This window comes from Hydra viridissima, unplaced genomic scaffold (assembly GCF_058129835.1).
Source record: "Hydra viridissima isolate aposymbiotic clone 2 unplaced genomic scaffold, HvirCarnegie_v1 scaffold_2, whole genome shotgun sequence".
Lineage (NCBI taxonomy): Eukaryota > Metazoa > Cnidaria > Hydrozoa > Anthoathecata > Hydridae > Hydra > Hydra viridissima.
In genome coordinates, this window is record NW_028324301.1 from 3,134,481 (window position 1) to 3,278,659 (window position 144,179).

The following is a 144,179-nucleotide window of genomic DNA, read 5'->3' on the forward strand; positions in this document are numbered from 1 at the left end:
CGCAATATGATTGGCGCACTGGTAATAGCAAAATTCGATGGCTTATTGTCAGTGCATCTGCACTGGTAATAGATTTTACGGTATTTTTCTGAGCAGCGAAACATAAAATGAGTATGGCAGAAAACTTTGTTATTAATCAAGAAGATTATTCTTTTTTACTTGAAAATATTGATAACCAAATTGAAATAGTTGTGGATGACTTTATTGAGATAGATCTCGAAGAGTTAGCGGAATTGTTAGCAGAGGATTTTGGGCGGACATGTAATCGGCGCACCCCCCCCCCCCTAAATTCGGTAAAACCGACAGTTTACGAGTCTGCTGGTTTGGTGCATTTTACAGAATCGGAATTCGAACGGTATTGGGTTTCGAACGGTACGAAAAAATTCATAAATAAACAGTTTACTTTTGCTTAATCACGTTTTAATATTTCACTCAAACTTAACTTCTCAAACCTTTGAAGATGTCTCCTCTGACACATTTTATTGAACTAATTAATGATGAAAATTTAATAAGATTTCTACAGCACCATAGAATAATGGATTCTCAGAACTATTGTGAATGTGGACATGCTATGAATGTTCAAAAGTATAATCGCTGTCAAGTAAATATTTTCGAAAAGTCTTAAACTTTTAGTTAATGAGTGTTGTTATTGTTTACTTTTGCTTTGTTTAAAGGTTTTTTAAGCTAAGTTTTTGATTTTGTTGTTTAACTGAAATAATAAAGATAAACAAAGCTTTTTTAAGCTTTAACTTTTTGTATTAATTTTGTTATCAGATAAATAGATTCATCAAGTTTACTTTTCATTTAGGATAAACATATCTGGAGATGTTGCAAATGTAAAAGGACAAAAACAATAAGAAATGGTTTTTTTCAAAGTTCTTCTTCACTTAGTATTAGCGAAATTCTACAACTTATGTTCTTATGGGTTGCAGAGGTCCCTGTTACAACAGCCAGTGATATAGTTGGTGTTTGCAGCAATACATCAATTCAGTGGTACCAGTATTTCAGGGACATCTGTTCCTTTAAATTAATTGATGTTGCTAATATGAATCAGTTAGGTGGCCCTGGCCATGTTGTTGAAATAGATGAGACATTGATGTTTAAAAGAAAGAACAATGTAGGGCATGTTGTTGAACAACATTGGGTATTTGGAGCGTATGATGTAACAAATAAAAAAGGATATTTAACCCATGTAGAGGATCGATCTGCTGCATCATTGATTCCCTTAATTCAAAGATGGGTGGCTGTTGGTTCTACCATTCATTCAGATCAATGGGCTGCCTACAATAATTTGAAAAACATGGGCTATAACCATCTGACAGTAAACCACACAACTAACTTTGTTGATCCTGTAACCCAAGCAACATCAAACCATGTTGAGGCCTTTTGGAGTCGAATAAAGAGAAGATTGAAGTTTGTTTGCGGATCACAAGGTGATTTAAAGTGGAGTCGACTTGATGAAGCTATATACAGGGAGTATTTTGCTTTCAAGTCTGAGAATCTTTGGCAAAACTTTACTCTTTATTTGCAACATATACATGACAAGTATCCTCTCTAATGAAATAAAATAAAAATATTTTCAGTTTATTTTGCTTTATTAGAGTTTATAAAAAGTTTTTTCTGTATAAAATTTAGTTGAAAAATGAAACTGTTTATTTATGAGTTTTTTCTTCCGTACATTTGCAACATCTCCAGATATGTTTATCCTAAATGAAAAGTAAACTTGATGAATCTATTTATCTGATAACAAAATTAATACAAAAAGTTAAAGCTTAAAAAAGCTTTGTTTATCTTTATTATTTAAGTTAAACAAAAAAATCAAAAACTTAGCTTAAAAAACCTTTAAACAAAGCAAAAGTAAACTGTTTATTTATGAATTTTTTCGTACCGTTCGAAACCCAATACCGTTCGAATTCCGATTCTGTAAAATGCACCAAACCAGCAGACTCGTAAACTGTCGGTTTTACCGAATTTAGGGGGGGGTGCGCCGATTACATGTCCGCCGGATTTTGAATTGGAGCTCATACCACCAGCAATTCCTACAGAGAAGCTGATTGCAGAAGAAACCAAAATGCTGAAAAAAACAGAAGAACGCATAATAACTAAATTTACCTGTACAAAATGTCATAATAAATATCTTAGAGAATCCAATTTTAAAAAACATGAAAAGAAATGTTACATTGGCACTAAAGGTGTGTTTATACTTACATGTTGTGGAACTTAATGTCTAAACTGGTGCTATTTTATATTTGCAAATACTCCCAGATTATGAAAATATTGTAATAATTCTTAACTTTGATTTCAGAAATTATTCAAAACTTTAAATTGTTGTTATGTACTATTGAACTTCCATGTAGAAGAATGCAAGTTCTATATCTTATGTTTAGTGTATTGCATTTACAACATATACCAGTGTTAGAAAATGTGCACAGTTAAAAAATGGCTGTTTAAAGATTTGGTTGTATTAAAAAAATTTAAATTTAAAATATTTTCAGTTGTAATAAGTCTGAATACTTTTAATTAGTCAAATATGCTTACAATATCTCTTCAATTTAAGCAATCTTTCATAAAATAGGGCCAAAAGCTTTTAAAATAAAAACTAGAAAGACTTAACAAAAAAAAAAAACAGCCTTTTTCCTAGAAATTAAAAATTAAGTCAAGATAAAAGATAGTAAACCTATAAATTACTTCTTCATAATAAAATTTTATTAACCTCATGGAATGTTTTTTAAAATGTGATTATATTATGAAATTTAACTAATGGCTATTAAAACTGAAAACTTATTTTACTTAAGTTTTGATAATTAAATATACTTTATTTTTATTTAGATTATGTGAATAATGGTGAAGCTACTAAAATCTAGTATTAAAGAAAAAGGTAAATTAAAGATAATTATTGAAAATTGTATACTGTAATCAACTTTTTATAATTCAAATTTGTATATAAACACACGCATGGACACTATATATATATATATATATATATATATATATATATATATATATATATATATATATATATATATATATATATATATATATATGTACATACATACATACATACATACATACATACATACATACATACATACATACATACATACATACATACATACATACATACATACATACATACATACAAGCTTCTCACAAGTTACTTCTTGTTTGGCAAATTTTTTTCCCATTAATTTTTTTGTTTTATAGAACTTCTATCATTGGAGCTCACAAAAGAGTTATATGAAAATTCTGTTAAATTCTTTCAAGAAAGTTTAAAAGCAGCTACATTAGATGAAACTTTTAGTATAAAAATTGAAGGGTTTAAAACTCCAGGAAATTATGCAGCTGAGTTATCCTTATGCATACTAGGAATTGCTGTAGAAAGAAAGATTGAATTTTGCAAAAATGTTTTTGAAGCATTTCTTCCTATTGTTAATTTGAGGGGAAACACATGTCAGTTAAGAGAGCAACAGTGTACTCTTTTACACTGTCTTTTCAAAAATGAAATATTACGCTCTACATGGAATGAACTAGTCTGTGACTTTTCTAATTGTAAAGCTGGGTTTGACCTTCTGTATTCATTTCTATTAAAAACATGGTTTCAGAATGTCATTGAGTGGAGAAATCATGTATTGTTGGAATCAAATTGTAAAGAGCTAGATTTAAAATTAACACCAGAAGAAGAAGAAACTGTTCGCTATGTAGCTGGATTTATTCCATTTTCATTGCGAAAAATGTATTCTAATCGTAAAAACACTGATTTGAGTAAGAAATCATACTTAGAAAGTGGGTGAGTATACGTACACGCTCATTTTTGAAAGCCTGGGTCCGAATAATAAATAGAAAAAGTGGAAAAACAGGAAATAATGTTTCTGAAAAAGGTGAACCAGCATTAAGAAAAACATTGCATAAAAAGAAAAATTTTTAAAAGTAATGTCAATATTGGAATTAGTATATTACCTAAATCTTACATATTTATTCTATATCTTATGTTTAGTGTATTTTCTTTTTGTTAACAAAGAATTATTAATAACAAACATGAATCAATTTTACAGCTATTTTTACTTGCTTTTTTTGAAATATCTTTTGTTTTGCTGATGTTGAGGGTCTCATTATGTTTTTCTTTTTTTAAATGAAATTTAATGAAGTTTGTTTTATTTAGATATTTATCGGAAAATCTACTTGTACATACAAGTATATCAAGAATTTAAACATGGTTTAACGATAATGTGTATGTTCTGAACTATATCTAATGTGTATCTTGATTTACTAAATAAGCTGAGTTGATTTTCAACGGGTAAATAGCTAGTTTTATATATAAATAAATTCAATATCTGGCTCTCATGAGCGTTACTTTAATTATATTTTTTCTATTCACCCGTTGACGGACAATTGCGTCTATAGCTGTCAAAGCGAAGTTCACTATGTGGCATGACGGTTATAGCCACAACCTAATTAAAAATGCTGAATTAATCAAAATTAAGTTTAAGCAGAAAAAGTAAAACTATACTTCTAATATTCTAAAAATTACAAAAACATATTGTGTTAATTTTCTAACTTCACTTGTTCCTAATGTGTTAAAAACCAACGGCGTGATTTCAAATTTGATTATGCCATTTGAATTTCCTTTTGGCATTTTGTTTTTTAGATAAATTTGGATGAAAAGGAACTTTTCTTTTGCAGCGTGAAGTAAAAAAAATGACAGAAAAAAAAACAAACACAAAAAATATAGCAAATGTAACATGATAGAAATATTTTTCGTCTCCACAAAAATAATACGACTTAGTGAATATTTTCTCTCCTTGTCAAAAAATGGATCGACCTAGACCAAATCTTATTAAAGGTGCGTGTTTCTGAAGATTCAAACTTATTTTTTAGCTAACTTAACGTTTTGGAAAATATTTACAGAGGCAGAATAGCAGCAACACTTGTTGAATGAAAACAAATTTTATGTCAAAAACATAGCAACATTTTTTTTCACAGATGCGTTAATTTTCCAATGTCTGTAGATTATCTTACAAGTTATGTTGGTAATATTAGCTGAAAGTAATAACAGCAAGCGACACTGCGTAATTAATGATATAAGAACTTAGTCATTTTGTCTCACTCTGTTAAAAAAAAGGAGATCTGAGAACTTAGTCTTGATTAGGATTCGAACTGGGTTACCTACTACTTAGTAAGCGTCCTAACCGCTAGACAACCGAGACTAAGTGGTGCTATAAAAATAGCAATTTTGACATTTAAAGTGGAGTCACTGATTGATAAAAATAATATTTTTATGTAACTTAGAAAAGATTTACATTAAATCATTTTTTTCGCTTTTTACTTGAAGGTAGATCAGTGTCCTTCACATCAAGCATTTGGAATTCATCCTTTCGGCCCTTTGCACTTGAACTAAAAACACGAATTAAATTATCTCCTGCCACATTTAAGCCAAGGGCATTGGAATTGTATTCAATTAACGTAGGATTGTCATTACAACCTAATCGCATTCGTTGCTTCTCAAAGTATTCCTCTAATGGATCTTGACAGAACTTTTCGGACAAAATGTATTCCGCTCCTTCTACAAGCAACAACTTTCCAAGGGCTATAAACGAATTCACTAAAAAAGAAATAAGTTTTTTCTTGAATTTATTGTGGCAACTAAGTTTTCAGAACATATGCAACTATACAACATTTAATGAGAGCAACTTAAAAATATGTATGGAAGAAACTTTCATATTTACATAACTGATATACAATAAATTGAAATAAATATATGAAAATATAAAATGATTATTTATAATATTCTCTGCGTAAAAAAAAGGCATCTAACTATTTATATTCAATTGACCAACGTGATACAGTAGAACTCTATTTACCAGTAATACGAAGTCCCTCAAGAGTTTGTTTACTTAAGCAAAATCTGTTTTTTTCTGCTTGAGACAAATTAGGAATTAATTGGCACTGTTCTTCCCAATTATTGATAAAAGTCAAAAAAGTGTTCTGGAGCCACTAAATGAAAAAAAAACAAAAACTTAAATAGATAACAGATCAGCCATGTAAACAAAGGTATTGGTACTCCATATACTACAAAAGTACTTGAACTTTTTTTACATGAAAGAGCTTGATAAAATCATAAAATAACTTACATTAAATCTAACATCATCTATGGATTTATAAATATCAAGATCTGGCTTTCGAGTGTAATTATAAATCTTTGAAACATTTAAACAATCAAAAAATTTGTCCATCATTCTAATAAATTTGATTAACGATTTTGTAGAATGGAGCCCCTGTTCTTCTAACATATCTGCCACTGTTGAACTCAATACCTTTTTGTATATAAAATATTTTATAGGTAGTGACAAAAAATATACTTTTATTTCTTCCACAGCAGCTATTAACCTAATATGACAAATTACAAAAAGGCTAAGGGAACATATATGTATTGTTAATATAGCCATTAAGCCCTCTCTCCTGGCATATATAAAATATATGCCTGAACAGAAGTAGAATTTGTTTTATTCTAACCTGCACTGCTAGATTTACTCTCATACGTGTTCTTGAGTTGAGATTTATGTGTTCTTCACTTAACTTGTGTCCCATTGTCAACCCCACTGCATCTCTCTCTATTCCAAGATCCCAGTCATACAAGCTGATTATTTGATCCCAAACAAGCTGCTGACCATCAATCTGAAACAAACAAAAAAGTGTTACATATATCTGTAAACCAGATACCTACGATCTTAGTTACAATACTAATGTATATGTATGTGTTAAAATAAAGCATGTGATAATATTCTTCACAAAAAATATATACATACCATAAGATTTCTACTTAAAGAGGTTCCATGTGAATTTTCGAGGTTGTTTCTAGTGGTTTTCATTAAATGAGGTACATCACAAATGAAAAATAGCTTTCGGTCTAAAGAATAAAAACATGAAGTCTCAAAAATATTTTAAAAGATGACTTTTTTGAACAATTTAATGTTGTGCCTCATTTTACTGGTGCTTATTGAAAACTAACATCTTTAAAGTCATAACTGCCCATGAATTCAGTGTAACTATATTTTTAAAATTTTTTATAATTGTAATGCAATATACAATTATTTATACATACCAGGACAAAACTCATTCCAAGTCCAGTAAATTACACCATCTTTGGTATTTTCTTCAGAATTCCAAGCATGGAGACGCATAAAACTTCTATTTGGAGATGCACCATCAGCTACAATTGCCATCATCTTTAGACCAAGACTCTAATTGCCTTACACCATCCCATAAGGTAAAGTACAGTTGGCTGCTTGAAAGACCCCCAGCAGAAGCAAAATGGCCAAATACATATTTTAGAGAAGATGTGATGCCCCTCACCATTAACACAGTTACATATGATGCCAATGGTATGGCTGTTGGATCTTCCAAGTTGCTGTTTTCTTTATTTTCTGCATATTTATTTTCAAACTTCAAGAGCAGCTCATTAATTGACCCAGTTTCTGAAAAACCAACCAACTTTCCAGTTGATGAGCTAAAAGCAAGACCACTTTTTATTTTCATTTCATCAACAATTATTGAAACATATCTTTGGTGCTCTTTTATATTTGGTAAATCAATTTTTCTAGTCAAGTTGTATATCACATCTTTGTTAAAACCACAGCCTGGGTCAGTGAAGTTGATATATTTCTGAACAGTATTTTTACAAGGTAGATTTAAAAATGGTGTTGAACAAATATGACGATAGGCACTTGGAGATTTCAAATATAAACTGATGCACCACCTTATAATTAAAGGATGCCACTTCATAGACCTTCTGTCTTTAAGTCCAGCCTGGATTTTTTGTTGCTGCCACAACAGTGCTTGAGGTGAGTCCTCAGTAAATGGGTTTTCTTCTCCATATTTTTCATATGTTTCCTCAATAATTGTCTGTTTCTCCTCTTGAAGAACAACGCCTTCTTCTTTTTTTTTCAAGTTTCTTTTGCATTCGTTGTTGTTTTGCAAGATTTTCTTTTCTTTCATTCTCTAAAAGTTTAATTTTTGTTAATAGTTCTGATTTAGAAAAGTAGCGGTCATTCTTTTTACTATTAGATGTAATAGATGATTGACTTTCCTTACTCTTTAACCTGGATTCCATTACACGCAAGTTAGTACGGTAGATGGTACAAGAATTACAACAGACTTCTGAGCATATTAATGAACAATTTTTATGTCTAATAATTTTAAAGTTTTCAACTGTATTGCCTTCTTCCGTCTCAATTGTTCCAACATCCTCATTTGATGTACTTTGAAAATTTTTAAAATCAGAAAATTTATCTCTGATTAAATAGTGGAAGTCATTATTACCTTTACAGATATTTATACATGAAATGGTGGAGAATATAATATTAGCAGATTGAAGATTTAGTTGATCTGGAAGAGATTTAATAATACTATTTGATAATGGCACTTCACGTTTTAAAACTAATAATCTCCACATGCCATTTGATTCTAGTGACAAAGTTTTGTTAACAGCTTGGCGATAACTATTGATTTCAACTTTTACAAAATAATTTTTGTTATTTTTATTATAACCGTCAAAGCCATGTTTTGATGCAATTGCTTTTAACTGTTGATGTATATTTTTCACATTTACTTTTTTATTTCTACCAACTCTTGTGAGTGTGTCACATACATAACAAGTTTCTGTGTGTTCAGAAAAAGTGAAGAATTTATCGCTCCTTTCAACTTCAGAGCCTTTTTTGAACTTTAAATCTAACCTGTATAAAACCATATAACATGTTTTGCATAAGTATTCAGGATGTACTTTTTGATCGTCTGAAGTTATATCCAGCTTGTAAAAACTCAGAATTGCTTGTTTATAGATAATAGCAGGTTTTAACTGATAGTGACTATCCTGCTTTATTATGCAGCCACACTTTCTACATAAATGTTTTAAATATTCCTCATGAAGACTCATTATTTATCCTGTAATGAGATAATAAATATGAATATAAGATTATCATTTTTATTATTTTTGATATAATATTTAGAAAAGGTTAAAAATAAGGTTGTACTTCATTTGTAAAAGGCTCAAGAATATGCAACTAAAAGTATGATCTTATCATTTTTATTTTGATATAATATTTAGAAAAGGTTAAAAATAAGGTTGTACTTCATTTGTAAAAGGCTCAAGAATATGCAACTAAAAGTATGATCTTATCATTTTTATTATTTTTGTTGTTACTATTAGTAACAACAGTAATAATAAAAATAATAAGATCATTATAACTTAAAGTAGCTCTACATGACAGTTTAAAAATGCTTAAACAAAAATGCTCATTAAAAATACATACTTTATATATCTTTCCAACTCCTGAAACGAATAGTATTTTATGAACTTTAAGATGCTTTTAGTTATAATACCTTTAGACAAAATGCAATTTAGGTATCGAAAGTAAGAAACTTTTTAACTAGGTCGTTCGCGAAAAAAAAAAATCACAAATTCAAGAGATAAAAAAAGCGAGGCAAATAAGTTCGACATTTCCGACAAAAATAAGAAATACTCTCTGATTTGAACCTTAAAGTGGGAAGCATAATCTGAGAGTGGGGTGAAAAGAACACTAAAAATATCTTTTTCGACCTTTAAACTATATCATAGCAGCTTCAATTTAACTAGGAAAATTTATTTCACTTTACTCTATCCATTCTAGTAAACCAAACATAGCCTTTTTGCAAAAGCCTAGTTTTAGACGTCAAAGTTTAAACGCAGCTAAATTTTTATTAAGCAAAGTTCATAGCTCAAATAAACCTTTTTCAGATTTGTGAACTATTCTTGATTAATTTTTTTGTCTTTTATAATCATAAGCTTCAGTAAATGCATAATTATAATGGGTTTACTGAGGGAGGTTTTTTGACGGAAATTTGACGGGTAGAAGTCGGAGTATCTGTATCATGAATTTTGAAAAATGACAGTAACGCATAGTTTTTGGCTAATTGGCGGCACCTTTGATCTATAACAATGCGTTGAACGTCCATCTATTAATACGTCCTTGGATCAACTAATAGTTTTTTTTCCAAAAGAAAATTACTCTATTTAATTCTTAAAACAATCTGAATTTATTAACCACTTAAATTTTAATATTAATTTTTTCTTTGATGTTTTAAAAACATGTAGCTACGACCGCTCCGTTAGACTTTAAAAGCCACTTTTTTTTGTCCTCTATTTTATTAGATCTTTTGAAGGCCTTAGACAGAGCGCCAAATTTTTTGTTATATTGCTCTAACTTTTAATTGAGTTTGAACTACTTTTACAAAAATTTCATATTATAATTTTCTTAGTTAAATTGTTTCAAAGAAAAAATATTTTTTTTGAAAAGAATATTTTTAGAGTTTATTAATTATTAGACGAGTGTAAACGGTTATAAGGATTGAAAAATTATCATAACTCTTTTTTTTAAACTTTTTTTACATAAAAACTCTGAAAAAATGCCATAAGCTCTTGGCTTCTATTTTTCTACTCTTCTTTTTATTAAACTATTCTTATTCAGTTTTTATTATAAAATGTAGGGGAGAGCGGGGAGAAGTGGGACACGATTTTTTTTTTTCAGGATAATTGCAATATCTTTTTTATTTGATGTATGAACTGAACCAAACTAGTCTTAACAAATAAAGCAATATTTGGGGCACCAAATGCATCCCCTAAGATTGACAGAATGTTTTAATAAAGTATATATTTTTTTAGTTTAAGAGGAACCCTGCTATTGGGGTAAAGTGGGAAAAGTGTGGGACAAGTGTGGGACAAGTGGGACAAGTGTGCGGGAGAAGCGGGACATTTGAGGGAGATGTTTTCTGAAACATGTGGAGTTTCACTTTTTCTTTTATAAATTCTTGGCATGACCTGAAATTTAAAAGAAATTAGGTTTGATAAAAAAATATTTAAGGTTACTGTTATTACTATATCTAGTATCAGACTACTATGAAATAACAACTTTATTTACGTATGCTTTCAAATTATTGATGTAAAAAGAACTCTCAATTTGTTCCAAATAATAATGATGAATGAAATCAAATTTAACTTTAGTAAAGATCTCTCTTTCTAAATCTAAAACAAGTGGGACAGCAACTTTTTTCTTTGTCCCGCTTCACCCCTATGTAGGGAAGACAAAATAAAACTAATAAAGCTAAAATATAAATTTAATTACTAAATGTTAGATGATAAATGCATTTCCCTATAAAATAAAAAGAAGTGCAATAACTGTCTAAAATAAATACATACACGAGTTACAAGGCTGTCAGCAAAAGTACTTTTTTGGGGAACTTTCAAAAAAAGGGGTTTTCACCACGCGCAGGGACGAGAAACGATGTCTAATAAAAAGAGCACATGAAATCTATACGTTTACATTAAATAATAGTAATTTGGCGCTGCTGCGAAATAAAATTATAGGGGTGTCCCACTTCTCCCGCGTCCCACTTCTCCCCACTCTCCCCTATTCATATAGCTGAAGCGGAATTTGACTCAATTCGACAATTTTTTTCAATTAACCCTCAGCATTTAAGAATCTCCCAAATATATTATCATGATACCACACAACATTTTGGTCACATTAACTTTTGTTTATAAAAAAAAGAATGATAATTTACAACATAAATTGTTGGCAATAAATGTTTCTTTACTGTAATTGTTAAGCTCTCCCGGGGGCAGATCCTGGATTTTATATTAGGAGGTGGGGAGGGCGGCAGGAGGAGGGGCGTAAATAAAACTTTTTAAAAGAAATAAGTTTCCCAAAAAAAAGTTTTTCTTCAGATTTTTTTTACTGAAAAAAAAAGCTGAAAAAAAGAATTTTGATTTACAAATAGAAAAGTGTGTGATTCTGAGAGAAGATTGCTTTAAAAAAGTGCTGATAAAATGTTGTGAGACCTTCCCTCGCATATTGAATTGATTGAATAGAAATAACCATTTGTTCCTTTAGGAAAATATGGCTAAATTTAGCAATGTTATCACCTTTTTTTTATGTTTGAAGAACTTTTGTACCACCGTTCAAACAAACAATGAGTATAACTTTTGTAGTTTTATTTTTAAGGATCATTTATATCCATTAATATGAAGCTGTAGCATCTTTTTAACATATACTTTATTATTCATAACTACATCTTTCGGTTTTTCTCAGTTGGTTTGAAAAAGTTTATAATGAAATTATCTTTCAATAGGTTTCAAAAAGTGAATGAAATTATCATTTTGGATTTTTTTGATGCATCTCCTATTAAATTTTAAAGAAAATAACTTTTTTGTAGTTGATCACATAGCTTTTTTTGAGTTTGCAAAGTATTCAAAAGTATTGACAACTACTTTATGACTGTAAATAGAACTGGCAAATATTTTTACTGCATCGAGGCCTCATTGTCATACATGAACGAGACTTTAAACTACTTAAGTTTATTTGGAGCTGAATACCAAACTGTTGTTTTCAAAATATGATTTGCCTCCTGCAAGTTTTACAGTCAGTTAAAAGACTTTTAGATAAGGAAATATAAAACAATTTACGGATAAAATATTACAAAACATAATAAATTAATAATCAATTAAAAACTTTTACAAGCAAAAACGGTACTCAATTTATCTCCTGAAAATCGTTTTTTTTTTTGATAAAGTTGATATTGTAACAATTTCATTTACCAAGATTAATCAATATTTCGCCCTTTTTAACAAGATCTAAAGCCGTAGGTTAATTCAAACCTTCGGCTTTAGATTTTAACTCTGCAAGATAATTAGTCTTTTTTCACAAACTAATTTTCAAAACTTCAACTTTTAAATCGGCAGTGTAACACTCAAAATATGCAATTCTTGATTTTTGAAATAGATATAAATCTGAACTTTAAAATATTAAAAATATAAATATATGATAAAAAGTTTTTTACATTTGATTTATCCTCTGTTTTCACAATTTTCATCTAGACCTGTAAATTTGTTGGTACCATCGAACAACATTGTATGCATTTGTTATGGTTGCTCTTTGAAAGAGCACATATCTTCACAGCATTTTCACAAATATTCCTGAAAGTTAAAATTTCAATCGTCAAGTTAAATAGAAATGCAGCCTGCATAATGAATATTGATAACGAATTCTCAGAAGCAGTCGATTGCAAATACTTTCCTTATGCTAAAATGGTAATTCGATAATGTCAGCGTTTCTATTTTTTAAGAGTATTATAAAGGATGCATCGAGATGCATTAAACTTAAGCGTTTAAATTCATCATTTAAAACTGATTACAATTCAATATTGCCAACTATTTAAACGTTAGGACATGTTGCTTTAGAAAGCTAAGAGTCCCATACTATTTTTCGGTTATTTCCTAATTTATTCGCGTAGAAGAGAAGTATTGTAAGATAAATTTTAGTTTAAATTTAAAAGTAGATTTAAAGTAAAATCCAAAGTAAAGAATTTTTATCGTTTACTTAAGAAAAGTCATTAATTGTAATATCAAACATCTTCGAAATTCAAGTCAATGAATTATTTGGTTTTTGAAGAAAACTGATTATCTATCCATCGGTTAATAAACGCATTAGTATTAATAAAAAATGTGCGTGTTAAATTGAGTTATAATAGCGATGTTATTCGATTTCCAGAATGATTCTTTAATGTGCACAATATAAGTTAACACAATTGGTATGTAAAAAAACTTTACAGCATATTTTAAAGGTCGAGGACACATATTTAATGCTAAACTCAAAGAATTAAATTGTATCCCCACTATAAAACACGGGGATGCCTAATTTCATCATTCAATTTTCATTACTTTTATGTCATACATCATATCAAACATACAGCCTTCTTTTGATGTAGCAAACAAAATAATAACAAAAAGAATGTATTTTTTAAAGTCTTTTTGAAAAAACAGATTCTTCTTATTATTTAATTTCCCCCAGAAGTTCAAATCACTGGAAATTAGCTAGATAATGAAAACAGTAGTTATATTTTTTACTGAAATGTAATTGAATTGCGTGAAGAAACTATTTACGGCGGATTTGATTGACGTAGTTTATTTGATATGTTGTAAATATAGTTTAAGCGGTTTATTTTATGAGCATATTTGAGGTTCTTTGTATAGTATAAATTGAAGGAAAACTTTTTGTAAAGGAGAATTTTAAGGAGAAGAGAAAATGTAGAGCTGAAACGTTGTGTTCGCTGCGAGAAAACAACAAGCTAACCGGGCACATGATGGAGCCATCTTCGAATAATTAGAACATCTTTGAAAAATACGATGGTATATCCGATGCCGCAATTTAGTCGCAGCGAACCAAAGTTGTTGCAGAGAAGCAACGCGTTGAGTTGACAGTGCTCTTTCCAGTTTTGTTGCGAAGTAATACTTAGTCTTCGATTGTTTGTGAGTAGAAGATAAGAAGGATGTGAAGAGAATCGAAGATGTCTATTTATCGAGTTTTTCCTTTGGATGCCTACGTGGCACGAGTTGTGTACGAAGCAGAAGATGAGAGATGAGGAACAAATGGATGTCTCTTTTGCTGATCTAAAACGTTTCTCGTGTTTGGCAGAGTAGCCTGACGAGAGGGTGCGACTGGCGTTGTAGTTGGATTGCCAGAAGCGGTATTTGAGATTTGGATCCGCAAAAGAAACAATTGTTGCGATGTTCCGCAAAGCAAGAGTTGCTTTGAATTAAATGTGATCCCGAAGGATCAAGGAGGAGTGTAATTGAATTGCGTGAAGAAACTATTTACGGCGGATTTGATTGACGTAGTTTATTTGATATGTTGTAAATATAGTTTAAGCGGTTTATTTTATGAGCATATTTGAGGTTCTTTGTATAGTATAAATTGAAGGAAAACTTTTTGTAAAGGAGAATTTTAAGGAGAAGAGAAAATGTAGAGCTGAAACGTTGTGTTCGCTGCGAGAAAACAACATGAAATCAAGCAAAAAATATAGCTACTGTTTAAAGTTTGGTGCAGTCAGACCTGATTGACTTTGCATTAAATGTGAATACTTTCAAACTTTTGTACACTTGAATTATTTGTGTTAATAGGATACTTCTAGCATTTATCTTATGAAATATTTAAGAAAGATAAACACCATTCATCTTATCTTTTCAAAAAAACTTCAAAGTTAAGTTATCAAGTAACACCCTAGAATCCACTAACAAAATCTTTTCTTGGAATCTTTTACAGAAATTTTTGGTTGAAATAAACAAAATTTTATGTTGACTTTTGATGATAGCAAAATAGCAGCTGTAAAATTTTTTTGTTGCTTTTATAGCCTTGTAATTATTTGCCATTTAAAGTAACATTTAAACAAACTAAATCTAAGTTATCACAAACTATAGGTTGGTATTTAACTTGCAAGTTCTGTTTAAAATTGATCAATGTGCCCATTGTTTACCATACACCTCATCCCCATTTAAAGACGATTAAGTCTATTGCAAATTTAATCAAAAACTTATCATGTGATAATTTGCCCTTTACCTTTGTCACAACTTCAAGCTCACCCTGTCAAGCGTAGCTTTCATCCGCAATCAAAGAGTAAATGCTGGGAGATTATTGTTGGTTCGTTTTAGGGAGAGGAGCATTTTTGAGAAAACTATTTCTGAGAAAATATTCGCTTTAAATATATTATCAAAAAAAAAAAAAAGAAACAAATCAAGTTTTGGAATAAAAAGGTTTACGTGGTTGAAAAAAGAAGCTTTTTATAAGAAGCTTTAAGCATTCATTTCTGTTATTGCAGAAAATGAATACTTCCCACCCAGCATGAGATGTCTTTAAGACATTTTTAAGTTGTCTAGACGTCCTAAAGTTGTCTTAAAAACGTCTTATATTGGATGGGTTGAAGCTTCTGATGAAATTACAGATTACGAGCATGAGGAAAAGACAAAAGAATAAACAGTGTTTTTCAAACTTTTTCAACACACCATATTTCTTTACTTTAGGTGTATGTTCACTAACTAAAAATATATTTGAAGTTTTTAGGAAACTGAGTCGACTGGTAAGCTTGATATTAGTGAGAAAAGAGCAGTAGAATGGAGCAATTAAAAAACATCTGAATTTGGGGCAATAAGCTTAACATAAATGTCAATTTTGAATTAAGTTCTTTGCTTCTAAGTCTGTAGAGCTTAATAAAGTTTTTATATGGTTGTAAATATTATTGTGGCAATGGGAATGTCTAATAGATAAGGAAATTGTGTTTAAGAATGTCAAGACACTAAAAAATATGCAAGTCATTACGCATTTTAGATATCTGATATGGAAAACACTTGCTTTTCATTACTAAATCAACAGCAAGTGGGTTCTAAATTCAGATTTTTTGCCTCTTATTTATGCATTTACATATTATATAATAGTCTTTCGTCGAAAGGTTCAGAGGACTGTTTACGACACATACATACAAGGGCGAAAACACGGAGTTTTATTCACAATTTATGCTATTTTATGACGGAAGAACGATTTTGAGAGGTATAAAACCATATATACTAAAAGCCTAGAAAGAACTACTCCGCAGTCTTAAGATTTTTAACTTAAAATTTTAAGACTTTTTTTATTCACTGTATTCGAGTAAATAATCCGTCTGTGGGATAAGCTGTAATAATAAAGATTCCTTTAAAAAAAAAAGTTCTCCATCGCTGAAGTTTTTAATAATCGTGTTGAATGGAAAGGTTGGGAAAACTTCAATAACTTAACTGTATTATCGAAGATTATCGAAGGGAATTGTCAACGAGATACTTTAATGTTTTAAATGAATAAATTCTGAGAAGTTGTATGACTTTTTTGGGCTATTGCATTTATTTATGTAATACACAAAGTTTATAAACCACGTTCAAAAGTTTTAACGTCAGCATTGTCTAACCATTTACTTGTAAGAGAAAAAGAATTTTGTTTTAACTACTGTTAAAATGAAAAGATTTCTAAAACTGCCTCCAAGATTAGAAAACTCAAGAAGTCCAGCAGAACAAAATTCTTTGGCCGACAGAAACGTTTCTTTAAATGCAGGTAAGATTTAATATTGACAAAATTTTAATAAATTCTTCTAACTTCCTGCATCATTTTCTAATCAATTATAGTTTTAAAAAAATATTGCTCACGAAAGGAAAGTTTTTTTTGCTTTAAAGGAAACAGAATTTAGATAGGCAGTACTAATGCCTTTTAGGCAAAAAAAAAAAAAAAAAAGTAAAATAATGGCTTTTTTTTTTTTAATCTTAAAGCACGTTTTTCACTTACATAGATAAATATATTCCGAAATGATTTCACCTTAGGTAATACAACGGATTTACTGGTTAATCTAAGGAAAAAGTTTCAGATTAGTAAAGTGATAAAGTTTTTGTTGAATTTTTAAAAAAACTTAGAAAAAATCGATTTTAGACTGAAGAAGTGTCATAATTACAATTTAAAACAAGTACAAATTTTTTCCCTGAGTTTCCCCCGTATTTGGTTTTCCAATATTGGGTGTTCCATGTAAACGACACGTGACACTCTGCTTAGACTAAAGATATATTTAGTTGCGTTTCGATGGCACGAATCAATATATGTATCATTTTACAAAAAAAATATTGGAGCTGTTATGAAAAAAATATCATTGATAGCTGTTCAATAAACTCGAGTGTGATTATATCAGAAATAAATTATGTAAGATAAAGCTGGACTATAAAAAGTTGTAACGAATTTTTTTTATACGCGTAATAATTTGTAATTAACGAGTTCGCTAAGTAATATGGAAGAAAATAAGTCTTTACAATGGAGGGATAATGAAGTTGGAATAGAAATAGAACTAAGACAGCAAGACTTAAAGGGTAACTACTAATAACCGTAAACAATAAAGATCTTATTATTTGGATTCGATTAAACATTTTTTAGAGTTACGATGTACATTCCTTTTAGTGTTAAGTGAGACAGTTTAATCGAGACAGTTAAAATAACTTGCAATTTTTGAAAATCTTTTGTAGATGAGAGAGCAGTGGTGCAGAAGAAAGTGTTTACAAAATGGTGTAATACTCATCTCAAAAAGGTGAAAAAAAATTCTTATTCTACCATATTTTGTGCGAGGTTTGTTCGGTTTATATTAGTAAGCTAAAATATCATGTTGCGCTATTTTTAAGCTCTCAAACAAATAACTGTTATCTTTTATTGACTCCCTAAACAGACTAAGCGAAATTCAAGAGAATCGGATTAACTGATTTACTCAGTTAAGTTACTGTGACAGCTTAAACAGTTATGAAAGCATTTCAATATTTTTTGCTTATCGTTTTAGCCCGCCAAACTTTGTTTACTTGATAAATTCAACAATTACAAAGGATTTTTTTTTCTCCATACTTTGAGTAGTTTTTTTATGGTTTAAAAAATTGATGTATTTTTCTTTTTGCCTAAAAAAATCGTTGATTGAAAGTGTTAAAGCAAATCTTAGCTCTTGAAACGTTAATGTGAAACTTAAAGGTCTAAAGAATGTCTATAGAAGGAAAATTTAGCTAGATTGTTGTACGCTGAAAATTGCCTAGAGTACTTAATTTATCGATTTAAAACTGAGTTTAATATTAGTACCTAAGTGTTATTAGGATGCATTATACCTAACGACGGACAAATAGGACTGCAGTCTGCACAAACAATTAAAAAAGAAAAATGAAAGTCATCACAAAATCTTTTTGATAAACAATTTTTGTCTGTTAAATTTTGCTTTTTGTTAAATATAAAACAAATGTAATTGGATTCTAGCAAAAACTCAAATTAGCCGGTCCCACCACTGATTACACTTCAAGATATCCGTGCTGTTTTAATATTTTTTTACCTCATCTTCTTGTCTTTGACGAGATAATGTCGTTATTTATTGATTTTCAGGTAAATGTAGAGATTAAAGATCTGTACGAAGATTTCCGTGATGGCAGAAATCTTATTCTGTTGGTGGAACTACTCACTAACGAAACTCTCGTAAGTTTTCATAAAATTTAAAACAATTTTGTTACCGCTGCATTTTTAACTCCTTGAAAATTTTTCACATGTGTAAAAAAACAACCGTTACATATTATTTCATTACCAAGCTAACGCAGCTAAGCTCTCTCAAGCGCCCTTGCGTAAAAGCCCAATGGGACTTCTGTAAGTTCAGAAGAGAAAATAAAATCGCGTACTCATTTAAATTTTCCTTGTCTACATTCATTTTTTAGAGGAAGCAAAAAGGCAAAATGCGCTTCTACTGTTTACAGAATGTAACAACAGCCCTTGGTTACCTAGATTACATAGGCGTAAGTTTCTTTCCCACATAACTTGAAGTTCAAAAAAAGTCTCTAACTAAAACAACCAGTAAAATAAACGGGATACGTTTATTGCTTAGATTAAACTTGTGAACATCCGAAGTGAAGATATTGTTGATGGCAACACGAAACTTACTCTTGGACTTGTTTGGATACTCATTTTAAATTTTCAGGTTTCTTAAAATTTAAAAGAAAAATGTTTTGAACGTTTGTTTAGTTTTTGCTGTTCTAAATTGTTTTTTAATTTTTACTATACTTATAAAATTTACAGATATCTGATATTAAGACCATGATGCTCGGTGAAACAGTATCACCTAAACAAAAGCTCATGTTTTGGAGTCAAACAAACTGCGACGGGTAAAATACTTTTAAGATTTCACAGAATATTGTAGAACCAAATCTCTTGGAGCAAAAAATCACAATTTATATAAGGCTTCAATATTCTTAATTTGGTTAACTTTTTTTGAACACTTCAGCTATGAAGAAGTAAATGTAAAAGACTTTTCCTCAAGTTGGTCGGATGGATTAGCATTTGGTGCTCTACTACACAGACACAGGTTGTTAATTCCGTTACTTTTGTTATTTTACAGCTGTTTTACATAAAAATCTTCACAAAAACATTAAGATAGGATTTCGTTGTTATTGTTGTTGTTTTTTGATTGTCATTTTTTTCACTGTTAAACTTACTTCATCAAGATAAAATCTTTCAAAACTTTATTGTCACCCATTAGTGCTTGTAAATTCATGTTAATTTTGAAAAATTACAGACCCGATCTCATTGATTTCGCGGAGATAAAAAAGGCTAGCCCATCACAACGAATGGAAATTGTTTTCCAAGTTGCAGAAAAGGAACTTGGGATCCCAAAACTCCTTGATGTCGAAGGTAAGTAGTGTTCTGGTTGAAAATAAAGACTCTTGTGCTTAGTATAATTTTATCTAAAAGGTCTGGAGTAAAATTCATAAAAAGCAAGTTTTTATTATTAGATGTCATAAAATGTCCAGATGATAAAACAATAGTTACATACGTTTCGGCTATTCACAAAGTGCTGCCATCAATTCCTCCGAAGTTGTTAGATCAGAATGATGTGGTGAGTTGTGTGGCTCTGATAACACTAGATTGTCGTTTATATTTTGTTTCAATTAAGTTTACCGTAAAAAAAAACTTTTAGATTTTTGTCGGTCATTTTTGATAAACATCTTTGCTTCTTTAAGGATTTGAAAACGGCAATCGAGGTATATTGCAATAGAGTCGAAATGTTCATTGAATGGTTGACTCGCTGTATAATAAACTTAAACAATAGAGAGTTTCCAAAAAATCTACAAGGGATGCAAGTAAGAGCTTTCTATTCTTCCTGATGCCTTTGCGAACAACTGTTCTGCATGTAGCCAATTGTAAATGATCTCAATTTTTTTTTTCTTTAAGGATCTTCACAGCCAAGCTTATTTTTTCTCCACACAAATATTTCCAGAAAAGAATGCAGAACGAAGACACTTAATTGCACTTTTCACAAATATTAAGGTACTAGTTTTTAAAGATTACGTCATTTCAAACGTGATTTCTTTTCCAACTCTTATTCACGGTAATCAATTAATTTTTCACAGAGTATGAAAAACCCTAAAAACCGGAGTACAGAGGTACCACATAAATATACAGTGGAAAACTTGAACCAGGTATTCAGAGTTGCCTATTTTTGTAAATAAAAACAGTTTTAAAATTGTCAATACCTTTTCTAGATTTTTCTAGTAATACAACAGTTATTTGTTATCAAAGAAATGGAAAATAATTGCTACAGAAATTATTAGAGGCTATTTATTTACCTAGGCATGGGATGCCATGGTGCTTGCTAACCAACAACGATGCGAAGACATCAATAAAGAAATCGAAAGGTCTAATATTCTTTGTCTTTGTTTATGACAATATTAATTGTACAAGTATTTTTTCTGGTGCTTCAAATTTTATTCCATTGACATATTTTCAACTTAGTAAAACTCTTCCTCAAAACGTTTATAAAAAAAGTGATTTTATACGTTTGTTTAGCGCCGTGATTTTCCTAAGTTTCGCTCGGATTTTTAAAAACTCTTTGTTCTTCCAGTTGGCAGATGTTTCGAGCTGTCTTTAGTAATTTGTTTTGAAAGATATTGTTTACCTTGAATACATATTTGAATAAAATACAGGATTCATCGCATAAGAAAACTTTTTGCAGCGCTGTATCGTTTAAATATAATTATATAACACTGTGTTACATCATGTTTTATGTGGGATGAATATTCGACCATGGCCGCCAGAATTAAATATAAAAATTGTTTTCAGGTTTTTTTTTCAAGTTTTAATATTAGAGAAATTTTTTTAAAGCGTTGGTAAAGCCCAAGATGCAATTACTTTACTTTTTCTTCTTTGGATGTTGCGAAGCTTTACTTCAAATGTGTCTATACTGATAACATTTTTTGTATTAAAAGGTTGGAGCAACTCCAGTATGTAGCAAAGAAAGTGGAAGAAGAGGTAAGGAAAAATGTGACTAAAATAACGATGTTTATAAAATGTGGGACATTAAAAACATTTTCTTTACTTTGTTGCAGTGCGGTTCTTTGGAGAATTCGTTGGGTATGATCGAAGCAGAAATGGATAACGTATGTGGTTTTATCCCAACAATTTTTATCTTTTTTTTTTTAAAAAAAATTTTATGCTGTTTTAAAATGAAATAATAGAAATAAGCACAAAATATTACAAACATTCGAATGTTTGTAATGTTTTGTGATCGAAATTTTTGCAATCGAAACACTTTGATACAAAGAACTTTTTTCTGTGAAAAAACAACAACACAATATATTTCAGATCGTAAACTCATTTTTCTTTAATGGGACGCTAACAAAACCTTACTTCTTACTTTTTTTGTTGTGAGTTAAATTCTCTTAGGAATTCTTTTATCCAAAACCCAAAATAAAAAATTTGATAATCCTGATTAATTGCTCTTTTTTTAACTGCTCTTTTTTTAATTGCTCTTTTTTTACGAGCTAATTTTGTTAAAAATACATTTGATGCCTCATGATCATAAAAAGCACAATTTATATTGCATTTTGTACAAATTTATAAAAAGAGATAAACCAAGTCTAATACTAAACAATTTTTTTAGTATGAGAAAAAGTCGAAGGAGACGAATACGCAAGAGACCTTGCGAAAAATTGACCAGAGTGGAAAGGCTATAAAGGTAATTTTACACACACACACACTCACACACTCACACACACACACACACACACACACACACACACACACACACACACACACACACACACACACACACACACATATATATGTAATTGTAGCTTAAAAAACGAATAAAATTTTCTTTTCAGATATACCGTTTGCCACTAAGGACATTAACTAGCTCAGCAGAAATACTTGTCACCGGCAATCATCAAAACAGCGAAGAGCTTCAAAAGAGGTAAAATTTATTTTTTTAAACTTGAGAAAGGGTTTGAAATAGAGCATTAATAAAACTAGCTCAATGAACAAAAAGAAGAAAAACAATCTTCGTTACTTGTTATCTTTAGAGTCGGAGCAATTTCAGTGAGATGGGAAAAGCTGAACAACCGTATTCAGACAGAACTTCAAATTTTGAAGTCTCAATATAATGCTGAAGACACCTTATTCATTAATAAGGTATCTTCAATTAAGAAAGAGTTAGTTCCTCAAACGAATTCTAATCTTAAAGAAGAGGTTTCTCAAGAAGCGATGCCAGTTCTCGAGAAAGAAGTACCAATTCTTCCAGTTGAAGAAGATATTTCTATTGAGATGACATCTGATCTTGAAAAAGAATTGGAAATTTTACCACAAACAGAAGAATACTTATCAAAGGAAAACATATCACCACAAAAAAAAGATTCAATCAAACAACTGGATAATGGCGTAGATTTTACTAAAAGAAGCAGTTTAACTTATGGCGTGCAACCTTCCGTAAAACTAACAATATCCACTCACGGAAGCAAAACAAGTTTATCTGAAAAAGATCTTTCTAAAAATGAAATTGAAATAAAAGACTCACCAGCTTCTAAAATCACAAGCATTCGTGTATCAAAGCGCTCTGGAGCAACACCTATTCAAGGCAACAAAAAGAAGTCAAAAAGATTTTCTCTTGCGCCTTGGAGTTGCACCCGAAGTAAAAACGGATCATCCAGTGACGAAGAACTTACCGATGACACGGGATTTGTTGAAGAGTGGCCTGATATGACACTTAACGCAAGATTACAAGACATTCGAGTTGCATATAATTGGGTAAAGTATAAACTGGTAAGATTTATTTTATGAAATGGGTTATTTTAATTAACTAATTTTTTTTTTTGAGGGAAGTATTTGTTGATTTTGTTAAAAGTGGTATAAGTTGAATTTTATATAGGATTTGATCGTAAGCTCAGAGTACGGAATGGATCTTCCAAGTAATGAATCATACTTGCAGGAAAATGAAAAAAAACTTATGGAGATTTTAAACTTTAAAGATGAAATTGATAAAGTTTGCTCTGTACAGGTACTACTTATTCACCTTTTTTTAGACTTTTAAAATACAGTGTAACAAAGACTTAATGCTAAAAAACATGTTCAACTTTTCACATTTCTCAATTCAGATTCGAAACGCCCCTGAAGAACTATGCAAGAAAATTGAAGAGTTGAAGCTAATATTCCAGGAAGCCTTAGTATGTGAAGAATGTTAACTATTGCTTAAAGTTTATACAAGTGGCTTTATAGTTAGTTACACTATAGCTATTTGTATTCTTCTTATATCTTTTTTTCTCAGGACTTTACAACAAAGAGGTCAATAAATCTAAAGTCACTCATTGAGTTTATGCAAGCTTGCACCGAGCAGCTCATATGGCTAAGCCAGCAGGAAGATGCTGAAATTTCTCGTAACTGGAGCGATAAGAACATATCTTTACAAAAGTTATCCGAAAATAATGAGGTGTGTAAAGTCCATCAATTGCAAATGACTTAAGGAATAAAAAAGAGCTGATGATTTTTAAGGACTATTAATTATGATTAGGTGGCAACGAATAAAAGGGTAAAATAAACCAAAATCCAATTTAAGTGTAAAATTTACAAAATTTAAGATCTAAGAGATCAATAAGATCTAGAGAGTAGTAAAAAGGTAAATACTGATACTTTTCTTAAGACTTTATTCTTGGTTGCATGGAATCTTTACCTTTCTCTTAATTTTTTCGTAGAAGCTGTTTTCTGAAATATTAGTACGGGATAAAGTTATTCAAAAAGTCATTGAGAAAGGACGCTTGCTTATTAGTAATCTCCACCCAGCAACGTCTGCTGTAGAGGTAATTATTTAATTTAAAAATTCATCTACATTAAAAATAATGGCTGGTAAATAGAGCTTAACTTACTTTGACTCACCTTTAGGCTTACATTGGTGTTCTACAACAACAATTAAAATGGGCGTACGAACTACAAACTGCTTTCCAAATCCACCATAAAAATGCTTCATTTTATATCAAGGCATGATTTTATTTTAACCCCGATTTTAATGCCATATTATGTTTTAACAATATTTATAAATACTTCTGATGCTGGTCTAAAGTTAGGTCTAAATTTACTAAATTTAAATCTTGCTTAGTTTTTTGAAAAAGCTTATTCGTACGAAAAATGGCTAGTAGAACGTGTAAACAAACTTAAGAACCTTTTCGACGGAATTGATTTTAAAGACGTTGAAGCCCTATTGCAGCTTGTTGAAAAATTATTAGTAAGTACAAATTTTCTTTTCATTTTAATTTCCAGAAAAAGTGACACATTAAAGAATTGCGTGAGGGTTTGAGTCAATTTTTTAAACAGGTTTTTTTTCCATGAGGGTTTATTTTACAAAATCCCTAAGATGTGTATGGGCGATCCATTTTAAGTATATATGTATAAACGTCGATTAAAATTACCATCAAAACATAATTAATCTACGCTCTTGGAACCAACCTTAAAAAAGCTGTTTTACAAAATGGAAATGAAATCCTATTTTTACAAGCAGAATGCTGAATATAAATGAGATCATCAAGTTCATCATGAAGCTGATTTAAATTTTGGTAGCAGTGGCAGGGCTTCTTAGACATCTCGCTTTTAAGAAATGAACGTAACATAAGCCAATGTTAAAATTAAAATTTGTATAGCACTCTCCTCGTAAAATTAGGAAATATGGGAAACCTACCAGCGGTTTTGGTTTAATAACCAAAAGCACTTCACCGCACCAAAAAATTCGTAAGCACAATACTGCGCATTGAAAACCGCATTGAATGAAAATTGCACTGTTTAAAAAGGTATTTTAAAAGTAAAAGTTAGGATTGAATACAAGAAACCAAATTTCAAATTGTATTATTGCAATTTTTCTTATTGAATTAATAAATCTAATACATTTACATTTACGAAGAAATGTATTCTTTTGAAAGCGCCAAATAATATCTATGTTAAATTTTAAAGTTTTTTGTTGAAAAAACAAGGCTACCTATTAAGCTACTTGGCGATGAAATTAATCCATTTTTAAATGAAAATGGTTATTTCTATTGAAAGAAGAATTCGGTACTGAGATCGCGGTGTCGTTCCCAATAAATAAATAAAATTATTGTTAAGCTTATTATAGGAGCAGAATAGAAAAAGAATAAACAAGAAAAAGACATTTCGATTCTCAAACAGAAGTAAGCTAAATTTACCTGCTTTTATAAAACTTCTGCCTCTGTTATGGCATTAATATATCTATTTATGGTAAAAGTATAGAGTCAAATAGTAATTTAACATAAGGTTTTGGAGAAGTGACAACAAGATCATGTGACAAAGACGTTGGTGCGTTGAAAATAGTAGATTACAGCAAAAGCGGATTTAAAATTCATTTCTTGCAAACAAAAATTTTCTTTACTGTTTGGCTCATGAAAACAAATCAAATATTTGGACAGTAAGAACAAATAAAAATATGATCTACTACAGAAAAAAAATCAAATATTTTTTATTAGCTAAAGTAAATACCTAATTAAACAAAGTCTACAACAGAGATGTACTAAATTATTATCAAAAATATTATTCACATATACTTCTAGATCAATATAACTGGAGGAAGTGTAATAGTTTGGGGCTCCATCAATTAAAGGAAGAAACCATTCACCAAAAGCAATTTTTTAAAAAGAAATATAAAATCTGCTCTGACACGCCTAAAGTTAATTTTTTAATTTACTTTCCTCCAGCCTTCTTACGTATTTGTTATTGATAAACCAAATACAAAATCGGATTAAATATTTATTCGTTTTTTAGACTTAATCGTTTATTTGTTTAAATTTAATCAATTCATTTATTAGAATTAATCTATCATTGCATACTTCTACAATAAATCAGTCACGGCATCTCCTAGCTTTGAAAATGTTGAAAAATAAAACATTTCTGTTGAGGTCACGTAAATTTTTTATACGTTCATCTACTGGAGCAATTGAGCAATTTTTGCGGTCATCTTATTTGTAACCTTTTTTTAAATATGAATTAAATTTAATTAAGCGGTCGATACGCTTATTGTGAGAATATAATATACTCAACACTTTAAAAGTAAAAAATAAGATACCCCTGTTAAATCAAGACCAACTTAGACAGGGCGCAATAGCTTATTTTCCGTAAAATTAGCGAAGGCTCACTTTTTTACGGTAATTAAAAAACTTTACGGCAATTAAAAAGTTATCAGATATGTGCTTCCTATAAATTGAATGTTTTTTCCAGACTATTTTTCTAGTGCATCTGATTACATATGTGATAACAATAAATATGACATACCACAATCAACAAATAATTAGCACCGCTCGTTAGTTGTTGAGAAATTGTTTTGCATCAGTGTTATGCACCAGGTGTTTCATTATTTTTCTCATTGAATTATTGAAATGTTTTCTGATTTACACGACAGTTATCCCATTAATAATCCAAGACGATTTCCACCGGCAAAATGTTAGAAACCGGCAACCATAACTTGTTGACTTTTTCCATCTTTTTGAAAATCTGCAGTTACTTTATAAACCGGAAAAACATTTTCAATAAGTCGTCGGACCTCCAAAAAGTGAAACTAGCATTATTGCTAAACTGCTTTTTGCAATTGAATTAAATTTAATACCGTCCATTTTTTTAAGTTTTCTAAAATTTGAAAAAGATTGAATATTCTGAGCTTAAATTACAAAACTAAAATCTTCATTGAACTAAATTTTTAAAAAAGTTTCTTTCCTTAAAAATTGAGCCTTCACTAATTTTACGGAAAAAAAACGGTCACAACCTGTGTAGTTAGCCTTGTTTTATATTACACTTGTCCACTAAAGCTAGGAATACTCAATACGGAGAAACATATATAAAAGGACAGCACAATGCTATTCAATCTCTTTTAATCAGTAAAAGGTTTTTATTTTAAATAAAGTTCAGGAAGTTGGGTTGGGGGGAGGGAGACGAAGAGAAATACTTGTCTCCACTTGAGAAAATTGAAGCTAAAAACTTTAACTTAAACTTTAAGATTAACCATTATTTAAATTTAAAAAGATTAAAATCACGATCGTTATGTTTAAGTAATCTCCTTTATTTTTGAAAGCCGTTTATTTTATTAAGTAACTGAATTAACCGTCTAAAAAAATCACGATCGTTATGTTTAAGTGATCTCCTTTATTTTTGAAACTCGTTTATTTTATTAAGTAACTGAATTAACCGTCTAAAAAACTCAGTTTAAGAAAAAAATCGGATAATTTAAGAAAAAAATCGGATAATTTAAGCTCCCCGTTTAAAATTGGATTTAGCTACATAGAAAAAGTACTTCCATAAACTTGTTAAATAGTCAATAAATAATGAATAATTTAACTAGAATTTTTTTAGATTAATGTAAATTAGTTTAATTGATGTAAATTTATTTAATTAGTATAAATTTATATAATCAGTAAAAACTAGTTACAAAATAGTTGAATTACTAATAAATAAGCAATTTTCAAAAAAAAAAAAAAATACCCATACAATTTAAAAATGATAAAACAGCAATAAAAAGTGTTATAATAACATCTTTTTATATTCTCGTAAATAAAAATAATGCTGAAAAATTTCGAGAAAGTTACCTCCAAAAACGTTTTGTAGTTTTTGTTTACAAAAAAACTAAAACAAAAATGATCGTTTGTTATCGGGAAAACTATCACTCTAACTGGGGTTTTCTCTAAGAAAGTAACAATAAAGGGTGATTCCCAATCGTAAGCGCGGAATAAACTGACAAGTGTTTTTTTTATCTCATTACTACGAAAAAAAAAAAAGAATGCATTAACTTTGGAAAAAAATAAAAACCAGAAAGAACAGCAAAATCTGACGTGTTATTTACTTAACATATAATGAAAATATCGTATTCTTTATTAAACTTCTCATTATTGTATCATAACGGATTAAGTATAAAGTTTACCTAGATAAACATACGTTATACTCTTCATATTCGATTTCGTTATGCTCATGGCTTTTGAAGAATTTATTAACGCAACTTATATATCTACGACTTTGATAATAGCCTGTGAAAGTATTGTAGTTTTACTTTTGGCAATCTTAATAAAGCTCGTCGTAAAAATTTTATCACCACGTGTGTCGGAGACATCTGTGAAGAAACCAGCTTTCCAAAACCAAAGTAATGAAAATTCTGCTCAGCAGATTTTGTATGAATATTTGTCAAAGACTTACTGGAAAAGGAGACGGAAAGACGTACTTTTAAATCATGCACCAACAAAAAAGGATTTCAAACCTGTTCTAAGAATAACTTGTTCTGAAAGAAAAATACATGTCGTTTATTCAAAGGATGCATTGTGGAATATTGCATTTAGCAAAAATTTGATTTCTGGGTCTAAAGAAAAATTTGCTTTTATATTCAAAGGTCTTAAATCTTGGAATGTAAAGGAAACACAAGGAAGATTTTCAGACGTATTAAACGATTTACTAAAATTTCGCCAGGTTGGATGAAATTTATATTCAGTTTTATCTCAATTTGTAAACTTTTGAGCAGTTACTTGCGTTGTATTTTAGAATCGTTGTAACAAACTTAATATCGTATAGGTTTTTAAGAAAAGATGTTATTTTAAATTAATATTTTTTCACAAAATAAAAACCAATTCTTACAAAAAAAGGCGCCTTTTCAAATTTAATTCTGTAACAGATGTTAAAGGTGAGTGTAATATACGTAAGATACAAACCTTCTGGACATTGTTTTATAAACAAAAGAAAGGGAACCACCGATCACCTTGGGAAAAACCTTAATAAAATTTTTTAATTCATAATTTATTTATAAACTTTTTAGTGGGTTATCTTTAAAATTATTATTTATATAATAAATTAAGTGATTCTAAATAATTGTTGTTGTGGTTTTATACGGCTCTAATATAGTTATATATATATATATATATATATATATATATATATATATATATATATATATATATATATATATATATAGACACATGTATATAGACATGTATGTATGTATGTATGTATGTATGTATGTATGTATGTATGTATGTATGTATGTATGTATGTATGTATGTATGTATGTATGTATGTATGTATGTATGTATGTAATTTTATTTTATAATATCTGTAATGCAATTTTTTGATATTTTTAAGGAAATACGACAAGAACTCTTTGATCGTCAAGGTGAAGTTTCTCATTTGGCAAAATTAAGTAAAGATGTTATTCCCCTAAAAAGAAGACAACAGAAAAACAAAACCCCACAAGCTCTTATTACTGTATGCAATTATGCTCAAGAAAAGGTAGTTTATATATTTGGAAACTATAAAATGTATCTGTATAAAATTCAATTCTCAAAATCTAAAAAAAAAAAAAAAAAAAAAAAGAACTAAAAGGATACATAAAAAAACACTAATTACACACTTGAAAGTAGTTAAAGTTAAAATATTTACTAAATCCTAGGATGTTGTTTGCTGTGGTGAAAATGTTGAATTAATTGATAGTAGTGATCCATATCAATGGAAGGTAGTTATGTAAATATTTGTTTTCTTTCTTTTCCACCTTAGCTGTTTTACCTGCCTATTATGATGTTTCTTAGAATTGCAAAAACCCTAAAAAACTTTAAACTAAATTTTTGTTTTCATTTTTCAAAAAAAAATTTAAAATGTTAAGTGTTTAAAAGTTCAGTTTTTATACCTGTTTTTTTTTTTGAATAAAAAGTTTAAATAAGATGTTGATGTATTGTTTTATTTTCCAAATTTCTTTATTGCAATAAAATATTTCAATCATTAGGTATCTCCTCCATCTGGTTTGGAATTGGAAGTTCCCTCAGTATGTTTTGTTATCCCTGCTCCAGATGCAGAAGCTACAGAGTTATCTACAAGGCATAAAATGCTGATTTTTATTATTGTTATTATTTGTAAAGTATCTTTTACTATTTTGTCTGTCTGCTATTTACAAATGCATTTTAAATGTTGATAGAATGTATTTTAATGATAATTGTTTTTAGAATTGAAATTCAGTATAAACACTTATTAACACTGTGGAAAAATCGTCAATGGCATGTTAAACAAGCCTTAAATTGCACTGAAGTTTTTACTAGTTTGAAAGTATTAAAAGTGCCAGTCGCCAATCAGGTCAATCTTTTTATTAAGTACTTCTTTAAAAAAAGACTTTGCATGTTTTTTCTTTTTTTTTATCATATTGTATGTTTGATGCCATAATATCTAAATTTAATCAAGATCGTATTGCTTTAATTTTGCTGCAGCTTAAATATATTATAACTTTCATATTTATTATATTTAGGTGTTGACTCCTGCATATTGCAAAGAAAATGTGGAAGAAATGCTTGAAGAATTTGACAAACAACTTGATCCATCATTAGAAATACCAGAAAATGAAGAACTATTGACTGATCTTAAAGCTACTACTCAAGAGATGAATGAAGATTTTTTAGATGCTCTGGTTAGAGTTAAAAAACAAATTTTGTTTTGTTTTATAAATAGGGATTTTTAAATACTTTTGTATTTTTAAAAGTTTATAAAAAATCAGATTCTTTGTCTGTATATGTTTTTACTTATTTTTTAAAGTTGAAAGATGAATGCAATAAAGTTGAACCAGTGCAGTTAGTAGAAGGCTCATCAGATTCGATTGTCTTAATGAAACAAGATAAAATTGAAGAAGTACCAACAGAGGAGCTTCTAATGCAGCCATTGTCAACTGCTATGAATAATTATTTAGATGTTGTTAATAATTTTAATGATCCCTCATTTACTCAAAATGAAAGTGTAAGTTACTGTGAAATAAGTTGTAGAAGTTACAAACAACTAGAAATATTTAAAGGAATTACCTTTATACTAATTATTTAAAATGATTTGCTCTAGGATTTATCTAAAACTATTGTTGAACTATTACTGTATGTCCAAACAATTAACGAAAACCTGAACTCAAAGAATGAGGAACAAATGGATGCTGAGTCATTTGTTCAAGAACTCAATGAAGCTAATGTATGTGTTATCCCTTATTTGAAGTTTTAAATACGTTTGAAATTTTTTTTCATGAATATAAACTTCTTCAATGTTATTTTTTTTTTGCTTTAGAAAATTATTGATACTATAGAAATCTCTCTGCAACCAAAGTTTGACTTGATAGTTCTCCAATCTGCCAATTTCAGTGTTATATTAAGGAATAAATATGAATTGCTTGTTAAAAAATGGAATGATGTTAAAATAAGACTAGCCCAATGGATGAAAACGTTTGTTAACTTTTGATTAGATATATATTGTAGTTTATTATTATTCTTCTATGGTTCCTAATTTAATGTAAATTCTGCCAGTTTATGTTTGACATTTGAAATGTAAAATTGTTTAAATAATACCGTTTTAGAATCACAAGTATTCATGAAGCGTTATTGATTGCTGCTGATTTAGATCAGTACCTAAAAAATTTGGAAATGGCTTTAGTGGAGCAGCATGGTTTTTCATTGGATGCAAGCAGCTTAAACAAACAGCTTCAACAGCTTTATGACTTAAAAGAGTCATTTGAGTTAAAACAAGTAAGTATACTTTAATTTGAATACTTGATTAAATTTTTTTTTTAAAGATACTTTTTAGAAAAGTAGCTTTATAATGTTAAATCAAGTAGCATATTAATATTTTAAAATTTAGTACTGCGTTAAAATCCAATTCTTTTTTTGTTGATGTTTTTATTGATTTAAAATGCATAGGAAAGTATTGATAAACTACAAAATGTGCTGCTCAATGATGGTGAATCATTTAGTTCAGTTGTTTTGTCAAGATTTTTTGAGAGATGGATGAATGTTGACAAACAGATGAATATGCGGCAAAAGAAACTGGTAGAAGCTCTTCCTTTGATAATAAAGGTTTCTGTAACTTTGCAAGAAGAGTTACCTTGGTTTGAAAATCTTTGCAACAAACTTATCTGTGATAAATTACCATCGACTCAAGATGGATTAAAATCACTTTTAGAGGAATATAAAGTAAGTTTTACCTAAACAAAAATAAAAATGTTGTCAGAGTAAAAGTTTATAGTTATGAGTAAAAGTTATCACTTATGATTTATTTGATAGTGAAAAAATCTTTTAATTTGTTTTACAGAATATCTATAAAATGCTTTTAATGCATCTTCATCCTCTCCAAAACCTTTTTTACAAAGTTGAGGAACTCATCTTGGCCTCAAAGGTAAAAAAATAAGTTTCTTGCAAAAAAACTTATTAAGTTTCAATATTAAGAGCCAATAAAATGTTCCAACCCTTCTTTTCTTAAATAATTAATACAATATTATGCAAAGTTTGTGTTAAATTGCTAAAAAATAAATAACAGTTTCTAAAAATTTTCTCTTTACAGGATACAATCTTTTCACTATTTCATTATATATATATATATATATATATATATATATATATATATATATATATATATATATATATATATATATATATATATATATATATAAAATATATATACATACACACACAAACACTTTGTTTTTGTTTGTTTAGAGTTATGAGCATGATTTGAATAAATACAGGTGGTTTGTTGAAGAGAAGAATGTTTTTGACAGGTATACTATATCTACTCAAGGGAGAAAACAGTTAGCCTTAATGATTCTTCAACTCACACAATTTTATGAAATGGCTTTAGTTGGCATTCCACAGAGAATTTCTTGTTTTATAAGCATGCTTGAAAATTCTGCTGAAATTATGTCAGGTATAAAAATATTATGTTTAAATAGCTTTAAAAATCTTTTTTCCAATTCAAACTTAAAAAAACCTGCCACTTATGAATAAAATGTTTGTTTTACCTGTAAACATTAAAATCCTACGATTTTTATTAAGTTAAAAAAAGTGAAAGCAAAATAACCAATTAAGTTTTATTTAATCTAATTCTGGGAAAATTACAAATTCAAATTAAATATGAATGGTTCTGGAGATTTTTTTTTTTCGGAAAAATCTCTAGTTTATTGTATAAAAAACACAAACAAGAGTTTAGAATGTCAATGCCAGGTGCACAAAGATTTCAATAGAACATTTAAATAGAAAATTTAATTTTTGTAGGTTGCGAAAATAACATGGTTATAAAATTATTTAAACTTGTTAAAAAGATTTTCCATAATGTTTACTTAAATTTGTTTGTTAAATTCATGTTAAGCTCTTTAACATATGTAATATAATGTTTACAATTAGAAGAATATGAAAGTCTGGAAGAAAAACTAGATAAATTAGAAGCTTGGATTTCCATCAAAGAAAATGAATTAAAAAAATACGATCTGCCACTTAGTGCTATTGGTGTGTTGGAGCAATATATGAAAGAAGTTCAGGTAAATATATCCTTTAGTTATACGTATCATTTTCTTTTTTGTGGATATAAAAGTTGCATATAAATGCTGGAGAGGAAATCTGGTATTTACTATTTGCATCAAAATTGCTAAAGTAGTTCACTTTTAACTGATAAAATGATTGATATTATTGAAAATATCCCTTTCTTTTAAATATAGAATGTATACGTCATGATGTTTATCATTTGTTTTATCACTGGAATAATATTTTATTCAATTGTTTCTAAATTAACTTTATCATTTAATTGTCTATTGTTAGACAACTTTTGTTGCTTAACCAACCTAGTTACACAGTCCATAGCAACGCTTTGCAAGAATGAATAGATAACGATGAATTAGCGACAGCAGTATTAGCGAGTATTTGGGGATTCCTTTATGTGTTATTCAAAGGCTGAAAAATTCTTTGTTCCTTTTTTTTTTTTTTTTTTTTGTGGGAATTTTTCAAAAATTTTAAAAAAGTTAAGTTTCATACTTACAAACTACCATGTTAAAATATTAAACTAAAAAATTAAAAGCCTTCTTACAAATTGGTAATATTGAAAGGAAAATCGAAATACTTTTAAAGGGCATTTCTTCTGTGGGCAACAAATGTATATGTTTTCGCCTAAATCCTAAAAAACTCAAATTAAAAAAAAAAATTCATTTTGCTTAATATAGTTTAACTGAAAACCTTTGTGGGGATTTGCAAACTGGCTTCTTTTATAATAAACTGTAAATCATCTGCGTAACATTATTATTATTATTACTATTATTATTATTACTATTATCATTATTATTATTATTATTATTATTATTATTATTATTATTATTATTATTATTATTATTATTATTACTATTATCATTATTATTATTATTATTATTATTATTATTATTATTATTATTATTATTATTATTATTATTATTATTATTATTATTATTATTATTATTATTATTATTATCATGATAATGATATCATTTATAATTATCACTATAATTATCATTATCATTTTCATTATTATCATCATCATCATTGTTGTTATTGTTATTGTTGTTGTTGTTGTTGTTTTTATTGTCATTACATTATAATAATGATAATAATAATAATAATAATAATAATAATAATAATAATAATAATAATAATAATAATAATAATAATAATAATAATAATAATAATAATAATAATAATAATAATAATAATAATAATAATAATAATAATAATAATAATAATAATGATAATGATAATGATAATGATAATGATAATGATAATGATAATGATAATGATAATGATAATGATAATAATAATAATAATAATAATAATAATAATAATAATAATAATAATAATAATAATAATTATTATTATTATTATTATTATTATTATTATTAATATTAGTATTATTATTATTAGTATTATTTATTATTTGCGTTTAAGATAAAAATAAACCTTTAATTGCATTCATAATTATTTTAATAGATGTGTTTTCTTCGTCAAAGCGTTCCCAATTTTATCTTGTATATGAGTTCTTATATACAAGATCTCGCGCTAATTTTCAGTCCAGCAATCAGCGAAGATATTTAGATATTTAGTTTTTTAAAATGGCGGTTTTAAAATGGCGGTTTTTCATCGTTCGTAAAATAAATTTTTTAATGCAATAAACAGCCATAAATATCGCTTGATAAAGTGTTCTGACCTTAATCCGACTTTAGCTTTCTTAAGTATCACTCTTTAAAAGCAATATATAAGAGGGAATCGTTTTTTTTCTTAACAAAGGAAAAGTCAAACAAAAGAATTCATGCCTGTGCTATATTTTTTTAAACAAAAACTTTAATATTATTTTGTCGACTCAGTCATCTTAGTTTTCATACTATCGTTTAAAATTGATGTGTAAATTGGAGGAATTGTAACTGCCCTGCAATTTTGTCGGAGTTAAATCGTTATCGAATTAGCATAGTTTTTGTTAACAACAACTTGTGTCAAACTTCTGCTGGAAATTAAACGAACTGTTAGTAATACATTTAGCTATGTTTAACCGTCGTTTTTCAAGGCGTAATAGTAATGAGGGTTCACGTCCTAATGTCGAAAACCCACTTCAAACTCAAAAAGCTGAAAATGTGCTTCAAAGTCAAAGATCTTCCAGGCTAAGTTTAAACCTTAAGCTAGGTCGTTCTTCATTATCAAATAGCGAGCGAAATACGCGTTGGAGTCACCACTCTGATAGTGAATACACAGAAAATAACCCTCGTTATTTTGAATCAGGAGGTTCTTTACCTCGAGGTTTTTCTTTAGCAAGCAATTTTTCTCCTGAAGGAAGCATGAAGGAAAAATTCGATAACAGGTCCCAACGTAAAGACTTGAAAAGTCCTTCCCGCGATCAATCTGCATATTTTGCTGCTTTAAAATCTCCTAAGGCAAAGGCCTATGACAAAGGTAGAAATTATAGATACGATTCGACACCAGAACTAGGAGTATCTATGGATGGTCATCAATTTACAAGACCTCATCGGTTATCTCAAGAATCAGTTGACCGTCAAAATGAAAGTGCATTAAGAAGACATAATTCTGGGTATATTGCAGCTTTTAAGGTAAACGCCAAGGCCACGTACTTTTTGCGATTATTTCGATACTGACTTCATGTCAATATGCTGAAATATGTTAATTTGTACAAAATTCTGCAACCCTAACAAATTGCATAATATAATATTTAACTAAAAAGCCACTTATCAATCGGTTTAGAATAACAGTTTATTTTCTTTATAGACTTTTTTTTAAACAGTTAAACAATTAATAAATTAAAGGTATTAAGAAGCTTTTTTCTTAGTACAAAAAAAAAAAAAAAAAAAAAAGGAAAAAAAAAAGAGAGAGAAAACTAAAAGCAGGATGAGATCGTGTGCTTTTCATTTACTTCTCAGCACAAAAAAAAACAAAAAAAAACGCCTAAGAACTAAACAATTCAAGTAAATCTATGTTGACTTAAATTATCTTGCTGGTTTAAACAATAACTTGTTAAATAATATTTTCCTCTTTAAATATTTTAAACAATAGCTTTAAGCCGTGTTTAGCTTCATATGTTTTAAACTAGTTGAATAAATCAAAAAACATCCAAGAAATCAAACCAAATTGGTAAAATTGAAATTTGTAACAACCTCTAAAAAGCTGTTTGAGCAAATCCTAAAAATAATTTTTACATATTCGTGTTTACATAAAAATATCGTGTATTTCGTTTTAATGTTTTTCAGAATGTCCTTAGTGATGTCCGTGGTCGTGAATTTACAGCAGAAGAAACATTAAATGCAGGACGGCAGTTTTTGCAAGAAAATTTCTCTCAAATGCCGTCAACAACCCGCGTAAAAGTAGAACAAAAGGTTGCCTCACTGGAGCTACAATGGGCGAAATTACAATGGGAATGCGAAGGGCGAAATACTCGTTTAATTATGATACACGATATGTTGGGCAGTTATGAGAAGGCTGTCCAACCTTTCTTGGTAAGTATATTTGTTTATGCAGAAAAGGTTTGCTGTTGTCAGTGCAACAATTTTAGAGTATGCGCATATTACGGAACTATTTAAAAGCTTATCAAATTTTAAATTTACTCAGACGATACTTTTTCAAAAAGTTTAGAAATTATGTAAGCTTACGTCCAAATTCAGTTACAATAGATTTTTTATTATGACTAGACAAGTATGCACAATAGTTAATGAATAATAAAAAAATTTTGTTTGCATCTAAATAACTAAGATTAATGATCTTAGAAGGGTTTGAAAGTTTATTTAAAAAGCTAAATACTGTGTAAAAAAATTATGCAAGCCGACCCTAACGTTCCGATTTCAACTAATTGCATGTCGAAGGTATTAAAAACTAAACTGCGATCTAAGTGAATTATTTTTTAAGTGCGAGCCACCCATCATCTAAAAAACGTTTCGATTTGCCTTTTGACTGAGACGAGATATTTGACTGGTACTAAAAATAATCGAAAAACAAGCTTAATGTTATTAACGTAATATCTTTTCGATCATTATTATTCGTTGAACATTTTCATTGGGTCATTCCCTTAATTAAACGAGGTGATGACTTCTTCAAATATTGCGGATAAGCCTTATGAGATTCATTGTCAAACGGATTAATGTTTCAATAAATAATCATCGAGGCATTAAGAGAAGCTATATAATAAAGTTTGTTCTATCTATTCACTTCTCATATGGAAGTTTTCGTAGATAGAAGTATCTAAAGTTATGGAGACTTATACGATTCGCGTACCTCCACTGCGTCCAGTTATTAATTTCCAGGTAATTAAGTGTAATGTACAATTTATTGCTTTATGCAGGATAATTTAACGAGATTAATCAACCTTCTATAATTTTTTTTTCCGTTTAGTATTTGGATTATAATGAAAAATAAAACATCTACGACTTTGTTTCAACTTTGTAAACAATTTTTTACTTTTTGTTTATAATTTTCCTCTGGGATTTAAAACAGTGGATTTTTTTTTTTTTAATATCATTTATTTTCAAGTGTTTAAAAGTATAAATACGTAAAGCGTTTGTGATTTATTAGATATTTGAGCGTTTTTTTTTCCCGCAAGTTTTGCGAACTTGTTTTTCATTATCCTTGTTCAACAAAAATACGAAAACAAATTAAAAAAAAAAAAAATCTGCGTAGAACAGTCCAAAACAAGTGGGATAACGTTCTGGAATATTTTTAATCCAATTAAATAGCATAAGTACAGATAATGTTACAATCAGTTCTCATTTAAATACTTATTTGTTCGTGTTTCTATTGCAACTGTGCACTTTTAATATTTCCTGATTAAATTGACAAGCTCAAATTACATGATAAGTTTAGGCTTCAGCGTTATATTCGAAAAAGAAGTATTTTTCACACATAACTTAAGACAGGTGTATAAAAGATAGCGCAAACAAACTTTTATTTGATTTTAAAATCAATTTAGTACTAAAGAGTAAAACAAAAAAAATATTTGCATAATCCAAAAGAATAATTCTGTTATTTAGTTATAAAAATCAACTTTCACAATCTTCTAGCAATTTCAGACAACATCAAAAGGAGGTGTAACTGACAATTTAGTAATCAAACAACTTAAAGTTATTTTATTAAATTTTCGAACGAGAAAGCTTCTAATATTAGTAATAGTAGTAATGAGGATGATCGTAATAATAATAATAATAATAATATTGATAATAATAATAATAATAATAATAATAATAATAATAATAATAATAATAATAATAATAATAATAATAATAATAATAATAATGATAATAATAATAATAATAATAATAATAATAATAATAATAATAATAATAATAATAATAATAATAATAATAATAATAATAATAATAATAATAATAGTAATACTAATAATAACAATAATAATAATAATAATAATAATAATAATAATAATAATAATAATAATGATAATAATAATAATAATAATAATAATAATAATAATAATAATAATAATAATAATAATAATAATAATAATAATAGTAATACTAATAATAACAATAATAATAATGATAATAATAATAATAATAATAATAATAATAATAATAATAATAATAATAATAATAATAATAATAATAATAATAATAATAATAATAATAATAATAATAATAATAATAATAATAGTAATACTAATAATAACAATAATAATAATAATAATAATAATAATAATAATAATAATAATAATAATAATAATAATAATAATAATAATAATAATAATAATAATAGTAATACTAATAATAACAACAATAATAATAATAATAATAATAATAATAATAATAATAATAATAATAATAATAATAATAATAATAATAATAATAATAATAATAATAATAATAATAATAATAATAATAGTAATACTAATAATAACAATAATAATAATAATAATAATAATAATAATAATAATAATAATAATAATAATAATAATAATAATAATAATAATAATAATAATAATAATAATAATAATAATAATAGTAATACTAATAATAACAACAATAATAATAATAATAATAATAATAATAATAATAATAATAATAATAATAATAATAATAATAATAATAATAATAATAATAATAATAATAATAATAATAATAATAATAATAATAGTAATACTACTACTAATAATAGCAATAATAATAATAACAATAATAATATTTATGATAATGATAGCAAACATAATAACATTAATATTACTTATAATAAAAGCATCAACAATAATGTTAACACTAATGATAATATAGATGTTAACAATGATAACAAATAGATCGAAGAAAAATTTTTGAAAACATGTAAGTTATGTAAGTTGTCTTTTTGAAATGCAAATGACAATTCAGTTTCCTGAGTACCAAATAAAAGCATCATTTGACTTTTAGAAACTACAAATATAAACTATTTTTATAGCTTCTTGCATAATCAGGTAACAATATTTTTAATCTTTAGGATAACCAAGTTATTCTATAACACCAGATTATAATCTTATAAGAAAAATGACATTTTTAAAGCCCTGAAACTGAAAATAATATACTTAGATAAAAAAATTTTTTAAGCATTTTTTTATTGGAATATACAGAATTTTCTATTATCAGTTGTTTTACATGCATACCTCTAATGCATATAGTTCGTCCGACTAGCTCGATTTCTCAAAATTTTGTTATTAGGAAAAATCTGCTCGTATATGCGAGCCCACCAGACTTACTTAATTCAGCACGTTAAGCCTTTTTCATTTCTCATAACTACTCCTACAAAAATTTTTCATTTCTCATAACTACTCCTACAAAAATTTTTCATTTCTCATAACTACTCCTACAAAAATTTAACTTAAAGTTTCTTTCCCTTTTAGATATGGCTGAAGAAAGCAGAGCAGCAAGCACAAGCATTTCACATCAATGCTCCTGATTTAGAGAGTGTCCAAGATTTGTTCAGACAACATCAGGTAATGTATATGAATAAAGAGAAAAGTTCAATCCGTTAAAATTAACTTCATTAAACGGAAATCTGTAAATTACTTAGGACCAGGTTAAAAAATTTGGTATATATGCGTCAAAATGTACGCACAAGTACACATTAAATTGACACCCTAAAAATTGCGAGAGATTAAACAGACTCCAATCAACATAAACAAAGATAAAATCCTTTCTGGTTGACAAAACAAAAAGATAATACACTTCTGATAATCAGACAGACATAAATGTGTATATTAATACGCATTTTTGGTTGTTGGGTGGTAAGAATATAGCTCTTAATTATATTGAACACTTTTACATAAAAGTATTCGTTCATTAAAGAAGTTCCGCACATTTAATATTTAGTGTTCCGTTTCTGAGTATTCATTAATTAGGCCCTACAAAATTATATCCTAAGTTCCATTCATAACATGTGTCGTTCTAAAAATACTTTGGCGGCATCTAAGACTGAAATATATTGTTAAACTAATTAAAAGTTCGGTAACTTCTCTTCTTTTAAAAGCAAAAAGGACTTCTATAACTCGAAAATATTAAATAGTTCTTGAGAACAAAATTAAATCAAAAATATTCAAAAGACAAAAAATTTTTAAATTTTTCTAAAATGTCAATAAACATTAAAAAAAGTAAAAGGATAATTGAAAGATACAGTTTAATGTTTTCTCAATGTAGAAAGACAAATTCTATTCCAAGTTGATTCGTTTCTGCTTAATACCGTCCAGCGAAGATAAAGGTGATTACTGACATATTTGCTAGATTATCTATATCTTGTTTTAAAAAAAAAAAAAAAAAAAAAAAAGGTCGCAGCATCAAAAAATAATTAGTTACAATTTTCAAATAAATGGTTCATATTTTGAAAAAAGAAATATTGCATTTTTACCGGAATGAGTCAAGACTTTAAACCGGTTGCCATAAAGATTTTTTAACACAATTATAAATACATATAAGGTATATTGTTCAACAAACACTTATGTAGTGGAATAGGAGGCTTCTAGGCAAATTTCGTATTACTGTAATTTATCTAGTAACCTTCAAAGAATTTGGGACGCACCAAGTTTACTACACTCATCATTTCTCTAGTACTTGCACAAAATATCTTCTAAACGTTCACACATTTGAAGATTACTTTTTTAGCTTATTTTGATAATAACTTTAGTTACGAAATACAACTTGTCAATTTGTCAACATCAATACTATTGAGTTGAATGTGTGAAAAATATGGCTTACGATATTTTTAAACATTCTTTATTATAGGCATGTTAAAAAAATTTGATAATTCAAAGATTAATTAAAACAACATCACTCAGTTGATGATAATCCATCTTCACATTTTTTTCAGGGGGTATAAATTCAGTTTTGTTACTCTTTGCACAATCACCACAAGCAGTTTCCTCTATTCTTGAAACTCTTTGGAAAAAGAAATGCACCTTAATATATATCCTGTATTTTAACATAATGAATTTTCTCTTTCAGTTTTCAATTTCTTATGAACTTTTTAAAAATAAGTTCTAATTTTTACTCTCTTTTTTTCTCATTCTTTAAATAAAGTAAGTAGCGTTCATGCAGCACAAATTGGTCCGTAATAATCAAGGACGTTGTGCTAGAAAAATTGAGGGCTTTAACATTTTAAGAATAAGTAAAAGCCTCCTTAGATAGTAGGCATTAAATCATAAAAGATTTTATTAGAAAATATGATATTAACGACAAAGCCTATCGCCTCAGAAACGTTTCACGACAAATTTCAGTGTTTTTTGTTTCTCAGCTTCATTTGCAGGAAGACTGAGAATCAATTGGTACACCGTAGACAGAATTGTATATAACCCTGTCCTAATCCAAATGAGACAAATAACAAAATGTGTAGTGAATACAACCTAGATTAACACCCAATGCTCAATCAAGTGAATATGAAAATAGACGGTTTTCTAATTTCAGGTTTCATCGAGGTCATCAATTAATTAGGTATACAGTTTCCTAGATTTTTTGCAACTTAGTTATTAAATCTGATAATTGAATTGCAGCAGCAATTGAATTTAAAAGGAACAAAAAAGAAAGATTTATTCACTTTTTTTTTTTATTACTTTTTTAAGAGTTTTAAATATTCGAATAATAAAGTATTTATTTGATGCGCCATTACGGCAGGTTGTTATAAAGTTTTCTGATTGGTCAAAATCACAATATTTCTTGTTTTTCAAAGAAGAAGTTGGTTAGACTAAAAACACGCTTACATAGTTCAAAACTAAAGCCTTTCACGTGGTATGGAGATAAAACTTTAAAACACTCACGTTTTCTCCTTCACGATTAAATATCTAGTTCTGCGCAATAAAACAGCATCATTGTAAAGCACAAAAGGGGGTTATAGGTTCATTTTTGGTAAAAATGGAGTTGGGACCCTTCAGTTCTAAAATAAAAAATGATAACCGACCGATTATTACTATACAAATCGGCAAAAAGTTTACAAAGAAAGTTATTTGTGCTGTGCATAAAAAAAAAGTTGTACAACTTCAAATAAAAATACTAAAAAAAAAATTGACGAGTACTTCAACAATAATATTAACTTTTTCCTTCGTAATTGAGCCTCTTAAAAACGACATGCATTAATATAATTTTAACACTGAAAAAATGGTTTAAATAACTTTAAAAAAGACACGAAAGCTACGCAGGTAAAAGGTTGCGTTAAGTCAAGCCGCATTTACGAAGAAAATGATAAAAATATTTAAGTTTTCTTAAGAAAAAATATAATCATTTTAAAATTTAAAAAAAAAAAAAAATCATTTTTATGAAAAATCAATTTTGGTTTAAAATCAGTGTTTGCCTATAAGTCAGCCTTTTCAATTAAGTTAGCGTTTCATTAACGTTATTCTGAATCACTAACGTACCCAAATAGGAGGGAAAGCTTCTTCCCCCATCTTCCCCTTCCCCTAGCTTCCCTCCAAAATATGAAAAAGGAAATAAACAACAAACATAATATAGCATTGATTTTTATCAAGAACATTAATAAAAATGAAACCCAACCATGTTAGTTTTAAAACGTTTCTTTAATTGTTCTTTTTGCATAACTGTTAAATTATTTTGTTTTACAGCAATTTGTAAATGAAGTTCGTCGTCATGAAACTGATCTTCAAAGGGTCAATCATCATGGTGATGCATTTTTATCTGAAGCAAAGGTGACATATTTGAATTAATTTAGATAATTGCAATTGAACTTTGATTGTATTTTAATTGTCATGTTTATTTGCATTTGTAGGCATTTCAATCAGAACTAGAAAATTATCTTGCCAGCATTCCAGACTCATTGTCCACAACAGTTAGTGCTACTAGTCAAACATGGGTGTTGGAGCGTAAGCTTCATCAAATCAATGACCAATACAAAAAGTTAATTAGAATGCTTTCCTTTAAAGGAAATCTCATAAGTGAGTCAATAGCAAAGCACCAAGAATATGCTCAAAAATTGCAAGTCTTTTTACCATGGCTTGCTGAAGCTGAGCGTCAGTTGGCTCGTGAAATGCAAGAAGCAATGCCATCTGATGCAAAGAAGTTGTATAAGAAGATTGAGATTATCAAGGTACTTTCTTATTTTGTTGATTTTAATTGCTTTATGATTTAAAGATTTGATTTTAAGGTTCTAAGCTGGGGCAGACTGGAGATAAAAATCAACTCAAAAATTTTACATTTGTCCAGCCCATGCTGTAGAAAAACCAAGCACAAATTAAATATAATTTTTTTTTTTTAAAAGGAAAAAACATTTTCAAGAAAAAAAATGCATATGAAATTTAGTGTTACTTTATTCATTTGTTAACAATTTACTTAACAAGAGAAAATTGTTTTGGAATCAACTGTGTTAACTGCAAATTTTGACTTTTAAAGAGTTAAAAGATTTCTAAATTCACCTAGTTCAGCTAACTTATCAATTATTGTTTCTGTATCTGTATTTATAAGCATGAATGGTTTTAAATTTTTCTTCAATCATATTACTAATAAATTTTGATAAATTTTAAAATAGAAAATCTGACAGTATTTCAAAATCACACTGCTCAAGTTTTTCATTAACTTTTTGGATTAACTATTTGCAAAATCATTTAAATGCAATATCAAGTTTTTCTAAATATTTGTAAATTACTAGTTTAATTATTCTGTTATATAACTAACTATATGTAGTCAAAGTATCCATGTTAACTGTTTACATATTTATTGAGAACAGTGTTATTTACTGATAAATCTATAAAAAAAAATGAGTGAGGTTAAGATTGATTCATATTTAAGGAGTCCAAATTTAAAGCCTTTTGCTTTTACACAAACCCCAGATTGAGAGCAGTGTTATTTACTGAAAAATCTATAAAAAAATGAGCGAGGTTAAGGTTGATTCATATTTAAGGAGTCCAAATTTAAAGCCTCTTGCTTTTACACAAACCCCAGATATAAAGCTTAAATTGTTTTCAATAAGACACAAAGCAGCTACAAGTTCATTATACAAGGTTTCAGGATATTTAAGTTAATCAAATATTTTTATTAAGGCCATCTAAGGTCATCTTTTGTTAAGTGTCATCTTTTGACCATCAGCATGTTTCCCCAATCGTTGAAGTTTTGTGATAGTGCATGTAATCTTGAATGAGAATAACACCATACATGTATTTGATTTGGATTTCCAAAGAAAATCCATTGTGCTGTCTGTTCATGTTTGTAGCTGTGTCTGTTGCATTACATATGCAAATTAAAATATCAATGCTCAATGCAAGGGGAGTTTGGGACACTAAGTTCAATACTCACCAATGATGCATGCAATCATTCTAACCTTTCATGAATTATGTACTTGCTCACATATTTTACAACCACAGAGTGTTGCTCCTAAAGTGTTGCATCTTGAATTGTGTCAATTTGCAGCAAAAACAAACCAGATAAAGAAGTTATTCTTTTACAATAGTTTTCTATTTTAAACAACTCCTAATTTTGATTAGTCTTATGATTGTTGTCATGGAGAAAAAAAGTACCATAGAATCTCTCCATCTACTTTAATGTTGCTTTCCATTTTTCACTTATACTCAATACAATTGCTTAAATATTTATTCAATTAGATATCATACTTACTTATTAAGAAAATGCCATGATCACTTGATTTGTCTTAATATGTGTGTGAGGTCATGTTTTCTGAATAACTTTCAATCACTCTAGGAAACAACTAAAGTTGCTCCTGAACTTGTGCTTGATAAACTGAAGTTTGTATAGAAAGAAGTAAATTCTAAACATTTCATTTAGAAACTTATTGAAGAGATTTTTGTGCATTTTTTTTGGCATGTTGACTTTTCATGTTCATCAAACTTTGATGAATGTACTTTCTATTTATCATTCCTTATGTAAAGAAACAAGCTTTATCAATTGGTAAAAATGCTGAGCATATCAAACAATTTCATACACAGCCATCTTCTGAGTAAGACAACCATTTATGATTTGTTTAATATATTGGTGCAAATGATTTCACAATTATAGGATCTGCAATAGATGTATTAAAAAAGCTTTAAAATGTGTTGATAGTAGATAAGAAAATCAGCTGATAATTGTTACTTGATCAATAACTATTTCAAGAATAGCTTGTTCCTGAGAATTTCTGTAATCTTGATATTTGTATTGATGTAATATTTATATTGCTAGTTTTAAACTTTTATTTGAACTGACCTGGATTTGTTCATTATTTTTTTTGGAATCGCTTATTAAAAAGCCATAACTCCTCTTTATTGTCTTAAACATCTTGTAGGCCTAGGCATAAATCAATATATAGTATGGAAAAGAAGGTAATATATTCAAATTAATACTGTAAATTCTAATTTGAAATGCAAACTATGTCATACATTGCAGTACTTTTCTTGCACAAATCTATTATGTTTTTTTTTTTTTTTCTTTTTATTAGAATAGTTGATTGAAACCTGGATGAATTGTCTTTCAATAGGCACCATTCATTTGGATTACAACTGGTTCCTTTAGTTCTAAATAGACTGATAACACTGTTGCAAAAGTACAGTCTGTCTTGCTGTCTGAAGAAGTTTGAAAAGTTTGTGATTTTTTTTGATTTGCACAATTTCATCCAATAAGTCTCACAGTTTGAGTCTGGTGTTGTCATAAATTCAGCATTGAGCCAAGGTACCTGATCATATTGCTGATGCTCTTTCTGAAATAATATGGGTTTCTCTCATCATCTGCATTTTTAAAATTGTGCTTCAGATTTCCATTATTTATGAATTAAATAGCAAATTTCATGGCAGTCATTTCTCCTCTGTACTAACCTGTAAGAATTACACATGAGGTACACTGGATGTGTTGATCTTCAAAAGACTTTTCAAAACCTTTTGAAGACTAAGCTTTATTTGAACCTTAAACATCTTGTCAGATCTTTAATCATCTTTCACAGATTACGTTTTCACCTTTCTCTTGATAAATAGTATGCAAATCTTGCAAATGTATTCACTATGGATACTGTGGGAGAGTTCAAGAAAACTCTAAATGATTGGTTAAAGTTCTAGAAACTTCTGGAGTATTCGAAATGATTCTGTAGGGTTCTTAAAATTCCAGAACATTCTGGAAATTTACTTAGCACTGCATATGAATCACAAACAAAGTAGAAAAAAGATAAATTTAAGACTACAAAAAAAAAGCTTTTTGGAGCAGTGGCTATATTCTATTTACTTCAGACATAAGAAAATAGAATAACACATTTTAAAACCAAGTAAAGAGAAAAAGTTTAATTTTGTTTTGTAGTGTTATAATAAATATTTTTCAATATCATTTTTTACAATCTTAGCAATTTCATGGTGATGTACAGGCCCATCATCATAATCTTGTTAGTATTCAAATGTCTTCAGATGTGCTTTCTAATCTTGAAAAGCGCGATGATGAGCATGTAAAGGGTGATACTGGTTTGTATGCCCCTGGTAAGTGAATTAAATTATATATATTGTTATATTCAATTCCCTTGCAATCATATTTTTGATGCATAAAAATCATATTAGTGTGAAAATCTGTATCTAGAGTTTATCTGATACACTATCTGATCTTTTTTTCCTTTTTCATTTAATTACTAAATTTAAGATATAAAAAAGCTTTCCATTTTGTGTTAGTGAAGTAAAAAAAAGGACATCCTAATACATTTTTGATTGGTTATACAATGATTAAGTAATTTTTAAAGTATCTTTTTAAACCAAAATATACATTATATGCCACAAAATATGTAAATATTAAAATCATGTTTTTGTAAGAAGCAATCTAAAAACTTTTATATTGTTTAGGAATGTGGCTTCGTACTACAACATCTGTAATTAAACGATATGAAAATCTCAGTATTAACACTGTGAATTTTGAAAGTCAACTGCAATCACTTTACATAACTGTGCAAAATTTTGTTGAAGGCGTTGAAGTAATGTTTAAATGGGGTGAATCAACTCGTGCTTCAATTAAAAAAATGAACCCTGTCTCTAGTGATATCTACGTTCTGATTCAACAAGTCAAAGAGATAAAGGTACATAACGCTTTTTTTTTTACTTTACATTTGCTAATTCAAAATAATGAAACTAATCATTTAACTGTAGTATGCCAGTTTGTTTTCTTCTGCATTTTTAAAACGAAAACAATTTTCTTGAATTTAATAAAAGTAAAAGCAAAAAATTTTGTTACAAAAGTTTTTTCACTATCAAAGTCATTGAAGTTATTTTCTTTAACAACATTTTTAAAAAATCAAAAAGTTCCTCCATTAAACCACAGGAAATTTAGTTCTCATAAATTACTAATAGTAGTTATTAAGAAATAACAGTATCATCAATTTCCCAAAAGGGCACCATTCTCAATGCAATCAAGTGTATATTAGATATAGAACATTTGTTAAACGGTTTTTAGTTTTTTGTTTATAAAAGGTGTCTACAGCTGTAAACCTTTTCTCTTAAAAAAATCCAAGTTTCCAAACTTGCTATAGTTTGTCCTTGAATTGTTCATTTAAACAAACAATTTTGTTAAACACTAACAAGACCTAAAATTTTTGGTGTTTTTGTTTCAATCACTTTTTAGGATTGTTTTTGTGTACTCAGTGAAATGAGAATTTAAAGAATATTAGCAAACATTTTTTGCAAAATGCCAGCAGATGTATGGTCCCAAATATTTTTAATCTGTAGCCTGTTTATCATTTATGTAAACTAAAATGCTAATTAAAGATTGGAGTTTGATCATTTTTTCTGACAAGTTTTCCTGTCAGTTTCTGAGCACTTTTTTTTAAAGTTGCATTAATAGTAAGGAATCCTATAAAATCTTTTCAATAACTTAAAATCTCTTTTATGCTGCTAAATTAACATACTCTTCTGAATATTTAGGCAGTTTAAGTTTAAATATTCAAATTAGTGTAACATTTAGGTGAGTGGTATAAAAATCGAGACTATCTCTTTTTAGAAGATATTTGTTAGAGGAGTGAAGTTCTAATTAAATGGAAAAATTTTTAATCACATAGAAATGGATCTCAATTATCTGCTGTATTTTAACACAGCCACTATTCCAATACATTTTTAAGTTAAATTTTTTTTTTAAAAGTTTGTATGACTTTGATGTAATTAAAAACAATTTTCATTTGGAATTTTATATTTTATTTTGGGTGCACTTACACAAATAAGTTTTTTATACTAAATCCAAATAATTTTTAGAAAATATAAGTTTCTTCTTTGAAAATTTTTTACTTAACCAGCAATAGAATTTCATCAAGGGAATAGAAGAAAATAATTGAAAACTTTTTACTTCTTCAATTCGTATAGGTAACTTTAATTGAGTTGGAAGGCAGACAACCAAGCTTACTTACTCTTTTTCAAAGTTTTGAAAGAGGTAAGGCAGATAAAGCTGTTATAAAGCAGCTAGAACGTGTAAACTCCATTCGTCACACTTTTGATGAGTTGCAAAGAGATGCTTCCAACCGTAAAGAAGAATGTGTTGTTTCTTATTTAAAGTATGTTAATGAGTTTGAGATATGGCTTGAGAGAATATTAAACCGTTTAGAGTCTTGTGAGTTGTTAACCACAGATATTCTTGTTTTTGAAGAAAATTTAATGGTATGTTTTTTAATTTTTTTATAATGTGCTTTATTGGCTTTTTTAAAATGTTTCGTTATCATTTATTGTTTTAAATATTTCCAAAAAATGTTCTTAAAATTTTAGAAACTTTCAGAAGATGTGGAGTTACATCGGCAAGCTTTTCAGTTTATTAATCAATGTGGTCATGAGCTCATTTCAATTAACAAAAGCCAGCATACTTCTACCCTATTACCTGTTTTAGATCATGTGAATAAAATGTGGCAAGCTATTGCCATACAATTAATTAATCACACTAGAAAATTTGATGAAGTAGTTAAGTGCTCAGAGAAATATCATTCAACACTTCAGCCACTTCTTCAATGGTTTGAGAAGATGGAGGGTCGTATTACAACTATTGCTCCAGTAGCAGTTGAACCTCAAGTTATTTTGGAACAATTAACTGAGCAAAAGGTGTTTTTTCTTTTACTTTCAATCAAATTATTTCTTGTTTTTAGTTATTCGTTTGTTAATAATTTTTTACTTTCTCTTTAAAGGCATTGCTAAATGATGCATGTAATCATAAAGGAACAATTGAGATTCTTACTCATATAGGAGAGTCTTTAGTATTTGTTATTTATATTCAAGATCAAGTTGTCAGAGGTAAATTTTGCTCTTTATTTCTTCAATCTTATTAAAAATCAACTAAATGCTTTTTTTTAAATAAAAATTATCATCTATGTTTGTATTCTAAATTTGTTTACATATACCATTAGAAGACCGACAATTGACTCCTATTGAGCTTGAAGTAAAATCCTGTCGTGATCGCTATGATGATATAATTACTGTGCTTGAAGCTAGAGGATTAAATCTTGAATCTACATTGACACAAGCTGAGCAATATCAAGTTGCTTATAATGATATAATGGCATGGTTAGACTGTGCTGAAGATATTCAAATAAAGTGGAAGCCTCTTGGAGCTACTTTAGAAGTTGTGAGGTTACAATATGTTGAGCATCAAGTGAGTATTTAAATTTAGCTTTACAATTTGCTTGTTTCATTAAATGATCTGCTTAATAGTACCATTAAAGTTTAAGAAATATTGTCTTGTACAAATTTTTAAATATATAGTTTTATAGATAGGGTTTATAAACATCCTACCAAAAAAAATCTGTTTCTGGAATAATTTCAGAGAGTAGTTTTTTATGGAATAATTTATTATTGGAAATAATACAAAAGGATTTTAAGAGCAATAATTTTATTTGTGGAAGTTATACATGACCAAATAAAAATAATGAACTGTTTTTACTATACAAACCAAATTTTAGATATTCCATCGAGATCTAATAAACGGCTTACCAGAAATTCGTCAAATGTTAGAATACGGAAAAGATTTAGTTAAAGATCGTGAGAATGTACGTGGTGCTCCTGCAGTACGCTCACAGTTAGATATAGTTGCAAACAGATGGGAAATGCTCACAAATGCTTCTAATAAGCGACGAAATGATCTTGAAAACGCTCTAGGTCAACGATTTAAAGAACGTGTACATCAAATAACTGTTTGGTTGAAAAAGAAAGAACTTGAAGTTCAGAATTTTAATCAAAAGAAAAATCCAGTTGAATTCAGCAAATATATTGGGGTACTACTTTTGTACAGCTCTGAAACAAAAGTATTGTTTGTTTTCATCGTAATGCTTTTAAGCTTTTTTTCATTTTTTTTTTCAGGAGTTACTTATTGAAATTCAGAGGTATGAATATGTATTTTTAACTGTTCATCGTTCAACTAAACAGTTAACTGAAGCAGGTCAAGCAGAGAAAATTCAAGTGTATGAGTTATTAGTTGAACTTGATGATCTTTGGAGTAACCTAAGCAGCTCATACCAAATGTCTCAGCATTTCTCAGGGAAAGTAAGACTTAGATCACCAAAAGAATTGGAGAGTGATATCAAGATGGAAGACGAGGTAATCAAATGATATCTAATAATTCTATAAGTACTGAAAGTCTGCTAAATTCAATGATTGCATCTAATTTTTAATGTTATGATTTTATGAAATATAATTCAGCGGACCCTCAGTAAATATAAGTAAGAGAATTTCAATTGACTAAACTTTAAAAAGCAAGCAAGATATGATATCAATATTGTTGAAATTCTACTGAAAGAAGAGATTTAAGATTGAAATATTAAAGTTCTAAGTATTTAATAATATGTTTAATTTACCAAAAACTATTCAAAAACTCGTTTTAGTCTTATAAGTAATTTTGATATTTAACTTTGTATGATAAACTTAAAACTCAAAATTCAAAACAATTTCAAAACATTAAAAGAAATAATAGAATAACCCAAACTTAGCCATCAACCATTTCTCACTAACTCATTTTGGATTTTTTTAAAAATTCATTTAAAAACTTAGTTAAAATATCTTTTATTTCACATGTTGAAAGTTCCAGCAAATGATTTCAAAAGTTTTTCTAATAAGATCAGTTGTTGTTTTCAAGTTCACTGTTTCTCACATTAAAATTTCATTTTAGATATCAAGTTTTATGGAAGGAAATCGAAAACGTAAAAAGGTAAACGAAGAAGATATTCCCCATGAAACAACATCACTTGATAGTGAAAAAGAGCAAGATATTGAAGAGGAATTAATGTTAAAAAGACCTTACAAACCAGTGAATTTTGACTTAAAGTTACCAAATCAGCAGCGGGCATTTCAACCAACTGTGGTTAGAAGAACCTATTTGGATGAAAGTGATATTACTTCTGATTTAATGAACACTCAATCTGACCTTCCACAGCAAGAGTTTATAACAGTAGATGAGAATGGTAGAAAAGTAAGAAAAATTATAACTAAGAAAATTACTCGCACACAAAGACGTATTATTAGACGAAAATATATTGATGAAAATGGAGAAGAACATGTGGAAGAAATTGAATTGCCAGAAGGCCAAGAACCTGATTATATAGTAAATAACGGAAAGTCTTTAGATGAAGGAGCAATCATAATACATTCACCAGATGAAACAGATACTGCGACAGAAGAAGAATTAGTGAGAGATAAGCATGGAAACATAGTGAAAAGAATTGTTAAAAAAGTTACGCAAGTTACCAAGAGAACTAGAATTATAAGAAGAACAATTATTGATGAAGATGGTAATAAAAAAGTTGTTGAAGAGGAAGTTCCAATTGAGTTAAGTAACCAAGATCAAGCTCTTCCTGAGAAAAGCCCTAACCTTGAAAATCAATTAGTTTCTGAGCTAGAACAAGTTCACAAAGTTGATCGAGTTATATCAACTCAAGTAATAAGAGAGTCTAATGGAAATGAATATATATTAAATTGTAAAGAGTCAGTAATACCTCATGCTCCATTAAATGTTTTAAAAATCTTAGAAGAGCATGATGAAAAGAATGGATTTTCTCGTATTTTAATAAGAACATATATTATACAAAAAAAGCAGGCAATCCGGAAATTGATTAAAATAACCCCGAATGGATCAGAGGAAGAAATAGATCGTAAAACAGATGTTTTGCCCGATCAAAAAATCCCAATCGAAGACATACAAGATAAATTCCCACTCTACACTTGTTCCACAAACGAACAACCTGATTCCATAATATCAAAGGAATTAAATGAAACAGGTGAAACTATTTACAATATCCTTAGGAGAAAAGAAATGATCACTGAACAATTGCAGTATGAAACAAAAGTTCTTAACAATAAAAAGGAACCTATAGATGAAGATATCACAATAGAAATAACAGAGAATGAAGGCAATTATAAACCTATTCCTATTACTGAACAAATAGTTTCATCTGTCAACAATAAAACAATAAAGAAGATAAGTATCTGCAAAATTCCAGTGACAACCGAAAAAATCATAAATCAGAAAGGGGTATACAACGAAGATGGTAAGGAACTCCACAAGGAAGAAAACATACAAACTCCAGATGAAAATGAAGATTTTAATAGCAAAACAAGGATTAATGTCCTAAATCAAACAATAAAACGCAATGTTAGAATATTAACTGAAAATCTTTCAGACAATGAAATTCAAATTGAGAAATATCAATCACCAAAGAGTGTTACCAAAAAATTGATAACCATTCGACCAAAGTATATCAAAAAAATTATAATATTACCAGATGGAACAAAGAATGAAATTGAAGAAGAAGATATTACTAGTCAAGAAGAAGAAAAAAGTAATCACAAATACACAGGATTTTATTCAACTGTATATAAATCAGAAAACGATGAACAACCATACGAAAGCAAGAGTGAAATGAAAGAGCATAACAAGAGAAAGACAGATGAAATAAAAATAAGCAAATGTAAGCGAGCAAAACGACCCTCTGACGAGAGTGTGGACGCTCCAAGCAGTGTCGACGATCAGCTCTCTGAGCCAGACACTTTCGGCTCCATTGAAGACTCACCTGAACCCACTGTGCCGCAAGGTAGCCAGAGAGAGCCCGAAGACGACGAGGAAATGGTTCCGGTGTCCGCCTCTCAACGCCCGCGTTTCAAAGAAGGAAAGTTCCCGGATTCCAAGGAGCATCCGAAGGAGTCTCCTCGCAAGCCTGTGGCTGGTGATGGCGATCAGCCTGTGCATGTGTCTTCAGTCGGAAGCCCGGCCGTGAGGAGAACCGTAGTGTTGAAGAAGAAGATCGTTCGCAAAGTCGTTGTGCTGCCAGATGGCACTCGGAAAGAGGTTGAAGAAGAAGTGCCGGTTGAGGAGGATCCTGATGTGCTGTACGGCGACGACGCTCACACCCGTTCGGAAGATCCCTTCAGCGGAGATTCCAGCCACCAGCCACAGAAAATGCCAACCCCTGTGGAGAGAGTGTTTGTGACGAGAGTTTTGCGAAAGCCCGACGGCAGCGAACACTTGATTGACGAGTCGGAAACGGTGTTCCCTATGGAGATCACGCCGGAAGATCTGCAGTCGGAAGTGGTCGAAAGCGAAGGCAAGGATGCCAGCGGTGTTTACAGAGTGGTCAAGAAGCCTTTGGAGTTAACAAGGAAGAAGACGACCACTTGCTGGATCGAAGTGCTGCCTAACGGTGAAGAGAGAGAGATAGAAAGGAGTGCAGAGGAATCGCCAGAGTCTGAGCAGGAGCCTACCAAGGCCAGAAAGGTGGTGCGTTGTGTGAAGAAGCAGCCCAACGGGGAAACCGTGGTGGTGGAAGAAGCTCAGTACATCAGTCCACTCACGTCGTCATTGAGTGTGCCAGCCCGACCGGAAATAGTCGAAAGGAGCTTGAGAGGAAAACCCGCTCGTGTGGTGTGTAGAAAGACGGTGACCACCCATCACCTTCGAGTGGTGAGGAGCACCGTGCAACGCAGGGACAGCAAAGCTGACACCTCGCCGGTAGAGGACTCCATCGAAGAGCCTTTTGAGGCCGTAAAGTTCACAATTGTTCGTAGAACTGTCATAAGAAGCGACGGAAGCTCGGAAACGAGAGAAGAGCCTCGCTACGAATTGCCGCATGAGGCCAAGCCAACTGTTGAAGTAGTCACCGACAAGCATGATAAAGTGACAAGAAGGATTCGCAGAGTGCCCAAACCAGTCGTAACGTATCGCAAAGTTTACAGAAAGATCATTCTTGCTCCCGACGGTACTGAAGCTGGCGTGGAAGAGAAGGTGGAAGTGAGCAGGCGCGCAAGACGACCCTCTGACGAGAGTGTGGACGCTCCAAGCAGTGTCGACGATCAGCTCTCTGAGCCAGACACTTTCGGCTCCATTGAAGACTCACCTGAACCCACTGTGCCGCAAGGTAGCCAGAGAGAGCCCGAAGACGACGAGGAAATGGTTCCGGTGTCCGCCTCTCAACGCCCGCGTTTCAAAGAAGGAAAGTTCCCGGATTCCAAGGAGCATCCGAAGGAGTCTCCTCGCAAGCCTGTGGCTGGTGATGGCGATCAGCCTGTGCATGTGTCTTCAGTCGGAAGCCCGGCCGTGAGGAGAACCGTAGTGTTGAAGAAGAAGATCGTTCGCAAAGTCGTTGTGCTGCCAGATGGCACTCGGAAAGAGGTTGAAGAAGAAGTGCCGGTTGAGGAGGATCCTGATGTGCTGTACGGCGACGACGCTCACACCCGTTCGGAAGATCCCTTCAGCGGAGATTCCAGCCACCAGCCACAGAAAATGCCAACCCCTGTGGAGAGAGTGTTTGTGACGAGAGTTTTGCGAAAGCCCGACGGCAGCGAACACTTGATTGACGAGTCGGAAACGGTGTTCCCTATGGAGATCACGCCGGAAGATCTGCAGTCGGAAGTGGTCGAAAGCGAAGGCAAGGATGCCAGCGGTGTTTACAGAGTGGTCAAGAAGCCTTTGGAGTTAACAAGGAAGAAGACGACCACTTGCTGGATCGAAGTGCTGCCTAACGGTGAAGAGAGAGAGATAGAAAGGAGTGCAGAGGAATCGCCAGAGTCTGAGCAGGAGCCTACCAAGGCCAGAAAGGTGGTGCGTTGTGTGAAGAAGCAGCCCAACGGGGAAACCGTGGTGGTGGAAGAAGCTCAGTACATCAGTCCACTCACGTCGTCATTGAGTGTGCCAGCCCGACCGGAAATAGTCGAAAGGAGCTTGAGAGGAAAACCCGCTCGTGTGGTGTGTAGAAAGACGGTGACCACCCATCACCTTCGAGTGGTGAGGAGCACCGTGCAACGCAGGGACAGCAAAGCTGACACCTCGCCGGTAGAGGACTCCATCGAAGAGCCTTTTGAGGCCGTAAAGTTCACAATTGTTCGTAGAACTGTCATAAGAAGCGACGGAAGCTCGGAAACGAGAGAAGAGCCTCGCTACGAATTGCCGCATGAGGCCAAGCCAACTGTTGAAGTAGTCACCGACAAGCATGATAAAGTGACAAGAAGGATTCGCAGAGTGCCCAAACCAGTCGTAACGTATCGCAAAGTTTACAGAAAGATCATTCTTGCTCCCGACGGTACTGAAGCTGGCGTGGAAGAGAAGGTGGAAGTGAGCAGGCGCGCAAGACGACCCTCTGACGAGAGTGTGGACGCTCCAAGCAGTGTCGACGATCAGCTCTCTGAGCCAGACACTTTCGGCTCCATTGAAGACTCACCTGAACCCACTGTGCCGCAAGGTAGCCAGAGAGAGCCCGAAGACGACGAGGAAATGGTTCCGGTGTCCGCCTCTCAACGCCCGCGTTTCAAAGAAGGAAAGTTCCCGGATTCCAAGGAGCATCCGAAGGAGTCTCCTCGCAAGCCTGTGGCTGGTGATGGCGATCAGCCTGTGCATGTGTCTTCAGTCGGAAGCCCGGCCGTGAGGAGAACCGTAGTGTTGAAGAAGAAGATCGTTCGCAAAGTCGTTGTGCTGCCAGATGGCACTCGGAAAGAGGTTGAAGAAGAAGTGCCGGTTGAGGAGGATCCTGATGTGCTGTACGGCGACGACGCTCACACCCGTTCGGAAGATCCCTTCAGCGGAGATTCCAGCCACCAGCCACAGAAAATGCCAACCCCTGTGGAGAGAGTGTTTGTGACGAGAGTTTTGCGAAAGCCCGACGGCAGCGAACACTTGATTGACGAGTCGGAAACGGTGTTCCCTATGGAGATCACGCCGGAAGATCTGCAGTCGGAAGTGGTCGAAAGCGAAGGCAAGGATGCCAGCGGTGTTTACAGAGTGGTCAAGAAGCCTTTGGAGTTAACAAGGAAGAAGACGACCACTTGCTGGATCGAAGTGCTGCCTAACGGTGAAGAGAGAGAGATAGAAAGGAGTGCAGAGGAATCGCCAGAGTCTGAGCAGGAGCCTACCAAGGCCAGAAAGGTGGTGCGTTGTGTGAAGAAGCAGCCCAACGGGGAAACCGTGGTGGTGGAAGAAGCTCAGTACATCAGTCCACTCACGTCGTCATTGAGTGTGCCAGCCCGACCGGAAATAGTCGAAAGGAGCTTGAGAGGAAAACCCGCTCGTGTGGTGTGTAGAAAGACGGTGACCACCCATCACCTTCGAGTGGTGAGGAGCACCGTGCAACGCAGGGACAGCAAAGCTGACACCTCGCCGGTAGAGGACTCCATCGAAGAGCCTTTTGAGGCCGTAAAGTTCACAATTGTTCGTAGAACTGTCATAAGAAGCGACGGAAGCTCGGAAACGAGAGAAGAGCCTCGCTACGAATTGCCGCATGAGGCCAAGCCAACTGTTGAAGTAGTCACCGACAAGCATGATAAAGTGACAAGAAGGATTCGCAGAGTGCCCAAACCAGTCGTAACGTATCGCAAAGTTTACAGAAAGATCATTCTTGCTCCCGACGGTACTGAAGCTGGCGTGGAAGAGAAGGTGGAAGTGAGCAGGCGCGCAAGACGACCCTCTGACGAGAGTGTGGACGCTCCAAGCAGTGTCGACGATCAGCTCTCTGAGCCAGACACTTTCGGCTCCATTGAAGACTCACCTGAACCCACTGTGCCGCAAGGTAGCCAGAGAGAGCCCGAAGACGACGAGGAAATGGTTCCGGTGTCCGCCTCTCAACGCCCGCGTTTCAAAGAAGGAAAGTTCCCGGATTCCAAGGAGCATCCGAAGGAGTCTCCTCGCAAGCCTGTGGCTGGTGATGGCGATCAGCCTGTGCATGTGTCTTCAGTCGGAAGCCCGGCCGTGAGGAGAACCGTAGTGTTGAAGAAGAAGATCGTTCGCAAAGTCGTTGTGCTGCCAGATGGCACTCGGAAAGAGGTTGAAGAAGAAGTGCCGGTTGAGGAGGATCCTGATGTGCTGTACGGCGACGACGCTCACACCCGTTCGGAAGATCCCTTCAGCGGAGATTCCAGCCACCAGCCACAGAAAATGCCAACCCCTGTGGAGAGAGTGTTTGTGACGAGAGTTTTGCGAAAGCCCGACGGCAGCGAACACTTGATTGACGAGTCGGAAACGGTGTTCCCTATGGAGATCACGCCGGAAGATCTGCAGTCGGAAGTGGTCGAAAGCGAAGGCAAGGATGCCAGCGGTGTTTACAGAGTGGTCAAGAAGCCTTTGGAGTTAACAAGGAAGAAGACGACCACTTGCTGGATCGAAGTGCTGCCTAACGGTGAAGAGAGAGAGATAGAAAGGAGTGCAGAGGAATCGCCAGAGTCTGAGCAGGAGCCTACCAAGGCCAGAAAGGTGGTGCGTTGTGTGAAGAAGCAGCCCAACGGGGAAACCGTGGTGGTGGAAGAAGCTCAGTACATCAGTCCACTCACGTCGTCATTGAGTGTGCCAGCCCGACCGGAAATAGTCGAAAGGAGCTTGAGAGGAAAACCCGCTCGTGTGGTGTGTAGAAAGACGGTGACCACCCATCACCTTCGAGTGGTGAGGAGCACCGTGCAACGCAGGGACAGCAAAGCTGACACCTCGCCGGTAGAGGACTCCATCGAAGAGCCTTTTGAGGCCGTAAAGTTCACAATTGTTCGTAGAACTGTCATAAGAAGCGACGGAAGCTCGGAAACGAGAGAAGAGCCTCGCTACGAATTGCCGCATGAGGCCAAGCCAACTGTTGAAGTAGTCACCGACAAGCATGATAAAGTGACAAGAAGGATTCGCAGAGTGCCCAAACCAGTCGTAACGTATCGCAAAGTTTACAGAAAGATCATTCTTGCTCCCGACGGTACTGAAGCTGGCGTGGAAGAGAAGGTGGAAGTGAGCAGGCGCGCAAGACGACCCTCTGACGAGAGTGTGGACGCTCCAAGCAGTGTCGACGATCAGCTCTCTGAGCCAGACACTTTCGGCTCCATTGAAGACTCACCTGAACCCACTGTGCCGCAAGGTAGCCAGAGAGAGCCCGAAGACGACGAGGAAATGGTTCCGGTGTCCGCCTCTCAACGCCCGCGTTTCAAAGAAGGAAAGTTCCCGGATTCCAAGGAGCATCCGAAGGAGTCTCCTCGCAAGCCTGTGGCTGGTGATGGCGATCAGCCTGTGCATGTGTCTTCAGTCGGAAGCCCGGCCGTGAGGAGAACCGTAGTGTTGAAGAAGAAGATCGTTCGCAAAGTCGTTGTGCTGCCAGATGGCACTCGGAAAGAGGTTGAAGAAGAAGTGCCGGTTGAGGAGGATCCTGATGTGCTGTACGGCGACGACGCTCACACCCGTTCGGAAGATCCCTTCAGCGGAGATTCCAGCCACCAGCCACAGAAAATGCCAACCCCTGTGGAGAGAGTGTTTGTGACGAGAGTTTTGCGAAAGCCCGACGGCAGCGAACACTTGATTGACGAGTCGGAAACGGTGTTCCCTATGGAGATCACGCCGGAAGATCTGCAGTCGGAAGTGGTCGAAAGCGAAGGCAAGGATGCCAGCGGTGTTTACAGAGTGGTCAAGAAGCCTTTGGAGTTAACAAGGAAGAAGACGACCACTTGCTGGATCGAAGTGCTGCCTAACGGTGAAGAGAGAGAGATAGAAAGGAGTGCAGAGGAATCGCCAGAGTCTGAGCAGGAGCCTACCAAGGCCAGAAAGGTGGTGCGTTGTGTGAAGAAGCAGCCCAACGGGGAAACCGTGGTGGTGGAAGAAGCTCAGTACATCAGTCCACTCACGTCGTCATTGAGTGTGCCAGCCCGACCGGAAATAGTCGAAAGGAGCTTGAGAGGAAAACCCGCTCGTGTGGTGTGTAGAAAGACGGTGACCACCCATCACCTTCGAGTGGTGAGGAGCACCGTGCAACGCAGGGACAGCAAAGCTGACACCTCGCCGGTAGAGGACTCCATCGAAGAGCCTTTTGAGGCCGTAAAGTTCACAATTGTTCGTAGAACTGTCATAAGAAGCGACGGAAGCTCGGAAACGAGAGAAGAGCCTCGCTACGAATTGCCGCATGAGGCCAAGCCAACTGTTGAAGTAGTCACCGACAAGCATGATAAAGTGACAAGAAGGATTCGCAGAGTGCCCAAACCAGTCGTAACGTATCGCAAAGTTTACAGAAAGATCATTCTTGCTCCCGACGGTACTGAAGCTGGCGTGGAAGAGAAGGTGGAAGTGAGCAGGCGCGCAAGACGACCCTCTGACGAGAGTGTGGACGCTCCAAGCAGTGTCGACGATCAGCTCTCTGAGCCAGACACTTTCGGCTCCATTGAAGACTCACCTGAACCCACTGTGCCGCAAGGTAGCCAGAGAGAGCCCGAAGACGACGAGGAAATGGTTCCGGTGTCCGCCTCTCAACGCCCGCGTTTCAAAGAAGGAAAGTTCCCGGATTCCAAGGAGCATCCGAAGGAGTCTCCTCGCAAGCCTGTGGCTGGTGATGGCGATCAGCCTGTGCATGTGTCTTCAGTCGGAAGCCCGGCCGTGAGGAGAACCGTAGTGTTGAAGAAGAAGATCGTTCGCAAAGTCGTTGTGCTGCCAGATGGCACTCGGAAAGAGGTTGAAGAAGAAGTGCCGGTTGAGGAGGATCCTGATGTGCTGTACGGCGACGACGCTCACACCCGTTCGGAAGATCCCTTCAGCGGAGATTCCAGCCACCAGCCACAGAAAATGCCAACCCCTGTGGAGAGAGTGTTTGTGACGAGAGTTTTGCGAAAGCCCGACGGCAGCGAACACTTGATTGACGAGTCGGAAACGGTGTTCCCTATGGAGATCACGCCGGAAGATCTGCAGTCGGAAGTGGTCGAAAGCGAAGGCAAGGATGCCAGCGGTGTTTACAGAGTGGTCAAGAAGCCTTTGGAGTTAACAAGGAAGAAGACGACCACTTGCTGGATCGAAGTGCTGCCTAACGGTGAAGAGAGAGAGATAGAAAGGAGTGCAGAGGAATCGCCAGAGTCTGAGCAGGAGCCTACCAAGGCCAGAAAGGTGGTGCGTTGTGTGAAGAAGCAGCCCAACGGGGAAACCGTGGTGGTGGAAGAAGCTCAGTACATCAGTCCACTCACGTCGTCATTGAGTGTGCCAGCCCGACCGGAAATAGTCGAAAGGAGCTTGAGAGGAAAACCCGCTCGTGTGGTGTGTAGAAAGACGGTGACCACCCATCACCTTCGAGTGGTGAGGAGCACCGTGCAACGCAGGGACAGCAAAGCTGACACCTCGCCGGTAGAGGACTCCATCGAAGAGCCTTTTGAGGCCGTAAAGTTCACAATTGTTCGTAGAACTGTCATAAGAAGCGACGGAAGCTCGGAAACGAGAGAAGAGCCTCGCTACGAATTGCCGCATGAGGCCAAGCCAACTGTTGAAGTAGTCACCGACAAGCATGATAAAGTGACAAGAAGGATTCGCAGAGTGCCCAAACCAGTCGTAACGTATCGCAAAGTTTACAGAAAGATCATTCTTGCTCCCGACGGTACTGAAGCTGGCGTGGAAGAGAAGGTGGAAGTGAGCAGGCGCGCAAGACGACCCTCTGACGAGAGTGTGGACGCTCCAAGCAGTGTCGACGATCAGCTCTCTGAGCCAGACACTTTCGGCTCCATTGAAGACTCACCTGAACCCACTGTGCCGCAAGGTAGCCAGAGAGAGCCCGAAGACGACGAGGAAATGGTTCCGGTGTCCGCCTCTCAACGCCCGCGTTTCAAAGAAGGAAAGTTCCCGGATTCCAAGGAGCATCCGAAGGAGTCTCCTCGCAAGCCTGTGGCTGGTGATGGCGATCAGCCTGTGCATGTGTCTTCAGTCGGAAGCCCGGCCGTGAGGAGAACCGTAGTGTTGAAGAAGAAGATCGTTCGCAAAGTCGTTGTGCTGCCAGATGGCACTCGGAAAGAGGTTGAAGAAGAAGTGCCGGTTGAGGAGGATCCTGATGTGCTGTACGGCGACGACGCTCACACCCGTTCGGAAGATCCCTTCAGCGGAGATTCCAGCCACCAGCCACAGAAAATGCCAACCCCTGTGGAGAGAGTGTTTGTGACGAGAGTTTTGCGAAAGCCCGACGGCAGCGAACACTTGATTGACGAGTCGGAAACGGTGTTCCCTATGGAGATCACGCCGGAAGATCTGCAGTCGGAAGTGGTCGAAAGCGAAGGCAAGGATGCCAGCGGTGTTTACAGAGTGGTCAAGAAGCCTTTGGAGTTAACAAGGAAGAAGACGACCACTTGCTGGATCGAAGTGCTGCCTAACGGTGAAGAGAGAGAGATAGAAAGGAGTGCAGAGGAATCGCCAGAGTCTGAGCAGGAGCCTACCAAGGCCAGAAAGGTGGTGCGTTGTGTGAAGAAGCAGCCCAACGGGGAAACCGTGGTGGTGGAAGAAGCTCAGTACATCAGTCCACTCACGTCGTCATTGAGTGTGCCAGCCCGACCGGAAATAGTCGAAAGGAGCTTGAGAGGAAAACCCGCTCGTGTGGTGTGTAGAAAGACGGTGACCACCCATCACCTTCGAGTGGTGAGGAGCACCGTGCAACGCAGGGACAGCAAAGCTGACACCTCGCCGGTAGAGGACTCCATCGAAGAGCCTTTTGAGGCCGTAAAGTTCACAATTGTTCGTAGAACTGTCATAAGAAGCGACGGAAGCTCGGAAACGAGAGAAGAGCCTCGCTACGAATTGCCGCATGAGGCCAAGCCAACTGTTGAAGTAGTCACCGACAAGCATGATAAAGTGACAAGAAGGATTCGCAGAGTGCCCAAACCAGTCGTAACGTATCGCAAAGTTTACAGAAAGATCATTCTTGCTCCCGACGGTACTGAAGCTGGCGTGGAAGAGAAGGTGGAAGTGAGCAGGCGCGCAAGACGACCCTCTGACGAGAGTGTGGACGCTCCAAGCAGTGTCGACGATCAGCTCTCTGAGCCAGACACTTTCGGCTCCATTGAAGACTCACCTGAACCCACTGTGCCGCAAGGTAGCCAGAGAGAGCCCGAAGACGACGAGGAAATGGTTCCGGTGTCCGCCTCTCAACGCCCGCGTTTCAAAGAAGGAAAGTTCCCGGATTCCAAGGAGCATCCGAAGGAGTCTCCTCGCAAGCCTGTGGCTGGTGATGGCGATCAGCCTGTGCATGTGTCTTCAGTCGGAAGCCCGGCCGTGAGGAGAACCGTAGTGTTGAAGAAGAAGATCGTTCGCAAAGTCGTTGTGCTGCCAGATGGCACTCGGAAAGAGGTTGAAGAAGAAGTGCCGGTTGAGGAGGATCCTGATGTGCTGTACGGCGACGACGCTCACACCCGTTCGGAAGATCCCTTCAGCGGAGATTCCAGCCACCAGCCACAGAAAATGCCAACCCCTGTGGAGAGAGTGTTTGTGACGAGAGTTTTGCGAAAGCCCGACGGCAGCGAACACTTGATTGACGAGTCGGAAACGGTGTTCCCTATGGAGATCACGCCGGAAGATCTGCAGTCGGAAGTGGTCGAAAGCGAAGGCAAGGATGCCAGCGGTGTTTACAGAGTGGTCAAGAAGCCTTTGGAGTTAACAAGGAAGAAGACGACCACTTGCTGGATCGAAGTGCTGCCTAACGGTGAAGAGAGAGAGATAGAAAGGAGTGCAGAGGAATCGCCAGAGTCTGAGCAGGAGCCTACCAAGGCCAGAAAGGTGGTGCGTTGTGTGAAGAAGCAGCCCAACGGGGAAACCGTGGTGGTGGAAGAAGCTCAGTACATCAGTCCACTCACGTCGTCATTGAGTGTGCCAGCCCGACCGGAAATAGTCGAAAGGAGCTTGAGAGGAAAACCCGCTCGTGTGGTGTGTAGAAAGACGGTGACCACCCATCACCTTCGAGTGGTGAGGAGCACCGTGCAACGCAGGGACAGCAAAGCTGACACCTCGCCGGTAGAGGACTCCATCGAAGAGCCTTTTGAGGCCGTAAAGTTCACAATTGTTCGTAGAACTGTCATAAGAAGCGACGGAAGCTCGGAAACGAGAGAAGAGCCTCGCTACGAATTGCCGCATGAGGCCAAGCCAACTGTTGAAGTAGTCACCGACAAGCATGATAAAGTGACAAGAAGGATTCGCAGAGTGCCCAAACCAGTCGTAACGTATCGCAAAGTTTACAGAAAGATCATTCTTGCTCCCGACGGTACTGAAGCTGGCGTGGAAGAGAAGGTGGAAGTGAGCAGGCGCGCAAGACGACCCTCTGACGAGAGTGTGGACGCTCCAAGCAGTGTCGACGATCAGCTCTCTGAGCCAGACACTTTCGGCTCCATTGAAGACTCACCTGAACCCACTGTGCCGCAAGGTAGCCAGAGAGAGCCCGAAGACGACGAGGAAATGGTTCCGGTGTCCGCCTCTCAACGCCCGCGTTTCAAAGAAGGAAAGTTCCCGGATTCCAAGGAGCATCCGAAGGAGTCTCCTCGCAAGCCTGTGGCTGGTGATGGCGATCAGCCTGTGCATGTGTCTTCAGTCGGAAGCCCGGCCGTGAGGAGAACCGTAGTGTTGAAGAAGAAGATCGTTCGCAAAGTCGTTGTGCTGCCAGATGGCACTCGGAAAGAGGTTGAAGAAGAAGTGCCGGTTGAGGAGGATCCTGATGTGCTGTACGGCGACGACGCTCACACCCGTTCGGAAGATCCCTTCAGCGGAGATTCCAGCCACCAGCCACAGAAAATGCCAACCCCTGTGGAGAGAGTGTTTGTGACGAGAGTTTTGCGAAAGCCCGACGGCAGCGAACACTTGATTGACGAGTCGGAAACGGTGTTCCCTATGGAGATCACGCCGGAAGATCTGCAGTCGGAAGTGGTCGAAAGCGAAGGCAAGGATGCCAGCGGTGTTTACAGAGTGGTCAAGAAGCCTTTGGAGTTAACAAGGAAGAAGACGACCACTTGCTGGATCGAAGTGCTGCCTAACGGTGAAGAGAGAGAGATAGAAAGGAGTGCAGAGGAATCGCCAGAGTCTGAGCAGGAGCCTACCAAGGCCAGAAAGGTGGTGCGTTGTGTGAAGAAGCAGCCCAACGGGGAAACCGTGGTGGTGGAAGAAGCTCAGTACATCAGTCCACTCACGTCGTCATTGAGTGTGCCAGCCCGACCGGAAATAGTCGAAAGGAGCTTGAGAGGAAAACCCGCTCGTGTGGTGTGTAGAAAGACGGTGACCACCCATCACCTTCGAGTGGTGAGGAGCACCGTGCAACGCAGGGACAGCAAAGCTGACACCTCGCCGGTAGAGGACTCCATCGAAGAGCCTTTTGAGGCCGTAAAGTTCACAATTGTTCGTAGAACTGTCATAAGAAGCGACGGAAGCTCGGAAACGAGAGAAGAGCCTCGCTACGAATTGCCGCATGAGGCCAAGCCAACTGTTGAAGTAGTCACCGACAAGCATGATAAAGTGACAAGAAGGATTCGCAGAGTGCCCAAACCAGTCGTAACGTATCGCAAAGTTTACAGAAAGATCATTCTTGCTCCCGACGGTACTGAAGCTGGCGTGGAAGAGAAGGTGGAAGTGAGCAGGCGCGCAAGACGACCCTCTGACGAGAGTGTGGACGCTCCAAGCAGTGTCGACGATCAGCTCTCTGAGCCAGACACTTTCGGCTCCATTGAAGACTCACCTGAACCCACTGTGCCGCAAGGTAGCCAGAGAGAGCCCGAAGACGACGAGGAAATGGTTCCGGTGTCCGCCTCTCAACGCCCGCGTTTCAAAGAAGGAAAGTTCCCGGATTCCAAGGAGCATCCGAAGGAGTCTCCTCGCAAGCCTGTGGCTGGTGATGGCGATCAGCCTGTGCATGTGTCTTCAGTCGGAAGCCCGGCCGTGAGGAGAACCGTAGTGTTGAAGAAGAAGATCGTTCGCAAAGTCGTTGTGCTGCCAGATGGCACTCGGAAAGAGGTTGAAGAAGAAGTGCCGGTTGAGGAGGATCCTGATGTGCTGTACGGCGACGACGCTCACACCCGTTCGGAAGATCCCTTCAGCGGAGATTCCAGCCACCAGCCACAGAAAATGCCAACCCCTGTGGAGAGAGTGTTTGTGACGAGAGTTTTGCGAAAGCCCGACGGCAGCGAACACTTGATTGACGAGTCGGAAACGGTGTTCCCTATGGAGATCACGCCGGAAGATCTGCAGTCGGAAGTGGTCGAAAGCGAAGGCAAGGATGCCAGCGGTGTTTACAGAGTGGTCAAGAAGCCTTTGGAGTTAACAAGGAAGAAGACGACCACTTGCTGGATCGAAGTGCTGCCTAACGGTGAAGAGAGAGAGATAGAAAGGAGTGCAGAGGAATCGCCAGAGTCTGAGCAGGAGCCTACCAAGGCCAGAAAGGTGGTGCGTTGTGTGAAGAAGCAGCCCAACGGGGAAACCGTGGTGGTGGAAGAAGCTCAGTACATCAGTCCACTCACGTCGTCATTGAGTGTGCCAGCCCGACCGGAAATAGTCGAAAGGAGCTTGAGAGGAAAACCCGCTCGTGTGGTGTGTAGAAAGACGGTGACCACCCATCACCTTCGAGTGGTGAGGAGCACCGTGCAACGCAGGGACAGCAAAGCTGACACCTCGCCGGTAGAGGACTCCATCGAAGAGCCTTTTGAGGCCGTAAAGTTCACAATTGTTCGTAGAACTGTCATAAGAAGCGACGGAAGCTCGGAAACGAGAGAAGAGCCTCGCTACGAATTGCCGCATGAGGCCAAGCCAACTGTTGAAGTAGTCACCGACAAGCATGATAAAGTGACAAGAAGGATTCGCAGAGTGCCCAAACCAGTCGTAACGTATCGCAAAGTTTACAGAAAGATCATTCTTGCTCCCGACGGTACTGAAGCTGGCGTGGAAGAGAAGGTGGAAGTGAGCAGGCGCGCAAGACGACCCTCTGACGAGAGTGTGGACGCTCCAAGCAGTGTCGACGATCAGCTCTCTGAGCCAGACACTTTCGGCTCCATTGAAGACTCACCTGAACCCACTGTGCCGCAAGGTAGCCAGAGAGAGCCCGAAGACGACGAGGAAATGGTTCCGGTGTCCGCCTCTCAACGCCCGCGTTTCAAAGAAGGAAAGTTCCCGGATTCCAAGGAGCATCCGAAGGAGTCTCCTCGCAAGCCTGTGGCTGGTGATGGCGATCAGCCTGTGCATGTGTCTTCAGTCGGAAGCCCGGCCGTGAGGAGAACCGTAGTGTTGAAGAAGAAGATCGTTCGCAAAGTCGTTGTGCTGCCAGATGGCACTCGGAAAGAGGTTGAAGAAGAAGTGCCGGTTGAGGAGGATCCTGATGTGCTGTACGGCGACGACGCTCACACCCGTTCGGAAGATCCCTTCAGCGGAGATTCCAGCCACCAGCCACAGAAAATGCCAACCCCTGTGGAGAGAGTGTTTGTGACGAGAGTTTTGCGAAAGCCCGACGGCAGCGAACACTTGATTGACGAGTCGGAAACGGTGTTCCCTATGGAGATCACGCCGGAAGATCTGCAGTCGGAAGTGGTCGAAAGCGAAGGCAAGGATGCCAGCGGTGTTTACAGAGTGGTCAAGAAGCCTTTGGAGTTAACAAGGAAGAAGACGACCACTTGCTGGATCGAAGTGCTGCCTAACGGTGAAGAGAGAGAGATAGAAAGGAGTGCAGAGGAATCGCCAGAGTCTGAGCAGGAGCCTACCAAGGCCAGAAAGGTGGTGCGTTGTGTGAAGAAGCAGCCCAACGGGGAAACCGTGGTGGTGGAAGAAGCTCAGTACATCAGTCCACTCACGTCGTCATTGAGTGTGCCAGCCCGACCGGAAATAGTCGAAAGGAGCTTGAGAGGAAAACCCGCTCGTGTGGTGTGTAGAAAGACGGTGACCACCCATCACCTTCGAGTGGTGAGGAGCACCGTGCAACGCAGGGACAGCAAAGCTGACACCTCGCCGGTAGAGGACTCCATCGAAGAGCCTTTTGAGGCCGTAAAGTTCACAATTGTTCGTAGAACTGTCATAAGAAGCGACGGAAGCTCGGAAACGAGAGAAGAGCCTCGCTACGAATTGCCGCATGAGGCCAAGCCAACTGTTGAAGTAGTCACCGACAAGCATGATAAAGTGACAAGAAGGATTCGCAGAGTGCCCAAACCAGTCGTAACGTATCGCAAAGTTTACAGAAAGATCATTCTTGCTCCCGACGGTACTGAAGCTGGCGTGGAAGAGAAGGTGGAAGTGAGCAGGCGCGCAAGACGACCCTCTGACGAGAGTGTGGACGCTCCAAGCAGTGTCGACGATCAGCTCTCTGAGCCAGACACTTTCGGCTCCATTGAAGACTCACCTGAACCCACTGTGCCGCAAGGTAGCCAGAGAGAGCCCGAAGACGACGAGGAAATGGTTCCGGTGTCCGCCTCTCAACGCCCGCGTTTTAAAGAAGGAAAGTTCCCGGATGTCAAGATGATTGTTCGCAAAGTCGTTGTGCTCTCAGATGGCACTCGGAAAGAGGTTGATGATTTTGATGGACTTGAGAAATGTGTGGGTTTTGATGTCGAAGGATATCCAATTAATGTTATCTCTCTAGATAAGAATCCACCTATTGACAGTTTATGTTCTAACGAACCTCATATTGGAAAACTTCTTATTAGATATCCTAATGGTTGTTATTATGATTGTTTTTCAAAGATTTCTTCTGATTTTTCTGGTGATCTTAAGGAGTTTCTTTTACGTATTTTTGAGGAATCATCTTGTAAATTTTCATATTGCATACCTGTTGAAAGACGCATTACTCGATGTTGTATGGTTTCAGATATATCGTCGAATGAGCAATTACTTTCGGAAGAAGCATTTGTTGTTCCTTTAGGGGTTTCTTGTTATGAACCTTGCTGTATGGTTTCTGAAACTTTTTCGGAGATGCAACATTTCAAAATTAATCTGGATTCCTCTGAGGAGTTATTAGAAAGAGTTATAGAGCCCCTTGATGTGCATTCTTTTGATAAACCTGGGTTATTTACTGTTCAACCTTCGGTTTTAAATGTATCATGTGATTCCTCTGATACAAAGTCTATAATTGAAAAGCCTTTCCCTTTTGCTCCTCTTTATTCATCATTTACTGAATATAAACCTGGAGAAGTAGTTGATTCTAATCTATCTTTTGTCAATAGAAGAAAAATTGTTTCTATTTGTAAAAGAGTTGATAGTCGTACATTGAATCAATGTAACTCCCAACCTGTTGTTATATCTGTTATTTCTGTTCCCTTCGAAGTTAGTCAAGGTGATTTACTAAATGATGATGTCAAAGATGCAACTCAACCTAATATCTCTGAGAATAATAACTATCCAATTGTTATAGTGAAGGAAGAAAGGAATGTCTTAGGTGAGTTATCAAAAATTGTTATTGTGCGTCCTGTTTATGTTGTCACACAACGAACTCTTTATCACAGAGTGCTTTTAACTGCTTATAATAAAGTAAAAGAAGTGGTTGAATGTCAAGAAGAAATACCAGCAATAATATCTAAATCTGTCTCTGTTCCTTATCTTTTGAATAATTTTATTACTCCCCAAAGTGAACCACCATCACAAAATAGAGATGTAGAGAGAATCGAACGTCGGGTAACTGAGCGCTTTGTTTGTCAAGAAGATGGAACAGAAGAGTTAATTGATCAGCTTGAACAAATTTATCCAATTCAAACTGATGAAGAATCGGTTAAGTTATATTGCCAAGTTGTGGACGGAAAAAATACTTTCAAAAAGATATACTTAACTGAGCAAATGAAAGTTGTAAGAAAAGTTGTAAAAGAAGTGGATAAAGAAAAAGAGATAGAAAAACTCTATGAAAAGGCAGATGTACCTTCTGAAACTGATCCAAAAAGGTATACAGAGTTAACAAGTTGGATAGTAGTGGGGAATGAACCAACAGTTATTCAATTGTCAGAAAGTAAACTTCCATATGTAATAATTGTAAAGAAAGACTTTAAGCAAGAACCTCTAGTTGAACAAAAGAAAAAATCTGATAATCGTTTTAAAATTGAAAATACTTTAGTTACAAAAAAACTTTTTACTCGCAAAGCAGTTGATCCTAAATTTGTAAAGAAAGGCACAAAGGAGCCAGAAGAAGATATTTTTGAGATTCCAGTTGAAGTTAATCAAGATGCTCCAGTATCATCTACTAAAGATGTAAAGGATGCTAAAGGTCATATAATAAAACGTATTGTTTACAAGCCAAAGAATGTATTAACAACAAGAATGGTTTACAAAAAATTGGTTTATACTCCTCAAGAGTTAAAGGACCTTCCTTCTTTTGTTGATACTATCGATAAAAAGTTAACTGATGCTAAAAGCAAATCTACTTCAAAAGCTAAACTTATATCTCCTACCAAAGAAAAACCTGAATCAATTTCTAAAAAAACTTCTACTACACCTGTGAAAGGAAAAGTTAGCTTACAAGCTAAGCCTAATGCAGATGTTTATCGAAAAGGTGCACCTGAATCTTCAAGTAAACTCTCTAAGTCTTCTGTTCAACCAAAGACTGTTGATTCAAGATTAAAAAAATCAGTTAAACCTGTTGCAGATGAGATTTCAGAAACTGTATCAGTTACTGTAGATGAGTGCACACCTGATACTCCTGATGGTTTTGGTAGAGACACATCACAAGAACCTGAGCCCTTTGATTCCTATACCTTTGAAGGTAGTCCTCTTAGATATAAATCTTTATCTTTGACAGATGATGATCGATCTGAATTAGCTAAACAGCTCTTTAGAGCTCCTAGTTCATTGGAAGATGATGATTTGAAAGATATCAGAATAAAAAAATTGCCCAAAAAGACTAAAGAGTCTGTTAAAATATTACCATACGACCAAAGAAAGAGAGAACTACTAGATCCTTTACGCAGTAACCCAAGTGAATTGCTTTTAAAACTTGGCAAACAAAAGGGTGAGCTCAATGAAATATGGCAGTATATTGTTTCTGATTTTGCTGTTGATCTTACTTATGAAGAGTTTACAGTTTGGCTTAGCTTCATTGAAAATGAGGTTTCTTCACTAAAGTTAATCCCTGCCAAGTATGAACCACTTGTTAAAGTTAAGGAATATCAAGAGGTAAGCGTTGATACATTTTTCTTTTTAATTTTGTTTACATTATTTTAAATGCTTATAGTCTATAAATTTCAGTTAATCAATTCATTAGTTATAACATTTTTTAAAGGAGTTTCACAATGAGCTGATTAAGTATAAACCAATTATTGCAAAGATTGAAAAGATACGACCAGCTTTTCTTGAAAAATTGCCTGATGATGCAGATAGAGAACAGTTATCAAAAGAACTACTTGACATAACCACTCGGTTCAAGAAAGTTTATCCTTTATCAGAAGAATGCCTTAAGGAAATATCTGATATTACTCCTTTGTCCAAAGAGCATGAAGATAATTTCCTCCCAGTCAGCACTGTCATCAGTGAAGTTGAAGAAGACCTAAAATTTAAACCTAGAATGGGTGCAGACTTGATAAAGATAAGAGGAGAAGTGAATAGAATAAAAGTAAGTTTCGAAATTTGTTTAATTGTCCATTGTAAAAAAAACTTAATCATTTATAATTATTTACAATCTTTTAACAGGCAATAAAAGAGAAACTCGATGAATGCAAACCTGCAGTTCGTAAGCTGAAAAATTCTCATTTCAATTTACACAAATACCCTACACACAAAGTTGACAAGAAAGTAATCGAAGAAGAAGCTGTGAAGGTGATTGAGAAAAATAACGAGCTACAACATTTTCTTAATCAGTACTTGGAAGACCTTGATACTCAACAAAAACAAGTGCAGAAGTTCTTTGAAAACTTTGATTCTATTAAAAATTGGGTGCCTGACATTAAACATAAAATAAAAGCTGTAGAACCCAATTCTAAAACGCGCAAGGATTTAAAGGAACAGCTTATAAAACTGGAGGTAAACAACATTCAATAGGAAATTGCTTGAATATGTTTTTTTTAGCCTTCTTTTCTTGAAAAATACCTAATGTAAAAAATAAACAATAGTTTTTATTTGTTTAATTATGTTTATTATTGTTGTTTAATCTTCCTATTATTTTTATTTCTATAGGAAATGAAGTCTGAAATTGAGGCTAAACGACCTTTAATGTTTGCAGTAGATGAGGCTGGTCAATGGCTTTTGAGACATACTCGCTCTGCAGATAAGATGAACAAAGACTTAACTGCTAATGAAATTGAAGAAAAAATGACTGAGGTTACAAAAATGATTAATCAACTTAATGAAGCAGTTAACAATCGTCGTCACAGTGTAAATGCAATGCTATCAGAAGTGGAGACTTTTGAAGAATCTACTGCAGATTTTGATAAGTGGCTGATATCAACTGAGAAAGCATTATCATCACAGAAACCAGCATCTGTTAATTTAGATGAACTAAAAGATCAAGTTTTAAAGCATGAAGTAATTTTAGAAACCACTTTATATATTAAACTATATACAGCTATCCCAAATTTTATACAGATGCATACATACATTATATTACATTACATTACATTACATTACATTACATTACATTACATTACATTACATTACATTACATTACATTACATTACATTACATTACATACATACACGTATGTACATGCTATGCATATGTACTATATACATCTGTGCCTATGTATGTATGTATGTATGTATGTATGTATGTATGTATGTATGTATGTATGTATGTATGTATGTATGTATGTATGTATGTATGTATGGATGGATGGATGGATGCATGCATGCATGCATGCATGTATGTAATGTGCATATGTAATATAATGTAATATGTGTATATTTTAATCATTTAATCATTTCAATCATTAAAATATACACACATTACATATAGTGTAATGTGTGTATATTTTAATCATGCATGCATGCATGCATTTATGTATTTTTTGTTATCTTTTTACTGATATTTTATTTATTCTTTAGGCTTTATATGAAGATGTATTGCAACATGAATCATTGATCTCTTCACTTAGTCATGCAGGTCAGCTTCTAATGGATAACTTGGATAAAACAGATGTTGTAAGTCCGAAGCTAAAATCTTTGACTGATCGTTATAATAAAGTGTCTGTTTTGTGTAATGAGCGTCAAGAGTTACTCAGAAAAGTTTTACCTCTTTTGAGAGATCAAGTTAATCACATAAAAGTGATAGAGGAAATGATTGCTCAAGTTGAACCAGTCTTAAAAGCAATAAAGCCTATTGGAATTGAGCCTCAAAAAGCAATTGAACTAGTACATGATATAAAGGTTGTTTTTGTTTTTTTTTGGTTTCTTTTTATCCAATAAATTTAAAATAACAGAATTTTATGAAGGATTATGTAATTGTTTAATAAAGATAATACTTTGTTAATTTCTTGATTTTACTTATAACATCAAAATATTTTTAAAACTTTTAACAGCATGCCATTGATGTATTGGATCAAAATGAACCATCTGTGGTTCATGTGACAGAAGCTTTTGAAGACCTAGAAGAATGTTTCCCAGCTAAGCAATTTGCACCATTCAAGAAGATAGCCATGGCTAATGTTGGTAAATACAATGATTTAAGGGTGAAGCTTAAAGAAGCTGACCACAAATTGACTCAAGAAATTTCTGACTCTGAAAAATTTATTGAATTAATATCAGTATTAGAAGTCAAAGCAAAGAAGGCTGATTCCATGCTTAAGGATGTTAAGACTCTTGGTAAAAATCCAGACTCTTTAGAGAGTGCTCTTGATAAAGTTAAGGAAATTGTTATGATAATTGAAGAAATATATGAAATAGTTCCTGCAGTTGAGAAAATCACAGTCCTTTTAACTAATCGATGCAAAAATGATTCTAAAGCTTTAAAGGCAATTGATGCAAAAACCTCAGAAGTAAAAACAACAAAGAAGAAAATGGATAGTTTGCTAAAAGCAGTTAAAGATGAAGAAGATAAAATTTTAAAGTTTCAACAAAATAGTAAAGACCTTGAAGACCACCTACAAGACATTTTACAATGGCTTCCAAGTGTTGAAGCAGAAATTGTTAAAACAACACCTTTATCAGCACTTTGGATTATACTTAAAAAACAGTATGATGAAACTGGGGTAAGTGCAAAGAGCATTTTTTATATTTGAAAGAGTTTGAAAAAAATATTTTTTATTCTTCTCTATAAAGTTTTTATTATAGATTATTTTACTTTTTTTTTCATACTTAATAGCCTATATATCAAGATATTCTTCAGCATGAGTCTATGTTGAATCACATTTTGAAAACTGCAAAACAAGTTTTAAAGAACAAAAGCTCTAGTGAAGATCGTGATCATTTGGAAAAGGTAGTTAAAAATGTGGAGGAAAGATGGAATAGTTTAAATGAAAAAGTTGTAAAGCGTTATAAACAAATCCAGAGAATCATACCCCAAGCAAATATTCTTAATAGTGAATTTGACTACTTTTTGACATGGCTTGAATTAATGGAAAAAAACTTAAAGTCACTTCCAGTCTTGCATAGTGATTATGAAGAAACTATTCAAAGAAAAAGAAGTTTACAGGTTTTTAATGTTCTTCAATTCTTTGTAAAATTTACTTTTGAAAGGGAAATAAAATTTTAATTTTTCAGTTTGCTATTTTTCAGGATTTAGCAAAAGAAATTGAAGACCATGAACCTGTTCTAAAGAAAATTAGCAACATAGTTGATAAGTATTTACTTATTTGCAAAAATGAACCTCTGGATGAACCAGTCACAGATCAAGATCAACTTCAACGACAGTTTGATCATTCTACTATGCGATTCAGAAATTTACAATTACAAATTAAAGATTTAACAGAACAAATCAGTGGATTAGAGAAAAATTTGAAAATCATCTTTGAAAAAGAAAAAGTTTTACAAGATCTTATTCGTGATGTTAGTAGAGTCTTGGATTCTCAAAAGTTTGTTAGTACAAATAGTGAAAAATGTAAAGAAGAAGCTGCTAAAGTTACTGTAAGTATTTTTTGTTTTTAATGCAAAGATTAAAGAATTAGTTCATTTAAATATTTTAATACTTTTTAAATACTTTAAGGCATTACTTGCAAGAGTTGATAAACACGAAGAGGATTTACACACTATTAATGCATGTGGACTTGCTGTAGAGCAGCTACTAGATAAGTATAAAATTGATACAGCAAACATGAAAATAAAGCTTAATGATGTAAATGGTACATTTCAAAAATTGCGACCTAAGTTAGGAGACCGTCAGTATGTGATTGAAGAAATAATTGAAAAAGTAACTGAGTTTGAAAATAATTTAAGAGATAAACAGAAAACAGTGTTTGAAATTGAAAAGAAGATTGAACCCTTGTTTTTGAAACCTCAACCCAAAACAGGGGATAAAGTTAAAGAAGATATTGAATGTGTGGAAACTTTTCTGGATCAACTGAACAGTCCATTATTGGAATTGGATAATGAATTTATAATTGGTGATTGGTTAATGGGAAAATCAAGTCGTGACCCTTGCACTGTACAAGATATTCAAGTTCGACTTAATGAAGTAAAAAGTCCTAAGGAAAAGTTGATAAAGAAGTTGTCAAATTACAAAACTCAATTGGCTGAAAATCTTCAACAGTCTCAAGAGCTTTCTGAAAAATTAAATAGTTTTGAAGAAAAGATCCTTATGGTTGAAGAACATTTATCTTCTTTAAAACCAATATCAGCTAAATTTACTGTAGCAAGAGCTCAGCAAGAACAATTTAAAGTTTGTATTTAACACTTATATTTTTACATTTTTATAGAGTTCTTTTTTACTTTTATTTAGAATAAAATTGTATTTAAAAATTTTTAAATCTTTAGCCATTACTAAATGATGTTATGTCAATGGTGGCAACACAAAGTGTCATTGAAAATGAGTATAAAAAGCTCTCACAGAAAGCAACAACTGATGCTGAAGAAAATCCCATTTTAAAAAAGAAAATCTCTGATACTCTTCATCATTGGAGTGAAATATACACTACTATCTCTAACTATCAACAACAGTTGACATTAGTATTACCATTAGAAGGCAACTACCATTTTTCTTTTATGAAACTACAACCTTGGTTAGATGATGCAGAAAAGCGCTTAGAAGGAATAAAGAAAGAAGCAGTTCAGCCAAATACTTCTGTTGATATATCTAATTTAGTAAAAAACTTTCAAAGGGATGTAATTGATCACCAACCAATTTATCAAGATTATAACTCAAGCTCCTCAAAGTTACTCAATAAATGTTCTGAAATTGACATAGTAACAGATGTTGCATACATTGTTGATGAAGTACATCATATGAACCAAAGATGGGATAAACTTCGTGGTGGTGTTGATGATGTTAACAGAACTGCGGCTCATCTCAAAAAGGCATTAAAAGATTTTGATGAAACTTGTGAACCTGTCAATGAATGCATAGAAAATATGAAAGTGGCACTTGATGAAGAAATTCCAGCTGGCTTTGACCTTGACTCATTGGAGTTTTTTAGAAATGAGTTAGATTCTCATGTTGAATCAATGCATGAAAATGAGCAGTGTCTTAAAGAAGTTGAAAAGAAATTGGAAGATGTAACTTCAGTAATTGACAAATATGGGGGGGACACCAGCAATGTGAAAAAGAAATACAATAGCTTAAATAAAGACTGGAAAATCACTAAAGATAAAGTTACTGAAAAACGTGATAAATGTAAGCGCTACTTAAATCAGCTGGCTCAATTTGTTAACGGTGTTAATGAATTAGATAATTGGGTAAATGCTTCTACAAGTGCTGTAACAAACCTTAGCCCAACAAGCGCAACACCTAATGGTGTAAAAAAACAACTTGATCAAATTGTTAATATTATGGAAGAGATAAATAAACAAAAAGCAAAATTGTCTAACATAGAAGATGTAGCAGATTGGTTATGTGATGAAAGTAAAGACAATCCAGGCTTTTGCTCTAATGTTAAAAATAAATTAAATAAAGTTGATCAACCACTGGATCAACTTCGTAAATTGCTTGTAGATAGAAGGAGTAAACTACAATCTGTTCTGGCAGAAGCACAAGACTTTCAAGTGGCATTAAATGATATATCTGGGGAATTAGATAAGCTATTTGGAAAACAAGAAAACCAAAAACCTGTTAGTGTTTCTTGGAGAGTTCTAAAATTACAAAGTGATGAACATGCAGGAATAGAAAAAGAAATTGAAGCTTTAAAGCCAATCCATGAGAAAATTGTTAGTTTAGGAACCAAAATTACTAAAGACGTTAAGCAATCTCCTGAAACTGTTGAATTAGAAGAAAGACTCATCAATCTTAAGAAGCGGTTTACTGAATCATTACAGTCTGCATTGTTACGGCGAAGTGTTATTGATAAACTTACTCCAAATTCTGAAAAGTTTTTCAACAAAGAAGATGACTTATCAGATTGGTTAGATGTTGTGGAGAAAAATGTAGAAGAGTTTAATTTAATACCATTATCTCTAGAAGATGTAATGAAAATAGATGATGTAACTATTAATTTAGATCAAGATATTTGTAAAAAGTTGCCAGAATATGAAGAGCTCCAATCTGTTTGCAAGGAATTGTTTTCAGAAGCAGCACATGAACAAGTTAACAGGGATGTTATTGAGACAGAGAAAAAATTAGCAACTGTTTCAGAACGCTGGAAGAAACTTAATATGAAATGTATTAGCCAAAAAGATCGTATCAAAAAGTATAAAGATCTTCTAACAAGTGTTTCTATTGCAATAGAAAAGCTGAAAACTACAATAGATTATTTTGAAAAAATATTAGAAGTTCTACCTCGACACAGTGTTGATCCAAGTAGGGCAGATGCAGTTTTGAAAAGAGTAACAGAAATTCTTCATGAAATAAACTCACATGAACCACAGTTAGAAAGTTTGGACTTAACAAGCAATGAACTGTCTTCGTTGATTGACTCAGAAAAAGGAGTTAGTACCTCTCTGAAATCACAAGTCACTGGAGTAAAAGAGAATTTTAAAAAGTTAAAAGCTCATGTTCAAGATCAGAAAAATGATTTGGAAAAAAAATCCAGGGTTGTACATCAATTTAATACTATTTTACAAGAAGTCAATGACTGGTGTAGTGCTACTAATGAAGAAGTTGGATTACTTTCACCTGTAAGTAAAGAACCAGAGGAGGCCAAAAAGCAGATTCAGAAGATAGATGTAAGTATTTAAATCAAACTTTTTATCATAATTGTTTTTAAAACAAAAAGTTACTTTTACTTCTCTTTTTTTTTTTAAGCATCTCTTAGAAGGTTTAACTCGTCAGCGAATAGCTGTTGCATCTGCTGAAGAAAGTGGAAAATGGCTTACAGATAATTGCCTTGATGATAAAGACATAAGAACTGATGTTCGCATATCTCTTTCAAAAGTATACTCCCCTTTAGAAGCATTTGAAAGTAAGTTAAAAGAGCGAAAAATGAGACTCGAAAATGCTGTCATGAGAGGACAAGAGTTTGAAAAGTCACTGCAAGATCTTCAAGATAAGTTTAGCTCTTTAGAGTTTCAAATGAAACGACAAAGTATGGTATCTGTTGAATTTAGTAAAGTTTCATTGCAGCAGCAAGAACAGAAAATCATACTGAAAGAGTTAAAAAATTTAAAAGTTTCATTTGAACATTTAATAAATGCTGCTGATAAAATGATAAACTCTTTGGAGACCGGAGAAGAAAAAGACTTTACAGAGTTGAAGGTAAATGAAGTTAAAAAAGAATGGGAAAATCTCTCTAATCGTGTTTACCAACGATTAGATATTATTGATAAGGTCGAACCTATATCTAGAACTCACCATAAAGCAAAGAAACAAGTAGAAGAATGGCTGCTAGTTACTGAATCTGTTCTTAAAGATCTGGAACAAGTTCCTACAACACGAGAAGAGCTTTTTAAGTTTAAAAAATCTGTAAACAAACTTAGTGTTGATACTGAAAGTCATAAGATTGATTACTGTACCTTGAATGAAAGTTTAGAAAAACTCAGTGAAGTTGGCAATCATTATCCAAAGGAAATAGTGGATCTTCAAGAAGTTTCAGAAGATACAAATAAATTAAATAAGAAATGGGTAAAATTAGAAACAGAAATTGCAACTTTCAAATCACGAGTTGACACATTGACAGTAATTATTGTAAAATACTTTAATGGCTACAATGCTGTTGATAAAGCAATTGATGACTTAGCAAGCTCTTTAAAGTATCAAACATCATACGGAATTGATAAGGAGTTAGCACAAAGAGAATTTGAGAAAATAAGAAGTAATGTTGATTTATGTACCAAAGTAAAAGAAGATCTTGAGGCAGTTGGTTGTTTATCAATTGAGCTTGAAGAGGTTATTGATGAGTATGAAGGAGATAATTTACCAGTTAAGGAATCTACTAAGAAACTTAATTGCAAATTTAAAGAAGTCCAAAATTTACTTTTAATGAGGAAGGATGATGTTGAAAAGAAAAACAAGGTTTTGTCACAATTCTTTGAAACATTAAAAGTAGTTAATGATTGGTATTTATGCACTATTCAAAAGCTTGCTGCTGTTGGACCAGTTAAGTTAACATCAGAACAAGTAAAAGAGCAGCTTGAAGTTGTCAATGTATGTTTTTACTTTTTTGATTGCATAGGTTGACTTAGATTTTAAGTTAAAGTTATTTGTTGTTAAAGATTTAGTATTTTAATTTCTTTGTGGATTTTTTTGTAGGGATTGGAAGAGGATTTGTCACGCATGTGGCCACGAATTCATGCTTTGCAAGATTCTGCAAATTGGTTAATTGAAAAAAATGAAGATGACCGTGTTGCAGTAAGCAGCATAAAAAATCAATTGACAGCGATAATTGATCCAATTAGTGAATTAGCAGAAAAGTTAAATGAAAAACAAAACATTCTTCAATCTTCATTGTTACAAACTCAAGAGTTTCAAACAATATATGATGATTGCATGGATAAAATTTCTAAAGCAGAGGTCATAATGAGCAGAGAAAAACCACTTTCTCTGAAGTATTGCATATTATGGAAACAAGATGAAAACTTCCGTGCTTTTGAAGTTGATCTTTGCCAAGTTAATCCTATTATAGAAATGCTCTCAAAATCTGTGAAGAAAATTAAAGATTTATCAGAAGGAGAAAATGTAAAAGATGCTGAAAATAAACTTAAGGAGTTGATAAAGCGAAGAGAAGTTCTTTGTAGTAAAGTGAAAGATAAACGAGATGAATTTGATACTTTATTACCAGCAGCAAAGGAGCATGAAGTAACAGAAGATGTCTTTAAAAAAGCTCTTGGTGAGTTAAGTAGTGAGTATAAAGGAGTTCAAGTTATCCCAAGAAGTCAGCAAGAATGTGAAAATCAGATCATACGTATTAATGAACTCAAAAAAAATTTAGATACTGCTATGCCTAAATATAAACATTTTAGTTTGACCTTTGATAATTTAAAATCTACAGCTAAAAAGATGAAAGAAACAGCAGATGAACCACTGCTCAAAGAAGACTTTCTCAATCTAAATAAGCAGTGGGATAGTTTGCAAGTAAGTGTTAGTGAGACATCTGATCAAATCAATAAGATGCAACATTGTTTTTCGAAGTTTCAGGAAGCACGAAAAGTAGTCTGTGATGAATTAGATCACTATGAAGTATTTATAGAGAAAATTCGACCATTTGGACTTAATATTGCTGAAGGTAAAGAGGCGCTAGTTCAATGTGAAGAGTTCCTTAAAAACATAGAAAAAATAACAAGATCACTTGAATTAACAAGCAGGAATGCTAAAGATTTAACAGATGTATATAAGAGCTTTGGTGCTGACCCATGGTCTATAAATGCTGATGTTGCTGATATGAACCACAGGTTTGAAGAAATGAAAAAAAGACTTCAACAGCATAAAAATAAACTTGTTGATGAAGTAAGAGCTGTAGATAAATTGAGTTACTGCACACTTCAGTTTGAAGAATGGATCAAAATATTTACTGAAAAATATAATCTACTCCAACCAGTGAGTACCACACCTGAATATATCAAACAGCAAGTAAATGAGGTTGAAGAAATGTTAAAAGATATTGATGGGAATAACTTAAAACTTAAAGAACTTCAGGAGTTCAGTGATGATGTGTGTAAAAATAACATGGGAGATTTTGCAGTAAAATCAGAAACTGATTTAAAGTTAAATAAAGTTAAAGACCCTATGTTAAGAATGAGAACTAAGCTTATTGAGCGTAAAGCCAAGCTTGAGAATCTTTTAGTAGATTCACAAGAGTTGCACGATTCCTGTGATGATTTTTCTGACAAGTTAACTCAGATAAAAAAGCAAGTAAACAAATTAAAACTACTTTCTGCCAAATACACAATTGTTAAAAAACAATATGAATCTGTTGTTTTCTTTTTGGAAGAAATACACCAGCTGGAACCAATCTATCAACGATTGGAAAAAGCTGCAGAAAAGGTTTTACTAGGCAATAACTCTTCAGAAGAAAAAACTCTCAATGAAAAAATTAAAGAGCTACAAACAACTTGGATTGAATTGCAATTAAGGGTTAAGCAAAAGAAAGAAAAAATAGAGTTTGTTTTGCCATTATCTAATGAATATGAAAAAAGCACTCAAGAATTTTCTGATTGGTTAAACAACACTGAACAAAAACTGATTTTTGATTCTGATAAAGAAGTAAAATCTAAAGAACTCATTGATAAGAAGATGGAAACTCTTAAGGTTTTAACATTTTAAATTCTGTTTTATTAGAATTAATTTTCAGTCTTTGTTTTTAATATTATTATTAAACGTTTAGCTAATACATTTATTTTTTTACATGCAGGTTACTAAAAAAGACATAGATAGTCATCTGCCTGATTTTAATTCAATAATGGATATTAAAGAAAATTTAATAACTAAAGCTGAAGATCATCTTGTTGAGATAGAAGATGAAGTAAAATCAATTACTGAGAGATGGGAAAAATTGCAAATAAGTTTGGATGATCATACCAAGAAAACATTATCTTTAAAAAATAGTTTAGACATTTTTGACGATAAAGTTGAATCTATTGAAGAATTCTTAGTAAATTGTGAGCAGACATTTAATGACTTAGAACCTGTTGACATAGATAAAGATAAAGCAAACAAACAAGTTTCAATGCTTAAGGTTTGTAAAAATTTTCTTTAAGTTGACAGAGCATGGTATTAAATGACAAGTTCTATCAATATATAGTATAATAATTGTCATCTATTATGTAATTGTTGTGTATTTATAGGATTTGCTAAATGATTTATCTGAAAAGGAACAAGACTTATCTCAAGTGGAAATCTTAAGCAAGCAAGTTAGTAGTGCTGATGACCTTGATCCATTAGTAAAAGTTAAACTAGCTGAATTGAAGGATAAGTATGCTAAAATAAAATTCATAGTTGGCTCAAAAAAAGAAAGTTTGGTTGAATATGTTATGATAATTGAAGAGTACAACATAATCATAGAGGAAATCTCTGAATATATTACAATTATGACTAAAAAACAAATATTTAAAGAAGCTCTAAGTACAGAACCTGACCAAATAAAAATCCAAATAGCTGAGATTGAGGTAATTTGAGAAGTTAGAGTGATGCAAAGTTTTAAAGCATATTTTTATTATTTTTTGAATTTGGAAAAACTTCAGTTATTAAACCTTTTTTATTTCCACTTTTATGAAAAGATGTAATAAGTTTTATTACAAATTTTAATTTAGAACATTCAAGATGAATTTATTGATAAGAAACCAAAGTTAGAGCGTGCTAAGAAGCTAATGAATGACATTATAAAAGAATCCCAAGAAAACTTCATCGTATGTCAAGAAGTTACAACTGCATTTAACAATGTGAGCAGACCAATGGACGATTTGTGGTTAAATATTGAAGTGCGTCAAAACAGACTTCAAGAGGTATTAGGGCAATCACAAAAATTCCAGGAAACATTTGAAGATTTCTTGGATGTTTTAGGAGTTTTAGAAGAGCGTGTTTTTAAGGAAAAGCCTGTGTCAGCCAAAGTTTCTATTCTTACAGACCAGAAGAAAGAGCATGATCAAATAAATAATGATATATTACAGCAGGAACCAGTTTATGATGATCTTTTAAAGAAAGGAGAAGAAATGTTGGAAAGTATTCAACCTGAGGATGAGAAGACAAAATTGATTGAGCGCTTAGAAAAAGTGAAAGAGCGCTATGTGAATATAAAAAAGAATTCTCTTACTAGACAAAAGCAAATCTCTGAAGAATTAAATTTTACTCAAAAGTTTGCAGATGAGAATTCGTCATTCAAAATATGGTTAGATAGCACAGAAAAACGAGTGAATAGTATTGAACAAGTTTCGTGTGAAGAAACAGTTATCACAAGACAATTAAGAGATGTTAAGATTCTGCAGCGTGAAATTCTAGAATGTCAGCCAAAATTAAAATCTATTGAAGAGCTTTGTAACTGTTCTGTTTCAAATGCAGATGTTGATCAGCAAAGTGTAAAGAATGAGTATGAGAAATCATATGCCCGCTATATAAAGTTAGGTGAGAAAACAAATCAACAAGAATTGAAACTTATTGAGTTGCTTGATTTATCACAAAATTGTTTAAAATATTTAAAACCAATTAATGAATTGTTTGATGAAGTTGAACAATGTGTTGCTTGCAATATTTCTGTGTATGGAGTAGACAACGAAAAAATATCCAGAGAGCAAGAAAGTTTAAACTCATTAATGAAAAAGTTTGTTGACATTCTTCCAACAATGAAAGATTTTAACGATACAAGTAAGATGCTTGCTGATAAAGCAGATAGTGAGTCTTCTGAACATAAAATGTTAAAGAAGAAAATTGATTCTGTAAATGAGCGTTACCGCAGACTCCGTGATCAACTTCATGAGAAGTATGATCAACTTAATGATTATTCTTTTAAAGCTAAGAAGTATAATGAATGTTGTGAAGAATTTACTGTTTGGTTTGATAACATAAACAAGTCACCTTGTATCACTGAGCCTATTGGTACTGTTGCAGATGTCTTAAGGAAACAGTTGCAAGAAGTTGAAGTATGTTTTAAAATTCGGGGATGAAAAAAATTTTAAAAAGACAGTTGCTTTGACTGAACTAATTAGTCTATTAATAATACTGTGGTTATTCTTTTATTTATTTATAATCATTTTAAAATTCTCTTTTTTTCACTATTTTTGCTATTATTTTATTCTTTTTCAGAATGTGCAAGATGAAATTATTAAGAAAAAGCCACTTCTTCAAGCTTGTAATGATAACGGAGAATGGTTAGTTCGAAATACCAAACCTAACTCTGCTTTACAAGATAGTATTAATGATAACCTGGAGAAAAACCATGATGTTTTTGATAATTTTGCCACTAAGGTAGAGATTCGACATAAAAGACTTCAAAATTCATTGTTGAAGAATGAGGAATTCCAAAATACATTTGATGGATTGAACTTGCTGTCAAAAGCATTGGATGATGAACAGCTATTAACAGTCAATTATGAAGATTTGACTTACCTACAACAGCAACATGAGGTTTGTTTTTAAAAAGCAGAAAAGGATCTATAATATTTTTCATGGTTTAAAATAGTTATTGTAAAAAACTTATCTGTCATTAATTTTTTAAAGGTTTTTAATCTCTTTTTCATTGGATGTTTCTTTTTGTATAATTTAGTTAGTTCATTTGGACATAGTTAGAAAAGAACCAATTTATGATGCAATGATTCAAAATGGTAACAACTTAATTGATTTTGCTGAGCCTGGTCCAGAGAAAGACGCGTTACAAATTAGAGTACATGATGCAATTAAGTTTTGGAAAATTATAAAAGAAAGATCATATAAACGAAAAGAAGATATTGAAACACTTCATCCTCTCATTCATAAACATGAACAATGTCTAAAAGAACTAGAATCTTTCATTTGTGAATCAGAAAAACGTAAAGAAAGTCTTAAAACAGTATCTTTTGAGAAGAGTATTCTTATACAACAAATAAAAGAATTAGAGGCAAGATTTTCTACTTTTTAATTGAGACAGTTAAAAAATGTAAAGAACAAATTTTTTTAAAAACTCTACATCAAGTTACACTATTACTACTGCTATTACATATTATTTTTATAAAGCAATTATTTATAGACTATTTGAGCAAAATTATATACTGATTTATAGTAATTAAAATAACTCTGTAATAAGTAATTGAATAATTTGAATGAATGACTTAGTAGTCAACATGATCATTTATATTATCTGCAGAATCAAGGATTTGTGTCACTCTTACTTCTCTCTTGACAAGGTTACCTGAATGACTCATACATTTATATATGTTGTTTAAAATGCCATTTTTTCTACTCAAAATTTTTTTCAAATGTGTATTTTTTATATATTTTTTCTGTATTTCTCACCTTAGGAATTCAATAAAGACATTGAAAGGCATCTAAACTTGTATGATCGTTATCAAAATACTTGTAAACCAGTTTTAGACTTGTGTGATAAGTTAGCTATATTCAAAGGTGTATCTGAGTTAAATGACAAAATTGCAAAAACTGAAGATAGATGGATTAAGTTGAAAAATGATATAAGAATTCAAGATGAGAATTGTAAAGAAAGTTTAAAGAAGATTGATGATTGTTTTGAGCAATTAATTCCTTTTGATGAATTACTGATGGAAGTAAAGAAGTTTTCAACAGCATCATTTTCCTTTGGAGATGATGCTGAAAAAGGAAAAGAAGCAAAGTGCAAAGTAAAGGTATTGATTGCAAAAATGTTTTGAGTTGAAAAATTTTTTTTGTGTTCTATTGTTTGTATTAAATGCATTAATTTTTTTTCTTTTTTTTTTTTAGCAATTAAAGGATAGTTTAAGTGGAAAGAAACCAGTTCTAGAGCATCTGTTGAAAGAAATACCAAATTCTCTTCAAGTAATTGGAATTAATCCAAAACCTGTTGAAGAAAAAATCACTGCTTTAGACAGTCAGTTTGATGAATGCCAATTGAATTTAAATGAAGTTGAAAAGCAGTTGGATGAAGAAATAGATAAAGTTGAGAAGTTCACTGATGTATGTAAACATTTGAAAGAATGGTTATCTAAAGCTCGTTCAACTTTAGAAGATACTCATGGATCATCAGAAAATGAAATCAAGAAACATCTTCAAAAACTAAAGGTGCTTATTTTTACATTCAAAAAACCCTCTTATCAATGTCTTTATTTTATTTCATTTTTTTCTGCATAATGCTTTTTTTAAGTTGCATTCAAACTTTACTAATCGATTTTAGGATCTTGAAAGCAGCATTGTTGACCATAAACCAGAGCTAGAAGCAGCAGAAAAATACTGTACTTTATTACTTGAGACAAACAAAAATGCACCTAATTTATGTGTTGCTATCGCAGATCGCTTGAATGATGTTACACTTCCATTTCACAATTTGGTCAACAAGCTAGAAGATAAACAGAATGATATTTTAGGAATTCTAAAAGCATTTGATAATTTTAACAAAGAAAAGGAGCCTATTGAAGAGTTAATCAGCAGCACAGAAAATATGATTGACAATCTTGAGCCATTTATACTTGACATCCCTAAAGGAGAAAAACAATGTCAGGAACTTGAAGTAAGTAAAAAAAAAATGTTTTAATGGTTTTTTTATTATGGTTATGTTTTGTCCTCCATATATCCTCTAAATATTCTTTTTTAAAGGAGCATTTGCTTACATTGGAAAAGCGTAAACCTGAGTTAAGAGGTATAAATCGTGTTGGACAGAGTTTGATAAGGCAATTACATGATCCTACAGAAACTGAGAAGCTTCTAGATAATTTGAGTGACAAGTATTTTGAGGTTTTGGCAAAAACAAAGGAAAAATCAATAAAGCAGAAGGACTCTCTAACTAAAGTAACTGAGTTTGTGACAATTATTGAGGAGCTAGAGGTGTGGGCAGAAGAGATTTATGAAGTTATTAACCTTTTTGATTTGAATGCAGCTGATCCAGAAGTTCTTAAAAAGCAACTGCAAAATATTGAGGTAAGAAAAAATATTTTAACAATTTTCTACAAAAATAATCCTTAACTAATTTTACTATTTCACTGTTATATTCACAAATATATCTATTTTTTAGAGTATACGAATAAGTCTAAAAAATGTTGGTTACCCTAAGCTCACGGAATTAAAAGACATTAAAAACTGGTTTGAGAAAAATAATGTAGGTGACATTATCCCAATGATTGACTTGAGTGCAATAAAAGTAGAGGAACCTATAGGAGTGCTTCCTCAAAAACTTGATGACTTAGAAAAAAAGATTCAAGGTTCATTAAGTGTGGCCAACTCATTCCTTGATGATTTTGATACTCTTTCCCGTTGGCTCACTAAAATAGAGAGTACCGTTAAAGACCAGAAGCTTTTGTCTGCTGATGAAGACATAAATAACCGTCAATTAAATGATCAGAAGTATATCATCAATGAATTATCAGAAGAAGAACCAAAGTTCATAGAGCTCTTTGTTTTAGGTGAACAGCTCTCAGATAATGTCAAAGAAAATCCAGTTTTAAAAGAGAAGGTCACTAGTATCAAAGATAGATGGAGTAAAATAAAAGTTCAGTCATTTGAGCGTAATTCAGCTCTTAAAAATGTAAAGGACATAATTGCAAAATTTAATAGCATTTCAACAAATATTCTTTCTTGGCTCAATAAAATAGAAAACCAATATGAGACTCTTGATTGTATAACAGTTGATTCTGTTAAACTGGAAAAGCAGGAGAAAGACCTCCTTGAAATACAAGATGAGTTTATGAATCATAAATCAGTTGCAGTTGATTTGTCTGATTCTGCTATGCAATTAATAGAAAAGGCTGGAAGTGAAACAGAAGCTGTAGAAAAAACTGCTAACAATGTCAAAGAAAGAATGCAGGCTCTGCAAGAAAAGTTAAATCATTCAAAGCATAAAGTTAATAAGATGAAGGAAGCTACAAAAGAATTTGATTTAAAATGTGAATCTATTGGAAACTTTTTAAGTCAGGTATCTGCAAGTATTGAAGTTTCATCACCGTTTATTGGTGATACTGTTAAAGGAGAAGTTTACGTTGATAGCCTTAAAAATATGCTTGATGAGATGGTTAAGAAAAAATCAGATATTAAGGATATTAACAGGTTCGGAGATGATCTTATCAGTATTGAAAATAAATCTTCTAACGTTGCTTTTGTTTACCAAATTACAACTCCTTTGTTGAGTAAATATGATGATCTAGAAAGTAAACTTAGAGGGAAAATAGCTAAAGTGGAGAGATGTAATAGTTTGATTAAAAATTTTAATGAAAAATTAGCAGAAGTAAACCAAAAATCAAAGCCATTAGTGTTGAGATGTGGCTCTCTACAGTCAGTTGGAACTACTCCAGATAAAATAAAAGAGCAGTTAAAAGAAGTTGAGGAACTGCAATCTGATGTGCAGAAAGCCAGCAATTTGTGTAATGAAGCAAAAATGTTTGCAAATGAAGTTAGTGCAATATGTGAAAAAGAGTTAGCTGTTGAAGAGTTTTTAGAAAGCCAGTTAAATCTGTCAAAACAGCCTCTTCATGAGATGAATGAATCTTTAGACAAGAGGGAAAAGACTTTAAAAGATCAGCTAAAAGAGTGTGGAGCTTTGCAAGATCAAATTGATGACTTAATTCGAAGAGTTGAAAGTATTAACAAGAGAGTCATAGAGCAAGGCATGAAGCCACTTTCAGTTAAACCTGGTTTGTTAGCTGTTAGCTTAGAAGTTATGGAGGTGAGCTTTTTTTCATTTTTTATGGTTTTCAATTTTTTTCAATTATGCTTTAAGCTTTTCTTATATTTTTAAGAGATTTTTTTATGTGCAGGTTATACTCAAGGACAAAAGTGAAGAAAAACCAGTATATGAGGGATTAATTAAAAACTTAGAAAGTTTGATTTCTGGAAGCAATGAGCCCAGTGAGCAGATATTATTGAATACAAAAGTTAAGCAACTTAAGGACTTATGGTGCACACTTGATAATGCTAGTGACCATGAAATGAAAAAGGAAAAAGAACTATATGCGAAAACAAAATATATGGATGATAAAATGAAGGAAATCGAAAAGCTAGTTAACAGCCATAAAGACAAGTTTTTTTCTTTACAACCTGTGAGTTGTTCTCCAGAGAAACTTGCTATTCAGCAGGCTGAAATCAATGTAAGATTCTTTATACAAAATTTATTTATAGTTTATGGTTTTAAATTTTGTATATTATTTAGTTATAATTATTTAATATATTAATTACTACTTTTATTGTATTTGTATTTGCAACTTTTATCTTGAATATTATAATATTTTAGAATCTTCAAAATGATACGAAAGTGCAACTGACACAACTTGAAGACTTAGAGAAAGTATTTAAGGAGCTTCAGTCTTTGTGCTCTGAAGATTTACCTGAAATTGAATTAAAACTGAAAGACCTCAAGACCCGATGCCTTGAATCACAAGAATTAGGAAATAAAAGACAGGCAAAAGTTTCAGATATTCAAGATAAAGTTGCAATATTTATTGATGTCATAAGACCAAGTAAAGAGAAGTTAGTTAAAGTTGAGAAGGCTGTGAATGATCTAAAACCATTGTCTGGAGATAAAGATAAAGCTATCAAAGCACAAGAAGATCTGGAGAAGTTAGGAAAACAAATTGAGGATTTAGAAAATAGGACAGCAAAGTTAAATGCAGTTGCTGATAGCTTACAAAATCACCATCCTGAATCTGATTCCAAACAGTTGCAAAATGATGCAGATGAAATAAAACATCGGGTTGAGAAATTAAAGAAACTGCGAGGTGTAAAAATGAGTGAAGTAGAAAACCTTTTAAGTGATTGGGCAATACTTGAAGATAATATTAACAAAGCTGTTGCAATAATTAAAAAAGTCAATTTAGACTCAGAAGCAAGTAAGCCAAAAACATTAGATGTTGGGGAGCTCAAATGCATAATGGAAAATATTCAAGCAGTTGAAAAGGAATTAAATGAACATTCACCATTATTTGAAGATATTCATAAACAAGGGAAAAAGCTAAGGGAAAAGGGTGTTGTTTTATTGGAAGATAATCTATCAGACATTAGTTTGCAATTTAGGGGCATTCAAAGTCGTATTCCTGATCAACTAATAGAACTTCAACAAGTATCAGATCAACTCAATAATTTTGATGAGAAGTTAACAATAGTAGAGGAAGATATAAAAAGTTTAGAGAACTCCTTTGAGGAGCAAGCTCCTATAGGTGCTGATGAAGAAACTTTGAACAATCAAATTCAAAGTATAGAAGAATTAATTTCAGAATTAGAGAAGCTTCAACTTCGTTTATCTGAGCTTAATTATATCAGATCAGATTTAAATTCAAATTATCCTGATACTGATAAAGCAAAGGTTAATGAACCATTCAATAAGTTGAATGATAGAATGAATAATATCAGTCAAAGAGTATATGAAAGAAAAGCAAAGTTGGAAGGATCTCTGCTACAATCTGGTCAGTTTGGAGATGCTATTAAATCTTTACTGGGGTGGTTAGATGAAACAAAGGCATTGTTGGACAACCAAAAGCCAATAAATGCTGCAGATGAAAATGTTTTAAAAGCCCAAATTCAGGAGCAAAAACTTTTATCAAGAATGTTTACTGATCGTGAATCCAGTTTAAAACATTTACAGAAAACTGCTGAAGGTTTGCTAGCTTCAACAGAAGATCTTGATAAAAAGCAAGAAATTGAAGAAGATTTGATGAAAGTTACCAATATATGGAGCTTAGTTAGTAATAGAGTTAGTAATCGTAAAGATGATCTAGAGCAGACACTTGTTAATGCAGAAAAATTCAATAAAAGCTTTAATGAACTTGATAAAATTTTAGCTGAGCTAGATGAGAAAATTAGTTCAGAGAAAAATATTCCATTTGGAGATGGAAAAAAAGTTGAGGAGCAACTGAAAGAAATGGCCACTATTGGTGATAGATTAAAAGATCTTAAAGATTACTTGGAAAATGTGGAAACTGATGAAGCAGATCTCCTTCCTATGTGTACACCTGATGATTCTCAGATCGTTAAAGAGAAAAGAAAGAAATTAGCAAACAAGCATGATTTTGTTAGAGAAAAATTTCAGAAGAAATTAAATGATCTAGAAAAAGCTGCTAAGCTCATAGAAGAATTTACTGCCTCTGAAAAAGATTTAGATGAAAAAATTGAAGATGCTAAAGAAAAGTTGAAATCTAAAAAGCCAGACAGTGTTGAAGAAGTGAAAATTAAAAATCTGCAGAAAGAAATTGTAAAATGTAAGCCAATTTTAGATAACTTAAAGGACCAGGCTAAAGAGTTAAAGAAGCTTATTTCACCAAATGAGTATCCTCAGATTAAAAAGCGTGTAGAAGCTGAGGAAGATAAGTTGAAAAATCTCAAGTTGACTGTTGATCAATGTGCACATGAAATGTTTATGGCTAATGAAAAGATAGATGACTTTAATAGCAAAGTTGATAATTTGACTAAGTGGACAAATGAAAAGTTAAAAGAATGTAGGGTAATGGAGCCAGTTGCTGTTGAACCTGACAAAGTCAAAGAACAGCTTGCTAAACAACAGATCTTTACCACAGATATATCAGGTAAAGAACCTCAGTTCAGAGAGGTTTATAATATAAGTGATGCAATAGTTGGTGCATGCAACAATGAAGAAGCAGCTCCAGTGAAAGAAAAAGTTGATAACTTGAAGTACAACAAATTGCAACTTGATAAATTTGTCACAGAGAGACACAGTCATTTAGTGGAAGCACTATTGCTAGCACAGCAGTTTGCTGATATCTTCAAAGAGGTTGGCTCTAGATTAAATAATACTGAGAAGCTACTGAAGATACTCGAAGAAGATAAAGGCAAAGGGGTTGAGCTGCAGAAAGAAAAACTTAATAATGTTGAAGAAAATATCAAGCAACTTCAACCTTTGATGAGTACACTTCATATCACTGGAGGTGATTTAATCAAAATCAGTGGCCCTGGACAGAGCTCTGATAACATAAAAAAGAAACTAAAAGAGTGTGATGAACAATGGGATGCCTTGAAATTATCAAGTGAAGACAAAGGTATAAAAATTGTTGCTGCTGCTGAACAAGTTGAGGCCATTTGGAATGAACTTGATGATTTAATTGAGAAAAGTCAAGCTTTAAAAGAAGTGTTTAAGAATCAAGAACCTATACCTGTAAAAGAAGATGAAATTGTTGAGGAAATTCTGAAATTAGAGAAGCAAGAAGCTAACTTAGAGCTTCTAAATAAACCTATTGATCATGCAAATAAAAATATCAATAGTGTAATTCAAGAGGACAGTAATTCTCCTTCTGCTAATGCTCTAAAAGAACGTCAAAAAAAGATGAATAATTTATGGAAGTACAACACAGCTGCTGCAATACAACGTCGTTGCTTTTTAGAAAAAAGCCGTGATGCTGCCCAGAAATTCTGGTTAATAATTGAAAAGTTAAAAGAGACTCTGATGGATGTTCAAGTAAAAATGGATGATGAAGGAGAACCAAGTATTGATACTAAATTAATGGAAGAGCTAATGAGAGATCATGAAAGTCTTCATGCTGAGTTGGATAGTAATGAGGAGATGATCAATTCTTTAATGGAGGCTACTCCAGTTCTTGTTGCAAATGCATCCCCTGAAAATAAATCAGATGTTCACAAGTACTTATCTGATATTACAGACCAATGGGATAATCTAGAAGCCCAATGGAATAAAAAGAAGTCTGACATAGAAGAAGTCAAAAGCATTCTTGATGATTATGTCAAAAATAAAGATTTTGTAAATGAATGGCTATCTCTAGCTGAAAGTAAAATGGAAAATAAAAAGTCTGTACCAAAAGATATTACAGAGGTAAGAGAGCACCTTCGTGATCAAAGAGATCTTCAGAGAGATCTTACAAAGCATCAAGGCGAAATAACACTACTATCGCAAAAAGCTGAAGCATTAGCTAGTAAAGTTAATGATGAAGATGCAGAGAAAGTGCAAGAAGAATTGGCTGAAATTCAAAAGCGTTGGGATGAATTGTTAGAAAAATGCTATAAATTACAATCAGATCTGGAAGACACACTTATTAATCAAGGCCATTTTGGAATTGCAATAGAAGAATTACTTGTTTGGATTACACAAACAAAAACGGAACTTAGGAACTTTGAACCTATTACTTATGATAAAAAATTTATTGATATTGAAACATCAAAGTTGAAAACAATTTCAAATGATGTGGAATGTCATAGACCAAATGTAGAAAACTGCAAGAATTCTGCTCAGAAAGTAATTGATAATGGTAAATCAACACCTGATCTAAAGAAAAACCTTGCTGAGTTGAACTGTGGATGGGAAGAAATTCAAGAGCTCCTTCAATCTCGGTCAATAGATTTAAATGAAGCACTTGATAATGCAAATGTATTCGAAGAAAAAGTACAGGATTTAACCTCATGGATTGTGCAGTCCAAAACATCTCTTAAAGCTAAAACACCTTATGGTGGCAAACTTTCTGTAATTAATAAGCAACTTGATGAACATCAAGAGTTTATTCTAGAACTTGAGATACATGAAGAAATTTATTTTAATGTTATTGAAACTTATGAGGTTATTGTTAAGTCAAGTGATCCAAGCAGCGCTCGAGAATATAAGAAAATTATTGATGAAATGCAGTCAGATTGGAAAGAAATAAAAACACTTTGTCAAGCTACTAAGGAAAAGTTGGAGAATGCACTAGAAGATGCTCGTATTTTTGATACTTACTACAATGACATTTCTAATTGGATTGTTGAAGTAAAAAATAGTCCAAAATTGCTTTCCCCAGTGAGTACAATAATTGAGACAATTGAAATTCAAATGTCTGAGTTTGAAGAAGTTTATACGATCATGGGAAATAAACGAGAAAACTTTATCATATTAAGAAAGACTGCTGATAAGATAAAGGAGAACTGTGATTCTGAAGAAGCACTTGTTTTTGAAGAAGATATTATGGAGTTAACTAAGCAATGGAAGAATGTGAGCACCATCCTTAAAGATCACAAAAAAGTGTTAGACGAAAACTACAATCAATCAAAGATATTCTTTGAAGGTCATGAACAGTTGCTAACTTTCTTAAATGAAATTGAAGCCAAGATTAACAGTGATCCAACTATTGGAAAGGATGCATTATCAGTAAAAGCTCAGTTGAAAAAACACAAAGAATGTCAAAATGATCTCGGAAAAAAACAGACCAAGTTAAATGCCATAGTAAAAGCTGGATCTATCTTAACAGCAAAAAGCAATGCAGACGATGTTAAAGTTATAGAAGAAAAAATAGAAAATTTACGTTCCCGATGGGATATTGTTTGCTCAATCTCAGTTGACAGACAACATCGTCTTGAAGAAGCTCTGCTTTTCCATGGTATGTTCCATGATGCTGTACAGACATTATTAGATTGGTTAAATACTGTCGAACCGGGTTTAATCTCAGAAACGGCAGTTATGGGTGATCCTGATACTGTAAAGCTTCTAATTGATAACCACACTGCATTCCAAAAAGCTCTGGATAAGAAACATAGGAGTTACGACTCTGTTATTAAAACCGGAGAAGCCATGATAGCTGAAGGAAAAGTTGACAATATTGAAGAATTAAAAGATGAGCTAGAACAACTAAAGGATAAATGGGACGCTGTGGAGCAAATGACGCTTACAAAAACAGAACGTTTGTCAAGTGCTTATGCTCTTTCCAAAGAGTTTAAGATTGGCTGTTCAGAACGGCTGAAAAACTTATCTGATCTAGAAAAACAACTGCTAGCTCAAGGTCCTATAGTTGAGGAAGTTCAGGGTGTTAAAGAGCAAATTGAAGAATTTAATAGCTTCGAAGAACTTCTAGAAAAAGAAGAAATGCAAATTAATGGGTGTTTAAAAAAAGGTGAAGTTATTTTGAGATTTTGTCATCCCTCAGCATTACAAACTATTCGTCATCAAGTTGCAGTTGTAAAAAAGAGATGGAGTGATGTCTCCAGCTGGGCAAAGGAGCGTAAAGAGAGATTAGATGAGGGTTTGAAAGTGCTAATTGAAGAAGAGATAATTACAAACGAATTAATTGATTGGATAACTGAAAAAGAGTCGATCTTAGAGGAAAGAGAGAAACAGCCTTTGCAAGACGATTTTGAAATTGTTTCTCGTTTGTTAGAAGAACATAATGAGTTTAAAAATCTTGCGGAATCAAAGCAACCTGATTACAATAAAATCATCAAAGGTGCAAAAAGGAAGCCAATCACAGACTTACAGAGACGCTCTATGACTCCCATACGTAGTAAATCAATCGATTTGAATCAAATGCAGCGTGATTTCGCCAGTCCCAAGGTTGAGTATTTGTCTAAAAAATGGCAGCATTTCTGGTTACTTTTACTAAATAGGCTTACTCGTATCCAAGACTTACTAGATTCAATAAGAATTAGAAAAGCTGCAGCTGAATTCAGTTGGGAAGATTGGAGAAACCGTTATAATGATTGGCTTCATAGTTCAAAGTCACGTGTACTTGATATGTGGCGTAAAAATGACAGCAATAAAGATAATAAACTGACACGCGAGCAGTTTATAAATGGAATAATTGATCAGTGTTTTCCAGCAGAGCGATGGGAAATCGACCTTGTATTTACTTGTCACCAGAGACGTAACTTGATATTTTATCAAGATTTCATGGATGCATTAAAAGGTAGAGCACGAAAACCAGATAAACCAGTTACTGAATCTGAACAGATTCATGATATAATTGAGCTAGAGGTATCAAAGTGCTGCTGTGCGCATCCTTTCTCAGTCATGAAAGTAGCTGAAGGGAAGTATCGATTTGGAGACAATCAGAAGCTAAGATTAATTCGATTCTTACGAAGTACTGTAATGGTTCGAGTAGGTGGTGGATGGGAAACTCTATCCGAATTTTTAGAAAAGAACGATCCTTGCAAAGGTATAAAAAATAGATTTAAAAGGGCTCCTATTTGCAATTAAATCATAATTTTATTTTTCTAACTTTAACTAAAACTTGCTTTTTGTTTTAGCTGAGGGACGTTCTAACTTTGAACTAAGAGAGTCTTTTGTTCTGCCTGAAGATGCCAGTCAATCTATACAAGCATTTAAATCGAAACTTTTACAACCATTGTCTCGTGAAGGTTCTAAGTCAAAAATTTCGAATTTACGTCGTGAATCATCGAATTCTAAACTTAGTACGCCTGTTATCAGTCGTAAAAAGTCTGATTTAGATAGAGAAGGAAAGTCCATTCCAAGTTATGGTACAAAAGATTATTCGGGAGTAAAGGGTCATGGATATGGAATCACCCATAACACTCCAAAAAAGAAACGCGATACTCCTGAAAGTGTTATTAGGACGCCATCTCAACCTAAGATATCTCGTGAAAAATCTGGCGACGTATATAAACGGCTTTATGGCACATCAGCTTCAAAATCTGTGAAAACTCCAACTGCTTCTCCAAAAACTCCGACTATAACGGCAAGAACTGGTTCCAAAACAACAAGTGCTACCAGAATTGAACCTGCTACTGAAAGTGTAAAAACGTCGATTTCCACTCCAAAGGCTGCTTTACCTGTAAAGAAAGCTGCTAATAAGGTTGCAAATCCAACAGTAAATGACCCTGATTCAAAAATAGCCTCTGGAGTATCTAGTAGCGAAATATCTATAGAGAAAGCCAAACCCGTGAGAAAATCTATTAGCGGTGCATCTCAAGCTCCAAAATCAAGCTCTAGCGGAGTATTTGATCGTCTATCCGCTTCAAAACCCAGTTCAGCAAAACAAGACGAAGGTGAAATAGCAGTGAAATCTGGTATTCCGAAGAAAAACGAAACCACTAACAAAAGCAAATTACCAGTTAAAAAATAACTGTTGAGTAATGAAAAAACCAAAAGTTTATTTATACAAATAAAAAATAGGCAAGTTCACGTTTACGATATGTTGACGTCTTTATTTATAAAACTTTTATTTCGGTCAATTTATTTTCTTGACGATATACATTTTATAGATCAATTTTAAATTTTTTAGTAGAATGTTTTAGGAATGTAGATTTGCTTGTTGGCATTTTTTCTATTTCTATGGCCTGTAGTTATAAAAAAAGTCCCATCAAACAAACTTTACATTTTCTGTTTGGTGATAGTGTTTTTGTAGCTGTTTTTCTTATGAAATATTTGTAGATAGTTAAACGACTTGTTTTTAATTTGCCCGAGTGTTGCATATGCAAAATCCGGAAACATTTTTTATGAGTTCTTTTTATAATTCTATTTGAATATTTCTAAAATTATTTTGACCAAAAATTGGCTTAAAAAAATGATTTAGCCAAAAAACTTTCATCTTTTTTTTTTACTATAGGAAAAATCTTCACCGAAGATTTGATCAAAATCAAACAAATTTTGTGTTTTGTGTTACTTTTTTGCTCTCTTTACTTTCCCGCTCTTCCTCCCATTTTCCTCTTTCTCCACTTTTCCTCTTTTGCAAGGTCTTATCTCAGGTATTATGTGGTGATGGCTATGCTTTTTAAAATATTCTTAGTAATTTTAGGGGGTACAGCTTTTATTGTTTTTTAATTTCTAGATGAGTTTAGCGTTAGGCAAACAAGAAGTTTTTAAAAGCTTTTTTTATTAAAAAAAATTAATACAACTTTATCTATTAAAAAAAGAAATAGCTGTTCAACATAACGGGAAACTTTCTTCACAGCAGAATTAATCTAATAGATCAAATCCATCGGTTCATTATAAATCGCCTTGTAATTACCGTAGTCAATTTGCGGATTATATTTGTTTAGGCATATGCAATGCGAGAGGAAAATGTTAAAGAATGACCTAAATAACTTAGCAAATATTTTACTTGTTGACATTTTGATGGTTTCCGAAAATAAGTTAAAATCGTTCTTCATTCTTTGCAAAGCTCTTCAAGTTGTTAGATCTGCAGCTTTTTTTTCGTGGATTGTGGACATCTTTTCTAGGTTTTGATGAATTATCTGTAATTGCAACTTTTGATTTTCAATTTAAGGGAAACAAAAACAGGGAATGATTCTGTTTTTTACACCCAGTGGCTCTCAAAATTTTTTTTGATGTGTAACATCTCCTCTCAACTTTTTTTTTCCAAAATTCTTACAAAGAAATAAAGGTTGATATACAGGATATTGAGTTGTAAACAATCTTTTTTTAAAACAGTTGGCACGAAGTGTCCACCTTTGTTGCACAAATTTCATCTAAATAAGTTTCTTTTTAGTTTTTTTTTAATCAAATAAAAATAATTTGTTTTTTATTAAATTTTCTTTTTCCGAGCAGCTATTCACGTTAATGAGAAAACTCGATGAAGTTAGAACAATCAAACAATCATGCAGTCTTTAGTCAAAGATTGCTCTGCTATATTCTTAAAACTTTGACAATCCGCGCTTATTTGGGTTGAAGCTTTACAATGCTTTTCTATTATTTTGTCAACCTAGTTATACGTTTGACCTCGGCAATTATCTAGGTTGAGGAAACGTCATAAAAAATATCTTTGAATCCCTACACGACGGTTTCACAAATGATGGTTTCTCATAAAGTTCAATAAAAACCTTTCTTAATATTTAAATTATCATCTTCTGACACAAAAAGAACGCTATTTGAAGTTTCTTTTTTCATTTCCCTCATCTGCGCTGATTGCTCTAATAAATTTCAAAAAATTACAGTTGCCTAAAATAGTTTGCTTTTTCCTGATATTCAAAAGTTTGTTTTGAACTTCGTAATGTCGTAACGTCGAACGCTATACGTTGTAAAGTAATTATACGATGATCTTTTTTTTTTTTTTTACGGTACCGTGGTGTGACCAAACTAAGTCCTTAGCTTTAAGAAAGTTTCGTTTCTTAAGATTTTATTATACAAACAAATCAAGTTAAGTTTGATTATTGAAAATAATTAATGAAGTGAAGGCATCTAGATGTAAATTATTAAAAAAACCTGATCCCAAGTTTGACGCAAATAAATATATACATTTATTATCAAACTGCAACCCATACTTCAATAAACTGAGGTTCATGCTGAAAATAAGCAAGTATCAAATAATCATTACAAAGCTGAACTATCCATATCAGATATAGATACAAATTCTATAAGACTGAAACACAAACTATTTCCAGCATAACAAGTCTAATCTGGATTTTTTATCAGTGGAAAACGAAAAAATTGCAGATATTTAGAAAGCAATTTTTCTACAATCGGACATCTCTAGTATCAGAAGTCTAAATTAACACGAGCGTAAGATCAAACAACTGATCCGGAAATTAGCACCATACTAATCAGGCTGCAATAAACCATTTCAATTTCCAAAAAATCATTTAAGACGAAATGTTTAAAATAATTTGTATACATAATGTTTAGGAATGGAAATGAAAGAAAAAAGAAAACGATGACAGTTTCTTTGGTTTTAAAAACAGAATGTTTAATGATTTTACATTTCGGAAAACAGCGGTAGTGTTTTCTGATGAAATTTTAATGAAGCTAAAAAATCGAGATATTGACATTTTGTAATATTATTTCGCAGTCATAAGATGGGGCTTCCCTGATATCTGAAATTAGCAACGGCTTTCAAACACTCATTAAGACACTTTTGCCTAATATCATATAACCATATGGCCTAATGTTAATGCCATACATAATACCATATATGATCACTGTTGCGCACGTGCTTTGAATTTGGTAAAAACTGAAGTAATTCTTGTAAATATTGCTGTATGGTTGTTTTTCAGAACAAAAAAAAAAAAATTTAAACTCTCCTAACTTCTAGTTTGCTGAGGCTACATCCTCGGTACTCGAGGCTACATCCTCGGCATCATCCTCGAGGCTACATCCTCTAGATGAGGATCAAAAAATACAATATGAATCGATAGTTGGTACTCTGAAAAGCTTTTCCGTTACAAACTGGGCAGGTTAGAAGAATGCAGTGGACACAGTGGTTGGATAATTCGCTACTATTTCTATCTGTTTTGGAAAATGTAAATTTAGGAGAGCTGAAGGAACATAATATGAACATCAGAGCAGAAGCTCTGTTGGTTCTGTTTTGATCGGAGAAATTAATTGCTGTATTCTTGTTTTTTTATCATACTTCTTTACCGAAACTGCTGGATAATATGTTCTTGTTGTCAAACTTTCATTTTCAATGCAAATAAACTGCACTTGAAAAAGTACTGATCGATATGGCAAGAAGTTTTTTAATAAAAGCGATTAGGCTTTTGAAAACTTAAATATAGCTGTCAATTCATTTGTTAGCGAAAAATTTTCCCAACTTGATGTTGAGATAAAAGAGAATTGTAAAAAGAAAATGTCAGAATGTCAGGTGAACTTGGTGGAGATGAAATAATTGAACATTAAACAGCACGCTTCAAAACTGAAACGTATTTCATTCTCTCAGAGTATAATAAGATGATCTTTTTAATGACTTTTAACGTAGCACTTATTTTCATTTTTTTGACTCATCACAAATATCTTATTAAATATCAAATATCTTTAGAATTAAAAGCTCCATTTAGAAGTTTATGCAAAATATACCAAATCTTGATAGAAAAAATATCTTAAGGTTTGAAAAATTTATTCAATAACTTTGCAAAATTTACTTCACTTTTCCCGATACATGTGCAGCATATACACATCGCTATGAGATACACATTGCTATGGTATACAAATTGCAATGAGAAGTTTAGTTGATTGAAAACCAAAAAAATCTCTTTTCGATCCAAAACGGCAGCAAAACACAATTTGGATTAGTATTACTATTAATCAAACGTGATCTTGCTGTAGACAATTTTTCTACGATAATTATTTTTCTTCATAACATCACGATGAAAAAAAACTTTTATCTCTCCCAAAATTATTTATTCGCAACTTAGATTTCAACCTAGAACTTGCAGGATCTAATTTACTAATAATTTACTAATAGTTATATAATGATATCGTGAATAATTTCGCAACTTTATTCACGGTGTTCTGCATGTAAATCTTATAACAGAAATCTTATATATAAAGATTAAATTATATATGTATTTGCGCTATACAATTCCACAGTTTTGATCCGATTCTCACCAAATTTTGCACACTGGTCTAATTTCTCCCAGGGGAGGTTTAAGGCCAGGTTTGGACCCCCCAGCTTTTATGTTCAAGGTGCTTATGGCTGTAACCAAGTTCCAGCTCGCTTCGACCCTCCTTGCCTCCGGCGAGAAGGTGATTTCGGTGCTAATAATTTTAATGGCTTTGCTATTGAAAACCAAAAGATTGTAAATATGTGTTAGCGGTTTTTTATGACGATTTTTGAGGGATATTTTTGTAAAAGTATAGGGTATAAATGAACGAGAAAATTTGAAAGCAGGTTTTTGTTTTGAGAGATTATTGTGATTTATCGATGTGTTTGTTGCGAAAAAGTTAGATTACTGTAGTGTGGTTTAGTTCCCAAAAACATGACCACTTAGCTACAAATTCATTTTGATTAATATAATATAGTCTTATATTTAATAGCTGGAAAACCCGGGGTATTGCATCGGAATTCCAGCTTGTATATAATATTGAACGTCAAATCATGATATGTGTATCAAAACGCGTGAATAAAGTTTGGAACTGCCTCTGTCAGCAAAATATACAAACATATTTATGTGAAATCGAATAATACTTAGTGAGGAAAAAGTTAAGTGGTAAAAACAACAGAACAACTAATAAAAAAAAATTAAATAAAAATTGCGGTTAAAGCAACAAAAAAAAATGGTGCTAAAAATTTTTTAAAGCAACTGATTCATAAGGACTTATGTATTATATACACCTACCTAGCTAGAGGAATAAAATGGGGCAAGTTAATAGCTATTCCCAATCTAAGAGGAATCTGAACTGCAGCGTCCAACAGCAATTTCAAGATTTAAATGAGATGCCTCCTGAAATTGCTATTTCTATTTTATCTAATCTTAATGCTACCGATCTTTGCTTGGCTTCTTGTGTTTGGAAAGATTTAGGTGATGACGATACACTGTGGAAAGGGTATATTTTAATTTTGTTTGATAAGAAAATATAAACATACACACATACACACACACAAACACATACACAAACACACACAGATTATACATACATATATATATATATATATATATATATATATATATATATATATATATATATATATATATATATATATATATATATATATATATATATATATATATATATATATATATTGAATTTAACCCAGGTTATGCTATTCAAAATGGACTTACACATCAATTTATGAAAAACTTAAGAAAACCGGCTCTAGTAAAACAAGGTTTAAAGAAGTAATATGATTTATTTTATGTTTCCATTTTACTATATATCTATAAATTTATTTATAAATCAATCATTAACTTAACTGATTTAAGCTAATGTATAAACTTTTTTCTTAGAAACCTGTTTACAAAAGTTTATATCTACTTCTTGATGAAACATCACTGCTATTTGCATTTCGACCACATGAGGTACAAATCTTTAAAAATAGATTTATTAAATTTTTATCTGAATTTTTATTTATCATTGGCTTATTATTATATTATATTTTTTGTTGAACTCCATCTCATTTTACCTTTTTTTTTTATTGACCTCTATCTGATTTTATTGACCTCTATCTGATTATATAAATTTTTTTAGAGCATAAAGTTGCTAGTGGAAAATGATGTTCTTGAAGATTCTCCTAAAGATATTGCAATGTTTATCAATGGTGCATCTCTTAATAGCAGAAGTGTTCAAATCTTATTAACAGACAGGTTGTGGTTGAATAACTTTTATCAATAAAATTTCAATAATAAATAATTAACACGCTCTCTAATTTTGAAGAACAAAAATTAATTATATTTTTAATTTTTATGAAATGTAAATTAATTTTGAAATAAATTTGTTTTTGTTTTTATAAAATCAAATGAAATACCATGTTATTTGATAAATTAACATGCAACCCATCTACAATATTATCAATAAAATATGTTCCTTCCATGAGATGCTTCCTTAAGATGCTTCCATAAGATGCTTCCTCTTAATGCAGAAGATAAAAATTTCTTTTTCTTATGAAAAAGTTAAAAAATTTATTTCATTTCTTTTTAACTTTTTTTAAATTCTTGATTTAAAAAAAAATATTTGATTTTACTTTTCTTTCTTCAGACAAGATATTTTAGAGAAACTGGTTGAAATGCAGAGTTTTTCTTCCTTAACAATTTGTGACAGCCTGAGGTGACTTTATTCCTTTATATTGAAATAATTTCCTGAGTTCCTAGTATTATTGATAAACCTTTTTCCTTCTTTAGTTCATTATTCTTTTGTAATTTTAAGTAAATTTTAAGATGCTTCTTTACAGGAGGATTTTCAAAAAGGTGAAACCACCAGAGCAAAGAGGAGAGTTTCTTCAACTTTTAATTGATTTAATTGGAAGAAAATATTTAGAATGCAATCCTCAGTGTGGTTTAAATAGAGGTGATCATTCTTTTTTATCAAAAAAAATTAAAAAAAAAAAAGACTTCTAATTTTTTTTTTCCTTATAAAAAATTTGAAATCAGCACTTAAAATTCGAGACCTTAAGAGATACAGTGCTTGGAAGGACTCAAGAAGTTAGGTGATCCAACCCCAGGCCTTCAGCCTTCAGTACAAAACAGAAATATATTTCTAAGTTCAGATCCTTCAGTGGTCATTAGGTTTAACAATATCAAAATGCACAGCCTCTAATTTTTTTTAGGCTTAACCCTAGAAGTTTATTAGTAAAATAATCCTTGGGTTATGTTATGAGTTGCTTTTACATATTATGTGCAAATTAGTACTAATAATAAAATCCATTACACACAATAAAATCTTTTTAATTTGACTCTACACTATCATTAGTGAAATATTAGTTTCCAAAGCGAATATTATCTGATATCTTTTATGCCGAATTGAGAACAAAAACATATTTCTTGTTTCTACATGTTATTTCATGATTAGTAATAGATTTCATAATTATATTTGAAGGTATATTTTAAAGCTTTGTACTAATTTAAAACAAAACCAAAGTGTATTTAAATTATGAATTCATGAACATTAAGTTATTTCAGGAGATAATTTTGTTTCAAAATGATTTATGAAGATGGATGTAAATTATGAACTTTTAAATTATGCATGTAGAAGTTCAATTTTATGAAAAAGGAAGGCTTTAAAAAGTTCATATCTTACATTTTCATAAGTGCATCAGCTTGTAAAATTGCTAATATTGTGCTTATAAACATCTTGAGTTATCTTTTTGCAGGTCCCCCAAAGTTTATACAAGTCTGAAAGTTTCTTGTAGATTTTTTAGTTGAAAAGATTACATTAAAAACACTATTAAGAAATAATGTTTTATATATCTTGTTTGCTAAGTCATATGTCTAAAAGTATCAGGTACATCAATACTTTTGTAATTATGTTTTCTACTGGTCCCGTTTTGCCACCATTGAACTTATAGCATCTATATTTCTCTACAAACTTTTTTTTTTTGCTTTGAACATGGACCATATGAGTATTAATAAAACCCCTTTTTCTTACAAAAACTTACACTTAAATACTCAAACTTTTGGTCGGAAATCTAAAACAAAAATTTTCCCATCCAAGAGAAGAGTCAATTGATCTAATTTACTATTAAACTTTGTTATTATTCTTCTTGCATTCACTTGTCTATTTAGCTTTCCTGATCTTTTTATGGTATTTTTTGAAAGTTCACATCCTCAGGTTTCACACCACTTATGTAAAAAAATAAAATTTAAAGTTTGAGATTTTTTTTTTTTTAAATTTCAAAACCAACTTAGAACTAGAATTACTGTAAAAAAAAAGTATTCATAATTAAATTAGAATTGGATAGTTTAGTTCTGTCTGCAGTTGCTGATATCATAGGATAAGAAGTATAATTTCTTAAAATCAGAGTGATAGTATTTGAATCAGTATCTTTCCTTTCTCCTAGCTGCTTTTTTTTTTTTAATATTAAAGGATTGCTTTTTATGAGAATTTTGATGAAGAATCTATAGAACTGCCAGGTTTCACCACAATCAACCAATTGAACATTTTTTTCATCATTCATTTTTCTTCTCCTTTATCATTCTTCTCTATGCCATCTGTTTATTATCCTTTCTTACTTTTTTTTACTTACACTGGAATCATGCATATTATCTCTCACTTATTCTTCAAGTATTCTGTTACTGAGAGCTTTATACCAGGCAATATCTTCATCTGTAGCTTTCCAAATGGGAGAGGTACTATTAGAACTCTCATCTAATGTAATAAAACTGTTCAACCAAATTCCTCTTACTGAAATACTCTTTTTAAATTTCTTTTTAGCAATCACTGTTGTTTTTTTTTTTTGTTTTTCTTCATAGTCTTTTACTTTGAAACATGTACAAACTCTAAGTCCATCTAAAAAGTGTATTATTGTATTTGTAAGTTTATTGTATATGTCTTATAATGAACTTTGAATACAATAAAAAAAGTATTCTGCAATAATGAATAAGTTTTTAGTAGAATAAACTAAAAATCTAAAATAAAATCATTTATGTTTTATTATATTTTAAAAATAAAAAAAATTCAGCAGTACTTTGATATCTCACAAAAATCTTTTACAGCATTTTTTGCTGTAAAAGATTTTTTTTGGGATAGTTAAAATTTATAAAAAGTATCCATAGGTTTTTTAAGCTTCCTATCCAGCCTCTGGCTAAAAAATAATCTCTGATATTGGTCTTTGGTCTCTCAAACCCTAGATTTTTATTTAATTCAGATTTTTATTTAATACAGTTTAATTCATTTAATTGGAACTCTATTTTGGCACCTACACAATCTATTTTTGGCATCTACACATCTATGAGTAAGAAAAGTTAATATACCATTTCTTTTTCTTAAAAAGATAAAAATCTGCCTAAAACCATCAATGTAACTGCTGGCTTTTATCTTCACTCAATATTGATAAAAATAAATAGAATAAATTTAGAAACAAGGCTTCAGTTTTCTATTGAGTTCATTTTAACAAGTCTGCCACTAGTGTAAGACATAAAAGAAGGAGATGCTGGATATCATCTTTTTTTTTTATGTCGGACAATATTATCCTCTGGTAATAATGTAATTTGTTATATCAACTAGTCAATTTTATGTTTAATAAGCGTTCATTTGTTTTCACCAGCTTCTTACTCATGTTTTTTTATTTCTCTTTTGGTCCTAAACTCAAGGCTGGCAGTTTGTTAATTACAAATTTCGTTACAATCACCTTTTCAAAATATTTAACAAATTGACCAGTGTTTTGTGACTATAGGTTACAATAGCAATTTTTTACATTTAGAGCAACTAAGTGTTATATGCTACTCAATAATACTTCTCAGTGTGGATTTGTACAGCCCTCACGTCAAGACGAAAATGTCCAAGCGAGAGTTTATTCGAAATAACCGGCAAGTGTTGCAAAACGTAAACATAGATTTAATGAGTGATATATACGACGACGTTTATTTAAACGGACATATTGTTGACGATTGTCATTCATTACAGAGCGCAAAGCAGCGTCAATTTCCATTTTATAGACCGTACGGTGCTATATTTGAACTAAAGCCTTTGCCGTTGAAACTCACTTGTTCATGTTGAATCCTTCTGCTTTTTTATTTTTTTGATGTCAATCGAGCACGAATTATTTAAATGATTTTCTACGAAGTTTATTTGTTGATTGCAATTTTTAAAACGTACTTTTGTAATGTTAATTTTTTTTTTTTTGAGTGTTGTTTATTGTTTGTGTTTTAAATTTAAATTTTGTAATAAATCATTTTGATGACTGGAATTTTTGTTTGTTTGTAAGTTTTATGTTTATCTCTATTTTTTTTTTTTTTTTTTTTTTTTAAATTAGTTTACTTACATAATTTATATTTTTGGAAGTTGTAAATCTGCAATTTATCCGTAAAATAAACGCTCCTTACTAGAAATTAGTTTAACATTTTTAACATTTTTCAGAATATTCACATTCGTCGTTTATCACAAGTAAAGGGTGTTTTTTTTAGAGGTATAGAACTTTAAATTGCAATAAAACAACGATGGATTATTCGATTGACAAGAATTTTTATTTATTAGAAAGATAACACACCCATTGGCAGAAGAAAAGAATTACTCTGGCAAGCTCCAGAAAAACCCTTTGGTGGGAGCAATTTTGACACTTTCCTGATCTCAAAACTATAAAAACTGAAATCATCCATCACCGTCCGTGAAAGAAATTTCATTTTTAAATTTATGCTTTATAAAAAACAGCAAATGACAGCATTAAAAGTTTTTGGCATTTTTACAGCCGCAGTAACCTTAGATTTTCATATTAAAAACAATTAAAAACATATAATCTGGTTAGAGAAACTAATTAGAATATAAAACTGCAAATAATTTCATTTTTATTAAATCTGAGAATGAGCAATTATTAAAGATCTACATTGCTCTTTTGTTACGCTAACTTTAGGTATTCAGTATAAAATTTTGCGATCATTAATTGAATATTGTTTGTAACTTCCATGCTGTAATTTAACCAAAATTAAAAAAAAATTTTTAATTTTGAAACTATATAACTTTTATCAAATCCAAGAAACAGCAATTATCATTTTTAAATTTATGCTGTTACTCAAATTTTAAATTGCGCACTAAAAAATCTACATTTCAGTATTGTTATGGAATAATTTTTTAAAAGAATAGTTTTTTCAGTTTCTAAACCTAAATTGAAGCAAAAGAATGCCAAATCAAGCCAAATCACACGATGACTGCAGAAAAACCGTCTGTTTTCTCTGCATGAGAAAGAGCTTAAGGTATTGTGTTATTTTTTCCTTTTTCTTTAATAATTTGATTTATTTATAAAACATTTATTTCTTCATTTGAATATTTAACATAAAATTCTTTTGATATACATTATCTGATGAGCTTTATGTATTGTTTTCAGAGTTCTCACAAAATCTATGATGGATGATGTGTTGAGCATACTTTCATCAAGTCTTGATTTTGCTGACAACAGAGTGCCTCTTGGAATATGCGATACTTGCCGAATAACCATAGGAAAGAAGAAGAATGGAGCAGAAGTCAATTTACCACCTCTTTTTGACTTCACATCTGTCAAAGTTCGACCTTCAACAAGAGGCAACAACTGTGACTGCCTAATCTGCCAGATTGGTCGAATGAAAGTTTTTCAAAAGCACCCACTTGAAGATCAAGAAAAATTGGAAACAGGCCAAACTCAAAGAAGATGCTCAGACTGCCTCTCCATTATTGGAAGAGGCATCTCACACAACTGTAACACATTTACATTTCGAGAAAATATGAGACAACTAGCCATCACGGATTCTAAAGTCTCTGAGCAAATTGCATCCACTATTGTTGCAGCCAAAAAATCCTCTCCACATGGGACAATCAGACTGTCTCATGCAGGTGGTGGTCGCCCCCTACCACTAACTAAAGGTGATTTAAGTATCTTTCAATTAGTGAAACATAAGTCAACTGAGTGAGACAGTTGCTTTTCGCTAGAGTTAAAAAAATTTAATGGCATTATTATGAATGTAATACAATCAAGACAATAATGTGATGTAATGATAACTTTCAGGTTCATTAAAAACAAAAAGACTCTTTGGTGATGGTCCTATCTTGAGCACTCAGGATCTTGTGCAAGTGCAAGTTAACACAGGCCTGTCAAACATTTTATCCAAACAAAAATTCAGGTCAGTAATGATAAGTTGCAGAAACGCCAACAAATTGTTGTGCATTGCAAAGATCTTGCAGATCTCCTCAATGATGTTCTGTTGAGAAGACAAATCTATTCATCACACATTGTAAAGCTTGGCCTTGATGGTGGTGGTGGTTTCTTGAAAGTAAGTTTGGGCATTCAAGAGGCAGAGCAGAGCATGGAGGCAGGGTCACCACCAAACAAGAAAACTTTAGCCACACCAACTGCCAGGGACAGTGGAGTCAAGAAGCAGCTGCTAGTTGCAATTGCTGAGGATGTGCATGAAAATTACAGTAATATTCAAAAGATCCTCAATCTTCTTGTAATCGAGAAAGTTGACCTCCTTCTCTCAACAGATTTGAAGTTAGCCAACATTGTTTGCGGCCTTCAGTCACATGCCAGCTCTCACCCTTGCACATGGTGTGATGCCTCTCACAAGAATTTAGCCCAATGTGGCACCCCTCGAACATTTGGCTCTTTGAGACGATGCTTTGAGGATTTCAATGCAAATGGTCAGGATTTGAAGAAAGCTAAGCTATTCAAAAATGTTGTCAACTTGCCACTTCTAAATGTACCAGACAGCACACTTGTCTTGGACGTCATTCCACCAATGGAACTTCACCTACTTCTGGGTGTTGTAAACCATCTTTACAACATTCTAAGGGAGTCTTGGCCAAACGTCTCAGCTTGGCTAAATGATCTACATATCAAACCACAGCCTTTTCATGGTGGGCAGTTTGCTGGCAATGAATGCAAGAAAATGCTGAAGAATGTGGATCTTCTTCAGAGAATGGCAGAACAAGATAGCGCATTTGACATCTTTGATACAATTGACACACTGCAAAAATTTGATTCTGTAGTTTCTGCATGCTTTGGAAACAAATTGGAACCTGACTATGTAGAAAGAATTGATAAATTTCACACTGCATTCTTGTCTCTGACAAGAGGAAGAATCACTCCAAAGGTTCATGCAGTATTTTTCCACGTGAAAGAGTTCATTGAAAAACAAAGGGAACCACTAGGAAAATACAGTGAGCAGGCAGTAGAGGCTATGCACCACAACTTCAAATTACACTGGAGTAGATACAAAAGGCCAATTGATCATCCTGAATATGGGAAGTGGCTACAAACCTGTTTGGTTGACTACAACAGCAAAAGCTTGTAAGAAAGAGAAAAGTATGAATACTAGAAAATAGTGCACATTTTCTAATACTTCAATGAGAAAAACTGCTTTTTTCACTCTTGGATAACTTGTTGAGTAAAAGCTGTTGTACTCAACCATAACTTAAGGATCATTGATGAAACTATCAAAGATGCAATTTTCCGTTGTAGTTTCTTCTGATTTTGCAGATTATTTTATAGCAACTATTGAATATCTTTTGTTTTAGAAAAAAATAGTGTTTAAAAACTTGATTTGTTATATAATCTTTTGCAATTTTTTGTTAAACAGTTACCTTTTGTGTTTTTTATGCCAATCTAGAATAAAGAATATTTATAATACTGTAAAAATGCCAATAAATATTGAATGCTGTCATTTTCAATTTTTTAAGAATAAGCAAAATTTTAAACACACTTTTCTTCTGCGGACGGCGATAGATGATTTCAGTTTTTATAGTTTTGAGATCAGGAAAATGCCAAAATTGCTCCCACCAAAGGGTTTTTCTGGAGCTTGCCAGAGTAATTCTTTTCTTCTGTCAATGGGTGTGATAATCTTGTGGCATTACATTTTAAATATAATTTCTGGCATATGACCGCCACGGCTGGCTCGGATGTAGTCCAATCTGGACGTCCAATTTTCGATGACTTTTTCCAACATTTGTGGCCGTATATCGGCAATAACACGGCGAATGTTGTCTTCCAAATGGTCAAGCGTTTGTGGCTTATCCGCATAGACCAATGACTTTACATAGCCCCACAGAAAGTAGTCTAGCGGTGTTAAATCACAAGATCTTGGAGGCCAATTCACAGGTCCAAAACGTGAAATTAGGCGGTCACCAAACGTGTCTTTCAATAAATCGATTGTGGCACGAGCTGTGTGACATGTTGCGCCGTCTTGTTGAAACCACAGCTCCTGGACATCATGGTTGTTCAATTCCGGAATGAAAAAGTTTGTAATCATGGCTCTACACCTATCACCATTGACTGTAACGTTCTGGCCATCATCATTTTTGAAGAAGTACGGACCAATGATTCCACCAGCCCATAAAGCGCACCAAACAGTCATTTTTTCTGGATGTAACGGTGTTTTGACATACACTTGAGGATTATCTTCACTCCAAATGCGGCAGTTTTGTTTGTTGACGTAACCATTCAACCAGAAGTGCGCTTCATCGCTAAAGAAAATTCGCTTATGAAAATCGGGAACAACGGCAATCTCGTTTTGGGCCCATTCGACGAATCTACGCCTTGCTTGATGATCGTTTGGCTTCAATTCTTGCACGAGTTGGATTTTGTAAGCACGCATACCAAGATCCTTCCGCAAAATCTTCCATACAGAGGATGGACACAGATCCAATTCCTGTGCTCGATGGCGGATAGACTCATTCGGGTCTTCCGCAATGCTACGCTCTACAGTAGCAATAGCTTCTTCTGTACGCACCGTACGGCGTCTCTTGGGATGCGAGTTATCAATGAGAGTAAACGTGGTGCGAAAACGTTCCATGGTTAATCGAATTAACTGCTCTGATGGATGATTTTGTCGAGGATAAAATGGACGTAGAGCGCGATATGTATTCCGCACAGAACCATTATTTTCGAAATAAAATTGAACTATTTGCAAGCGTTGTTCAGGCATGAGTCTATTCATGATGAATTGCCAAACCAAACTGAGAATAAATCACTTGTCACCTGTTAAATCGGTCGCCATCTTGAACAGTAATGCCAACTTAAAGTTCTATACCTCTAAAAAAAACACCCTTTATTATCGTGATTTTCTTTAATGATTTAAACAGGATCATCCATCAGATTCATGAAAATCAGTTAAAAATAAAGAATATTTTTTACATCTCTAAAAGATGTCATCCTATCTAATAAACTTTCTTATCTTCATCTATATTAAGGGTGTGCGTCTCGGAATCGTTTTCTCTAAATGAACCGGGAAAAGCATAACGAGACGAGAAATGCTCCCGGTAAAAATAACGAAACAAGGGAAAAAACTGTCCCGGAATAAAGTTATAAATCGGGACAGTAATTTTGTCTCGGAATTTAAAAATTGTGTCCCGGATATCATCGTCTCGTCTCGAATAAAAAAATAACGAGACGCAGATGCTTAATCTATATATGTTTTTTTTATAAGAATTAAGGCACTGCAGCCTTAAGTCTTACTTTTTTCTACTTTATAAAACCTGATCTAGCATCCAGTCCAACTATTTGACTGGTTCCGTTCGAAAGTAATGCTTAACTAAAATAGTATAAAACCGCAACTAAAATCATGAGATTTTTTTTTTTAAATCTTATTTGTGTTATTGAGTTTTAAGTTATATCACTTTGAAAGTTGTGAATCGAATTCAGTTCAATGATCTAAATTAGTGAAAACGAAACCAAAAAAACCTAATTACTCCACCATATTACTCAAAGCTCTGTGGAAGATGCTGCTTAATGTTAGCACCTGGTCACGCCCATAACTGTTCCTGTTCAATTGCCGTAACTTGATCTTTCTTGCTAAAAAAGTCTTGGAGGCTTTCAAGCTGAAAAAGTTGCTTCATATTAAAAAATAAAATGAAGACTGATTGCATTTCAAAAGGGGTAAGTTTTTCTATATTGATTGGCAAACACTCAACTTTTTGAGCAACTAGTTTAGACTCAAAAATTACGCTCAAAAATGATGCAAAATGATTTTTTTAAAGTCCATGTCAGTCTATTTTGCGTTAATTAAGACCGCAAGAATTTCCTTAGGAGTTTAAAAAGCAATCTTTCCAACATAACTGCTATTAACTCTTAATTGATTCTAAATTAAATTTTCTTAACATTCATTTTAAATCACGGTTTTAAAAAAATGGACTTTAAAGTCCATAAAGTCCATATTCTTGATGCTCATCTTCACAAGTTTAAGGAGATCGTGTGCGTTTGAATTTACTACTTTTTTATTTTATTTTTATTGAGTTCAACAACTACAATTTGTTGGATTATAGATTTTGTAGCAATTGCAATCGGCATGAAACAAAAATTTGTGAAGGTGATGCTGAGAGAGTTATTCCTTTTTTCATAAACATTTATAGAGGTTGAAAGCCAACAATCGATCCCAAGGTTGATATTGCAGCTAAAACAAATAGAAAGTTGAAGTTCTATGATAAAAACGTGATGGGGCAATACCTTACGTCACGTCTTGAAACATAAAGACGTAACGTAAGATTCAGAAATTTGTTAACCTCCCCTGCTTTCATCCTATTATCCTTGGGTATTGATGCTGAATTTCCACATCATCCTGATGAAGTCGCTCGCCTTGCTCCTTTAAGCAAAGTGTGATCAAGTTTTAGATGAGCAAATGCTTATTAGATTTGTAAATATGACCATTATCATACAGGCTACACTTCAAATGAATAAACAGATTTGCATCACTTTTTTCGTCTGCGTAACTTCGAGATATTTATCCAAGTATATATAAATTCACGAACTGTCACATTTCTTGTTTAAATGTTTTATACTTCCTCTTGCAGATTTCCCATGTTCTATTGATCTTCGGTTAGGTGCAGGTAGTGTATTTCTTTCTTAGGTCACAGTTTTTTTTTCTTGACATTCGAACTCAGTTTGTGCATAATGCGGGCTGTCCAAATCTAGCCAGATGTTAAATTAGTCATCTTGTTTCGATTTGTTCATGACACTCACTTTAAAGAAAACAAATTAAAACAGAAAGTTTCGTCCTCCTTTATAAAAAAAAATTACTAAAAGCAACAAAACGTTAATGCCTTCTCCTAAGTGATAATTCAGCCTGTTCTTTTTAACCTTTCATATATTTCAGACAATAGACCTTCATAGTTTTGCTCTTAATTTTGTTGCGTTCAACACGACGTTCTTCAAAGTATTGATTTTACAGGTTGTTAAACGTTCATAATGTTTGGGTTGCAAAGGGTTTCTTGATTTTCTTCAGGTGTTTACAAGTTAACACAAACAGTACCATAAGGTTTCAATACTTGCTGAATTGTTCTCTATTTACGTCGTTGACCTTCAATGTCTTCGATTACTGTTTGTAAAAAAAGGAATAAATTTCTCAGCATCACCTTCCCACTTTTTGGACTTCATATTGGTTGCAATTGCATAATCAGTTATAATCCAACAAATTGTATCAGTGGAAATCAATAAAGAGAAACTTGAAAAAAAAAATAATAGTAAATTATACACGCCTCAAACCCAGATGTTTTCGTTGAACTTGTCAAGGTGAGTATCAAGAATAAGGACTTTAAAAAAGCATTTCGCATCCCGTTGGAGCGTAATTTTTATGAGAGTCTTTCTCTATAATGATCTTCCTTTATGAGAGTCTACCTGTAGTTTCTTAGAGAACAACTAGTTGCCCGAAAAGTTCAGCCTTGAGTTTTGCCCGAAAACCCATGAAGCAGCTTGTTAAAAATAGAACTTTTTGCATAATTTAATCAGGGAAGGGTTTTGGTGTGACAACTTTGTTTTGAGGCGTAAAGTTGTTATTTTCGAAACACAGATAAAACGGATTCAATTAAATAGCAGCTCTGTGCAATCTCTTGAAGTGTTTCAAATCTTTTGATACCATCACTGGAATCTTACAACTTTGAATGGCTAAGTGTAAAAAATTTTAAACTCGATTTATTTCAGATGATTTATGTAGAAGTATGTACTATTGTTCTTTGTTGGTCGTTGTTAACAGAAAGACAAAACACTGATGCTTAGTTTTAAGTGCAAGAAATTACATGTAATAACATTAGAAAGACTACTTGATGCCATAAACACATCGAATTATCATACTCAATAAACCTGACGCTAATTCTACCGTTGAAAACTAAATATTGTTTGTGTGGGCGAGAAAACTTTAACAAACTCTTAGAATCTCCGAAAGTTGATTGGTTCAAAATGATGGCACAATATTGGAAACCTGAATATGTTTTGTTATCAAGCTTACTTTTTTTTTAATGTTTCTCTGCAAAAGGTCAATTTCTGCTTTTGCAAAAGTGCTATAATACTCAAACAATTTTATTGTGTAGGGTGATCTTTTTTTTTCTACTTGCTTTCTTTTGCAGTAAAATCGAAAAAAGCATCACAGTTTATCCAAAAGTAAATTCTGACACGATGCGAAAGTTTTTTTTCCATTTCCTTGAAACTAAAAGAATAACCAATGAATTTATTCCCCGTAATCGGCATGTAACGTTTCGTAAGTGTAATCTGAAAACTATAAATCAAAACCAAAAATCAAAAACCTGAAGCGAATGCAACTTAAAGACTTACATGTGAATTCAACCTAAAAATTTCGGCACTTGTCTGGTTTCGCATCCCCCCCCCCCCCTTTTTTTTTTTTTTTTTTTTGCAGATTCTGGAAGATCTTTGTCTGAAACGAAAAAAAAATGGTATTCATTTTTATTTTTGACAAAGAAAAAGTACTCTAATTCACATTTGAATATTCCATTTTTCCGTTAACCCTTTCATGCGCTGGGTTGCTGTATAACAACAAATTAAACTAAGCTTCCCCAATTCAAATGGTGCATTTTAACCGGTTGAAAACAATAATATTATATGAAGGAGAGTTGAAAAAGGCTGTAGAAAAAGTCTACTTTAACATTTCATTGTACCACTGTCATTTTGTAGATGATTTTTTATGAGTTGTGTTAGTTACAGAAAAATAATTGGTGCATGAAAGGGTTAAAAACGACGCTGCTTTTAACTCCATTTTGAAACTTTTTAATGATAGTTTTACAACCAATGATATATTAAGAATAACTAGATGTCTAACTGCCGTAAATCGGCATAAGAAAAAGTGAAGCAAAAATCGGCCATTTTGGGGGGCAAAATCTTTACGCTATTTATCAAAACAAAACAAATACGAAGCTTTTGATTTGTTAAATTTGCCCCCCATAATGGCCGATTTTTGCTTCAAAAAATACGCGGAAGTTAGACATCTAGTTATTTTTAATATATCATTGTTTACAACCATTAATTCAAACCGCTGAAAATATTTACCTGGTTTTTACAAGCGTTAAGAAGTATAAAGAACAAAAAAATGGATGAAGTGTTATCAGCAAAACAAAATCAGTTTTTAAGTAGTTTTTACACTCCATCTTTGATGTTTGTCCATGTTTTGCTGCGCCACTGCCTAATACCAGTAAACAACAGGTGACAGGTATAAAATTATTTGGAATTTTTTCGAACGGTTTTGATGTTTTATAAGTCGCGTAAAAAATTCGTGTCACCAGTTTTTTATAAAGAGAAATTTCAAAATGGCTAGAAAACCAACAGTAGATGAGTTCGATAAAATCTCGTTAACTCAACTTGGTGCGAGGTTTATGAATAATCGCGAAGAATGCAAAAAGTGGTTGAGAGAATTCGGCTTTCTTACTACTGTTATGATTTGTCCCGTTTGCAACTTGCAGTGTAGCGAACAGCTGTACACACGCAGTGTAGATGGAATAACCTGGAGATGTACTGTTAAAAAGTGTAAAAAGACTGTAAACATTCGCAAAGGCAGCGTTTTTGAGATATCGAAACTGGAGTTGTGGAAGATCATTGGAATAACATACATATGGGCTCGTAGCGCAGGCAAAAGTCGGGGACTGTCGCAAGAAGATATTCAAAAAGAATTGGATATTGGATGCAGTGAAACTATTAGCAATTGGAATCAGTTTTGCAGAAATGTTGCAGTAGATTACCTTTTGAATAACCCTGTGCAATTAGGCGGCCCTGGCTGTGTTGTAGAGATTGACGAATCTCTTTTTGCTCGCCGCAAATACAACCGTGGCAGAATTGTGGAAGGCCAATGGATATTTGGTGGTTACGAGCCAACAACAAAAAAACGTTTTTTAATCCCCGTTGCTCAACGTGATACAGCAACTCTTTTGCCGATCATACATCGATGGATAAGGCCAGGGACGGAAATTTGGAGTGATATGTGGGGTGCTTATAACACTCTTGGAGCACAAGGCTTTCAGCATGGTACGGTGAACCACTTGCTTCACTTTGTATATCCGGCAACAAACGTGACAACTAATTGAGTCGAAGCAATGTGGTGTCGCAGCAAAGCAAAATTTAAAGCAATGTTTGGAACACATAGAGACATGAATACTGACTATCTCAGCGAATTCATGTGGATGCAGAGGTTTAAAGAGCATGCGTTTTTTCACTTTTGGGATCAAGTTGCTACTAACTACCTGGTAAATTAGATGTTCGTAAAACTATTTGATGAACACAACTCATTATTTTTAGGTTTATATTTCTTTATATATTGTGATGAATAAATTTAGTAGCTTTTCAGTGTATGTTTTTATTTAAGTCATTTTTTTGTTCTTTGTATTTCTTAACGCTTGTAAAAACCAGGTAAATATTTTCAGCGGTTTGAATTAATGGTTTTAAAACTATCATTTAAAAAGTTTCAAAATGGAGTTAAAAGCAGCTCGTTTTTAACGGAAAAATGGAATATTCAAATGTGAATAAGAGTACTTTTTGTTTGTCAAAAATAAAAATGAATACCATTTTTATCCGTTTCAGACAAAGATCTTCCAGAGTCTGCAAAAAAAACTATCATCTTGCCCCGCATACGGGACAAGATGATAGTTTGAGGTAACTTTGGTTAATGAGTTTTTTCCAGGCTATTTTTAATTTTTATATGGGTTTTTTTTATACATATGTGACGCATAATTTTTTTTTCCACTTTTTGATAAAGTTTTACTTATTGAAACAGTTATTGAATAAGATATAAGTGCTTTTCAAAACGTTCGTTATCTTGCCCCATGTTCCCCTACTTATAAAAATATTGTTGATTTTTTACATTTTTAAATATTAACTAATTTGAAACTATTCAGTATCTACACAAATTTCATATGAAATTTAATGAAAAACTTCTGCTAAAAAAAAAGTCCCTTAAATATACTTTATTAACTTATATTCATTAAAAAATGTTCTTTAAGCATAGGAACTTAACTTTTTTTAGGGTTTAAAATTAAATTTCTTCCAATTTCAAAAATAGAAAATAGGAAAAATTAAGTTCAAAACTCAAACACCAACATCTTTTCTCGGACATAATTCATCGATTTAAAAATTTGAGAGGACTAATCTAAATGGTATATAGTGATATCCTACCAAAACGTTTCTTCGGAACTCGCAGTAAAATGGCGATTTTCACAGTGTATGTGACAGTATTGCATTAACTTTGTGTCGTGGTAACTCATGTAATGACCGACCAAAAAATTCCTCCGAAGCATGTTTTAAATGTTTACAAGAGTTTAAAGGCAATAAGTGAAAATGAGGTGAAAATATGCATTTGACTGAAATAATTATTCTTTTTCTGCCAAATAATTAACAGCTCTATTTTTAAGCAATTATGATTTATGGCATGACAAAGTTTAAACAAGGAATTACATAAACTGTTAAAGTTATTCTTATTAACATAAACATAAAGTTTAAGCTAATAAGAATAACTTTACGGCTATTGTTAAAAGTCTTTTAATTGTGTTTTTATGTTTTAAGAACTGCTTTGACTGAAGAGCAACAAACCATACATGATCATCCATTACATACGGAGCATTTCATTGGATTGATTGCTTTGTGGTAAATCAACATTAAGGAGTTTATCTGACATTTAGTAGGTAACTTTATATATCTTTGTGATTTGGAAAAGCCAGGCGACGCGCAAAGTTACTGTATGAACAATATCTTAAAAAATTGTAAAATCGCTAAATCCTTAATGACGAAACGTGCGTCAAATCAGACGTCAAGCAGCTCCAAGGAAGAAGAATTCAATTTCGCAAAAACTCGGTTTGACATAAATACATAGCGTTCTCTACAACAGGCCTATTCATCGCGCAACCGGATTTTTTTGTGGAGGCCTACTTTTTTACGGCAAAAAAGATAATAACTTCGTAATTTTAAAACTAAAAAGTATTTTTAATTCTCTGTATAGCCTAATAATTTTTTTTCATGAAAAAAGAAAAAGAAAGAAAAAATATTTTTAAGTAATAAACAATGTAAATAAAAGACAAAGAAATTTTTTCTAATTTAAAATTTCACACATTTACATTATTATTACACCTTTAATTTTGATTTTAACATCGAAATACAAAATTGATATTTTCTTAAATTGAGTAGAAATGTTATTAAACCAAACAAAGAATATTAGATAAATTTTGATTAAAATTGTTAACAAAATCTGAAAAAACAAACTACTATTTGAAACTTTTACAAATCTTTTATAAAATAGTACTATATATATTATAAATAGTAGACAACTAAGTAGACTTCTTAGAGATTTTTAATACTCTTAGAGCAGGTTCTTTGCCAGATCTTGGAGTGACAGTGGTACATAAACTTTTTTAAAAAATGTTGCTCAATATTACACAATGATGTTCTTCCATATCCAATAAATAATGGTCTGATATAATCATAAATAAACTACTTAAAGATTTTTTGCAATTATGATCTTTAATTATTTGAAAAATTACAAAACAAAAAAATGTCCATTGGCACAAATTATCAGTTGGAATTTTTAATCCACCACGATCTAAAAATTTAGAAAACTGACCATATTTCTGATAATAGAACCTTGTTTGATCTAAAAGTTCATAATCAGTTTGTTCTTTATCATTTTGTGTAACATAACCAGCTATGTGAATAAGTGACATTTTGACATCATTAGCAATAGAAGATTCTAGACCTTGCAAGTTATCAAGAATTTCGCAGCAGTCTTCAGACAATTTGTAATGGAATAACGCACATTGATGACCAGACTTCACATTAAAATTGTCAATATCTAAATTTAATTTCAAAAGTAAAGATACATGTTTAATACGTAATTTTTCAATAACTTGTTGAACACTAAGAAAATATGTACCACCAGAACCTTGACAAAGTATACTATATTCTTTTTCCAGGTGATCTGATGTAAATTGGCCAAGAAGTACGTAGTTTTGCGTAGTGCTAAGTAAATATCTACATAAATCTACTAGTCCATAACAAGTTTGATGTATACAAGTTGCAGTATCTTTAGAAAGCTGTTTAATGCGTTTACCTTTGGGACCTGCCATTTTAAGTGCCATATCACCAAATTGTAGTACTAAATTTAAACAGTTGTCATCAGGATTATTGATAACAGCCTGCAAAGGATCATTATGCCTTGTATCAGCACCAATGGCTTTGACATTTAAAATTTTCCACCAACTAATAACTTTATTGATAAATATAGCAGTGTCGTTAACATCACTATGAATCATGTCAGGATGTTGCAAAAGAGCAGTGTAAGTTTTTCAGAAAATACTCTTAAAACCGTCAATACACAGTCATTCAACAGGTTTAGGAGAAATAGAAATTTCATTCAGGTCAGATAACTTTAGAAAGCTACTGGATTCTGCATTGTAAAGCTGCTTCAAATGAGTCCATTTTGCAATCCTGGTTACTCCGTTATCGTCAAATATTAATTCCTGAGTTTTTTCAGTTAACCAAAGATTACGAATATTTTTTATGAGGTGTACAAAATTATAAAGTAAATACTTTCCATCTACTGTTAACCATGGTTTTCCCGGAACAAATGTGTACATTTTAAAAAAAGACTGATTGACACGATTCCCATCACATATAATAGCTTTTACATTTGCATTGGCTGAATCAATTATTTGATTGTTTAAATTAATCTGTTCAAACAAAAAATCAGATGGTAATTTTGATATTGGTATCATTTTAATTAACACCTTTGGACCTCCATTTAAACAAACAGCCATTATCCCTAACAATGTTTTGGACAATTCTACTGGGTTATCCTCTGATCTACCAAAAATAGTTCCACCCTGGTAAAGCAAACGTTTTTTAACATATATTTCATCATGTAGTGTGATACATAATTTCTGCTTATCCGGAAGAGAGTTAAAAATTGAGTTAACAAATTTGTTTTCATTAATATTAGAAATTTTTGAACTAATTCGAGTCAGTGTTGAAATAGTTGGAAGTTGATAGTCATTACTTAAGCGATTATATAATGCTCTTGATGTTGAAAAATATACAAAAGAGCATATAAGTATTTCAGGTGTATAAAGTTTATCTCAAACAGTTTTTGGTCCCATAACTGAAATATGTTGCATAATTACCTCTTTTTTATTGTCCATTTTCAAGGAGCTTAAAAAACGAAGTATCTCATCAAACTTAGACCAGGTGTCAACAGTTATGATTCAATTTACTGTTAAGCTAGAAATGTGACACTTAATCCCATAATGAAATGTTTCAAAGGTAAGATTTTCATAAATTTTAAGTACAAAAAAAGGTATTCCATTAAAAAATTGCAAAGATTGTATAACAACATAGCCATCAACCATAAACGATATAAATGGATATTGGTGATCACTGCTATTGATAAACTTGTTTTTGATGTCACAAAAAGTAGCTTTATCTCTTTTAAGAAATGTGTCTTGCTCATCATCTAATGTACTTTTAATGCCACCTAAAGATCTTTTGGTAGTTCTTTCAGTTGGATTAGCAGTTGGAATTTGAGATAAAGGTATTCCCAGCCAAACAGAAGGAGGATTTTTTGGTCGACGTTTTCCTCCACGCACTATAACTGTATCAAAATTTGTAACTCACAGATAACAGTATACTTGTTAACAACCAAATTAGAGTTTGGAATAGCTTTTATCCATTTTACACGCTCAACGTTATCACTTGGAAACCGATACACTGATATTTTATTAACTTCACTAGATATTTTGTTTTTTTCACTTTGATAGTTGGTGCGACAAGCATACACACAACATTTATTTGCCATGATGATTTAATCTAAATTTTATAAATATATTATTAGCTTTGAATTAAATCTGAAACTCCATGTTTAAATTATATAAGTTTACTAACATTGTATTACATTCCATTACTTAAATATATATCATAGACGACATGACATTTTATCAGGTCTGAACATGGAGAAATAATTTTTTTTTGCCGTAAAAAAGTAGGCCTCCACAAAAAAATCCGGTTGCGCGATGAATAGTAGGGTACAGTGAGATTTATATGTTTTTGAAAAAAATAAATTTCAAGCTTAAGAAAAGGTGTATTCCTATGTAAAATTAAATTTCAAGGTAGGTTTGTTATGGACCACTTTTTGATAAGAAAACGTCTTGATACCCAAATTTTCATATTTACAGATTATTAAAATGAAAAAAATTTAAATTATTATAAAGTAAACAAAATCCGTTTTTATGTAATAAACTCTCCTAATAAGCGCAGCGCCGAATTAATTTTAAAAGATATTTTTACTTGGCTCTCCGCTGTATAAAAGCTTTATACAAGATCGAACTTTGTTACTATTTTATTCATTATTAGTTATTTAATTGAGATATTCATAAATGTCAAAAGTTAAGACTAGATCATCCACCACTGCAATTTCAGATTTTATTGGACCTGGAAAAGATTTTATTCCTAGTGAGCTGCCTACAAACAGAGCAGTTATTCAAAAAGGGATTTTACTAAAAGAACAAAAAAGCATGACATGCAATCTACACCATAATAAATATTCTAACAAAGATCTTGCTAGCGATCTGATTCCATTTGTTCTTGCTCAATGGAGAAAAGCAAATGTTAAGTTTCAACAGCCAGTTATTATTGGTGAGAAATCACTTTATTATAGAATTAAAACCCTTTGGGAGAAAGTAGAAAACGTTGCATGGGGAAGAACTAAGGCAAAAGTAAAAGAAGAACTTATATTGAAGTTAGATAAGCTAATGGACCTCATAACATGTCCTCATAAGATTCTTCTGTGTGAACATGATATGTCTGGGTGTTCTTCCCCCCAAAATTGTAAAAGTAAAGCACATATAAATTGCACCTGTATTTTTTCTAAAAAAATTCCAACTATGGAGCTCAGGTGGTTATACAGTCAAAGAAATAAGACAGGTGAAAAGTCTGACATGCAAATGGGACATGCTGATAAAATTGAGACAACGAAACTTAGAAAAAAATATAAGAGAAAAATCAGTGACGAAAAAGCTTATGAGAAAAGAATGAAAAAGCTACAAGATGATCAAGCATCCTTTGAGGTAAATATAATTTCATAATAGTAAATATTTTCTTTGTTTATATAGCAAATTATATACACACACACACACACACACACACACACACACATAAAACAAAAATAATATTTGTAAAAGTTTGGTTTTAGGTCACAGAAAAACAAGATATAGAATTATATGAAGAATATCAAAAAAGTATTTCTCCTGATATTTCACTCAATGACAACTATAATCCAGTTAATGTTAACTTTACTTTAAAACAAGACAATGAAATTAAATTGTTGGTTGAAAGGCTTCTAAAGGATAAATTAGGTGTCTATGCTTTCCTTGTAACACGATTTTTAGAAAAGAAGTCAAGAAAAAACACTATGTCAATAAAAAACACAGCAATGGCTAGTATAAGGTAATCATATAGATTATTATTTTGTTGAGCAGCAAAAGTTCGGATAATGAATTAATAAAAATAAATATAAACTAGTTTTATTTTATAGGTTTGGGATTTCACCTGCCGCAACTGCAGCAATTGCTACAAGTTATCTGCAAGATTTAGTTGAAGCAGGATTTCTCACCCCTGAATACTCTTACCTTGCTTGTGATCCTTCTAAGTTGACGAGAGCAAGAAAAAAAATCATGGTAGTAGCAAAGAATAATGACAATTTTAATCTTCCAAAAGCAGATAATATTGGCATTTACTTTGATGGAAGAAAAGATTCAACAAGAGCGATGATAAATGATTCAAATGGACAACTACATCCTATTATTATCAAAGAGCAACACATTACTGTGACTATAGAACCTGGTGGTCGATATCTTGGTCATTTTACTCCAAATGCACATACTCATTCAGATAAGCCAGCTAAAAAGATTGCTGAAGGTGTTTATAATTTGCTGCAACAATATAATCTTACTGAATCATGTTTAGTACTTGGAGCTGATAGTACTTCAATTAACACTGGCTGGAAAGGTGGTGCTATAACACATCTTGAAAAGATGTTAGGTCACAAATGCCACTGGGCCATATGCATGCTTCATTCAAATGAGTTATTTTTGCGTCACCTAATAGAAGAAATTGATGGACTAACATCATGTAGTACTGGCTTTGTAGGTCCTGTGGGAAAATGTCTTGCTGATGTTAATAAAATGGAGTACAATCCTCAATTTAAAGCTCTTCCAGAGGGAGAGAGCTTTGTTGACATTCCAGAAACAATACTAAAAAATATGTCAACAGATCAAAAACAAACCTACAAGTTATGTAAAGCAGTTAAGATCGGTGTATTGCCACCTAATCTTAGAGAAATTCAATGTGGCCCCTTAAGTCATGCCAGATGGCTCACTACTGGCATGAGAATAGTCTTTATGTGGACAAGGAAACATGACTTAACTGATCAGAATTTGAAAAATCTTGAGTTACTTGTATTATTTTGTTTACAATTTTACTTTAAACTTTTTTTTGACATTAAAGTTAAAGATAGACTTGAAGATGCTTCCAATCACATTCTGTCTCAATTGAGAATTCTTAGAAATCAACCTGTTATAGTAAGAGAAATTGTGACTCCCTACATCCAGTTAGGCGCTTGGTATGCGAACCATGAAAGTTTATTAACCTCTTTATTATCTAGTAATAATGCAGAAGACCACAACTTTGCAGTTGACCGAATTTTGGAACAAAGGGGTAATAATATCCTTGGAGACATGCGAATCAGACCAAGATAAATACCTAAACTGAACTTTGAAGCAACTACTCTTCAAGAGCTAGTCAAATGGGAAAATGGTGTAGTACAAGAACCTGTTTTTACTTGTTCGCTCACTAAAGATAAGTTGGTATTGCTAAGATTGACACCTCTAATAACTCCTTCTGTTAAAATTCATACTCAAAGTACCGAGTGTGCTGTAAAACAAGTGACAGTAGCATCCATGTCAGTAGTTGGACCAGATGCAAGAGATGGATATATTAGAGCTAGAGCTCAACATAGAGAGTTGCTACCTGTTTTTAAAACAAAGAAAGAAATTTTAATAAATTTTCAATGTCAATAGATTTGAAAGATATGTTGTTTTATTTATTGTTTTTTTAATAGTGTTATAGTAGTGTTATCAAAATATTATTTGAGTAAGATGGGATAGACCTCCTGTTTTTTGGGGAAACCTCATCACTGGCACCACCTTTGTTTCTAATGAAACAAAAAAAACAACTGTTATAAGCAAATTTGTTAATCATTGAAACCTCATTGAAAATTGAAGACCCTCTCCCCTGAAATGTCCAGAATCTGCATTGCTGGTAGGATTCATGCAAGATAATGACTTTGAAACAAGTATCAAAAAAGCTTGCAATTGGTCTAGAAACATTATTTGCATTTAATATTTCATCGCAATGAAAAAGAAGGACATGTAAAACATAATAAAGGACAAATGTGACAAATAAGATTTTACTAAATTTTGCAATTTCTAAAAGTGAAAATTTGGGTATCAAAACTTTTTCCGATCAAAGATTTTTTTAAGGAAACCCTATTTAAAATTTGATTTTACATAAGAATACACCTTTTCTTAAGCTTTTAGAAGAAAAAAAAATTCTCGCTGTACCCTAATGAATAGGCCTGTAGTGGAGAACGCTATGCATAAATATCATTGCAAGTGTAGAGTTAAAAAAGTTAGTCGTTAAAAAAGAAAATGGTAAGCTTCCTTTATTAAATGCAAACAAATGGATGATTATTGGACAGTTTTGTGTTTTGCTAAAAGATCTTCACAAAACAAGAGTTCGCTTGAGTGAAAGAAATTCTATTGTCTCAGATATTATACCACAGATACAGTTTTTGAAACATTTCATTAATAAAGCTTTAATTGATGACAACTAATTCAATGGAGAATAGTTTCAAACAATATACTGATAACTATAACATCATCTTGTCAATATTCCTTGATCCCAGATTCAAATTAAAAATGTTCAAAAATGAAAACACCTTTTCAGCTGCTAAAAAAAGTACTGAGAACATAACCATTCAGCTTATTAAAACCCATGAAAATATAAAAAACATCAAAGTTACTGAAAATGATCGGTCTGCAGCTTGTGACATTGAAAATATTGACTCAGAACATGAAAATAATGGTACAGTACTAAATGAATAGAAAGATATAGTAGAAATGGGTTTTGACAATTGCTTTGAAGAACTTGTAGGATTTAATTCTAAACAAATCAGTCAACCACAAACTTTAATTTCAAATGAAACTTTATTAAACAAAGTTCAACACTACTCAAATGAAGACCTTATTGACAAAGAAAGCAATCTTTTGTTGTGGTGGAAATCACAGAAAACCAAAATGCGACTATTAGCAAAGCTTGCTTTAAAGTATTTAAGCTGCCCACCGTCTTCTGTGGAGAGTGAAAGGCTTTTTAGTATAGGTGGAAATGTATATACTGCAAAGAGATATAGCTTAACAGGAGCTCATGGTGAAATGTTAATATTTCTAAACTATAACATGAGAATTTAAAAATATTTGATTTTGTATATATTACTATAATTAGTATAGTATAATTCTTTTAGAAGTGAGTATCTATGTTCTATTTTTTCATGAAATATAATTTATTTAGGAGTTTAAAAGCTTTGATACTATGAGGAGGTCAAATGAAAAAAAAAATGTCATGAAAATTGTATAACTTTGTAGAATTAGAAAATTACAGGGAAAAAAAATCTGGAAAAAATAATTGAAATTCTTTGAGAGCTTTTGCTCAAAAATAAAAAAAGAATGCCTCCCAATGCCTTAATCAAAATTTCAAAGCATATTCTGTTGTGGATTTGAGGGTTGCGCAAATTAAAGAGTATCGTTAGCCAGGGTAACTTTGGTCAGTTTTGGCAGTTTTTCTTAAACATCTCTGAATCTTATTAATTTTTTACAGTTTTCTCTTGTGGTAATAACATTATAGGTCTTGGCTATAGGCCTCTATATTTATTTTTTTAATTTTTTTATTACAAATATTTATTTTTAAATGCTGAAAAGTGGCCAATGTTACCCCAGGTTTTTATCATGTTTGATCAATAGTACCCCTGGTATGAGGTAACATTGGTCACTTTTTGGAGTTTTAAAAAATCATCAGTCCTTAAACACTTAGAGAAACATGAAAAGAACATTTAAATGGACAAAAAATTTTGCAACTAGCTCCCTGTTATTGTGCAAAAGTCATTAAAAGTCATTTTCTAGTAGGTCATTATCGTTATCTGAGGATGATGACACTTGTTCAACTCTTGCCCTTTTCTTGTTATCCTTGGTGTTACTGTTATTCTTGGTGTTATTGTTATTCTTTGATGTGGTAGGAGTTGTGTTATTCACCAGATCTTGCGGTGTTATCGCTTTGCCAGATGTGATCTTTCTCCCTCTGGTGCGATTTGTTTTCCCATCCTGTCCACAATGTTTCACTAATAGACCTGCTATAGCTTCATTGAATACTTCCTTAACAGTACTACCGGTACCTCCTCCAATGTCTTTGTTAACCTGTAGCAAACGCTTCATGACCATTTCTTTATCGAAGGGAAATATTCCACTAGCCTTGAAGTCAGATCTCAAATTATCGCTTTTCAATTGACGTTGCAGTAGAGCAAGAAGATCGAGGAACTGATTTTTTGGTATTGATTCTTTGATGCGCGTTTCTATCTTTAGCGGACGGAAAACAGCAACGTCCAGCGGTTGAAGCAAATGGGAAGCGTATATTCCGAACTGTCGACTAGCCTTTCTCACGCTTATTCTTCCAGTTAAACATTCTTTTATAGCATTGGACAACGTTTCTTGACTGTATGAAGTTGCATATGCTCTTGAACCAGGCTTTCGCTTATATTTCCTCGGCATTTTCACCGGCTAAGAATTCAAATGTATCAGAAGTGTCAAAAGATGCCAAAATAAACTCAATGTAGTCTACGAAGTAACTGTGCTATATTCACAAAAACTGTTGATATACCAAAATTGTTGATAAAATAGTCGATATATATTGTTGGTATCTCTAACAAAATTAAAACATGTTATCTTTGTTAAATTTTAGGAATTTAAAAAAAAATTAACAATTGACCCCGGTCAACAAAGTCACCCCGGCAACCAAAGTTACCTCGGTTGACGGTACCATTTTGAATACTTTTTTAACGGGCAAACTTTTTTAACGCCGTTAGGCGTTAAAAAAGTTTTAATGATTTTGCGCATGCGCAGATTTCACATTTAATAAACTTTTTTAACGACTAACTTTTTTAACGCAACACAAGTACAAACGTCTGACAAAGATTAAGGAAAACTTTCTCGCTTGGTACGCGGTTAACTGTCATTGATCGAGATGAGTTAAATAGAGCATACGTTTATCATAGATCACAATAACATTTTTGACATAAAATTATTCTTGTAACAATGTATTGCATTTATAATACTGGTTTAAGATATTTTAGAAATACATCATTGCTAAGTTATATGATTTAAAAAAGGTGAGGTAGAAAGGCTTAATATTAGTAACCAGACTAGTCTACACTGTTAAAAATTTCCGTTAAAAAACGGAAAAATATTCTGTTACTTGCACGGAAAGTATCCGTATATCCATGTATGGGATGTACAGATACATTATGTACGGAAATTTTCCGTATCTGCGGCCAAATTTTCAAATACGGAAGTTTCCGTTGTATTAATAACTGCAGTTATAATCAACATGTTAAACCGCCATAAGTGATGATTTTTCAAACTTATATTTGGGTACACATTTAGCTTCAAAAAGAAATAGAAATATTTATAAAAGTTGACAATTGCATCTTCTTCTTCTTCGATTATTTACTGAAAAATTTGTAATGCTTTTATCAAAAGTTGGATTTCATTCTAGATATAATATTTATAACATAACTTTTTATAAAATATATTAATATTATCGCAGTGGCTACGGTACCGGCTGCTGGATCTTTAGCTCTGGCAGCTAGAGTACCGGCTGGTCTGGGTTCTAGCCAATGACGATGACGTAACTTTTAGTTGGTTTACTTAACATCCGGAATTAGAAACTGGTAGTTCTACGAAACCGGCTGGTATTATTTATTTTGATGAAAATGGATATTGGAAATCTGTTTAATTGTTTTAATAATCCTTAATAAATATAAAAAAAAATTTTAATTTATATTTTTATATTTTAGTTATTTGTTAAACTTTACTTGGAATATTTTACTTGTTAAATTTTACTTATTAAACGTTAAAACCAGCAGCCGGTTTCTTAGCCATTGATGATTTAAAACCGGCTTCTGATTCAGTAAAATTTACTGACAAATAATCAACTTAATCGTTAGTACTATCCGCTCTGATTGTTAGTAGAATGAATTTAGGAGATATTTTTAATAATTTTAATGAGCTTCAGCTAACAATTAAAGAATGTGAAAAATCAAGATTTGCATCTCTTTATGTTCGAGATAGTCGAACAATTTAGCGTTTGTTATAAAAAAAGCAAAGTTTTCTTATTGTAAAACAGAAAAAATTGGGTTTTTTTAAATTTGTGAGTTGCATGGTAACTTAAAAGACTTTGTCACGATGTGGTTATATGTATCGAAGCTCAACCGATTTTCTAAAGTTTGATTTAAGCAAAAATGAGCCCTAGCCTTTGTGCGCGAACATGTTTTGCAGTAATTATTGGCTTTATTCTAACTCCAACTCTGTCCTGGAGGTTGCCCACCCTTTTATTCCCACCCAGTCTTATCCATTTAGCCTGCGCTTTTGCGCACAAGTCTATTTGTGCTCGCCTACACGCCCGCAAAAAGTTTGGCAAGTGCATAAAAAAGAGCTTGCCAAAAAAATAAAAGCGTTTTATTTTAAATCGCAACTAAAAACTTTTTTGCTCATTTGTTCAACTTTTATGAAAAATCGCTTGTTTCAACCTTCTTTTTTTTAAACTATTTTATATATATATATGTATTTATTTAAGCGTTCTTTTTTCTATTTTTATTTAAATTTAAATAGCTGGGAAAAAAATTTTTTTTGAAATTGTGCAGGCTAACTTAAAAATGACCATCCTGCCAGCGCTTTTTCAGGCGCTGGCATTAAAGTTCAAATGGAAAAGACTGCCCACCCCTCTTTGTATGAAGCACCAAAGAGTACGTTTTTATTGTCAAATCAAATTCACTCCTATTTCTATAAAATCACATCAATCTTTCTGTTAATTTGCAAATAATAAACTTTTGTACATATAATCTTGTAATATAATAATTAGAAATATCAAACAAACAAAATCAACAAAAACAGCAACTTAGCAATTATATTGAAACGCTGTTAAAAACATAGCTTAGGTACGATTATTTTTAAATCTTTCTTGATATATATATATTATTCATACATACATACATACATACATACATACATACATACATACATACATACATACATACATACATACATACATACATACATACATACATACATACATACATACATACATACATACATACATACATACATACATATATATATACATGCTTTGTTCTTGTATCTTTTTAATCATTTTTTTGTGTTTTTTTGTTTTTTAAATTATCTTTTATTTTCTTTCCTTTTTTTTTTTGTAACTGTATATACAGATTTTTTTAAATTTCCTTTATTATTACTTTCATTTAATATATTATGACATTTGTCACAAAACCATTCCTTCTTTGGTTTTTTTGAAATGCAAACACATTTGAAATGATACCACTCTAAACAGCTTTCACATTCAATGCTTTCACTGGAAACTGTATTTAAAGTGCAAAATGGACAATTCCATATTGCCAGTTGCTTTTGTTGCAAAATTGCTTTCTTTAGGCTATTCCAGGCTAAACTGGTTAAATATGGTTTTAAAATATGAATTGATACAGCATCATTGAGAAATGCAGAAGGAAGATTGCCAGGCTTTAATTCTAAATCACCAACATCTGCTTGCATTGCATGAGTAACATCTTCAACTTTTCCCTTTATGAGAATACCACCCAGAAGAACTAGATAGCAACAGATTGCAATTATATTCAAAATGATATATCATTTAATTGCAGATAAAGTTTTTAAAATTTTCATTATTTAATTCATAAAAACTAACCATTTATTTTTCCTGCTACACTTTTATCAATATAAGATAAACACTTTTTTTTCCATCTACATGCACCCATTGCAGTTTTTTTCTCTGTAGCTTTAGGCCTTCCTCGCGACCTAATCTTTGGAGGAAACTTTAAATCTTTTATATCAAAATGAATATTCAAAGGATCGTTTTTGCTTGCCTAAAAGATTTATTTATGCTTCAAATTTTCATGCTTTGAACTTTTTAAAGCTAAGTTTAATTATTCTTTATAATGATTTAAAAATACATATTCAAATGAAATGGAACAGTGTGCATCAGATTAATACCAATTCTCATGCACACCATTCATTTAAAAAGTAAATAATAGCAATTTTTTTATTCTTTTAGAATAGATGGAATTGGAACAATACCACCTCTAACTTTTACATTTTCTTTTTTTAAATCTCAAAACTAAAAAAAAAGCATTACAAAACTAAATGAAAAATAATTCAATACCTCTACTGCATCACAACTTTTCAGAATTTCACTAACTATTTTATTAGAATTTTCAGGAGTGGGACTTTTATGAAGAGCCAAGCTTTGAACAATAGTTGACTCATTTCTATCATTGTTCGAATGAAGATCAGTAGAAGAGTAAATCATTTGTTCTTGCAAATGTAATTTATACTCAAATTCAGTGGAATTATTTGATAAATAATCTGTTTTTGTAAGAGACTGGGGTATTGAAATCTTTGAATTACAGCTATTAACAAGTTGATTTGACAAGTCAGTTGATTTTGAGTCATTTAAAATAAGGGAATTACAAACACCCATAGGGTTTATTTCTATTGGATTAAAGATTTCATTAGATTTGAAGTTAACATCAATACTATTTGGTGAGATTTGAGGATAGAAAGTTTTTATACCATCACATAACATCTCTTTACCAGTATCATCACATAATGTCTCCTTACCTATTTCAGCAGGGTGATTCAAATTATTTTCTATTAAAAAATCCACAGGTGATTCTAGGATTGACACATCTATGTTTTTATTTTCCTCCCAAACTTTAGCTAAATTTTGAAGAACATTTAACCTGATTTCAAATTCATTATTGCTACTTTCTGAGACTAGCTGAGCTAAACGCTGCGAAAGACGATATGCTTTTTTAAATTTTTCAGATTGTGTCAATGGTCTTTCCTTAACAACACCTAATCCCAGATGACTAAGGTTTTCATTTTGGTGTTGGAAAAGTCTATGGTTTTCAATAGCATGAGCCTTAAGCCATCTCACACCAATGCCATCATATGAAAATAGTGGCAAATGTTTCAATCGCCTTGCAACAAACATATGTTTACATGGTAATGCCATTGATTTAAAAAATATACATTGACACCTATGCTCGCTTATCAACACCTTATGACCTAATATTTCTAACGTTGGATGTTCATTTTCTTCAACAGGGTTTAAACCTAGTGCTTCTTTGAATTGACTTGCTACAAAGGTTTGTGCATAAAGTGTTAATATTTGAGAAAATTCTTTTAGAACATCATTTTGTAAAACAGCATTCACAGAGATACGCTCGCCAGCAGTGATAAATGTATGATCTCTTTCTTTTCGCATGCAATCAATTACAGTAATAAGGTCTTTGAAAAAAAGAGGAAGAGGGTTAAGTAAATTTAGGACAGCTTTAATTCTTCGGTTCACAGACTCTAATCTAGTAAAACATGAAATAAGCATAGTAATAAAACTGCATTTGGAAAAGTTGTTCTAATGGAGTCTCTTTCTGCCATGTCTTTATCTGTGAAAATAGTGACAATTTCAGTCCATTTTTCATTTCTAGATTTAAATGTTTCTAGCACTTCAATGAGTGTGATTGAATCCTCGGATGCAGTTACAAAAACTGTTACTATTTCACTTTCTCCATTTGGTCCTACAGCCAGCATAATATATAATGGCAAGCGTAAATTTGTTAATTTGTAAGTTGCATCCATCAATATTAGTTCTGGATACAATGAAAAAAATCTTTTCATTTCTGCATCTTGGAAAAAAATTGATTGAATTACTCCACTCTTATCGCATTTTATGTCCACATCCGCACCTACAAAAAAATATGTCTGACTAAAGTGAAGCAACTTAAACAATGCAATAATATAATCTAAAATTTACCAAGATAATATATATTATTATTATAAGTGATTATATTGTATGAATTATTACATGGTGGTTATATAAATCAAGTTTAATATAAATAATATTGTGCGTTAGTGGAATTGTAGTGTTAGTAGTAAACAAATAGTGTAAAACAAACATTTACAAATGTCTACAAAACAAGTCCAATTGAAAAAATAGTAGCTTGTAACAATGATAAGTATTTCATATTCAGTTTATTCTTCTTTATTTTTTGCAGTCGTACGTCACTTAGCATAATCTTGTTTCTGAAAATGTTATAAAATACTAGTATTGATAACTAATTTTTTTAAACTATTAAAAAAAAAAAATAACTTTCGTAAAAATATTAACACAAAGTAATTTATAAAACAGCAGCATTGATAAGCAAAAAAAAGCTAACCATCACAATTTTTAAAAACTGCAAGTAAAGATTCTATATCTGTGGCACCTTTCTCCTTAGATGCTAAGTTATGAAGATCTTTTAATGTTATTTTCTTTCCTATTAGTAATAAATGAGATTAATCAATACATAATAAATTGAACCAAACATGCGCCAACAGATCTCTCTCTCTCTCTCTCTCTCTAATATATATATATATATATATATATATATATATATATATATATATATATATATATATATATATATATATATATATATATATATATACAGGGGCGGATCCAGGAATTTGTAACTGTGTGGCCAAATTTGGGATAACCTACTTTACTTTTGGTGTTCCTGTGGGAAGGGCTTGTGAGTAAAAGATAAGCCCATGGGCGTCACTTCTATAACATTTTTTACTTAAAATCATAGGGAGACTTAATTTGTTTTCTTCTCTACTTAACCATCCCAGATTTAATAAGTTGAGAGCGCACTTGCAGTACAATAATTTTCACACATGTGTCTAAAAATTTCGTTGATAAAGTCTTCCAAATTTTTCTATAAGGACTTTTTCATGGAATATAAAGAACCCTTGTCGGCAGGCCTTAAAGATTATTTATATTATACTTGTAGACTTACAAAAAATAATATCATTATATCAAGTTCCTAATTAATTATGTAATCCAAGAACACATATTTACAAATCATTAGAGATAGAATATTTTAATTTTTAGAGGTAAAATAATTTCATATATGAGGAGTGGACTTGCAAAACCAGATAAAATTCACTTATTTAAAAAAACAACTTTTTACCTGTTATTGAAGTCTGTTCACCTAATGTGTTTATTCGATACAATTTTGCTAATGGAATGCTATGCTAAACAGTCGAGTCAAGCTCGGTAAAGTGTTGTTTTGTATTGTTTTTAGTTATCCTATTAATAATAAAGTTATTCAAAATGTTGCCTTGGCTATTTAGTTCATAAATTAGACATGTAATACTTGTCTAACTTATTTAACGAAGTGCACCAACGAGAAGGTAAGCCATAGGACTTTGCACTCCATCTGTAAACTGTCATGTTGCCTAAGGTTAACCCTCCATTTCTGGATTTTTTTGAAGGTTCTCCAATTTCTCCTTGATACTTTCTATCATCTCTATGACCTCGTAAAGACATATCATTTCGACCCAAAAACATTATTGTCTTAACAATTGATGCAAGTTTTTTTTTGTTTTCCTCTATAAGCTGCTTTCTAGAAATATCTAGAGAAATTTCAATAGGCAAAGTGTTATTTTTAGCTCTAGATAAAAGCATATTATAACAATGCATGGACTTGATGTGTAATCTGTCAACAGTTTTCTCATGATCATTGAAAACTTTTACAGCATTACGCCAGGTATTGAATGGTTCTTTGAACAACTTACGTAATGCATATTTGTTTTGTAAACTTTGACCAAAAAGAGTGCATGGAAGGCAATATGCACCATCCTCAATTTTAGAATAACAAAGCCAAGAAAACTCATCTAACCATTTTAACAAAAAATGTCTTTTTCTGCTTTTACCTGTTAAGGGGAAATGGAAGCATTTATCTGGAACCCAGACATTGCTAATTAGAGATAACAGCTCATTATCATTTGTTCCTGATTTTAATTTTTCACCCTGTAGATGGTATGAAGAAACAACATAATTTGAATAGGATGCTAGCTGATTTGTATTTAATAAACTAACATCAGCAACCATGTTTTCCTTAAGTGGAACATAAGAGTCAATATTGTTTTTATCACTGCTGTTGATGTCTTCTGAAACAATTACTTCAGTTTTAACTGTTTTATTACAATTAGCCAACTTATCTAAATCTGAAGTGTTCCTGGAAACAGTAGGAAAAGATAATTTACACTGAATTGTTTTTTGTATTTTATTCTCTGTTGCTGAGAAACTTGTCTTTGAAATTTGTTTTCTTTTGATACTAGGTAAAGTTGTATCACTCATTAAAAAAGTTGGTTGTTTGTTTGGAAGATCTTTAATCAGTGTTACAAAATGATTTGGGTTAAAACATAAAGCACTTTTGTTTTTTGTTTTATCTAAATTACACCACAAAATATTTATTGAACTATTGAATTTTTGGATACGAGGCTTTATAACAGTGTTAAAAAAGCTGTAATACTTTTTAAAACCAATTTCAGGATAGACAGATTCAATAGGTTGCTTTATAACACTAGATAATGCTATTAGGCAAATAAACGATGAAAATGTTTTATCAAAGCAATTTAAATACGCTTCTTTTAAAAGAAGTTCTGAAATCATATTATCATTAATTGTTGAAAAACTATCAGAGCATTTAAATGAAACAGCTATAAAAAACAAATTAGCAAGCTGAGAATATTCTGATCTATGTTGATTAAAATAACTCAAAAAATAACTATACCTTGCGTAAAAGTTTATGTTTTCAAATATCTCAATTGACGTTAGTAATCTTAGAATTTTTGAAGTATGCTTACTGTCATTTAAAATCAAAGAGACTGAGCTGTAAAGACAATTTCCATCTTCAGCAGTTCTGACACAAAAAAACAATATTTACTGAAAAGTAATATTAGTAATAAAAAAATTAGTGTAATTTTAGTATACACCATAACTTTTTATTAAACAACCAAATCATTTATATATTATGCAAGTGATTTGGTTATTACTAAACAAACTAGTCACTTACATAATTTTAGTGACTTGTTTGTTTAATAATAAGATGTTCCAATAACTAGTTAAATAGCTAAAAACAAAAAAAAGTCTATTAAAAATGGACTGAATTCTCAAAGAAAAGAAATAGAAGAAAATAATGCAATGAAGGTCTAAACTGTTCATGTTTCTAACATCCGGAATTTTGAGTCTATTTTGTGATATTATTTGAATTAAAAATAAATTTAAAAAAGTTCTAAAGAAAAAAAAAAACCTTAATGCTGTATAACCAAGATTTCTTTTAACTAAGGGTACAAAATCCATCATTTCTGTATTGAATTGGTAAGAATCAGGTTTTCTTGGAAACATTAAATTTATCTCAGAGAGCTCTTTAATGAGTCGAGTTTTGTAATTTAATACATTAGGCCAATGTTTTGATTCTATTGCACAAGCAACTAATTCTTCGGTTATATATGGATTCATATTTTATTATATTTAAAAAATCAAATGACAAAAACCAAGTTATCTTTGTTTCTGAAGAAGAAATTGAGAAAAATTTATGATAATCTCACGGTAGCGAATAAAAACCTGTATTTGTTAGCTCCAATTTAACAGCATATTTTTTAAAATCGGACACGTTAAAAACAACTATGTGGCCAAGTTTTATTTTCACGGTTGAAATTTCGATAAAAGATCAATATTTGAATACTTTTTCACAGCATTTATTGATTGAATAAAGTATCGGTAACGTATAATAAGAACTGTTGTGGCCATGGCAGGAATCTCTATAGCCAAAATCCGTAAATTACGGCAGACAAATTTCAATTTTTAGAGATATTCCTTAAGCGCAAAAACCCAAAACTAATTTGGCTGCCGTTAAATTTAAGCTATATGGCCAACGAACTTCAATCCGTCGCTAGACAAAAAATTGTTACGCAAGTCTTACAAAATATTTTCAAATTCTTTTCAATAACTTAGTATATCCCTAAAATATTTCCATATTTAATCCCAAAAATTCTAAAAGATCTTAATAAATATTAGATGCATTTTCTTATAAATCAGTTGGACTTCAAACTATGTGGCCATTGCCACAATGGCCACCCCTTAGATCCGCGCCTGATATATATATATATATATATATATATATATATATATATATATATATATATATATATATATATATATATATATATATATAATTTACAGTTATGTTTAATTTGATTGCTACTAAGACTAAAAATACAATTAGGATTTCAGACTCGCTTTGCCCATATTTTAATAAACATCACCTGTTTCATTTTGAACATGCTCATGAATAAGCCATTTATTGCCATGTATCTTTAACATTTGTTTCACATCTTTCTCTTGATCTTCATTTAGTTTCCTAACTTTTGGAAGTCTTTCAATTATTTCCTAGGTAATAAATAATTTGAAAAAATTAATAATTTCATCATTTTAAGGATAAAATTTAAATAGATTTACAACTTATTTATAAGCAGCAATTTGTTATTTCTAAAATTTTGCTTTACAGATAAATCATTATAAGAAACTTGTTTATAGTTCAAAGAATATTTTTTTAACTTGTCTCAATTTCGGGTTAATATAGACAAAGTTAAAATAAAGTATTATCTACAATGGAAAACGTAATATGAATATTTAATTTGCATTCAAATATCATTCACAATTGTATTACTTTTACTTTTTCTTTTATTTGATAGTATGGAACTCAAGAAACTCATGCTTCATGGCATAACTTTAACTACTAACTTTAAATACGACAATAAGTCATAACAAAAATTAATTTTATATCAGAACTTGAGTAGAAAATGTTACTTATTTAACTGCCTTTTTACTTAGTTTAAAAAAAAAAAAAACAATGACTAAACCAGATCCTACAAACAAAAACATTTTTTATTATATATTTTAAAATAACCAAACACAAATTGAGTCAACGTTAGTCACAAGAATAAGTTTATAAATTCAGTAATCTATCATATAGAAATATTAAAATAACGAAAACAAAAATTAAAGTTAAAATAAAATTAACAATAAGATCAACAAATATCGCAACATTTTAGCCACTCTGCTTTTACAGTATTGTGTGCACATAAAACAGCTATAGTTGAGAAACAAAGCTTCTATTTATATATCTATTTATGCTTTATTTCAATCAAATATGTTGAAAGTATAAAATAATTATTGATTATTAAAATTTATAGTAAAATATAACAACAGGATAATATAACATTTTAAAATAAAACTAAGAACCTTTTTTTGTTGCACCACTGTCTAGTTGAGTTTACCTTATGTCAAATGCGCCTATGAAAACTATGAGAAAACTAAATACATATTTTTCAGTTTTTAAACTTTTTTACCTCTGCTGTTATGAAATATTGCTGCTGTTATAACAACATAGTATTTCATCAATAAAAATATTTATTGTCAGTCTATCAGGGTGGCCAGCCACATTGTACAATCAAATTCCCTGACTTTTCCCAGACTCTGATAATTAAAAATCTGGAATTTTATTTTAAAAAATATGATAGTAATTACTTTTTAAACTAGTGTTTAATGTTTGTAAATGCCTTTCAGTCTAATAGCAAAGATTTAATTAAGGAAAAGAAAACTATATAAAAAAACTATCATTTAAGTAAAATCAATTAAGCTAAAATTTGGCAAAAAACTACTTTTATATAAGAATTTAGCAAAAAACTAATACTTTTATACAAGAAAAAAAAAAAAATTACTTTGTCAATTGCATGGTTGTGCTCATTAATAACTTTTTTCACACAGAACTTTTCACCATCTTCAGTAACACCAATGCAAAGTGTAAATGGACATTGAATTTTATAGGTACTATGTATAAATAATAAGTCTACATATAGCATCTTTAGTGAAACGAAACCTTCAGTTTACAAGAAATTGTTGAAAAAAGTTATGATTTTATTGACTAACTTTAATTATGATTTACAAATACCTTTGGTTTGGACGAAGCCCTTTTGATCTCGATTCAAATTGACGCCCACCATGATAGCAACAGTATGTTAAATAATAATATTTTAACTCTTTATTAATATATCGTTGCAAGCCTTTTTTAATTGCTAAATCAATTGTTCGACTATCTCGAACATAAAGAGATACAAATCTTGATTTTTCATATTCTTTAATTGTTAGCTGAAGCTCATTAAAATTATTAAAAATATCTCCTACATTCATTCTACTAACAATCAGAGCGGATAGTACTAACGATTAAGTTGATTATTTGTCAGTAAATTTTACTGAATCAGAAGCCGGTTTTAAATCATCAATGGCTAAGAAACCGGCTTCTGGTTTTCTGGTTGTTGGTGTTACGTAATGAATATAAGTTACGTCATCGTCATTGGCTAGAACCCAGACCAGCCGGTACTCTAGCTACCAGAGCTAAAGATCCAGCAGCCGGTACCGTAGCCACTGCGTATAAAGTATACTCTAATTTTTATTATTTTACATACCCTAATGAAACAATGCAACTTTTTTAACGTCTAATTTCATTCCCTAACGAACTTTCCTTTGACCATACTGCGCATGCGTAACGCATGCGCAGAACTATTTGTAAACTTTTTTAACGACTAACTTTTTTAACGCAACAAAGGCGTTAAATAAGTTTGCCTGTTAAAAAAGTATTCAAAATGGTACCATCAACCGGGGTTACATCGGTCCCCGGGGTAACTTTGGTCAATTGTTGATTTTTTTTTAAATTCCTAAAGTTTAACAAAGATTGGATGGTTTAATTTTGTTAGAGATACCACAATATATATCAACTATTATATCAACAATTTATATCAACAATTTTGGTATATCAACAGTTTTTGTGAATATAGCAGTTACTTCGTGGACGACGTTGAGTTCATTTTGGGGTTTTTGTCATTTCTGATACATTTATTGAAGCATTTGGATTCTTAGCCGGTGAAAATGCCGAGGAAATATAAGCGAAAGCCTGGTTCAAGAGCATATGCAACTACATACAGTCAAGAAACGTTGTCCAATCTTATGAAAGAATGTTTAACTGGAAGAATGAGCGTGAGAAAGGCTAGTCGACAGTTTGGAATAAACGCTACCCATTTGCTTCAACCGCTAGACGTTGCTGTTTTCCCTCCGCTAAAGATAGAATGGCGCAGGATACTGGAAAATTGGCGAAGGGAATCGCGCATCAAAGAATCAATACCGAAAAATCAGTTCCACGGTCTTCTTGCTCTACTGCAACGTCAATTGAAAAGCGATAACTTGAGATCTGACTTCAAGGCTAGTGGAATATTTCCCTTCGATTAAGAAATGGTCATGAAGCATTTGCCACTGTTTAACAAAGACATTGGAGGAGGTACCGGTAGTACTGTTAAGGAAGTATTCAATGAAGCTATAGTAGGTCTATTAGTGAAACATTTTGGACAGGATGGCAAAACAAATCGCACCAGAGGAAAAAAGATTACACCTGACAAAGCCATAACACCGCAAGATCTGGTGAATAACATAACTCCTACCACATCAAAGAATAACAATAACACCAAGAATAACAAGAAAAGGGCAAGAGTTGAACAAGTGTTATCATCCTCAGATGACAATGATGACCTAGTAAAAAATGACTTTTAATGACTTTTGCACAATAACAGGGAGTATTTTTGCAAAATTTTTTGTCCGTTTAAATGTTTTTTTCATGTTTCTCTAAGAACTGATGATTTTTTAAAACTCCAAAGTGACCATGTTACCCTATAGCAGGGGTATTATTGATCAAACATGATAAAAACCTGGGGTAACATTGGTTACTTTTCGGTGTTGAAAAATATTTGTAATAAAAAAATGAAAGAAATAAATATAGAGCCCTATAGCCAAGACCTATAATGTTATTACCAAAAAGAGAGCTGTAAAAAAGTTAATAAGATTCAGAGATGTTTAAGAAAAACTGCCAAAACTGACCAAAGTTACCCCGGCTGACGATACTCTTTTATTTGCGCAACCCTCAAGTCCACAACAGAATATGCTTTGAAATTTTGCTCAAGGCATTGGGAGACATTCTTTTTTTTTTTTTTGAGCTATAGCTCAAAAACAGAGTTTCAATTATTTTTTCCAAATTTTTTTTTCCCGCAATTTTCTAATTCTTTAAAGTTAAACTTTTTTCATGACATTTTTTTTTTCATTTGACCTCCTCATAGTATCAAAGCTTTTAAACTCCTAAATAAATTATATTTCATGAAAAAATAGAACATAGATACTCACTTCTAAAAGAATTATACTGACACTGATACTTTAACCGGTTCTCTCAAAGAAAAGAACATGGAATATTTTTTTATTTTAAAATTTGTTTATTTAGAAAATAGGCTGAAGAAACAAAATCAAATATTTTTAATTTCTCATGTTATAGTTCAGAAACATTAACATTTCACCATGAGCTCCTGTTAAGCTATTTCTCTTTGCAGTATATACATTTCCACCAATACTAAAAAGTCTTTCATTCTCCACAGAAGACGGTAGGCAGCTTAAATCCTTTAAAGCAAGCTTTGCTAATAGTGGCATTTTAGTTTTCTGTGATTTCCAACACAACAAAGGATCGCTTTTTTGTGAATAAGGTCTTCATTTGAGTAGAGTTGAATTTCATTTAATAAAGTTTCATTGAAATAAAGTTTGTGGTTGACAGATTTGTTTAGAATTAAATCCTACAAGTTCTTCAAAGCAATTGTCAAAACCCATTTCTACTATATCTTTCTATTCATTTAGTACTGTACCATTATTTTCATGTTCTGAGTCAATATTTTCAATGTCACAAGCTGCAGACCGATCATTTTCAGTAACTTTGATGTTTTTTATATTTTCATGGGTTTTAATAAGCTGAATGGTTATGTTCTCAGTACTTTTTTTAGCAGCTGAAAAGGTGTTTTCATTTTTGAACATTTTTAATTTGAATCTGGGATCAAGAAATGCTGACAAGATGATGTTATAGTTATCAGTATATTGTTTGAATTTATTCTAAATTGAATAAGTTAAATCAGTTGTCATAAATTGAAGCTTTGTTAATGAAATGTTTCAAAAGCTGTATCTGTGGTATAATATTTGAGACAATAGAATTTCTTTCACTCAAGCGAACTCTTGTTTTTTGGAAATATTTTAGCAAAACACTAAATTGTCCAATAATTATCCATTTGTTTGCATTTAATGAAGGAAGCTTACCATTTTCAAGTGCATATATGGTTAGAGGTTTCCTGTTCATAAATTAGTTCTAACATATGACAGGTACTATTCCACCTTGTTGGAACATTTTGAATAAGTTTGTGCTTAGGAACATTGTTTGCTTCTTGAAGAGCTTTAAGTTTATGGCAGGATTGGGGAGAATGGCTGAAATGCCCAACAATTGAATGGCAGTTTGCAATGACATTCTTGACAACTGTTTGTTCAAAAATACACTCATTAATTACTAGTTGCAGTGTGTGTAAAAAACAAGGCATACTATCATATGGGCTATCTTTAATAGCCTTAAAAATATTTGCACCATTATCTCCAGCTATTAAATGAATTTTTGAAGGTGATATTTTAAATACAGCCATAATATCTTCAGTCAATTCAGCAATATTTGCTGCTGAATGCCTCTCAGGAAAAGGAGCTACTCTAAGTACAAGTTTTCTGATTAAATGTATTGTCTAAACAGTGACCTGTCAGGCTAATGAAGCTTTCATTTGAACTACTGGTCCATATATCAGTAATAAAGCTCATGAATTCAGCAACTTAGTAAATATGGACAGCCATTTTTAATATAAAGTATAAACTACTTTTTAATATTTTACATACCCTAACGAAACGATGCAACTTTTTTAACGACAAATTTCATTCCCTAACGAACATTTTTTTATCATACTGCGCACGCGTAACGCATGCGCAGATATTTGTTAAATTTTTTTACGACTAACTTTTTTAACGCAACACCGGCCCGTCAGTTAGTTGTAAAGATAATTAAAAAAACTATAAACAAATATAAAATATTAATAAATTATATAATATTTAAATTTATAAATTAATAAATTTTAAAACATTTTTTGTAAAAAAACAATCGCTTTAAATAATTAAAAATGTATTAAAAAAACCCTGCCGGCAATTAATCGCAGGATTAATTTCCGGCACAGCCGGCAATTACCATTTCGATGGCTCTGCGCAAAATCGGACTATCTGCAATCTCCGCGGAAAACAAATTTGGCATATCTGCAATCTCCGCCAAAAACAAAATTGGCATATCTGCAATCTCCGCGTAAAACAAAATTGGACTATCTGCATTTTTGCCAGATACATTTTTGGACTATCTGCGTTTTTCGGGTGCATAATATTTTGGTGGTGTTTCTTTAAATATTTGAAGTTTTTTATAAAATTATACAATTTTTTAAATAATAGCGATTATTTAAACATTTATTAATAGCGATTATTTAAACACAAAACCTTGATCATAACTTGATTAAGTTTGTGAGTAATCAAGTAGTTTTAGTTAAGATAAATATGTTAAAAATAACTTGTTATTGTTAATAATAATATAGCATATAT

At 32.4% G+C, this 144,179-nt stretch overlaps 6 protein-coding genes, 1 long non-coding RNA gene and 3 pseudogenes across 18 annotated transcripts; 6 read left to right on the forward strand and 4 right to left on the reverse strand.

Moving 5' to 3' along the window:
- Nucleotides 1–319: 319 nt before the first annotated feature.
- Nucleotides 320–1,732, forward strand: LOC149891568 (uncharacterized). Its single transcript, XM_090079543.1, has 2 exons — nucleotides 320–601; nucleotides 809–1,732. Exons 1-2 carry the CDS (start codon nucleotides 461–463, stop codon nucleotides 1,556–1,558), a joined length of 891 nt encoding a protein of 296 aa, XP_089935669.1. The 5' UTR covers nucleotides 320–460; the 3' UTR covers nucleotides 1,559–1,732.
- Nucleotides 1,733–1,993: 261 nt separating this feature from the next.
- LOC149891569 (uncharacterized) lies at nucleotides 1,994–4,710 on the forward strand. Of its 2 annotated transcripts, XR_016450035.1 has the most exons (4): nucleotides 2,011–2,192; nucleotides 2,830–2,878; nucleotides 3,205–4,294; nucleotides 4,646–4,710. XR_016450035.1 is itself a non-coding variant. In XM_090079542.1 (3 exons), the coding sequence occupies exons 2-3, from the start codon at nucleotides 2,842–2,844 to the stop codon at nucleotides 3,789–3,791; spliced, it is 624 nt and encodes a 207-aa protein (XP_089935668.1). In that variant the 5' UTR covers nucleotides 1,994–2,192; nucleotides 2,830–2,841; the 3' UTR covers nucleotides 3,792–4,296. The 2 variants fall into 2 exon arrangements, 1 of the variants encoding a protein (XP_089935668.1); XM_090079542.1 differs by lacking the exon at nucleotides 4,646–4,710 and having other exon boundaries at nucleotides 1,994–2,192; nucleotides 3,205–4,296.
- Nucleotides 4,711–5,248: 538 nt separating this feature from the next.
- Nucleotides 5,249–9,435, reverse strand: LOC145202050 (uncharacterized; annotated as a pseudogene). The gene is made up of 7 exons (XR_016449469.1): nucleotides 9,306–9,435; nucleotides 7,100–8,937; nucleotides 6,804–6,904; nucleotides 6,511–6,672; nucleotides 6,129–6,311; nucleotides 5,859–5,991; nucleotides 5,249–5,599 (listed from the first exon to the last, which is right to left on the reverse strand). The product of XR_016449469.1 is annotated as an uncharacterized LOC145202050 (transcript).
- Nucleotides 9,436–16,578: 7,143 nt separating this feature from the next.
- LOC145181047 (uncharacterized) lies at nucleotides 16,579–97,720 on the forward strand. Of its 6 annotated transcripts, none has more exons than XM_090078854.1 (74): nucleotides 16,579–16,940; nucleotides 17,891–17,952; nucleotides 18,777–18,866; nucleotides 19,100–19,177; nucleotides 19,267–19,359; nucleotides 19,458–19,543; nucleotides 19,663–19,743; nucleotides 19,954–20,069; nucleotides 20,171–20,274; nucleotides 20,399–20,518; nucleotides 20,610–20,705; nucleotides 20,789–20,857; nucleotides 21,009–21,073; nucleotides 21,644–21,686; nucleotides 21,764–21,814; nucleotides 22,318–22,392; nucleotides 22,541–22,629; nucleotides 22,739–23,474; nucleotides 23,581–23,709; nucleotides 23,807–23,875; nucleotides 23,977–24,138; nucleotides 24,401–24,505; nucleotides 24,588–24,683; nucleotides 24,802–24,927; nucleotides 29,814–29,960; nucleotides 30,121–30,183; nucleotides 30,451–30,542; nucleotides 30,668–30,794; nucleotides 30,964–31,122; nucleotides 31,248–31,445; nucleotides 31,542–31,664; nucleotides 31,758–31,912; nucleotides 32,044–32,212; nucleotides 32,384–32,656; nucleotides 32,775–32,858; nucleotides 33,179–33,386; nucleotides 33,863–33,996; nucleotides 37,228–37,473; nucleotides 40,848–40,940; nucleotides 44,049–44,132; nucleotides 44,213–44,530; nucleotides 47,756–47,885; nucleotides 48,240–48,469; nucleotides 49,743–50,033; nucleotides 50,139–50,465; nucleotides 50,549–50,654; nucleotides 50,768–51,012; nucleotides 51,320–51,631; nucleotides 51,717–51,953; nucleotides 52,522–71,691; nucleotides 71,798–72,127; nucleotides 72,205–72,534; nucleotides 72,688–73,035; nucleotides 73,554–73,874; nucleotides 74,027–74,695; nucleotides 74,809–75,138; nucleotides 75,222–75,569; nucleotides 75,649–76,320; nucleotides 76,416–78,755; nucleotides 78,835–80,172; nucleotides 80,278–82,272; nucleotides 82,376–82,699; nucleotides 82,809–83,129; nucleotides 83,274–84,596; nucleotides 84,760–85,080; nucleotides 85,220–85,549; nucleotides 85,950–86,288; nucleotides 86,383–86,700; nucleotides 86,813–87,145; nucleotides 87,232–87,552; nucleotides 87,647–89,290; nucleotides 89,382–89,711; nucleotides 89,855–96,476; nucleotides 96,568–97,720. In XM_090078854.1, exons 1-74 carry the CDS (start codon nucleotides 16,844–16,846, stop codon nucleotides 97,401–97,403), a joined length of 48,942 nt encoding a protein of 16,313 aa, XP_089934980.1. In that variant the 5' UTR covers nucleotides 16,579–16,843; the 3' UTR covers nucleotides 97,404–97,720. The 6 variants fall into 6 exon arrangements, with proteins under 6 accessions (XP_089934980.1, XP_089934981.1, XP_089934982.1 ...); XM_090078855.1 differs by lacking the exon at nucleotides 16,579–16,940 and adding an exon at nucleotides 17,416–17,737; XM_090078856.1 differs by lacking the exons at nucleotides 16,579–16,940; nucleotides 17,891–17,952; nucleotides 18,777–18,866; ... (8 more) ...; nucleotides 20,789–20,857; nucleotides 21,009–21,073 and adding an exon at nucleotides 21,340–21,497.
- On the reverse strand, nucleotides 18,564–21,273 carry LOC149891570 (uncharacterized). Its single transcript, XR_016449833.1, has 2 exons — nucleotides 21,005–21,273; nucleotides 18,564–20,871 (listed from the first exon to the last, which is right to left on the reverse strand). It is a non-coding gene; the product is annotated as an uncharacterized LOC149891570 (long non-coding RNA).
- A 4,369-nt stretch (nucleotides 97,721–102,089) lies between the features above and the next one.
- LOC145192246 (F-box only protein 8-like) lies at nucleotides 102,090–107,475 on the forward strand. Of its 3 annotated transcripts, XM_090079802.1 has the most exons (7): nucleotides 102,090–102,538; nucleotides 102,750–102,831; nucleotides 102,940–103,011; nucleotides 103,181–103,296; nucleotides 103,688–103,756; nucleotides 103,881–103,996; nucleotides 106,848–107,475. In XM_090079802.1, exons 1-7 carry the CDS (start codon nucleotides 102,348–102,350, stop codon nucleotides 107,141–107,143), a joined length of 942 nt encoding a protein of 313 aa, XP_089935928.1. In that variant the 5' UTR covers nucleotides 102,090–102,347; the 3' UTR covers nucleotides 107,144–107,475. The 3 variants fall into 3 exon arrangements, with proteins under 3 accessions (XP_089935928.1, XP_089935929.1, XP_089935930.1); XM_090079803.1 differs by lacking the exon at nucleotides 103,881–103,996 and having other exon boundaries at nucleotides 106,848–107,327; XM_090079804.1 differs by lacking the exons at nucleotides 103,688–103,756; nucleotides 103,881–103,996.
- A 9,157-nt stretch (nucleotides 107,476–116,632) lies between these two features.
- On the forward strand, nucleotides 116,633–117,403 carry LOC149891571 (uncharacterized). Its single transcript, XM_090077960.1, has one exon. It carries the CDS (start codon nucleotides 116,633–116,635, stop codon nucleotides 117,401–117,403), a length of 771 nt encoding a protein of 256 aa, XP_089934086.1.
- A 2,220-nt stretch (nucleotides 117,404–119,623) lies between these two features.
- On the reverse strand, nucleotides 119,624–121,600 carry LOC149891572 (uncharacterized). The gene is made up of 2 exons (XM_090079471.1): nucleotides 120,244–121,600; nucleotides 119,624–120,153 (listed from the first exon to the last, which is right to left on the reverse strand). The coding sequence occupies exons 1-2, from the start codon at nucleotides 120,611–120,613 to the stop codon at nucleotides 119,717–119,719; spliced, it is 807 nt and encodes a 268-aa protein (XP_089935597.1). The 5' UTR covers nucleotides 120,614–121,600; the 3' UTR covers nucleotides 119,624–119,716.
- Nucleotides 121,601–122,662: 1,062 nt separating this feature from the next.
- Nucleotides 122,663–124,936, forward strand: LOC149891573 (uncharacterized; annotated as a pseudogene). Its single transcript, XR_016450012.1, has 3 exons — nucleotides 122,663–123,418; nucleotides 123,544–123,797; nucleotides 123,886–124,936. The product of XR_016450012.1 is annotated as an uncharacterized LOC149891573 (transcript).
- A 5,549-nt stretch (nucleotides 124,937–130,485) lies between these two features.
- LOC149891574 (uncharacterized) lies at nucleotides 130,486–139,935 on the reverse strand (annotated as a pseudogene). Its single transcript, XR_016449940.1, has 7 exons — nucleotides 139,603–139,935; nucleotides 139,373–139,481; nucleotides 137,915–138,038; nucleotides 133,978–134,076; nucleotides 131,922–133,506; nucleotides 131,448–131,625; nucleotides 130,486–131,349 (listed from the first exon to the last, which is right to left on the reverse strand). The product of XR_016449940.1 is annotated as an uncharacterized LOC149891574 (transcript).
- Nucleotides 139,936–144,179: the final 4,244 nt, after the last annotated feature.

Coding starts and splice junctions, on each gene's coding strand:
- LOC149891569 (XM_090079542.1), top strand. CDS start 2,842: ATGGTGAAGCTACTAAAATCTAGTATTAAAGAAAAAG. Junction 2,879..3,204: donor ATCTAGTATTAAAGAAAAAG/GTAAATTAAAGA, acceptor TTTGTTTTATAG/AACTTCTATCATTGGAGCTC.
- LOC145192246 (XM_090079802.1), top strand. CDS start 102,348: ATGGGGCAAGTTAATAGCTATTCCCAATCTAAGAGGAATCTGAACTGC. Junction 102,539..102,749: donor GACGATACACTGTGGAAAGG/GTATATTTTAAT, acceptor AATTTAACCCAG/GTTATGCTATTCAAAATGGA. Junction 103,757..103,880: donor ACAATTTGTGACAGCCTGAG/GTGACTTTATTC, acceptor GCTTCTTTACAG/GAGGATTTTCAAAAAGGTGA.
- LOC145181047 (XM_090078854.1), top strand. CDS start 16,844: ATGAAAAGATTTCTAAAACTGCCTCCAAGATTAGAAAACTCAAGAAGT. Junction 71,692..71,797: donor AAGTTAAGGAATATCAAGAG/GTAAGCGTTGAT, acceptor CATTTTTTAAAG/GAGTTTCACAATGAGCTGAT. Junction 82,273..82,375: donor AGAAGATGGAAACTCTTAAG/GTTTTAACATTT, acceptor TTTTACATGCAG/GTTACTAAAAAAGACATAGA.
- LOC149891568 (XM_090079543.1), top strand. CDS start 461: ATGTCTCCTCTGACACATTTTATTGAACTAATTAATGATGAAAATTTA. Junction 602..808: donor AAAAGTATAATCGCTGTCAA/GTAAATATTTTC, acceptor CTTTTCATTTAG/GATAAACATATCTGGAGATG.
- LOC149891572 (XM_090079471.1), bottom strand. CDS start 120,613: ATGATTCATAGTGATGTTAACGACACTGCTATATTTATCAATAAAGTT. Junction 120,154..120,243: donor ATATAGTATACTTTGTCAAG/GTTCTGGTGGTA, acceptor AATTAAATTTAG/ATATTGACAATTTTAATGTG.
- LOC149891571 (XM_090077960.1), top strand. CDS start 116,633: ATGGCTAGAAAACCAACAGTAGATGAGTTCGATAAAATCTCGTTAACT.